Raw genomic sequence first — 144179 nt, forward strand, 5'->3', positions numbered from 1 at the left:
TAGTTAACTAATCCAGTATTTTTAACTATGAGGTCTATAATTCAAACAATTTACTGATTTCTTTACATATTTTGTTATCAAATGTATACATAGCAAGTGAAATCTATAGAATCAAATTTTCTTGTGAAATGAATCTATCTCCCCTCATGTTGTTTGTGCATTTTTCTTTCATTTTCTCTAATAGTGGGATTTTTGTGTGTGTTATCAACTTTTCAACTCTATAGATCATCTCTGGCTTCTTTTTCCTATCTTTGTTGTTTTTAATTTGTGTTATTGTCCATAACTTTTTGCTTTTGCTGTGTGTAGTTTTTATTGTATACTTTATATTTAATAAAGCAGTAGAAGCTTTGGGTGGTATTGCTTTCGACTTAGGAAGTTTCCATCTTATGTTTTGAAAATGGGCTGAGTAATTGAGAACTTCCGTACATTTTAAATTAAATTAGGCAAAAAAAGGTGTAGTTTTAGTAAGACTCAGATACTCTACAGTATTTCTCTCAGGAGCCAGAATACCTCTATTCTCTCAGCTTTGAAAGACAATAAGTGATTGATTTCTGATACTCAGAGCTTCAAATCTCAGTCCTCTAGCCTACGTCCCAAGCTCATTCAAAACCAGGTAAATGTTTTAAAGGGGAGGCAGTACATGTGCTTGAGACAAACCTTCTTTCCATTCGATTTTTGTTTCCCAAGTACAACATGATTATAGAAATTTCTGCCTTAAGAGCTTCACCCTGCCTCCTCAGCCTCCCTCAAAGGATGTAAACTCAACAAATGTGGCATAAGAAAAACTGATATTGTTTGATATCCATAAATTAAAAATTTATCAATCTAATCTTGTCTAGGCACTAAGGGGTCTTCAGGTTTCTCTTTTCTCCATAGAAGAACTCTAACTGGGTTAGCCAAGACTGATATTTAACTTGTATTCAGAAACATCAGGTGTTCCAAGGAAAGAAAGTGCTGATAGTTCAGAATTGTTTTCCCTTCTCTGCAATTATGACGCCTTCTAAGTTCAGAATTGCTTTCCCTTCTCTGCAATTACGATGCCTTCTACTTTTCAATTAAATGCTCCCTCATCCATTTAGAATAATTTTTAATTGATTTGGCATGGTATAGTTTTCCCCTTAGGAGAATCACTTGCCTTTCTAGAGTTACTACAGTCTACTTAAAATATAAGTACCTTATTTATTTATTTATTTATATCTTTCATTTTAGATTCAAGGGGTACATGTGCAGGTTTATGACGTAGGTACATTGCATGATGCTGAGATTTGGGATATAATTGAACCTGCCATGCAGGTAGTGTGTATAATACCCAATAGGTAGTTTTTCAACTCTTTCCTTTCTTCCTCACTCCTTCCCCTTCTAGTCCCATGTCTTGTTCTCCACTTTGTGTGCACCCAATGTTTAGCTCCCACTTATAAGTGATAACATGCAATATTTGGTTTTCTTTTTTTGTATAAATTCACATAGAATAATGGCCTCCAACTGCGTTCATGTGGCTGCAAAGGACATGACCTCGGTATTTTATATGGCTGTATATTATTCCATGGGGCATATTCAAAACATTTTCTTTATCCATTTGTGATGGTTAATACTGAGTGTCAACTTGATCACATTGAAGGATACAAAGTATTCATCCTGGGTGTGTCTCTAAGAGTGTTGCCAAAGGAGATTAACACTTGAATAAGAGGGCTAGGAAAGGCAGAACTACCCTTAATCTGGGTGGGCACAATCTAATCAGTTGGCAGCATGGCTGGAATACAAGCAAGCAGAAAAATGTGAAAAGAGAGATTGGTCTAGCCTCCTAGCCTACATCTTTCTCCCATGCTGAATGCTTTCTGCCCTTGAACACCAGACTCCAGGTTCTTCAGTTTTGGAATTCAGACTGGCTCTCCTTGATCCTCAATCTACAGACTGACCAATGCGGGACCTTGTGAATGTATGCCTTAATACTTAATAAACTCCCATATATGTGGGATATATATGTGTGTGTGTATCTATCTATCTATATGATATATATAGGAATATACATATATATATATAATGGAATATATATTCCATTAGTTCTGTTCTTCTAGAGAACCCTGACTAATATAGATTTTGGTACCAGAAGGGGTTCTAGAAGAACATAATATTATAGATGGAGTTCTTTCATTGGTTTGGGGGTTTCTGGACTTCACTGCTTAATATGATTAGATCCAAAAATGCTAAGGACTCTACTTGTAATAGTAGGGAGAACACTGATAGTCCTTGGCATGAACTGTTTAGAGAATTATGGAAAATAAATGCTGTGGCACTCTTGATTCATCACTTGTGAGAGGCGAGGAATTAGTGACACGATTACTTTGACCATATGTGGAGCACCAAGGAACATAATGACGTTGGCTGGTTGCTCCTAAGTTCAGTGGACAAAGTGGTGAAAGAAAATGATGAACTCAGAGATTCTATCTCCCAGCTTCAGTAGGGAAACAGCTGCAATTATGGAACAACAGATACAAGTTCTTATCATGTAAGTGACTGACCTGCAATGAAAGGTGCATGCATAGCCTCACCAGGTGTCTATTGTTAAAGTGAGAGCATTGATTAGAAAAGAATGGGACCCTGCAACTTGGAATAAGAATGTGTAGGAGGACCACGTGGAAGCTGGGAACACTGAGTGTAAACTCTGATGAACACTTTTTGTCATAAGAAACAGCTTCCCCATCCTCAGTAGTGGCGACATCCCCTCTCCAACCCGTGCTGGCATCAGCTTTTTCACCTTTATCTGAAGAGATAAACCCTGTGCTGCCTGAGGCAACAGTGGTGGCCTCCTCTAAGGCAGTTGCCAGGCAAGATAATGTTGATTCTCCTTAGGAGCCACTCCCAACACTCCTGTTTGCTTCTAGACCTATAACTAGACTAAAGTCCTGAAAGACTCCTAGAGTTGAGGTTAGAGTGTGACCCATGAGGGGGTGTGCTATACTTGAAAAGACCCACTTGAGTTCTCTAATTTATATAAACAGAAACATGGAGAACAGACATGGGAATGAATATCAAGGGTGTGAAATAATGGTGGAAGGAACATAGAGTTGGATCAGGCTGAATTTATTTATTAATTTGAGCCCACTAAGCTGGGACTCTGCATTCAATGCTGCAGTTTGGGGAGTTAAAAAAAATTCTAATAGTTTATTTGCTTGGTGAGCTGAAATACGTATTAAAAGATCACCCACTGTGAGCAAGCTGGAAATGCCTAATCTCCCTTGGTTTAATGTGGAGGAAGGGATCCAAAGACTTATGGAGGTTGAGATGGTGGAGCGGATTAGTCACTTTAGATCTACTTATCCCAGCTGGGAGGATCCAGGAGACATACCCTTAACTGATGCCTTGTGATATAGATTTGTAAGGACAGCACCTGCATCTTTGAAGTGCCCTGTAATTGCTCTTTTCTGTATGTCAGATCTAACAGTGGGAACTGCAGTCGCTCAACTACAAAATTTAAATACAATGGGAATAAATGGATCCCGAGGTGCCAGCGGCCAAAATGTGGCACTCAACCATCATAGGCAAGGTGGGCATAGCTACCATAATGGACAGCAGAGACAAAACAGCAATCAGAATAGTCTGACTTGTGTAGAGCTCTAACTTTGGCTAATTAATCATGGTGTTCCTAGAAGTGAAATTGATAGGAAATTTACTGCATTCCTACTTAATTTATATAAGCAGAAAATTTCTAAGTAGAAGGGATGAAAGAGTAATATGAATTATAAAAACAGAGAATCATGGCCCCAGTCAATTTCCAGACTCGGGGTTCCTGTTTACAGACCCGGAACCCCTTGAATGAAGGGGAGGCTGGGTCCCCTTGAGGAAAGATCCTACTACATTACTGACAATTATTGCAGTGAATCTTTCTCCAATCATTTCCCAAGGAGACCTTCAACCGTTTGCCAGGGTAACTGTGCATTGGAGAATGGGAAGTGTTCAGACATTTTGAGGACTACTGGACACTGGCTCTGAGTTGACGTTGATTCTAAGGAGTCCACAAAGGTCATTGTGGTCCTCCAGTTAAAGTAAGGGCTCATGGAAGTCAGGTAATTAATGGAGTTTTAGCTCAGGTCCAACTTACAGTGGGTCCAGTGGGTCCCCAGACTCATCCTGTGGTCATTTCCCGAGTGCCAGAAATGCATAATTGGCACAGATATACTTAGCAGCTGGCAGAACCCCCACATTGACTCCCTGACAGGTAGAGTAAATTCTATTATAGTTGGAAAGGCCATTAGAGCTTCTACCTAGAAAAATAATAAATCAAAAACAATAACACATCACCGTAGGGATTGTGGAGATTAGCGCCACTATCAAGGACTTGAAAGTCGCAGAGGATGGTGATTCCCAACACATCCCCATTCAACTCTCCTATTTGGCCTGTGCAGAAGACAGATGGATGTTGGAGAATGAGTGTGGATTATGGTAAGCTTAACCAAGTCGTGATTCCAACTGCAGCTGCTGTGCCAGATGTGGTTTCATTGCTTGAGAAAATTAAAACATCTCTTTGCTGGGAACAAGTCCTAAGCCTGTCATAAACAGGCCTTAAAGAAACTGGCCAAAAACAGGATTTTTGCAGCAATGTGACATGCTCATGGTGGCTATCATGCACACTGCTAGAAGTGGTTGGTTTACTGGAGCAGGGCAAGGAACACCTGGCCTGCCCAGAACAGAAAACTACTCAAACTACAAACAATAGCAGGAGCAGCCTGTGCTTTAAAAATGTATTTTTGCTGCAGATAATCAGCCAGAGCCTGTTTCTCTACTCCTCGCTAAGAATGCTTTGTTTCCCGTAAAGAATGCTCTTAGTTAATCTGTAAGCTATACAAGCAATGCTTATCACTGCCTTGCTGTCAATAAATATGTGGGTCAAACTCTGTTCATGGCTCTCAGTTCTGAAGGCTGTCAGCCCCCTGATTCCACTTTGCACTCTATTTCTGCATCTTTGTCTTTAATTCCTTTAGCACCGCTGGTTTGGGGTCTCCACAACTGAACTGGTCTCGGTAAGTGGCATCCAACGTGGGGGCTTGAACCTGGGTTGAAGCATCGCCAGAGCAATGGTTGGAGAACGTGGAACTATTCTGGAGGACACCCAAGTACTCTTAAGCAATCCCCATGGTGAGAAGAAGGGGAGCTTGGAAGCATCAGGGTAACAATGGGACGAGGGTTGAGCAGACACAAGGCTTACTTGAGTCTGCTTCAGCAGCTCCTCAGAAAAGGGGAAGTGAAGGTTAGCACTAGTCGACTTATGCAGCTTTTTAGTGCAGTAGAGAAATATTGCCCCTGGTTTCCCAAACTGAGGAACTATGAATGTAGAAGTCTGGGAAAATGTAGGCAGCACACTGAAAAAGGCATATAAGGATGGTGCTGAGGATATTCCTATAACTATCTGGTCAGTGTGGGCCCTGGTTCATTCCACTTTGGAGCCTTTCCACACAGATGACAAGGAGAAGGAATCAGAGGAAGAAGGAGAGTATAACGAAGTACCAGAGCAGGTTTCCTTGCCAGCTAAAATGGCAAATGAGGGAGAGGTTTGTCCCTACCCCTCTGCACACCCTCATTATTTTGAAGAAAAGGAGTGGTCTGACCCTCCAGATCTTTCTGTTCCAGAGGACACTGGACAGCAAGTAATTGTCCTAGTGACTGTTCGAGCAGTGCCTTGAGCGACTGCTCTCAATTCCATTCAGGTAGGAATCCAGCAAGTTAGACAAGAGGGTTATATGGATGTTTGACAGTTCCCTGTTAGAATACACAGACCTGATCAACAGGGGAATATTATAGCTATGTTTGAGCGTTTTCCTTTTAAGATACTTAAATAATTTAAACAAGCTATTAATCTATATGGACCAGGTTCTCCTTTTGTAATGAGACTGTTGAAGAATGCTGCTGTCTCCATTTGGATGATTCCTACAGACTGGGGTGCTCTTACTCGAGCTTGTCTAAGTCCTGCTCAGTTCTTACAATTTAAAACTTGGTTGGTAGATGAAGATTCCACTCAGGCTGCTCACAAGCCCAGGCCCAACCTCAAATTAATGTAACTGCAGACCAACTTTTGGGGGTCGGTAGTTTGGCTGGTTTAGATGCACAAGTGGTCATGCAGGATAATGCCATAGAGCACCTTAGAATAGTGTTCATTAGAGCTTGGAAAAAAATCACTTCAGGAGGAGAACAATACTCTTCCTTTAGTGCTGTCAAACAGAGACCAAAAGAACCATATGCAGGTTTTATAGCCAGGTTACAGGAGTCTCTTAAAAAGGTGATTGCAGATTCAGCTGCTCAGGATATAGTGTTGCGGTTATTAGCTTTCGACAATGCCAATCCTGAGTGCCAAGCCACTCTGCAACCTATTAGAGGAAAAGCTACATTTAGTTCACTGCATTAAAGTTTGTGATGATATTGGAGGTAATCTGCATTAAGGCTACTCTGCTAGCCTAGGCAATGGAAGGACTGAGAATGGGTAAAGGAAATACTCTGTTTCCTGGAGCTTGTTTTAACTGTGGGAAGCATGGTCATACTAAAAAAGAAAGCAGAAAAAAATCAGCAAGTCAGGCCGCCAACTGGGGGAAAAAAGAAAACTGCTGAGTCTGAACTATGTCCAAAATGTAGAAAAGGAAAACACTAGACTAATCAGTGTCACTCTAAGTTTGATAAAGAAGGGAACCCAATTTCAGGAAACACCATGAGGGGCCCGTCCGGGCCCCGTTTCAAACCCAGGGATTCCCAACTCAGGCCATTCCCTCACCCGGTACGATGCCTGTTCCCCGTCACTACCAGTAGTGTTGCAGTAGACTTATGCTGTGCAAAAGCTGTGAGCCTTCTGCCTGGGGAATCTCATCAAAATGTGCCAACAGGAGTCCGCGGACCCTTGCCAGCAGGGACAGTAGGATTACTTCTAGGCAGGTCTAGTTTAAATTTAAAAGGGGTACAAGTACAAACAGGAGTCACTGATTCAGATTACATTGGGGAAATTTAGATTGTTATATCTACTTCTGTTCCCTGGAAAGCAGAGCCATGAGAGCATATAACACAGCTCCAGATTGTGCCGTATGTTGAAATGGGGAAAAGTGAAACTAAATGAACAGGAGGATTTGGAAGCACTAATAAACAAGGCAAACCAGCTTATTGGGTAAATCAAATTACTGATAAACATCCTACCTGTGAAATAACTATTTAGGGAAAAAAATTAAAGGATTGGTAGATACAGGAGCGGACATTTCAATCATTTCTCTACAGCACTGGCCGTTCGCGTGGCCATTTCAACCCGCTTGATTTAACATAGTTGGAGTTGGTAAAGCCCCTGAAGTATATCAAAGCAGTTGTACTTTGCATTGTAAAGGACCCAATGGACAATCTGGGACTATGCAACCAATTGTAATTTCTGTACCTATAAATTTATGAGGAAGAGATTTATTACAGCAATGGGGAGCACAAGTGTTAATTCCAGAACAACTATATAGCCCTCAAAGTCAACATATGATGCATGAAATGGGGTATGTTCCTGGTATGCGATTAGGAAAAAATTTACAAGGATTAAAGAAACCACTTCAAGCAGAAGGGCAGAATTCTCATCAAGGTTTAGGATATCATTTTTGATGGAAGCCATTGTTAAGCCTCCAGAACCTATACCTTTAAAATGGTTAACAGATAAGCCAATTTGAACGAAACAATGGCCACTGAGTAAACAAAAACTGGAGGCTTTAGAGGACTTAGTTACTGAACAATTAAAAAAAGGACACATAGCTCCAACATTTTGCCCCTGGAATTCTCCAGTCTTTGTTATTAAAAAGAAAAAAAAAAAAAAATCAGGTAAATGGAGAATGTTGACAAATCTTAGCGCCATTAATTCAATGATACAACCTACAGGCGCATTGCAGCCAGAATTGCCTTCTCTTGCTATTATTCCAAAACATTGGCCTTTAATGGTTATAGATTTAAAAGACTGTTTCCTTACTATCCCTTAGCTGAGCAAAACTGTGAATGGTTTGCATTTACAATTCCTGCAGTAAACAACTTGCAGTCTGATAAGCACTTTCACTGGAAAGTGTTGCCACAAGGCTTGTTAAACAGTCCAACAATTTGTCAGACTTATGTAGGACAAGCAATTGAACCTACTCATAAAAAATTTTCAGTGTTACATTATTCATTATGTAGATAATATTCTTTGTGCTGCCTCCACTCGGGAAATATTACTCCAATGTTATAACCACTTGCAAAACTCGATTTCCCATGATGGTTTAATTATAGCTGTTGACAAAATTCAGATTACTACCCCTTACTCCTACTTGGGGACCTTAGTAAATGGCATTACCATTGTGCCACAGATAGTAACCATACATAGGGATCAATTGAAAACATTAAATGACTTTCAAAAATCACTAGGGGACATTAATTGGATACAATCTGCTCTAGGCATTCCTACCTATGCCGTAAGTAATCTATTTTCTGTCCTTAGAGGAGATCCTTGTCTCACTAGCCCTTGGCAATTAAAGGAGGCTCAGGCAGAGTTATAGCTGATTGAGATGTGAGTGAATAAAGCTCAAATAAACAGAATAGATCCAGAAAAGACTTCAGACTTATTGATTTTTCCAACTCAGCATTCACCTACTGGTGTTACTGTCCAAGAGCAGGACTTCTTTTTCTTCCACATACTAATTCACAGACTCTAACTCCTTATTTGGATCAAATTGCTACTCTGATAGGAAATGGGAGTACTCGAATTGTTAAATTACATGAATATGACCATGGAAAAATTATTGACCATGGAAAAATTATGTCCCTCTTATGAAGGCACACATATACAACAGGCCTTTATAAATAGTCTTACTTGGCAAACCCATCTAGCTGATTTCTTAGGTGTTCTTGATAATCAGTTTCTGAAAACAAAATTATTTCAATTTTTGAAATTAACTAATTGGATTCTCCCTAGAATAATTAAATTTAAATCAATTGAAGGTGCTGAAAATGTTTTTACAGATGGGTCTAGTAATGGTAAAGCTTCTTATTCTGGGTCAAAAAGTAAAGTTTTCCAGACACTCTAAACTTCAGCTCAAAAAGCAGTGCTTGTAGCTGTAATTGAGGTGCTGACTGCTTTCGAGATATCTGTCAATGTAATTTCTGATTCTTCATATGTGGCTCATTCTACACAGTTAGTTGAAAATGCTCAGCAACAATTCGATACAGATGAGCAACTGATGACTTTATTTGCCCAATTTCAAACAGCAGTTAGGAGAGGAATACACCCTTTTACATCACTCACATTAGGGCTCATACACCTCTTCCAGGAACTTTGACTGCAGGGAATCAAGTAGCTGATCACCTAGTTACTATTGCATTATCTAATCCTAAACACTTTCACAATTTAACTCATGTTAACACCTCTGGTCTCAAATGCAGATACAGCATAACCTGGAAATAAGCTAAAGCTATTATCTAATGATGCCCAACTTGCCAAATGGTGCATTCCTCATCTTTTACAGGAGGAATTAATCCTCGAGGATTGGAACCTAATTCTCTTTGGCAAATGGATGTCACTCATGTTCCTTCTTTTGGTAAATTGGCTAATGTACATATATGTATACATACATTTTCTCACTTTGTTTGGGCTCCTGTCAAATGGGAATCTTCTGCCTATGTTAAATGGCATCTTCTGCAATGCTTCACAGTTATGGGCATTCCAGATTCAGTTAAAATGGACAATGCCCCAGGCTATAGTAGCCAAGCTCTAGCTACGTTTTTCTCTGTATGGAATATTAAACACATTACTGGCATCCCATATAATTCACAAGGATAAACCATTGTGGAAAGAATGAATCTCTCCCTAAAACAGCAGTTACAAAAACAAAAAGGGGGAAACAGTGACTATGGGATTCCACATATGCAATTGAATCTAGCATTATTGACTTTAAATTTTTTGAGCCTGCCTATAGGCAAGATGCTGAATGGCATCTACAGAAACCAGTGCAAAGACAGAAGCAGAACAACTGGTTTGGTGGAGAGATCCAATAACAAAAACTTGGGAAATAGGTAAAATAATAACATGAGGTAGAGGCTATGCTTGTGTTTCTCCAGGCCAAAACCAGCGGCCAATTTGGATACCATCAATACACCTAAAACCTTATCATGAGCCAGATGCTGAGGAAGAGATTTTGGGAGGCACCCGAAGACTCCCCAGTTGCAGCCATGTCGAGACTGACAATAAGTCCCCTTTCCTGCTTGTAGTGGGTAATTCAAAACTTGATCTCCCTAATCATCATATTACTTGTCAATAATGTATATTGTCTTCTTGTGTGAATTCTTCCTTGTATAATACTGATCATTCTATTTTAGTGGTAAGAGCCCTAGAAGGAGTATGGATACCTGTAAGGCTTTCCCATCCTTGGGAAGCCTCTCCTTCTGTGCATATTATTACTGAAATTCTTCAAAAGATTTTGAGGCACTTTTGGTGTTTCATTGCTACTTTAATTTTAATCATTATGTGATTGATTGCTGTCACAGCTACTGCCACGATAGCTGGAGTTTCTTTGCATTCCACAGTACAAACAGCAGACTATGTAAATAATTGGCAGAAAAGTTCTACTCTGCTGTGGAATTCCCAAGCTAATATAGACCAGAAATTAGCTAATCAAATCAATGATCTCCGACAAATTGTAATATGGCTAGGAGATCAAGTAACTAGTTTAGAATTTAGAATGCTGTTACAATGTGACTGGAATACTTCTGATTTTTGCATTACTCCTCATTTGTATAATGAAACAGAGCATGAGTGAGACAGAGTTGAGACATTTAAAGGGTCATACTGGAAGTTTATCTCTGGATATTGCAAAACCGAAGGAACAAGTATTTCAAGCCTCTCAGGCACATCTGACACTAATGCCAGGAACTGAAGTGCTTGAAGAAGCTTCAGATGGATTACCTCCTATTAAAATGGATCAAGACACTTGGAGGCTCTCTGATTTCAATGATGATTGTGCTTTCAATCGGTGTTGTCTTTGTGTAGTCTGCAGATGCGGATCCCAAATTCTGTGAGAAGTAGCCCACTGTAAAAAAGCTGCCTTTGCCTTTATTGCTTTGCAAAAACAGAAAGGGAGACATGCAGGGAACAATCCCTAAGCCTGCCATAAACAGGCCTTAAAGAAACTGGCCATAAACAGGATTTCTGCAGCAATGTGACATGCTCATCGTGGCTATCATGCACACTACTAGAAGTTGTTGGTTTACTGGAGCAGGACAAGGAACATCTGGCCCTCCAGGAGTTGAAAACTGCTCAAAACACAAACAATAGTAGGAGTGGCCTGCACCTTAACAATATATTTTTGCTGTAGATAATCTGCCAGAACTTGTTTCTCTGCTCCTCACTGAGAATGCTTTGTTTCCCATAAGGAATGCTTTCAGTTAATCTATAATCTACAGAAGCAATGCTTATCACTACCTTGCTGTCAATAAATATGTGGGTCAAACTCTGTTCGTGGCTTTCAGCTCTGAAGGCCGTTAGCTTCTGACTCCCACTTTGGACTCTATTTCTGTGTTTTTGTCTTCAATTCCTCTAGTGCTGCTGGGTTGGGGTCTCCATGACCGAGCTGGTCTTGGTGTCTCCTGGTACCTGATATGCAGCCATTGAATTGGCAAAATTGTTTTCTCCATTCCTGTCCAAAGCCCCACGAGAAGCAATTTGACTTCAGTTGGCAAGGCTCACAATATACTTTTACTATTATACCTAAGGGGTATATCAACTCTACAGCTTTATGTCATAATCTTATTTGGAGAGACCTTGATCACTTTTCACTCCCACAAGATATTGCACTGGAAAATTACATTGGTGACATTATGCTGATTGGAACCAGTGAGCAGGAAGTAGCAAACACATTGGACTTATTAGTGAGACATTTGCATGCCAGAGAATGGGAAATTAATCTAACTAAAATTCAGGGACCTTCTACCTCAGTAAAATTTCTAGGGGTCCTGTGGTGTTGGAACTGTCGAGATAACCCTTCCAAGGTGAAGGATAGGTTGCTGCATTTGGCCCCTCCTGCTATCAAAAAAGAGGCACCAAACCTAGTGGGCCTATTTGGATTTTGGAGGCATTGCATTCCTTATTTGGGTGTGTTACTCCAGCACGCATTTATCAAGTGACCCGAAAAGCTGCATGTTTTAAGTGGGTTCCAGAACAGGAGAAGGTTCTGCAAGAGATCCTTGAAAAATGATGAAAGCTGCTCTGCTGCTTGGGCCATATGACCCCACAGATCCAATGGTGCTTGAGGTGTCAGGGGCTGATCGGGATGCTGTTCGCAGCCTTTGGCAGGCGCCCATAGGTGAATCAGAGCAGAGGCCCCTAGGATTTTGGAACAAGGCCCTGCCATCTTCTGCAGATAACTACTCTTCTTTTGAGAGACAGCTCTTGGCCTGTTACTGGGCTTTGGTGGAAATTGAATGTTTGACTATGGGTCAGCAAGTCACCATGTGACCTGAACTGCCTTTCATGAGCTGGGTGTTTCCTGACCCATTTAGCCATAAATTAGGTCATGCACAGCAGCATTCCATTATCAAATGAAAGTGGTATTTACGTGATAAGGCTCGAGTAGGTCCTGAAGGTGCAAGTAAGTTGCAAGAGGAAGTGGCTCAAATGCCCATGGTCTCCACTCCGGCAACCCTGCCTTCTCTTAACCAGCCTGCAACCAATGGCCTCATGGGGAGTTATCTATGATCAGTCGACAGAGGAAGAGAAGACTAGGGCCTGATTCACAGATGGTTCTTTATGATATACAGGCATCACTGGAAAGTGGACAGCTGCAGCACTACAAACCCTTTCTAGGACATCTCTGAAGGACAGGCGTGAAGGGAAATTTTCATTCCCGGTGCAGAGAACTTTGAGCAATGCACCTGGTTGGGCACTTTGCATAGAAGGAGAAATGGCCAGATGTGCAATTCTATACTAATTCACGGCTATAGCCAATGGTTTGGCTAGATGGTCTGGGACTTGGTACAAGTATGATTGAAAAATCAGTGACAAAGAATTTTGGGGAAGAGGTATGTGGATGGAACTCACTGAGTGGTCAAAAACTGTGAAGATATTTGTATTCCATGTGAGTGCTCACCAATAGATGACCTCAGCAGAGGAAGATTTTAATAATCAAGTGGATAAGATTATCTTTTCTGTGGATACCACTCAGCCTCTTTCCCCAGCCACCCCATCATCACCCAGTGGGCCTATGAATAAATGGCCATGGTGGCAGGGACAGAAGTTATGCATGGGCTCAGCAACATGGACTTCCATTCACCAAGGCTGATTTGGCTAAGGCCACTGCTGGGTGCCCAGTTTGCCAGCAGCAGAAACCAAAACTGAGCCCTTGATTTAGCACCATTCTTCAGGGTAATCAGTCAGTGACCTGGTGGCATGTTGATTATATTGGACCTATTCCATCATGGGAAGAGTAGAGGTTTGCCCTCACTGGAATAGACACTTAATCTGGATATGGGTTTGCCTATCCTGCATGCAATGCTTCTGCCAGACTACCATCTGTGGACTCACAGAATGCCTTATCCACCATCATGGTATTCCACTCAGCATTGCCTCAGGCCAAGGCACTTACTTTACAGCTAAAGAAGGGTAGCAGTGGGCTCCTGTTTATGGAATTCACTGGTCTTACCACGTTCCCCATCATTCTGAAGCAGTTGGATTGATAGAATGGTTGAATGGCCTTTTGAAGTCACAATTACAATGCCAACTAGGTGACTATACTTTTCGTGGTTGGGGCAAAGTTCTCTACAAGGCGGTATATGCTCTGAATCAGCATCCGATATAGGGTACTGTTACTCCCATAGCCAGGATTCATGGCTCCAGGGATCAAGGGGTGGAAGTGACACCAATCATCATTACCCATAGTGATCCACTAGCAACATTTTTGCTTCCTTCTTCCATGACATTATGTTCTGCTGGCCTAGAGGTCTTAGTTCCAGAGGGAGGAATGCTGGCACCAGGATACACAACAATGATTCCATGAAACTGGAAGTTAAGATTGCCACCTGGACACTTTGTGCTCCTCATACCTTTAAGTCAACAGGCTAAGAAGGGAGTTATAGTGTTCGCTGGGGTGATTTACCCAGACTATTAAGACGAAATCAGTCTATTACTCCACAATCGAGGTAAGGAAGAGTATGCATGGAATACAGGGCATCTCTTAGTGTTGCCATGCCCTGTGATTAAGGTAAATGGGAAACTACAACAGCCCAATCCAGGCAAGACTACAAATGATCCAGACCCTTCAGGAATGAAGCTTTGGGTCACTCCACCAGGAGAAAAAAAAAAAAAAGGACCTGCCAAGGTGCTTGCTGAAGGCAAAGGGAATACAGAATGGGTAGTAGAAGGTAATCATCAATACTAGCCATGACCACGTGACCAGCTGCAGAAACGAGGACTGAAATTGTCATCAGTATTTCCTCCTTCTTTTGTTAAAAACATTTTTGTGCATGTATACACTTGCACTAAGAAAATATCTTCATTTTATCTCCTTTCTCATTTATCATGTAACTAGATTTATTGACTTCACATCCGCATTTAAGTATTGTTAATTTTATGTAATAGTATTTGGGTTGGAGATTGGTGAGTTCCCAGATGTACGAAGGATAGTTGTATTATTTTAGGCATAATCATGACCGTATTATTGTCTTTATTTGAAGATTATGCATGATCTCAGGAGGGGCGTATGGGTTCAAGTTGACAGGGGGTGGACTTGCGATGGTTAACATTGAGTGTCAGCTTGATTGGATTGAAGGATACAAAGTATTGATTCTGGGTGTGTCTGTGTGGGTGTGGCCAAAGGAGATTCACATTTGAGTCAGTGGGCTGGGAAAGGCAGACCCACCCTTAAACTGGGTTGCCACAATCTAATCAGCTGCCAGCACAGCTAGAATATATGCAGGCAGAAAAATGTGAAAAAGGAGACTGACCTAGCCTCCCAGTCTACATCTTTCTCCTATGCTGGATGCTTCTTGCCTTCAAACATCAGACTCCAAGTTATTCAGTTTTGGAACTCGGACTGGCTTTCTTTGCTCCACAACCTGTAGATGGCCTATTGTGGAACCTTGTGATTGTGTGAGCTAATACTTAATAAACTCCCCTTTCGCTCTCTCTCTCTCTCTGTGTGGTGTGTGTGTGTGTTTGTATTCCATTAGTTCTGTCCCTCTAGAGAATCCTAATACACCATTTCACCATTGATGGGCACCTAGGTTGATTCCATGTCTTTGCTGCTGTGAATAGTGCTGTGCTTCATCTCATTTTATAACCAGAGGAACCCAGATGTTGAAAGAGAACTATTATTATTATCCCACCTTATTTTGAAGTAAACTGTCTATAAGTTTAAGTAATTTTCCAGAGACAGTGAAGGGCAATGGTAAAAAACAAACAAACAAACAAACACCGTGAAAATTAAAAGTAAATTAAAAAAATAAAGCATATGATGCCTCCTCACTTCTGCTTCATCCATTACATCAAGATTAGTACTATAACAGAGCTCAGTCAGAAAAAGGGAAACCATATGAGTGATTTTGGAGGAAATCAGGAAGAAAAGAGATCTCCCAGATTTCTAATTTCCTATTCTTTCTCCCTGTTGCAAATCCCTATAGGATGAGGGCTGGTTTAGAAGAAATATGGTTCCTGCAAAGTAGAATGAAAGAGAAGAAAGGATTTGGAAGCTGAAAAACAACAAGTTAAAAACTGGTATGCTACACATATGCCATGGCTTTTTTAGGAAATATAAAGTGGCAAGGTTTTCAGAAAAATAAACTTTCAAATTATTTAAAACAATGAAGAGTAAGTAGAAACATACTAGGAATTATTTTTTTAATGTACCTTTTCCAGATACAGATTTTGGAAATGGTACTGATTGCTTTGGTTTCCCACTTTGACTCCGGGAAAGTGTCACATGAGGTTGACTCTGGGAGGGTGTCACCCAAGGTTGGCTCTGGGAGGGTGTCACAGGACGCTGACTCTGGGAAGGTGTCAACTGAGGTTGCCTCTGGGAGGGCATCACAGGAGGTTGACTCTGAGAAGGCATCACCCGAGGTTGACTCTGGGAGGGTGTCACAGGAGGTTGACTCTGGGAAGGCATCACCCGAGGTTGACTCTGGGAGGGTGTCACAGGAGGTTGACTCTGGGAAGGCGTCACCCGAGGTTGACTATGGGAAGGTAACTCATGAGGTGGATGCAGAATTTTTTCCTCTTCTTTTGCAGATCGAGTTTGAACATCTTGCTGCTTTTTTATTGGCTTGTGTTTTTTACAAAGTCGATAAAGACAACATAATAAGATAAACAAAACAATAAGCAACAATAAACACAGATAACAAAACTTCTTTTTCTTCTTTCTCTTAGGGGGTGGGCCACTGTCAATACTACCTCCATAGCCTTGTATCAGGCAGTTGGGAGGGTCCCACAAATAATTGCAATGGCAGTGATGTTTATTGTTGCAGATGCCCCTCTTGTTACAAAATGCAGGTGAGCAATTACTATTCAAGATGGTTATATGGACACAGTGCCTGTGGATGCATATATGATCTATCCCACACTCTGTTCCATCTTTCACTTCACCAATATCAGGTCCCTTCATCCCCAAATGGTAATCAGTACTCCAGCACATTATGTCATTGAAGCGAGCCCAATGAACAGTAGTATGATCACTCAAACTGGGAATCTCTGTCACATTCTCACACTGAATTCTTCCACACTGGACATCTGAGATATTACACTTGATATATGAAGCATTTTTGATACCACAGTGACCAACACGTTCACCTAAGGTGTTCAATTGTTTGTAGCAAGTCTGACTCGCGGTATTTGCCCCTGCACCAAAAATCCTCCTACACTGTTCATTGCGGTCATGACAACTCTTTTCATAGCAGTAGGACCTCTCCTTACAGGGAATTCCATCTTCCACATAAACGTCATCTGGGCACTTATGGGAAGTACCATTGCACCACTCTGGAAGATCACATTCATTGGCCTCCTTTCTACACACTTCCCCTGATGGTAGGAACTTGCAGTCTTTGCAACAAAGCCCAAAAGCACAAGTAGAACCATCGGTCAGAGTGCAGTTTGACAGACAGCAGGGATCTTTTGCACAATGCTTTAAAGGCCCACAGTCACACTCCTCTCCTTCTTCAACAATACCGTTCCCACAGCGCTTCCTATTAAAGATGTCCTTTGTGTAGAGATTTTCAAGCAAACACTTTGTCCTCTCTACAGTGTGTGCCCAAAAATCACCATAACTACAATTGCTAAATTTAGTTATTGGTGGGTTAATTTCATGCATTATGCATAGATATTGTGAACAACGACATGTACCATAATCATGGTTCATGCCCAAATTATGACCTAGATGATGAGCCACTGCAATTGAAAAAGTGCCCAAAGTTTTGTTCATGAAAGTAACAATTGCACAACTGCGGTCTAGTGTACACATTCCGCTAACAGCTCCTATGCCACTTAACCCTCTTAATCCTCGACTTGTGAAAATATGTGAGGTGTCATGTCGTAACCGGGGAGTCATGTTGTCCAACTTCCACTTGCAATATAGGTGCAAAGACTTCCTTACATCATCTATTACAATGAAGTTTTTATTAGTCCAGATCTCCAAACCAAATAATAACACCTTAACACCAATTACATCAAAAATGGAATCCACTATATTAAAAATAACATATAGATCCTCCAGCAACTGTGAGTCATTCCTTTTATAACGAATGTATAGATAATTATCAATGACAACTACCATTTCAATAATTCTAAAATGAATCCACCAGCCCACATAAGAACTTTGCTTCAGAGTGGAATTATCAATTTCTTCAAATTCCATTCGGCATGTTATTTCATTTTGCATAAATCCGGATCTCATGGTTGAAAATTGTTTCTCCTTGCTGTCCATCTTATATACCAGATGTTCAAATGTGGTAGAAAATGCTAGGGGCTTGATTTCATAAGCAATGTCATTTATCTGTAATATTCCTTGAAAGCCCCCAAAACAGGTACTGAGGGACACCAGGGATTCTGGGTCCCCTTCCACATAACCATGATAGTAGCAGTTATTCTGGACAAAAGGTTGGTCCTCAAGGATAGCACCCTGGTCTGTGTAAGTGAACACAGGGAGGTGTTTGGAGAACAAAAACTTCTTGACCTTCATGTGGATAATGTGTTTCTGACCTCCAAAGGGAAGGATATAGGAGAGCCAGCCTGGAGGTTTCATGCCTCTGGCAGTGCCAGTTACCCTCACAGGAATCACCACATCCGGAGGGCTGTGATATTGGGGGTGCTCCACCTGGATGTGTCCAGAACAGGACAGAAACACCCCAAGCCAATGCAGCAGGAGTAACACCTTCATGTTCAACAAGGTTTCAAATCACAGTGATTTTGAAGTCACTGTTATGGAAACACTGGTCCGGAGCAGAAGTCAGGGCTGGAGTCACAGGTGGTGCGGCTCCTTCTTCTGAGTTGGTCAGTGTGTAGTGCTAATCATTAAAGATCCATCTTCTGGGAGAATTGAACCATCAGAGCTGCAGCACTATAAATAAAATGAAAAGCAGCATGTGGATGAGTGTACAGAAATTTTTCTTATAAGAGAATCCAGTGGGGAAGAGGAGAAAGAGAAAAAAACATGAGATAAAAGTGATTAGTGCTTTGATCAAGGAATGACTCAAGAAATTGCCTAGAATTTCCTCTTAAATATTGACAAGGAAAAGGGAATAGGGAGTGTACAGAAAATAAAACTTGGTCATACACAGATAGTTATTGAATATAAGTGATGGGAAATTGATCCACTATACATTTCTTTAAATATGTAATTATTTGCAAATATTTCCACAATAATTAAAACAAAAAGTTTTAAGGGTAAGTTGAACTTATATGTTAAATTTCTGAGACAGTTTCAATTTATACATGTTAAATTGTCATAAACATTAATAGCTTTTCTATTTGATTTCAGATGATAACTTAGTTGAAAACATTATCTAAGAGACATTTTAAAAAACCATTCTTATGTTATTTTAAATTTTTTTGTACTTACTGTATACCTTTCTGTGGCACGATATTTATTTAATTTTCTGTTTCTTCCCTAACTTCCTCTTCTTACTAGACTAGTCAGCAGAAAGATCCTCAACAGCATCATTTGAGTCTTTCACAAATATTAGTATCTCATATAATGCCTGGCTTAATTCTTTATGTAATAAATAATCGTTGACTTGAAGCTGATTGTTCTTGGAGTGAAATAAATATTACCCAAAATATGTTTACACTTTATTATGTTTTTAAAGAAGAACATTATTCAACATCTATGGTAAATGCATGCTCTGGAACAAAGTTGTATAGTTTCAGTTTTTCCTGATCTTTCCTTCTAAATACAATTTAATACTCTGAAACAAGTCAATGGAAAACAATAAAAAGATTCTGAAAACTCATGGATATAGAGAATAGAAGGATGGTTAATAAAAAGAAAAACTCTGACTAGTGACCTTTGGACTTGAGGAAGGTCAGTAATCTGAGTTTCTTCTTATCTTTCATGTATATCCCAAACTGGATTCTGGACAGATCTTTAACCCCAAACCTCCAACAGGCATAGACAATCAATCAATCAATCAATCAATATCACTAAGAGGTTTCCCTTTCTGGCCAAATGACTAAGAATGGAAAAGCTCAGCAAAGACATGGTGAAGTGCTCCAGCCCCTTTGTTAGAGTCAGGGAGTCGGGACACATGTGTGTGTTGATTCACCCACAGTGGCTGTTTCAGACTTGGCAGACCCACCAAAAACACACTCCACATTCAGTGCACTGGTGGGCTGTCCGTTCCACACATATTGGCAACATCACAGCACCGGATGACTAACTTAACCCTCATTCCATAACCAGGTAACTAGCTAACCGATCTGCCTTCAGAAGCATCAGTGAAGCCCTACCTCGCTGATATAACACTGCTGTAGAATTAGGCCAGTGAAATGGAGCCTGAATGAGCCACAGAAGTATTATCCATAAAGCCTGATATTTCCTAGCCCTCTATCCAATGACACAGGAAGACCAAAGCCTGGTGGTTTCTGCTCCTTCCATCTTCAGGAGTGAAAGTGGCCCAGTGACATGAATGGCCTAGAAAGGGCCTTTTGTCCCAGATGGCACCAGCAATGATTGAGCTGAAACTCCTTCAGAATCAAAAAAGCAAAGTAAAGTATAATAATATTGAGAGAGCTATCAAAATTAAACATTTCTGGAACTCAGCCCACAAAAGCACACCAGAATATACACTCTAAACATAGAAAGGCAACTATCTTCTAAAATAGAAAATTTAAAAAGGATCAAGCATCTCCTACAGAGTGACATCAGCAAAATGGCAGAGTGGGAAGTTCTGCACCATCCTACTCCCCAGAACATATTTCAACAACAATTTTTGAACACATTATCTTTGTAAGAAATTCTGAAGCTAATTGAATGACTACCACACCCTGGGAAAATGAAAAATCAGAGTTGCCAAAGTTGGCAGGGAGATTCAGAATACCCTCTCAGTGGAGTCCCTGTCCTCAGTGTACTGCCATACAATCAGAAAGAGAACCCCTAGTTCCCAGCTTCACCCAGTCATTGGAAGAGATTGATTTGTGTCCAGTACTCCAAACTTTTTGAAGAGCCTTTATACACGAATTACTTATGTCAGCTGGAGCTCTGACTGGTCTACCACAATCTAGCTTTCTGCAGAGGATGGAGATGATGGTTTCATCTGGTGGATGCCACAGACCCCTGCCCCTAACCCAATTTCTTGGCATTGAGTAAGCAAATAAGAAATCCCAGCTTTCAGCTTCCTGCTATGGAGGAAGAGCACTGATCTTTGTATCTGACACTACAACTTTTTAATGGCTGCCTAAAGATCTAGCAGCTATCTAACTAGTTTTGGAACTCAAATGGGTCTGGCACAGTCTAGACACCTGTGGGAGAATGGAGATGCAGCTTGAGCCAGTAGACAGCATAGATCCTCCCTACTTCTCAGTACATAGAGAGCAGGCAAAAAATTCCAGCTTTCAACTTTCTCCTGGGATTGGGGAGGGTGTGGAAGACTTGATTAGCGCATGCAATGCCCAAATTTCTCCAGAGCTCTCCAAAGAACTGGCATCTTACTAACCAGTCTTAGGGCTCTGAGAGGCCTATCACAGTCTAGCCCCCAGGGAGGAAAATAGATGGAGGCTAGTGCTGGTGGACACCATAGATCCTCCCTCCTACTCAGCACAGAGCAAGCAGAAAAAACATCCAAAGTCTCAGCTTTCTTCTAGAGAAGAAAAGAATTGATCATGTGCCCAGGATCCAACCTCTCCAGGACTACAGAAAGAACTGGTATGAGACTTGCCACTCTTGGATTTCTGATGAGTCTGGTACAGTCTAGACACCTGGGATAAAATATTAATAGAAATGGTAGTTTGAACTGGTTGATACAATAGTTTCCCACCCCAGGTCAGCACAGAGGAGTAGACAAAAATCACACCTGTTTCTTTTCATGGAGAGAGAGAGAGAGAGTTATTAGAAGGACTAGAATCTCTGGCTTTGCTGGTTGGTGGAGATCTCCTCCTATACAAGGCTAGTATGTAAAGACTGAGAGAGGGCTTTCTGTGTCTAATGTGCAAATATCAACACAGATAACTAAGGAAAATGTAGAAACAGGCAAAGATGTTCCAAACAAAGAAGAGATAAATCTTCAGAAACCAACCTTAATGAAACATCATTATATGATTAACCTGATTTAGAATGCAAAATATGATACACAGATGTTTATGGAGGTCAAGAAAACAACACAGAAACAAAGTTAGAATTTCAACAAAGCAATAGAAAATATTTTTAAAGTACCAAAACAGAAATCTTGAAGCTGAGGAATGCAATAACTGAATTAAATTATTTAATAGAGAGCTTCAACAATGGACTAGGAGAAGCAGAAGAAACAATCAGTGAACTTGAAAACATATCATTGGAAATGATTCAGTCAGTAGAGTAGAAAGAACAAAAATGAGAGGAGAAAACTTAAGAAACTGATAGGACCTCTTCAAGGACACCAATATAAGCATTAAGGAAGTGTCAGAGGAGAAAAAGGAAGGGGCCAGAAAGCCTATTTAAAGAAATAATGGCTGAACACTTCCCAAATCTGAGGAAGGCAATAGACTATCAGATCCATGAAGCCCAAAAGTTCCCAAATAAGATGAACTCAAATAAATCAACATTGAGACACATTGTAATCAAATTGTAAAAAGTCAAAAACAAAGTGTATTTTGAGATAAAGAGAAAAGTGACTTGTCACATAAAAGAAAATGTCCATGAAACTATTTGTGAATTTTTCAGCATCAACTTTGCAGGCCACAGGGAGTGGGATGATACATTCAAAGTTCTAAAAGAAAAGAAACTGCCAACCAAGAACACTATACCTGGCCTTTAATAGTGGAGGAGAGATAAAGACTATTTAAAATAAACAAAAGCTGAGGGAGATCATCACCAATAGCATATTACCCGCCTTAGAAAAAATGTTAAAAGGAGTTCTTCAAGTTGAAATGATAGAATACTAAACTGCAACACCATAGCATAAGAAAGTATGAAACTTGATAATAAAAGTAAGTATAGGGACAGATACAGATATTGTATTACTGCAAAAGTGATGTATAAATGACTATTATTTTTTATTCATTACAAATATTATATATATTTAAGGTATACAACATGATGTTTTCTTATACATATACATAATAAAATGATTACTACAGTAATAATGACTTTTAATTCTAGTATAAAAGTCAAAAGACAAAAATATTTAAAAACTAAATAAAATGTGTTAAAAGATACACAATATGAATAGATGTAAACTGCAGCAACGATAAAACAAAGTGTGGGGTAGGGTGTTAGAGCTCCTGTGTGTGACTGCAGAGATTATTCTAGAGTTTCTGTGTGCTATTGAACTTACCAGCTTAAACTAGACTATTAAGTAGTTTTTAAAATAAAGAGAAGCAAAATTAATAAACGTTAGCTAGACAAAGAAAAAGAGAAGACTGAATATCAGAAATGAAAGAGGCAACATCAATACAGATGCCACAGAAATAAAATGGAGCATAAGATAACACTATGAAAGGGATTTTCAGGGAATGTTTTGGCAACAATATAGACTTTAATACTACCATAGCATGCTTATTTTTCTTTTAGCTTTTCTGTTAGTTTCCTATGGCTGCTGTAACAAATTACCACAATCGCAGTGTCTTAAAGCAACACAAATGTATTACATTATAGTTCTGCAGTTCTGAAGGCTAAAATGAGTTTCATTGGCCAAAACGAAAGTGTCAGCAGGACTGAGTTTCTTTTTGGAGGTTAAAAGGGAAAAATCTGTTTCTTATTCCCTTCCATCTTCTAGAAGCCACCCACATTAATGGCTCATAGACTTACTCCTTCAATTTTCAAGGGTGTTTAGAGGTAGCAGGTCAAATCATACTCATATCACTTCATTTTGACTCTGCCTCTTCTGCTTCCCTCCTTCACTTATAAGAACCTTTGGAATTGAATTGGACTCACAGTATAATACAGGGAAATCTTCCGATTTTAAGGTCATCTGATTAGCAACCTTGATTCCATCTGCAACCTTGATTACCTTTACCATGTAAATTGGAATCCTTGTCAGTTTCAGGGATTACGACAGGAACATTTCTGGGAGACCGTTATTCCACCCACTTCATCCTGTTTATTGTATTCATCTTCCTAATAACTAATCCTATTGTCTTTTAATCAGTGTATATTCTTTTTTTGTGAATTTTTCTTCCAGGAATGTAGAGTCCATATATTTTTCTCTTGTACCTATCAAGGTGTTGTAATATAAACATGATATCATTTACAGTCAGTGAGGATGTGAGGAGACAGGTGCCTTCTAACACAGAATATAGAATGATAAATCAAGTCCTAGGCTGCAGAGAAAATGTGGCAAAATGGTCAAGATCCAGAGTTTCCTTTTAAGAAATTAATCAAGAGTAATATTAAGTAATTCAATCAAACATTTATGGGAAAAAATATCATAGCATTACTTATAATAGTAAAAATATGTGAACAATTCTCAACTTTGGGTAAATAAATTAATCGTATTTCATTTTTATATGGAAGAGTAATTAGTATAAATTATATTTTCAAAGGATATTAACTAATACATCAAAATACTTGGTGTTTATTTTGAAATGTAAAAGCATGATAAAATAACTAACCTAATTTTAACTTTAAACAATGATGTTTGCATAGCACTGTTTTATGTATGCACATTACTATAAATATTCCTATACTTATATTCATTTATTTAGTATAGTTTATTGTGAAGTACACATAAATATTAACACTGGTTTTCCCTGGAATTGTGAGTTTGTTACTTGTATTTTCTTTGTAAGGCCTTTCTCTACACATTTTTTTCAAATACATATAAATTCAATTTATAATCAGAAAAAAGATATTTTTAAAGTGAAGACATTGAAAATAGGTTCAATTTTAATTTGTTTTAGTAGATAGGATTCTGACATCCTATGTATAATTTTTTAAAACAATTTTTACTTTGTTTTTGGTTCCGTAATTTTATTTAAAATATACAAAGGTATAAAGAAGACAATGATAATGATGATGATGAAGAAAAATGAAGAAGATGAATTGCCACACTGTCTTCCACAATGTGCACATGTACCCTAGAACTTAGAGTATAATAATAAAAAAGTTTTAAAAAATAAATAATAAAAGAAAAGAAAAAAATGAAGAGGTGATGATGTTAATTTTTCCAACTAGTGGAAAATAAGAGAGTAAGTTTTCTAATGACAGATCTGACTACATGATGGAAAGGCTGTTTGAACGTTGACTTTTCTAGGGTGAAGGTGCTCTCGTCTTTCTTTTTTTTCTAGAACTAATCCCCTTATGCAAAAATACGAGTAGCAACAATGATGTAGAGAGGATTTATGTGAGTGTAAATGTAGGAAATTAATTTCATAAAATTCAACGTACTAATACTTGAAGACAATCTATGAGAGTGGCAATTTTGTTTTCCTAATTGACTTACAGATTTAAGACAAACACAATCTAAATTACATTAAGCTGCGTGTGTGTGTGTGTGTGTGTGTGTGTGTGTGTGTGTGTGTGTGTTGGTGGAAAGTGGCGAACTGATTTTAAAGTTTATATGAATGTTCAAAGTACCTAGGAATATCCACAATAGTATTTATAAAGAAGTATAAAGTTGATTATTCACACTACCTATTTCCTTGTTCACTGGATAGTCAGAATGTGCTGCAGAATAGAACATGACATGATGTGGCCAAAGTTAAAAGGCAGGTAATTGACACCCAGAGAAGAAATCAGCACTTGATTCAAGATTGTTGAAAACAAACAACATGCACACTAAATTCACGTGTAAAGTGCTGAAGTGCAAAAAGTGGAGAAAGACACTGTGTACAAGATCTAGTCCTTTCCAGTGCATTGGTCCCCACAGCCAGAGGATCTGATCCACAGTTGGCATGGGCAGTGTCACTGCAGACATTTAACTTCCTGCTGCACTGCAAGAGCCTTAATCCTTCCCCGATGTAGACTGAAACACAGTAAGTTAGAGCTGTTCCAGAGGGCTACTGATGCACTTGCTTAAGCCCTCCTGCTTGATAGGTCTTTAGATTATACAGGTGTGTGCAATTGGTCAAATGACAGTGAATGCACACTTTGTCTAGTGTAATTCATTGTATGTATATTTTAACTCAAAAGAAAAAGCTAAACAAAATTCAGATCTAGCTCATGGTGTTCATGATGAAGTATTTAAAGGCAAGTGTACTGACATCTGCAATGTACTTAGAAAGAAACACAAAGGAAAAAATCATGGTTTTATAGAGGAATTGACAATAAAGCGAGTATAATAAACAAAATATTACAGATTTTTAAAGGATGTGAATTAAATGAAGCAATATATGAGAGCCTCTTTGTGAACAACTTAACAAATTTTGGAAAATAGCAAAAGAGGATAGACAGAATATAAATGAAGTATTCAGATATGTTTCTTAGAAACTCCAAGTACTAAAGCTAATTCAGGTAACCATCAAGTACCAAAGCTAATTCAGGTATTACTTTATTATTATTATTAAAGTAATAATAATAATAAAATGAAAAGAAGAGATAATAAAAGAAAAATCTTGTTACCACAACGAGATGAACAAACTTACATATATATTTAATTAGAATGTTGAGAGAATAAAATAAGAAAAATAAATTAACAGTTTGAAGCCCCTTTGATTCACTATTTCAAAACTTCAGATATGTGTTTCTGATTGAAAACAAACTCAAAAGTGTTCGAAGTTCCATGGCATTATTGAATTATCTTAGAAAGAGGTGAAGCTGCAGTATGTTTTAATAAGGGAGGCACTAGCAAACTCATACAAATGAAAGCTAGCACAATTACATTTTCTATGCAAATATGTACACAAAGTGTTCAGATGGGCAATATATACTGGAAAACATACATACAGGATTATATGAGCAGGCACACTGCCAGTTTGAACTGAAAGACAAAGTGATTGCATGAAATGAAGGAAGGCTCTTGGATTTCTACTTTTTAGGACTGAATTATTTTGCTATTCTGCTACAAATATATTCTATTCTTCAAGAGAATGGAAGAATTATCCCAAAGGCAATTCAAAGATCATTGGGGATGCCTCTTTGGTCTCAAAGAGTGAGGGACATGACCTTGACTAACCCAGACCAGGTACTAGGCCCCATAAATCCTTGAGGGTATGGCCCATGACCAGCAGAGCCATGGAGGCAGAAGTGCTGCCCCAGTGCTTCTGAAAGGCAGAGCATCAAACCAGACAGGATTAACATGTTAATATTTAATGATATTTGCCTTGCCAGGTTTTGGACTATCTTGAGATAAATTATCATTCCTTTCTTCAGATTTTTACCTTTGGAATAGGATGTGTATCCTACTCCTGTCCCATATCTGTATTTTGAAATTGTATACCTTATCTAGTTTCACAGTTTCATAGCTGGAGGGATATTTAGTTTCAGGGTGGATTTTTACTTGGAGTCTCACTCATATCTGATTGAAAAAAATGCTTAGAAGAGGCTTTGAATTTTAGACTTCAGAGTTGATGCTGAAATGAAATAAGGCTCTTGGGGCTGTTAAAACGGAATGAATATACAGTCAGCCTTCTGTATCTGTGGGTTCCACATCCACAGATTCAACCAACTGTGAATCAAACACATTTGGAAAAAAAATTGCGTCTGTACTGAACATGGGCAGATTCGGTTTTCTTGTCATTTAATCCCTAAACAATACAGGACAGCAAATATTGACACAGTAGTTACATTGCATTAGGTATTATAAGTAATCTAGAGATGATATGAAAGGACCTGCATAAGTTATATGCAAATATTACACCATTTTAGAAACTTGAACATCTGGGTTTTGGTATCTGCGAAAGGTCCTGGGACCTCCTTGGATATCAAGGGATGACTGTATTTTGCTTTTGAGAAAGACATGAATTTGTTGTACTAGGGCCCAATGCTATGGACCGAATTGTGTACCCACTCATTCATATGTTGAAGCCCTAATCTTCAGTGTAACATTATTTGGAAGTGGAGTCTGTGGATGTTAATCAGGTTTAAATGAGGTCATGAGAGCAAGGCCCCCATGATGAGATTCACGCCTTTATAAGAGAATGAAGACACCACATCTCTCTTCCTCTGAAATACGGACACAGAAAGAAGGCAGTGGTAGGTAAACTATTTTTTTAAGAGCCAAAGAGGGCTCTCAACAGACATCAAATCTGCTGCTGCCTCTATCTTGGTATTTCAAGGCTCCATAATCACATGAGCCAGTTTCTTATAATTAACCTCATGTTTCTTATAATCATATATAGGTAGGTATGTAGGTAGGTAGGTAGGTAGGTAGGTAGATAGGTAGGTAGGTAGATAGATAGATAGGTAGATAGATAGATGGAGCTTGATGTGGTTTCTCCCCATGAAAATTCGTATTAAAATTTGATCCCCAATGTAGTAGTATTGGAAAGTGGGACCTGGTATGTGATGTTTAGGTCATGGGGGTAGACCTCTTACGAATACATTCATGCACTTATTTGGGGGAGTGAGTTCTCACTGTTGAGAGAATGGGTTATTTCTCATGAGAGCTGGTTGTTCAAAAAGAATCTGGCTTCCTTGGTTTCTCTCTCTGTTGTTTCCTCCCTTACCCTCTGATCTTTTTGCACCCTTCTGCTTTCTGCCACGAGAGGAAGCAGCATGAGGGAGTCCCTCACAAGACCTAGAATCATGAGCCAAATAAACCTTTTTCTTTATAGATTATCCAGCCTCAAGTATTCTGTTATAGCAACACTAAATGGACTAATATATATATATAGTCCTCTTTTTCTCTGTAAAATGATTATTAAATATTTTGGTGCTGTGAGTCAGTAGCTAATAATTGCTGGAGTTGGCTCTAGAATCCAGTTCTCCTTAACTTTCATAAACCACCATCTCCTGTTCATTGATTTTCTGTGTTTTTTATTTTATTTTTTGTCTACTCACCTGGCCAAACACTTATGAACATGTACATAAAGAATTTTGTAAATACAAGAAACATTTCATAAATCATCTTCTAAAAAATAAGGTACCCATAATCTTGTGGTCAAATTCAACTTTCTATGTTAAGAGTTTTACTTGTACATGTTTATATTTAATTTTTAATTAAATTTCTTAATTTATCTGACCCCCTGCATTCCATAAATTCAATTTTAACAAGGTACAGTACTGTATTAATGCATTTAAAGTTTGTCCTTGAGAACGTAAGATCTAGTCCAAAAAATATTAGTTACATAGTAAAATATTTTTAGTAAAATAGATAGATTATGGTCTCCTAAGAATCGGTACTAATTTCCTTCATGTTTCATATTTTCTTAATTATTTTGGGGTTTCTTATCTTTACACTTCTGTATTGTCTGCAATGCTGTATTAGTTTAGAAGGGCTGCCAAAACGAAAGTATATTATCACAGACTGAGTGGCTTAAACAATTTATTTTCTCAGTTACGATATCTAGAAGTCTGAGATCAAACTGTTGGCAGGTTTGGTTTCTCTTGGAACCTTCCCACTTGGCTTGTAGATGGCTGTCTTCTGAGCGGGGCCTTACATGTTTTTTTCTCTGTACATATAATCTTTGATGCTTCTTGTGTGTACTAATTTTCTCTTCTTACAAGGACACTGGTCAAATTGGATTCGAGCCCACCCTAATTACTTCATTTAATCTTAATCATCTCTTTATAGAACCTATCTCCAAATGCAGTCACATTCTCAAGTACTGGGGGTTGGGCCTTCAAAATATACATAATTTATAGAAAAATATTATCCTAGATGATACTGTATTTAATCAACAAATGATCCATTAATGGAGTCAGAAAAGATAGCTTAAGACGAAGTATAAATAAGATCAAACTATGTTTAAATTAACATTTACTAGGCCAGGCGCAGTGGCTCATGCATGTAATCCCAGCACTTTGGGAGGCCGAGGATGGCAGATCATGAGGTCAGAAGTTCCAGACCAGCCGTCTCTACTAAAAATGCAAAACTTAGCTGGGAGCGGTGGTGGGCACCTGTAATCCCAGCTACTCGAAGGCTGAGGCAGGAGAATTGCTTGAACCCAGGAGGCAGAAGCTGCAGTGAGCCGAGATTCTGCCACTGCACTCCAGCCTGGGTGACGGAGCAAGATTCCATCTCAGAAAAAAAATAAAAATAAACAACTTTTACTATTTGTCCTTCAACTTTTTCATTCTGCTTCTGTCAGTGAAAATATACTTTACAAAATTTTAATAAAACTTAAAATACGTATTTAAAGCAGTGAAGAAAGTACAGTGAATCTCTTTATTTCCCAACTTACCAGGATTTTGCTACATGTGGTTTATATGCCTCCCTTCATCGTTTTTTTGCTAAGTCCTTTAAAGCAAATTCCACATGTCATTTTACCACTGAATCTCTGAACAGAGGACACAGTCTTACTTAATAGTAAATACACTATTTTTCAAGTAAAGTTATCAAGTGTTTCCTTTATGTAAATTTACACCTCATCAAGAATCAAATGTCTGATATCATAAAAATTACACCATTTGTTTATGTGAATCAGGATCCATAAAGACCACCTATTGCATTTGTATTCGAGTGTGTCTCTTAAGTTTCTTGCAGTCTAGATTTGTCCCCCTCACCCTGTTAGCAGTCCATTTCAATGTACCATATCCTAACGTGTCTATTTTTTTAGTTGCATTTATATTTTTTCCTTTATTACGTGTTTTCCCATGTAAATGGAATTCTAGAATTTTGATTAGATTCAGGGCAAGTATTTTAATGAGACTATCTCATAGATTGTCCTATGTACTTCATACTGAATTTCATCTGGAAGCACAAAACACTAATTGTCTTACTTTTTGAGATGCTAAAATTTTTCAGTGGATTCGGGTGGTAACAGCTTCACTTTTTCATTTGCAGAGTTTTCTAAAAAATTTTTCATGCTATGTCATTGACAATTCATGCTTGACTCAATTATCAACACTAAATTACTCTTCACTATACTAGGAAATCATGATTAATTAATACAAATGTTGAATCCAGTAATTCAAAGTTTTTCTTTTACTTTCAAATTCATTTTTTTCACTGACATATAAAATTGTATGTATTTACTGTGTACATCATGATGTTCTGAAGTACATATATATTGTGGGATGGTTAAATCTAGCTATTTAACAAATGTATAAACTAACATAGTTATCATGTTTGTGGTAAAAACACTTAAAATCCACTCTAGCATTTTCTGAGATTACAACATATTGTCATTAATTATAGTCGTTACCCTGATGTACAATACCTTGAAAGTACTCCTACTCTCTAACTGTAAATCTTTTTCTTTTTCTTTTTTTTTTGTCTCGCTCTGTCTCCCAGGCTAGAGTGCAGTGGTGCGATCTCGGCTCACTGCAAACTCCGCCGGCCGCTTCACGCCATTCTCCCTCCGCAGCCTCCCGAGTAGCTGGGACTACAGGTGCCCGTCACCACGCCCAGCTAATTTTTTTTTGGCATTTTTAGTAGAGACGGGGTTTCACCGTGTTAGCCAAGATGGTCTGGCTCTCCCGACGTCATGATCTGCCGGTCTCAGCCTCCCAAAGTGCTGGGATTACAGGCGTGAGCCACCGCGCCCGGCCTTTAACTGTAAATCTTTTTAACATGATAGCTATAGAAAACATGAATTGATAATTTCAGATGCAAACTTTACATATGAAGTTAATAATCAGTATTTACTTTAAAAGTTTATGCAAATTTTACATATGAAGCTAATCAGTATTTACTTTAAAAGTTTACGTATCAAATTATTAATTACTTTTATTTCTTTGTCTTTCTATTACAACATACGTACTACTTGCTATGAATGTTTCTATAAAAATGGCACCAGCTAAAATACAATAATTAATAGAAAGAAAAAAATACGGAACACTATATAATTCTTAATTGGAGAAGGTCACGATAGTTTTTAAAGAGAGAAGGTGTCTGAAGGAAAGATGAAGAAGCCAGTGAAATCTTTATGGAGTTGATAAGATTTAAGCAAAGTGTGTGCTCTGACTGGATAGGCTGTATGGTAATACAGTAATCCCAAATTCATTATGATAATTAAAACAAGATAGAATTGTTGTTAGCATATAACTTATTTGAAAGTCAGTGATAAAAAAATATTTTTCTAATTCTTGTTTTATTTCTTATTATGAAATGGTTTAGGTCTTTTTTTCTTTGGTATGATTGTCTTAAATTTGGAATGTGTCTAATGTAGTAATAACGAAAAATGATTTTTAAATATTTCTTTTAAACTAAAACTTAGTTTTTACATTTTTAGCTTGGGATGGAATCTTTCTCATTTATACTAATGAGCACGAAATGATTACTAAAAGCATTTGAATCACAAGATAGTAAAATGTAACTAATGTGGGTCATTGTAATTTTAGACTTACTTCTTACTTCCTTATAATGAGTCATTAACTAAACCTGCAGTATAAAGTTTCATTGCCTAAAGGTGAAATATGAGAGAACTCTCATATTTAATATTATCAATAATATATCAACTATATAACATACGATATATATTACAGATAAATATATGATAATATCAAATAAGATTAGTTTCAGAGTAAAATGTATTACTAGATGTAAAAAGGGATATTTTCTAGCAATATAATGAGAAGTTTATTAAAAAAAACCATCACAAATGTGTCAAAAGTCAAAATTACAACTAATTTACCATAAAGATATAATTATGTTTTACTTTTAATTCTGGAATCTGGCACACCTCATTTTATAAAACAGAATGAATGTTCCACAGGCCATGCCAGAATGGTTGGTTTTTGTAAGGTAGGAGCAAGAAGGCAGAACAATTTTAAAAAGCAGATTGGTTAACATCAAGTTACTACAGGTAACTTTTCTTGTAAGGTTGAAGCAAAGGAGGCATTTCTTATCACACTGACTCAGGTAGACTGGGCTCTTTTTGATTGGTTGCTATGAATCTCCTGTCTTCAGGGAAAACTGGTCTATTTGGGGATCTACCTACTTCCTTGCACATAGTATAAGTTATACCATTTTGGTTCGGCCTGGTTTGCTGGGACTTAGTTCAGGAAGTTAGCGCAAAACAATGCCCTCCTGTAAACCTTGTTTAATAAATATGTTTACACTTAATAACAGAGCTTCAAAATGCACAAGAAAGATATTGATAGAATCAAAGAGGCAGTCCAAAACAGCAGATGTGGAGATTTTAGCACTTCTTACAAAGCATCTGATAGAGCAATTAGAGAAAAAACTACTGAAGATGTAGGTATGTTTAGGTCCCTTCTCGTCCAGAATGATTTAATTGAGAATTGTGGAACGATATACCTAAAAAATACAGAAAACTCAATGCACATGATATATACACAGAGTTCACATAAAAAAAATCAAACAAATCTATATTTTTTTTAAAAACTGAAATTATACAGTGAATATACTTTGATAATAATTAAATTAAATTTGTCATAAGTAATAAGATATTATGAGACTTAAAATTTGGAGATTAAACAACTTCTAAATAATCCATAATGATTGGAAGAATCACAAAGAAAATTAGTAATTATTTCATACTAAAAAGTGATGAAAAAAATTAACAGACCAAAGTTTATTATTTCCAGCACCAGGAAAAGTGATAGGAGCCTAGGTATATTATTCAGGAAAACACTTAGTGAGCAAAAAATAATCAATATCAAGGATAGGATTATCACTATAAATCATACAGACACTTGAATGTTAATAAGAAAATATTATAAACAACTTAATAACACCTTTATGAATACTTATGTGAAATGATAATTTAAAAAAAAAATAACACATCACCAAACTCACAAAATAAAAAACAGAAAATGTTAATAGTCTTTTATTGGATTCATTGTAAAAATCATTTTTACAAAGAAAACTCAGCCCCAGGTAGTTTTCACACTGAATTCTATAAAATCACGTAAGAATTATATAAACTGAATCTTACACCAACTACTTTAGGATGCACTGACATGGATACATTAAGAAACAGTAAAAAATAAAATGCAGAAAATTTTCTTAAAGTAACAGAAATGAATGTATTTAATGAACTTATCGGTAAACTCAACACTATTAAGAAAATAATAAATAAAGTTAGGGGCAATCTTGAAGATAGAAATTTACTGATTGAAGTACAAAGAGAAGAAAAAGATTTTAAAAAACAAATATTCAGGAACTGTGGAGAAATATTAAAAATTTATAAGAAAACACTAGAGAAAAAAGTAAACAAGAACTAAAATGGCCATGAACTTTACAAAACTAGTAACAGCCACTAATCCACAAACCAAGAAGCTGAGAAAAGAGCAAGCAGGGTAAATATTACATTCAGACACACACACACACACACACACACACACACACACACACACACACACACACAGTCTTTCTCATGCACACAAAACACAATAAGAATATTTTATTTCAATTTCAGTAAAGCAAAAAAAAGGTCTTGAAGAAAGCTAGTAAGGGGCACCTTACTTACAGAAGACTTAGGTTTAGAATTACAGCTGACTTCTCCCCTAAAATAATGAAAACAAGAAGATTATCAAATCTCTAATGTATTGCGGGGGAATAAAAAAATCGCTGCCAACCTAGAATTCTATATCCAGAAAAATTATTCTTCAAAAATAAAGGAGAAGTGATATTCTCAAACCAAAAGTAATGGCATTCACAGCAGAACTAGCATACAGGAAACGTTAAAATAAGTGTTTCTGGAAGAAGAAAACATTATATAAGTCAGAATCTTGAATCTACACTTTTAAAAGGGCATCAAAAAAGGAATAAAGTAAAATATTTTGTCTTATTTTTAACTGATCTAACAGTTAATTCTTTAAAGCAAAAGTAATCACAATATATTTAGGTAATTCAAGAATATAAGTGAGTAAAATAATGACAACAACATCAGAAGAGACAGATGGGAGAATGTGGAACACTGTGTTACAAGGTACCCATACTACAAATAAAATATAGTTTGTTATTTGCAGCTGAACTAACTTTATTTAACAATACATATTATAAAATCCAGTTCACCTACAGATATGTAAAAAACAAAGTGTAACTATTGTGCCAAATAAAATGGAATAATATAGTAATTAAAACAAAAAAGGTAGAAAGAGAGGTAGAGACTAGTAACAAAGAACAAATGAAAGAAAGCAGTTACAAATATATTACATTTTAACACAAATATATGAGTAATCACTTTAGATATGTCTGATGACATCGGTAAAATAGCAATAATTATTACCTTAGATAAATTACAAGCCCCAGCTATATGCTGTCAGCAAGAAATTCATTTTAAATGTAAAGATTATGACAAATTAAAGGGATGGAGGAAGATAGAATACTATCGCTGACAGAAAGAAAGCCAAAGTATATTTCAGACAAGAAGATGTCAGGAAAGAGGAAATAAAAAGGGTAACTACATAATGATAAAAAAGGTCAATTCTCCAAGAAAACAACCCTAACTGATATGTACCTAGCAACACAGTAGCAAAATATTTGAGGGAAAACCTGATAGAACTGAAAAGAGAAAGGGACAAATTTGCTATTATAGTTGGATAATTCCCCACCTCCCTCATCAGTAATTGACATTGAGCAGGCAAAAAATCAATAAGGATATGGTTGAAATGAAGAGCAGTACTGATCCATTTTATCAAATTGACATTTATAGAACACTCTATTTAAAAACAGCAAAACACATATTCAAGCTTACATAGAATATTTACTAAGGCATATCACATCCTGGATCTAGCTTAACAAATTTAAAAGAATATAAATCATACAATATATTTTCTCAGACAGCAATAGAATTAAACTATAACAGAAAGATAACTAGAAAAACTTCAAACATTTAGAATACTGGCAAAGCTGTGATCCACAAACAGTGAATCTTGTAAAATCAAAAGCTCATAAAATCATATCCAGGCATCATCACCAAATGCCTTTTCAAAATATACAGAAACAAATATCTCACATTTTAAATCTTGTCAATTTAAATTCAGGTCAATTTAAACTCACTCTGATCTAATTATAGTTGTAGAAAGATAGATTCATATTAATTATAATACAGAGAGACTGAAAAATTCCAAAAATAACTCATAAGAAGTGTAAGAAAATAAATGTTGTGGGTACCCAAACAGTCCGCTACCTATTAAAAATATTAATTAGCTGCCTGAATCTTCAGTGTAGGTATTTTCTTTTCACTGAGTTTCAGTTTAGATAAAGCAGAGAGCAGACCCAGAGTAGGAACTTGTTAGGGTTGCTTTATTTCTTATTCCTAGATAGACAGAAACTGGTGCAACAACTAATTTATTAACAGTTTGCCCCTGAAATGGTAAGTTTTAGAGCAGATGAACACCACATCTTAAAGCAGAAGGAGGAATCAGTTTGGCCATTAAAATTTGTGTGATATTGTAGCCAACTGGGTACAGGTCAGTGGGTGAAGAGGTAAAACTAAGGTACCCAGATAAGAGTAACAGGAGGCAGTGAAATAAAACAATACCATTTGCAATAATATAATACTTAGCATTAAGCTCATTGCAGAGTGAATATTCGATAAATGTTGATTAATCTATATTTTGAAGGTATTCATAACACAAAAGAATAAACAGAACCTAAGTGAGGAAAATTCTTTCATTGAACTGTTTGTCCAGATGTTGAGAGGGTCCTTGCCTTTCCTATAGCGTAAATGCAATTAATCTGGTGCTAATTTTAACTGTCATATATGAAGCAATTGTTGCTTTTATGTTTCATTGTTAATGATTTATAAAAGAAAATGGCTTAAGTATTATTTGCATGTTTGGATGTATGCAAAGAACGATAAAAATAACTTCAGGAAATAAACACTGAAAAGTGGATCAGTCTTTCATATTTGACTATGCTGATTTACAAAGCATTATGTTACATGTATAGAACAATGACTTTTAGGAATCGTACAGTTTATTTCCTGAAAAATTTGCTTATAGAAGCTTAAATAAGTAATTAATAAAATCAACTATTTATGGAGAGTGCATAGTGTGATAAGTATATAATCTACAGCCTGATATCCTAGGCTAATTACCGAGGACCTGTATGCAGCAGGGGTTTCATCTGTGTAACAGAGACGGTATGAGAATTCAGAGTTAACACATGAAGCATGCTCAGTGCAATGGCCAGAGCAAATAAGTGTTTTCTGTTGCCAGATGTTTTCTGTTGCCAGAACTACTAATACTACCACCACAATGATTATATGCAAAGCACTGACAATACTGAGCACAAAGCCATGGTATGAGGGGAGTGATTCTATAGCTCTTATTTGTTACTCTTTTTTTTTCTCTCTCTCACACAAACACACACACACACACACACACACACACACACACCCTTTTTTAAAACAGGAATTTGAAGATATAGATATGGACATTTTTCATAGTTAGGGCTTATATGCCACAGCCACAATGAATAAAATTATCTCTAGAAATTTTGAATAAATATTTACTAAAAAATTAAACAGAAACGCAAGTATATATACATTAATGAAATTAAATTGATTATTGAATGGAATTTGTACAGATGTTGAGGAAGGGACAATCAAACAATGTAGCTGCAAAGAATTTCATGGAATGGGAAAGGTATGTGCTTAAGTTTGACAGATGGAATGCATTTTAAGGAATGAGATACCAAATATGGATGAGGAGGAAGATGGAAGAAAGTGTCTCAGTAAGAGATATGACTTCAAGTACCAAAGGGATAATGAAGAGAATGCTAAGGCTATTTTAGAGGTAACTGGCCATATAGCATGAGGCTAGATTATTATGTGTCTTAATACATTTAGACAAAACTTATAGTCGAAAACATATAGTCTGTCCTGAGCACAATAGGAAAGAATGTAATGTTTTTAAGTAGAGGGTATCATAATCACAATGTATCTTACGGAAGTTCAGTTAGGCAATTATGTCTAATTTCAACTGTTGATTTGAAAATTGAAGGAAGGAAACCAATAAAGATGATGGTAGAATAATCAATTCCTGAAGTCAAAGCTTCCTCCTTTTGGCAATTTCCAAGGAAATTGTATATGGAAGGGTAGGAAATAAAGGGCTAGAAAAGGCTTATAATGAATTAAGTTTAACCTTTAGCTTTTGCAAATTTGTACCTGATATACATATTTGATCTTTTCTCTTTTCATAAAGTACGTGCAGAATAAAATTCATCTGGGATCTTAAAATAAGTGTAATTACAAAATAGGACAATTTACAATGCATATCAAATTTTGAGATCTTATACAGCTGAAATTTTGAGTATTTATTTTTCTGTTTAACTTTACATTTGCTTTACTTTATTGCCCCTAATAATTTAAGAATACTTAACCATCTCGATAAAGCCGAACAATTGTTTTTTGACAGCAATAATAAGCTGATGAAAGCTACAATATTTATCTCCCCAAATCCTCTTTCCAGCCATATAATAACTGTGTGTCAGAGTATCCTCTCATATTCAAATATGAGAGAGTCTAGTGTTTTGTTTTGTTTTGTTTTTTATTCATGTCTTCTTCTGTTTAAAATCTTCCTAATAACACAGGATATGAATGATTTTAGGTCAGGAGTAGGGGTTGTTTTCTTCTCCTTTCTTGATCAGACAATTCATGATTCAATAAGCCAGATATTTGACATATTCAGCTCAAAAATATATCATACGATTTCATACCTTGTTCTTGGATTCATGTTTACAATAGCAGTTGTTTGCCAGATAAGCAAGACAACTTAGTTCTATTACTTAAGCTATCTCTGATATTACATTTTGAAAAAAAAAATGCATTTAATACTATTACTAACATACATTTTATTAGTTTTATTTTCTGCCTTTTATTTTTTCATTTGAAATCTTTATGAAAGTAATCTAAAACATACGAATGAAATAGAAAATGCATCTCTACTGTCATATATTATGTGATTATAAAAAATGACTTATTTTTACTTTAAGTTTTCAAATAAGAGGAAAATTTCAGAATATACTAGAAATAGAGCATTTAAAAATAAACAGGCATAGGAGCAAAATGATTACATTCAATCCAAGCCCATTCATTCATTCATAAATATAAATATGTAACCTACCTGAGATGGATGATCATTTCAGTTTTTACAGCCACTACAGATCCAATCTTAGTTACTTACCTTTCTGACTGCCTGAGGTTTCAACTTGTTCTACAAATTAGTAGACTCTGAGTTTGGCATCAACTGGACATACACGTATGTATGTACGTATGTATGTATGTATGTTTTATTCTTAGGGATAACCACTTTTATACTGCAATACTTTCTCCTACCTGCTGTGAGCACTGGTTCTTTAACTTTTCTTTATCAACCATTGATCGTTTTCAATAAGCTTTCTTCTCTGAAGAAATTTTTTAAAATTTAAATTCGGTCTACTAATAGCATCTTCCCCCCACCCAGTTATTTAATGTTTTGTGTGGACATATTAAGTATGTAATAAATCCATAATGATATACAATAAATGGGTATTTGTTTTAATAGTATGTGTTTTAGCATGCCCTAAATGAATGTCTTCAGTGACAGAGTCTACAACTTGCCTTGACAGCTATTCTCCGAACTAAAGACCACTTTCTAACAGCCTAGTGAAACAAAATAGTTATTCAAATGTACAGGGTGCTTTGTCAAACAATGAGCAAAGCCCATGACGGGCATGGTGGCTCACGCCTGTAATCCCAGCACTTTGGGAGGCCGAGGCGGGTGTATCACGAGGTCAGGAGATCGATACCATCCCGGCTAACACGGTGAAACCCCCTGTCTACTAAAAATACAAAAAACTAGCCGGGCGAGGTGGCGGGCGCCTGTAGTCCCAGCTACCTGGGAGGCTGAGGCAGGAGAATGGCGGGAACCCGGGGGGCGGAGCTTACAGTGAGCCGGAGATCGCGCCACTGCACTCCAGCCTGGGTGACAGAGCGAGACTCCGTCTCAAAAAAAAAAAAAAAAAAGAATCTAAGTCCCAACACAAAACAGTGTCAGGTTTACTGGAGAATTTATATATTTATATTTGACATTTGGATTGAATTGTCGAGAATAAACATCTGTTTCTAAAGTAAATTCTGGCCAGGCGTGGTGGCTCACGCCTGTAGTCCCAGCACTTTGGGAGGCCGAGGCGGGTGGATCACGAGGTCAGGAGATGGAGACCATCCTGGCTAACACGGTGAAACCCCATCTCTATTAAAAATACAAAAAATTAGCCGGGTGTGGTGGCGGCGCCTGTAGTCCCAGCTACTCGGGAGGCTGAGGCAGGAGAATGGCGGGAACCTGGGAGGCGGAGCTTGCAGTGAGCCGAGATTGCGCCACTGCGCTCCAGCCTGGGCGACAGAGTGAGACTCCATCTCAAAAAAAAAAATAATAATAAAATAATAACAATAATAATAATAATAATTAGCTAGTGTGTGGTGCTGCGTGCCTGTAATTCCAGCTATTTGGGAGACTGAGGCAGGAGAATCGCTTGAACCCAAGAGGCAGAGTTTGCAGTGAGCCAAGATCGCACGACTGCACTCCAGCCTGGGCAACACAGTGAGACTCTGGCTGAAAAAAAAAAAAAAAAAAAAAAAAAAAAAGCAGTTCTGACATTCTGATATGCAGAACTTTACTATTTTAACCCTACACAAATGAGAAATATGTTATGATTATGTATTTAATTGTTACAGAATATTTGAAATTTCAACATTATATTTTTCAAATGAGCTCCATTTTCATGTAGACATCTGTGAACTATAAAGTACAGTTTTTTAAATTTATAATTTTAAAATTTTCATAAAAGCTTGATTCTTCTTTAATTGCTACAAACACTTTGGAAAACTGGCAATATCTAATAAAGCTAAGTAAAAGCATGAATAATCAGTTACATTCCTAGATTTATACCCAACAGAAATAAGCATATATGTTCACCAATGTACTAATATGCTCAGAGCTGCACCACTCTTAATAACTCTACAAAAGAAAATTGCTTAAATGTCCATCAATGGTAGAATTAGTAACAATAAACTGTGGTATAGTCACAAAATGTAATTAATACTATACAAAAAATGAAAATTAATCATTTGTTACTATGTAGAACAATACATTAAATATTGAAAGAAGCCAGATACAAAATAGTGCATACTGTAAGATTATATTTACATAAAATACAAACTAGATAAAACTATCTATGTTGTTAAATATCAGGAAACTGGTTACTCATAGTTGAGTAGTAACTAGAATGAAGGGCAGAGGCTTTTAGGATTCTGGTAAAGTTCAGTTCCTTGATGGGAGTACTGGTTACCATGATATATTCAGTTTGTGAAAATGTATTCAGTTGAACACATATATGAACATATCTGTATGTGTGTTATACTCCCATAAGAGTTTTTACAATTTTATGTGTAAATGGGGAAATTTGTTTCTCTTGATACTAGAGTGTTATCTTCCCAAATTAATTTTAATCTTCAACCAAAGTAATTTTAAACAGCTATGTTAGTCATCTTGGGCTGCCATAACAAAATACCATTGAATGGAGTGGCTAAACAACAATAACGTACTTCTCATAGCTGTGTAAATAAAAAAGTCCAAGATCAGGGTCTCTTTTGTTGGTTTATAGATGGCCCCTTTCTTGCTGTGTCCTCACGTGGCACAGAGAGAAAGCAAAAGCACAGGTAGATATGGTTCCTTGTGGGGACCCTCTTCTTAGTTTGCAGACAGTTTCCCGTTCATTGTCCAGTCACATGGCAGATAAAGTGACCCCTGGTTTCTTCATTTCATTATAAGGGCATGAATTCCATGGTGGGGGTATCACATCTGTGACTTCATTTAACTCTATTTGCCTTCCAAAGATCCCACCTCTAAATACCATCATATCGGGAATTAGGCTAAAACATACGAATTTAGGGGGACACAGTAATTCAGTCCATAGTACTCCCAGTGCTTTCACGGGCAAGTAAAAATTGAAATAAGACCAATCGTATATGTAAAATGTGAAGCACAGTGCCTGGCACTTAGTAATCACTCCTGTAGTGCCAAGAGTGTGAATTTACCAGTGTAACAGGGAGTGTGGAAAAGAAAAAGTCTAATTAACTATGTGTGTTCTAGAAGGACATATGTATGTTAAAGAAACTGAATAAGTAGACTATGCTTTAAATATATTAGGTACTAATAACTTTTGATTTTATTAAATGAAATTCAGGCATAGATAAGGTTTACCACCAAGAAAATGTCTAGAATACTTCTAATTTTACTCATGATAAGTTACTGTATGATGTTCAGAAAATGCTTTTTTTTGAATTTTTAAAAAATTAGCTATTATATTTTAAAACTTTAATATACAGATTTTTTTAAAAATCCAGTGTCTATTCTACATGTGGTTACTCAGATAAAAATGAATTCATAGCAGTTTTGTGCCTGTTCTCCAAATTATAACACTCTTCTACATGTAAAAAGTGTGTATAAGAAGTATTTTATTTTATTTTATTTTTTTGACGGAGTCTCGCTCTGTCACCCAGGCTGGAGTGCAGTGGCGCGATCTCAGCTCACTGCAAGCTCTGCCTCCCAGGTTCCCACCATTCTCCTGCCTCAGCCTCCGGAGTAGCTGGGACTACAGGAGCCCACCACCACGCCCGGCTAATTTTTAGTATTTTTAGTAGACACGGGGTTTCACCATGTTAGCTAGGATGATCTCGATCTCCTGACCTCGTGATCTGCCCACCTCGGCCTCCCAAAGTGCTGGGATTATAGGTGTGAGCCACCGCGCCTGGCCCAAGAAGTATTTTTTAATGTTATAATCCAAATCCACAGAGATTTTTGTGGAGGCTTTTGGGTGTTTTTGTTGTTGTTTTGTACAAGTTACAGAACTCTCTCATATAGTTAGGGTAATGGACTAGATGTTCTTTAGTTTTCACACAACTTTATATTTATTTTCATATATAAGAAATACATAGTCACCGTAGTCAAGAAGCTTACAGATGCCTGAAGAACTTAGCAAATGCAAAATAGAGTATTAACTATAGGTTAGATAGTGAACTATAATCTCGAGATAGAAAAGAGCTCTATGATCTGTATTCTTTTAAGAACACAAGTGATAATTGGGCTAAAAAGTAAACTAACAATCAAAATGCAATGTAATTAGTGATGTGGTGCCTCCAGATTTTTCCCCTAAATTATTTATTTTATTTTACCTTATTATTATTTGTTTAAATTCAAGGTCTCTCTCTGTCACTCAGTGGCATGGTCATAACTCACGGCAGCCTCAGTCTCCCGGGCTCAAGGGATCCTCCTGATTCAGCTTCCTGAGTAGCTTGAACTACACTTGCATGTCCCAGCTAATTTTTTTTTTTTTTTTTTTGTAAAGATGGGGTTTCACTATGTTGCCCATGCTGGTCTTGACCTCTTGGCCTTAAACAAAAATCCTCCCACCAAGGCTCAGCGCCTGGCCCAGATTTTCTATATAGGAGAAACTTAGGTTGGAAAGAGGTGGTGGTGGGGAGCTAGGAGACTCGTTTTAAGTGGCATTTCCCTAGTCATTTTGCACCTTTTTGTAGATTGTATTTGCTCTGGAATATTTTTGGATGCTGAGAGAATTTATTAAGATTCACTGACTGCCCGACCATCAACAAGCCACAATTCTGCATCAAAACAGGAAACATACCATCATGAAAATAAACTTTATCAAACAGAGTTATAGAGAACTGCAAAAGATATAAAGGTGACTTGTGTCCTAAAGTTTGTGTAGAGGTGAATCACAAGAACCATGGTGCCTCAATGGGCTTGGCACATGGAGAGCCACCATTATATGTTGATTGGTTTGATGAGTGAGGGAGAAGTAGAAGGAAGATTGAGTCATGCAGAGACAGCATGGTGTAGAAATCCAAGAGATATACGAAAATGTGCCACATTCTGCATTGAGTTATGTTAGCGTTTGTATAGAAGTGGGAAAATATAAAGCCAGAATGTAGCTTGTGTTTGTTAGAAAGTTTACATTTTCTTTCAAAGCCTATGAGAAAAAGTTGAGGGATTTTAAGGGGAGACGAGTTATATGAGCAGATTTATACTTTTACAATGTATGATTCTAGCCGTAGTGAAGAATACACTGGGGATACTGAAGCCTGCAACAGAGATATGTGTAAAAGGCTAATGCAGTGACTCAGGTGTTAAATGAAAGGCAGAACAAGCTTGATAAATTAACGGGAACATGAATGCTTACAATTTCAATAACTGTTTCAATATGAAGGCAAAAGGAATTAAAAATATATAAAAGACCATGTTTCTGTCTTATGGATAATTAGATAGACTTGGTGGTCACTTGCTGGAATAGAATATTGAAAGTTTGGAGAAATATTGAGAAAAAAAACCCCTCAATTTTAGCCTTAATGAGAATAAAGTATACCTGGAAAACTTCAGTGGAGAGACATCACAGTGTTAAAAATAAAATTATTGGATTCAAACATGTGTCTGGTTTGAAGATAAAAATCATTTGGCATCTTCAAAATATAAATGACAAAGATAGGGGATTTGAGACAATACAGGAAATGAGAGGGAAAGGGACTGATGACAAGAATTTAGGGAATGGCAAGATCTAATATGAAATGAAGAAGCAATGATCATCTCAAGATAAATACAGAGATATTTCAAAGAATGCATTTAAGGGTATATTGGGGCCATATTTTGAAATCCGTGGTGAGAATTTTATATTTTAAGATGGATTTTGAAAATGAGGGAAAGTTATATAATGGCAGAAAGGAAATGACAGCTGAAATGACATGATGTAATAAAGATGGGGGCCAGGTATGGTGGCTCATGCCTATAATCCCAGCACTTTGGGAGGTTGAGGCAGGAGGATCATTGGAGGTCAGAAGTTCGAGTCTGGCCTGAAAAACATGGTGTAACCCTGTCTCTACTAAAAATACAATAAAATTAGCTGGGCATGGTGGTGCATGCCTATAGTCCCAGCTACTCAGGAGGCTGAGGCAGAAGAATAGCTTGAACCCAGGAGTGGAGGTTGCAGTCAGTCTAGACTGTGCCACGGAACTCCAGCCTGGGCGACAGAGCAAGGCCCCATCTCAGAAAAAAATATAATAAATAAAAAGGATGGGTCATAATGTACCAATTTTCCCTGCATATAAACTTTATTAAAATAAATATTTGTATTGTGTGCTTTAAAATATATTCTAAGTAATCTTCCAAAACAATAATGTACTAGGGAATAGGTCTAAAGTTTTGTTCTTTGAATGCTGTATATTTGGGCCAGTTTTGTGTCTTTATATTATGTGACTTTTAGCTATGAGTTTCATGCTTTGTGTTGTTAGAAAATCTTTTGAAATCTGTAGGATATGAAAATTGAACAAATATCTGCTATTTTTGCTTATTTTATTCCAGGCCCTTTCATTCAATGAACCCAGTGAGTATTAAAGAAAATAGTATACTTTAGTAAAGAATAATTTCTTGAAAAATAAGTAAAAGTAAACGTCTATTCACTAAGATATCAATTAACATATTAGCCTTTTGTTTGTTTGTTTATTTGTTTGTTTTTAGACGGAGTCTCACTCTGTTGCTCAGGCTGGAGTGCAGTGGTGTCATCTAGGCTCACTGCAAGCTCTGCCTCCTGAGTTCATGCCGTTCTCCTGTCTCAGCTTCCCAAGTAGCGCCAGCTACCACGCCCGGCTAATCTTTTGTATTTTTAATAAAGACGGCGTTTCATCGTGTCAGTCAGGATGGTCTCAATCTCCTGATCTCGTGATCCACCCTCCTTGGCCTCCCAAAGTGCTGGGATTACAGACCTGAGCCACCACGCCCGGCCTAGCATTCTTAATGATAAAATTGTTCAGTTATTTGCAACTACTGTTACAAATTTAGCACTGAAACTAGTTTTCATTCTTTAAAATAGTATTCAAGTGAAGTTTTTGAATCATATGTTTAACAGAACCAGAAAATGTTCAGCTTATCACTCAGATTATATTAAGATTATATTAATATTTTGCCCGCAGGTACTATACCCAGGGTAGTTGTCCTGACTCCATCTGCAGACAGTCTTTACACACTGCTCCTTAGTTCTAATCTGAAGCCTCTGTTTCCCATTCACACTGGAGGTGAATGACAGGATACTGGAAACCCATGTACAGATACTCAGTTTACATATTCTCATTTTGATTTCACCTCCCACTCTTTTTTTCTCTTTAAAATTTTCTGAAACTCGGAATGAAGTGTAGTTTCCATTGCCCATCTAGACTATTCCTGTGGAAGATATGGTTGTGATATGATTCTAAAGGTGTTATTTAAAAATGATATTAACTGAATATCTGAAATCTTCTGGTCCTGACTAAGAGTACTGCTTCAAATATATTCTCACATGTTAGTATATACTGATATTCCCTTTACTTTGAGAAAGGTCTCAGTCATCCATTTTAAACTGCTGTAATTAAGGGGGTGTGTGTGTGTGTGTGTGTGTGTGTGTGGTTGTTGCACTGTCATACTAAATTTTGACCTTCATGAGGGGAGAGACATATGTGACTTGTGGATCGTAACAGCCATCATCACAGAAGCTAGGAATAGAGATAAAGTTATCCAGGAAGAATCTGTGGAGAGCCCTCATGTCAAATGTTGGTTCTCTTGACATTCCAAAAGAAGTCAACAAGATTGTTTTCTTTTTAATTAATAAATTAAAATGCATATATTTTTGTTACACAGTATGATGTTTTAATACATGTAGATACCATGGAATGGCTAAATCAAGCTAATTAGCATATGCATTACTTCACATACTTATCATATTTATGTGGTAAAAACACTTAAAATCTACTGTCTTAGAAATTTTCAAGCATACAATATGTTGTTATTAATTCTAGTCACCATGATGCACAATAGATTTCTTGAACCAATTGCTCTTATCTAGCTGAAATTTTGCATCCTTTAACCAACATCTCTCCAAGCCCTTTGAAATAAAGGGGACAAATGTGGGATGAAATGAATAAAGACTTTCAGACTTCTGGGATTCTATAAGCAGGCAAAAGGCTACTCAAAAGGCATGAACATCACTGAAACACTGCTGATGGTTGAGAGCACAAGGCCCCTCAACAATATGATACTGCCTGTTTCAGAACCCCTCAGCTAATCATCCACTTTCTCTGCTCATTCAAAGCTTATTGTGTGCCTGGTATTACCTGTGCTCTTGATATATAAAGTAAGTGACATTAACACATACTATTGAACAGATTTTAAACATAGTTGCAAATACAATTTCATGCCTAAACAGGAATAATGTACAACTCACCTCAAGTTGTGAAACATCATTTCAAACAAATAAACCATTATATAAAAGACTTCCTAAGAAAGAACATATTCATTCTTTGCTTTGAAACATACATAGGAATTTCCTAGTTAAATAATCAGAGAAGTTTATTTCTAAAGGAGAGATAACAAAATGCTCAAATGGAAAGAAGTGTGAAATAAGAAGTATCTTTAAAGAATAATTATCAATGCTATTTAGAACTGGCATATGTTTTGAAGAAAAGAATGGTAGGAAATACTGTCTGTGAAATAGATTAGAGTCAGGACAGCCCATCTCTTCATACAAAATGACCTGAGTGGAGACATTGACCAGTGGATAGAAACATTTTGGGTATCAAGTATTTTTCAAAACTCTAAGGAAATCTGTAATACATTTACCACCACAGGTGTGTATGTTTGTGTGTGGAGTATTGTATTACTCCATTTTCACACTACTATAAAGAATTACCTAAGACTGGGTAAATTATGAAGAAAAGAAGTTTAATCAACTCACAGTTCTTCAGGCTATACAGGAAGCATGGCTGGGCGGCCTCAGGAAACTTACCATCATGGTGAAAGGCAAAGGGGAAGCAAGCATGTCTTACCATGGTGGGGCAGGAGAGGGAGACAAAGAGAGAAAGAGGGAAGAGAAGGGGGAAGTGCTACACACTTTCCAACAATCAGATCTCATGAGAACTCTATCACACAAACAGAAGGCGGATGTCTGCCCCCATGATGTGGTCACTCACTTCCCACTAGGCCCCTCCTTCAACACTGAAGACTGCAATTCAGCATCAGATTTGGGTGGGAACAGAGATAAACCACATCAAGTATGTATATATACACATGCATGTGTGCATGATTTATAATTCTAGAAGGACTTTTTATAGCTTATGAAATCTATGTTTATAGTCTTTTAAATTATGCACTTTAAATCATTACTTGTAAGCAATGTGTATGGAAGTTTTTTCAGAAATTCACATTAGAAGTGATATATAGCAATACTTATGAGAATGGAAAAGAGAAAGGATAGTCAATATAGGGTAAAAATGAATTTACTTGTGTCTAATAGATAAGTCAGAGAATTCAAAAGTTTCTAGACTTATATTGGGAGACCAGGTTGTTAGTTATGCCACTAACAATATATAGGATTCTAGGTCTGAAGGGAAACTTGCCAGGGAGAAGAGTTTAGTGTTGAATGCTTTAGTTGTAAGTCCTATGAGTTTCTCATACTGGAGACTTCCACTAAGTTGTGAAACATTCTATTCTGGTGCTTACCTATAAAGAATGGAATTGAGAGACATGAACATACAAATGATATTTAAATCATGGGCATGGAGGGGGGAATCAAAGGAGGGATAGGTAAAGAAAAGAAGAATTTTGAAGAGAGAATCCTGGTAAAATCAATACTTATTTTATTTGTTTGCTTATTTGTTACTTATTAAAGGCTATGGTCACAGAATGAGATACTGATACTTTTAAGTTTTGAAGTTGAATATATCCAAGATAGGTTATTGGTTAAGTCATCCACAGTTATTCTGTGTTTTTTTAAACTCTCAAGAAAAATTTGGGGTTTATATATAGGAAATGTTAATAATCCATGGATAAGGATTTTAACAAATATGGGGAGTGATAATAAAGGACTATAATAAAGATGGGAAATTGAGGGAAAAGGACAGGAAAGTGAGGGGAAAAGGATTAATTGTTTTAATTCAATTATTTTAAATGGAGATGGATGGATTTTTACATGAGGTGCAAGGATAATGTTGGTTCAGAAACAGAAATAGGAAGGGATTCAAGATGGCTGACTAGTTGCAGCCAGGAGGAACATCTCCCGCCAAGGGACTGTGATATGGGGCAGACTGGCATCCTACAAGCAGATCTTCAGAGGGAAGGAATTGAGAGTGGATGGGGTGGTGGGGCACAAATGCTGGGCTGAATGGGGAGAAAGCTGAGAACCATGCATGGGGTGAATAAGCACCAGGACTCATTCCTGGCCCCCAGTGACTCCTGGGAAAGGAGTAATTCGAACAGGTGAGGAGTGGCCTACACTTATCATGGACCTCTGGAATCCTAGCAGAAGAAGACCTCATGACCCCCACAGATACTTGAGCTGGCGGAAAGATCTGCTTAGAGAAATGACAGGGCAGGGCTCTAGCCTGTGTGGTTCAGAGGATTTGGCATGGGAATGGCTTCAGTGGAGCATGGCTAGTGATGCTCATCCCCCAACGCTTGCCATGCTCCTCTAGGAACTCTAGGAGACTTTAATCTCAGGGTGATTGTAGGACCTGGATAGAGCAGAGCAGTCATGCCCATGGGATGAGGGCATGACTGAGTGCCCCTCCATCTACTGTCATCTCCTGGGGTCCCAGACTGACCATGCAGTGCAGCCTCGGTTGCCCAACCAGGGCAGTTCCTGGGGGCTCATGTTATAGCTCCTTTGCCAGAAGACCATGCCTGACTGTTGGAAAGCTCCAGCAGACGGACCCTTACCAATGCACAGCAGCCCACCCAGTTTCCTCTCGCTGAAGACTCCCCATGCTGCTTTTCCAGCATGCACTCACTCATGGTCCCCTTACCACTTTGCCAGCACAAGCTCACCCAGCCACCCCCTCCTTGTGATGCTGCTTTGCCGTCGCCGATGTGAACTCATGCACAGTTGCCAGGAAACTCATCCCCACAGTGCCATCACCACTGCTGGTACAAACTGTGCTCAGGTGCCAACAACCTCAGCTCTGTCAGTGTCCCCATCTCCACTGCCACCACCAGCACAAGTGCTAGCAAAGAGGCTGACAACCCTACCATTCTAGATGTCCTTGCCCAGTCAATGTGCATGCACCCCACCATGCTGCTGCAGCTGCTGGCACATGTGAATAAGTACAGACCCCACTGCCTCTGTTCCAAAAAAGCACTTTGGCTGGCAGCTCCTGAAAATTGGAGTGTTGTGGCTAATGTACCGGGAAAACTTTAGCCCCTTCAGTGCACCAGGTTCATAACCTCAAGGGGCCAAAAATCAAGCTGGAGGGCTCAATACCAGCTGATCAGAGTTAGAGCATCCATCCCAGAAGTGCCAAGTTGAGCTTTGGACTCCTAAAATCTTCCAGAAGTGAAGTCAGTGGACTGAACCCACCTTCTGCCACAATCAAACTCCCAAGAGCATCAAAGAAGATAAAAGCAAAATACCCCATCCAGAGGCCAGTAGCTTCAAAGATGGAAGGGTCATCAGCCCAGACAGATAAGAGAGAACCAGCATGAGAACCTTGTGAACTCAAAAAGCCAGAGTGTTTTCTTACCTTCAGTTGATTGCAGTAGTTCCCAGCAATGGTTCTTAACCAAGCTGAAATGGCTGAAATGACAGATACAGAATTCAGAAGGTAGATGGATCATCAAGATTTAGGAGGAAGTGCAAGTCCAAACAAGGAACCACAGGAATAAAAACAAACTACACAGGAAGTAAAAGATGAAATGTCCATCTTAAGAGTTAACTAAACTGATCTGATACAGCTGGAAAACTCACTTCAAGAATGTCATAATATGGTCATATATATTAACATCAAGATAGATAAACTGAGGAAAGAATCCCAGAGCTCAAAGACTAGTTCTCCAAATTGGCTCTGTCAGACAAAAATATGAAGAGACTTAGACAACTACACAATAACAGTGGGAAACTTTACACCCCAACTGACAGTATTAGACAGATCATAGAGGCAGAAAACTAACAAAGTTATTCAGGATATGATCTTGGTACGTGACCAAATGGACCTAACAGACATCTAGAGAACTCTCTACCCAAGTACAATACAGTGTACATTATTCTCATCTGCATATGGCACACACTCTAATATTGATCATACAATCAGCCATAAAATAATTCTCAAAAAATTAAAAAAATATATCATACTAACTATACTCTCGAATCACAACACAATAAAAATGGAAATCAATAGTAAGAAGATTGCTCAAAACCATACAATTACGAGGGATTTAAACAACCTGTTTCTGAATGGCTTTTGGGTAAACAATGAAATTAAGGCAGAAATTACTTGAAACGAATGAAAACTATGATACAACATACCGGAATCTCTGGACACTGCTAAAGCAGTGTTAAGGGAAAAGTTTTTAGTGCTACATGCCCACACCTAAAAGTTAGAAAGATCTCAAATTAGCAACCAACATGTTATCTAGAGGAACTAGGAAAATAACAGCAAACCAACCCCAAAGCTAGCAGAAGACAAGAAATAATCAAAATCGCAGTTGAACTGAGTGAAATTGACACATTCATAAACCATAAAAAGATCAACAAATCCAGCAGGAGTTGGCTTTTTGAAAAAATAAATAAGATTGATAGACTGCTAGATAGACTAATAAAAGAGAGAGAGAGAGAGAGGGAGCCGGGGAGAGAGAGAGAGAGAGAGATCCAAATAAGCCCAATAAGAAATGACAAAAGGGAAATTACCATTGACCTCATAGAAATATATAAAACCCTCAGAGACCATTAAAAGCATCTCTATGCATACAAGATAGAAAACCCAGAAGAAATGTATAAACTGCTGAAAACATTCAACATCCCAAGACTGAACCAGGAAGAAATGGAATCCCTGAACAGACCAATAATAAGTTCCAAAATTGAATCAGTAATAAAAAGCCTACCAACCAGAAAAAGCTCAGGACCAGAAAGAATTATGGACAAATTCTACCAGATGTATAATGAACAGCTGGTACCATTTCTAATGAAACTATTCCAAAAAACTGAGGAGGGACTCCACCCTAACTCATTCTATGAGACCAACATCTTCCTGATACCAAAACCTGGAAGATATACCACAAAAAAAGAAAACTTCAGGCCAATATCCTTGATGAACATACAATGCAAAAATCCTCAACAAAATACTAAGAACCATCTTTAAAAACTCATAGCCAGTATCACAGTGAATGGGCAAAACCTGGAAGCATTCCCCTTGAAAATCAGAAAAAGACAAGGATACCCTCTCTCACCAATTTCATTCCGACAAGGTACTGGAAGTCCTAGCTAGAGCAATCAGGCAAGTGAAAGAAATAAAGGGCATCTAAATAGCAAAAAAGGAAGTGAAATTATCTCACTTTACAGACAATATAATTCTATAACTAGAAAGCCCCACAGTCTCTGCCCCAAAGCTCCTAGATCTAATACAGTACTTAAGCAAAGTTTCAGGATACAAAATGGAGTACAAAAATCAATATCATTTCTGTACAACAGCAGTGTCCTAGCTGAGAGCCAAATCAAGAACATAATCCCGTTCATAATAGCCACAAAAAGTATAAAGTATAAAATACCTAGTGATACAGCTAATGAGGGAGGTAAAATACCTCTTCGATGAGAATTACATAACACTGCTGAAAGAAGTAAAAAATGACACAAACAGATGGAAAAATTTTCTGTACTCATGGAGAGAAAGAATCGATATTCTTAAAATGGTCATACTACCCAAAGCAATGTTCAGATTCAATGCTATTCCAATCAAACCACCAATGACATTCTTTACATAATTAGAAAAAAGGTTTTGAAAAATTCATATGGAATCAAAAAAGGTTCAAATAGTCAAGGCAATTCTAAGCAAAAAGAATAAAGCTGAGGCATCATACTACCTGACTTCCAAATATACTACAAGACTACAGTAACAAAAATGGCATGGTACTGGTGCAAAAACAGATACATAGATTACAGAAATGGAACAGAGCACTCAGAAATAAAGCCACACATGCAGGACCATCTGATCTTCAACAAAGCTGGCAAAAACAAGCAATAGGTAAATGACTCCCTATTCAATAAATGGTGCTGGAATTCTGGCTAGTCATATGCAGAATATTGAAACTGGTCCTCTTCCTTACACCATATACAAAAATCAACTCAAGATAGACTAAATACTTAAATGTAAAACCTAAAACTATAAAAACCCTGGAAGATAACCTAGAAAACACAGTTCTAGACATAAGAATGGACAAAGATTTCATGATGAAGATGCCAAAAGAAATTGCAACAAAAATTGACAATTGGGACCTATGTAAACAGCAGACTTCTGTACAGCAAAAGAAACTACCAACAAAGTAAATTTTTAAGACAACCTACAGAAGGGGAGAAAATATTTGCAAACTATGCATCTGACAAAGGTCTAATATCCAGAATCTATATGGAAAGTAAGCAAATTAGCAAGTAAAAACAAACAACCCATTTAAAAGTGTGCAAATGACAAGAGCAGACACCTTTCAAAAGAAAACATACGTGTGGATAACAAGCATACGAAAACGCAGTTCAACAACACTAATTAGAAAAATGCAAATCAAAACCACAATGAGATACTATGTTCACAATGGCTATTATTAAAAAGTAAAATAATAATAATGACAGATGCTGTCAAGGTTGTGAAGAAAAGGGAATGCTTATACATGTTTCATGGGATTGTAAATTAATTCTGGCATTGTGGAAAGCAGTTTTGCAAAACTACCACTTAATCCAGCAATCCTATTGGGTCCATACTCAGAGGAATATAAATTGTTCCACAATAGAAACACATGTACATGTATGTTCATCACAGCACTGTTCACAATAGCAAAGAATCAACTCAAGTACCCATCAATGACAGACTGCATAAAGAAAATGTGGCACATACACACCATGGAATACTATGCAACCATTAAAAAGAATGAGATTATGTCCTTTGAGAACACATAGGCAGAGCTGGAGGCTATTATCCTTAGCAAATCAACTCAAATACCCATCAATGACAGACTGGATAAAGAAAATGTGGTACATACACACCATGGAATACTATGCAGCCATTAAAAAGAGTGAGATTATGTCCTTTGAGAACACATAGGCAGAGCTGGAGGCTATTTAATCCTTAGCAAACTAACACAGAAACAGAAAACAAAATACTGCATATTCTCACTTACAAGTGGGAGCTAAACATTGAGTACACATGGACACAAAGGATAGAACAACAGACATGAGGGCCTACTTGAGGGTGAAAGGTTGGAGAAGGATAAGGATTGAAAAACTACCTATCAGGTACTATGCTTACTACTTGGGTGACTAAATAATTGGTACATCAAACCCCCATAACACACAGTTTGCATATATAACAAACTTACTTGTGGATCCCTGAAGCTAAAGAAAAGTTTAATTTATAAAAATAGAAATAAGATTAGAATGCTGACATTTCCTAACCATGTGTTGCATATGAAATGAAAATAAAACAAAAAGAAAAAAATAACACTCCACCCATGCGTGGAAAGAAATGAAAGGACCTCAACAACTTAGGGAGTGAGATGGTAGAGTGCTGATTTTATTAGTTTACAAAAACAATTTAATTTTTTTAAACTATCTTTCCTTTCTTCCAATTCAGATTTTTGGTCTTAGGTTTTATTTATTGAAATGAATGTGTTTACTTCTTGAGATGGGTGATTTCTTTTTTTTTCTATTGTATGCCATTATACACATTTTGTTTTAAGTTCAACTTTAGCTGTATCTCATGATTTCTATGTGGTATCTTTTTTTTTTTTATTTGAAGCTATTTATTTATTTATTTATTTATTTATTTATTTATTCCTCAGCGTTCTTCTCTTTTTTTTTAATTTTTTTATTATTATTATTATACTTTAAGTTCTAGGGTACATGTGCATAACGTGCAGGTTTGTTACATATGTATACTTGTGCCATGTTGCTGTGCTGCACCCATCAACTCGTCAGCACCCATCAACTTGTCATTTACATCAGGTATAACTCCCAATGCAATCCCTCCCCCCTCCCCCCTCCCCATGATAGGCCCCGGTGTGTGATGTTCCCCTTCCCAAGTCCAAGTGATCTCATTGTTCAGTTCCCACCTATGAGTGAGAACATGCGGTGTTTGGTTTTCTGTTCTTGTGATAGTTTGCTAAGAATGATGGTTTCCAGCTGCATCCATGTCCCTACAAAGGACACAAACTCATCCGTTTTTATGGCTGCATCGTATTCCATGGTGTATATGTGCCACACTTTCTTAATCCAGTCTGTCACTGATGGACATTTGGGTTGATTCCAAGTCTTTGCTATTGTGAATAGTGCTGCAATAAACATACGTGTGCATGTGTCTTTATAGCAGCATGATTTATAATCCTTTGGGTATATACCCAGCAATGGGATGGCTGGGTCATATGGTACTTCTAGTTCTAGATCCTTGAGGAATCGCCACACTGTTTTCCATAATGGTTGAACTAGTTTACAATCTCACCAACAGTGTAAAAGTGTTCCTATTTCTCCACAGCCTCTCCAGCACCTGTTGTTTCCTGACTTTTTAATGATCACCATTCTAACTGGTGTGAGATGGTATCTCATTGTGGTTTTGATTTGCATTTCTCTGATGGCCAGTGATGATGAGCATTTTTTCATGTGTCTGTTGGCTGTATGAATGTCTTCTTTTGAGAAATGTCTGTTCATATCCTTTGCCCACTTTTCGAAGGGGTTGTTTGTTTTTTTCTCGTAAATTTGTTTGAGTTCTTTGTAGGTTCTGGATATTAGCCCTTTGTCAGATGAGTAGATTGCAAAAATGTTCTCCCATTCTGTAGGTTGCCTGTTCACTCTGATGGTAGTTTCTTTTGCTGTGCAGAAGCTCTTTAGTTTAATGAGATCCCATTTGTCAATTTTGGCTTTTGCTGCCGTTGCTTTTGGTGTTTTAGACATCTTTGTTTAGAAGTCTTTTGGTGTTTAGAAGTCTTTGCCCATGCCTATGTCCTGAATGGTACTACCTAGGTTTTCCTCTAGGGTTTTTATGGTATTAGGTCTAACATTTCAGTCTCTAATCCATCTTGAATTAATTTTCATATAAGGAGTAAGGAAAGGATCCAGTTTCAGCTTTCTACTTATGGCTAGCCAATTTTCCCAGTACCATTTATTAAATAGGGAATCCTTTCCCCATTTCTTGTTTCTCTCAGGTTTGTCAAAGATCAGATGGCTGTAGATGTGCGGTATTATTTCTGAGGACTCTGTTCTGTTCCATTGGTCTATATCTCTGTTTGGTACCAGTACCATGCTGTTTTGGTTACTGTAGCCTTGTAGTATAGTTTGAAGTCAGGTAGCGTGATGCCTCCAGCTTTGTTCTTTTGACTTAGGATTGCCTTGGCAATGCGGGCTCTTTTTTGGTTCCATATACTTTAAAGCAGTTTTTTTCCAATTCTGTGAAGAAACTCATTGGTAGCTTGATGGGGATGGCATTGAATCTATAAATAACCTTGGGCAGTATGGCCATTTTCACGATATTGATTCTTCCTATCTTATATTTCAAAATCTTTCAAAGTTTTGCTATTACTTTTTAATTCAGCATTATTTAAAACTAAGTTAATTATAATTTTATATTAAGCAATATATAATTTATAATTGTTTTTATAATTATTTATAGGCAATAAAAATTAGTATATAAGTGTGTTTCAGTGGTATACCTTTCAGTATAAGTAACAGTACCTTTGTGTACTTTTACACGAAGATGTAAAAGATGGGAGCAATTATGGACAATAAATTGACATGCTTACTTTCAATGTAACCATTGAATAATTTCTCATAAAATGAATGTGTATTATTATAATAAAACTATTCAGTTTTATAATCACTGAATGACTTCTTTTTTTTTTCTGCACATTTGTGGTAAGGATCATGCTACAAGTCAAAGATGAGAAGTTGACTCTTCTGGAAGAAATATCAAAAGAATAACATACCAATTCAGGATTGTAGAAGGTCCTTGATATGGTTTGACTCTGTGTCCCCACCCAAATCTCATCTTGAATTGTAATCCCCTTGTGTCAGGGGAGGGACCTAGTGGGAGGTGATTGGATCATGGGGGTGCATTTCCCCATACTGTTCTCATGATAGTGGGTTCTCATGAGACCTGATGGTTGATGGAAAGTGATAATCCTCCATTGCTCTCTCTCTTTCCTGCTGCTATGTAAGATATTACTTGCTTCCCTTTTGTCTTCCACCATAGTTGTCATTTTCCTGAGGCCTCCAAAGCTATGTGGAACCATAACTCAATTAAGCTTCTTTTTAAAAATAAATTACTCAGTCTCAGGTAGTTCTTTATAGCAATGTGAAAATGGACCAATACAGAGAATTGGTACTGGAAGTGGGATGCTGATATAAAGATAGTTGAAAATGTGAACATGACTTTGGAACTGAGTAATGGAGAGAGGTTAGAACAGTTTGGAGGGCTTAGAAAAGGACAGGAAGATGTGGGAAAGTTTGGAACTTCCAAAATACTTGCTGAATGCATTTGATCAACATGCTAATAGTAGTATGGACAATGAAGTCCCAGTTGAGGTGGTTTCAGATGGAGGTGAGGTATTTATTGGGAACTGGAGCAAAGGTCACTCTTGCTATACTTTAGCAAAGTGACTGGCAACATTTTTCCCCTGGCCTAGAGATCTGTGGAACTTTTAACTTGAGAGAGATGATTTAAAGTATCTGACAGAAGAAATTTCTAAGTAGCAAAGTACTCAAGATGTGATCTGGCTTTTTCTGAAAGTGTAAAGTCATGCACTCACAAAGAGACGGTCTGAAATTTGAACTTATTTTTAAAAGGGAAGCAGAGTGTAAAAGTTTGAAAAATTTGCAGCCTGACCATGTGGTAGAAAAGAAAAACCCATTTTCTGGGGAGAAATTCAAGCCACTCGCTGCAGAAATTTTCATAAGCAAAGAGATGCTGAATGTTAATAGCCAAGGCAATGAGGAAAATGTCTCCAGGGCATTTCAGAGATCCTCACAGCAGTCCCTACCATCACAGTCCTGGAAGCCTAGGAGAGGAAAATGGTTCTATGGGCCAGGCTCAGGGCCCAACTGCTCTGTGAAGCCTCAGGAGATGGTGTCCTGCACCCCAGCCACCTCAGCTCCAGTTGTGGCTAAAAGGGGTCAAGATACAGCTCTGACAATTGCTTCAGAGGGGACAAGTCCTAAGCCTTGGCAGCTTCCACATGGTATTGGGCCTGTGGGTATGCAGAAGACAATAGTTGAACTTTGGGAGCCTCTGTGTAGATTTCAAATGAGGTATGGACATGCCCTGATGTCCAGGCAGAAGTCTGCTGCAGGATTGAAGCCTGCATGGAGAACCTCTACTAAGGCAATGCAGAGGGGAAATGTGGGGTTGGAGCCCCACAAAGAGTTCCCACTGGAGCAATGCCTAGTGAAGCAATAAGAAGAGGATCACTATCCTCCACACCCCAGAATGGTAGATCCACCAATAGCTTTCACTATGCATTTGGAAAAGCTGCAGGCACTCATTGCCATCTCATGACAGCAGTCATGGGGACTTTACCCTACAGAGCCACAAGGGTGGAGCTTCCCAAGGCCATGGGATCCCACCACTTGCATCAGCATGCCCTTGATGTGAGACATGAAGTCAAAGGAGATCATTTCTTATGTTTAAGATTTAATGACTACCCTGCTGGGTTTTGGAATTGCATGGGGCCTGTAGCCTCTTTGTTTTGGCCAATTTCTCCCTTTCGGAATGGAAGAATATACCCAGTTCCTCTACCCACTTTTTATCTTGAAAGTAACTAACTTTTTTACTTTGCAGGCTCATATGCAAAAGGGACTTTTTTTTTTTCTTTTTTGTCACAGGTGAGTCTTTGAACTTGGACTTTTGAGTTATACTGGAATGAGTTAAGACTTTGAGGGACTGTTGGGAAGGTATAATTGGTTTTGAAATGTAAGAAGGACATGAGACTTGTGAGGGGCCAGGGGTAGAGTGATATGGTTTGGTTCTGTGTTCCCCCAATCTCATCTCAAATTGCAATCCTCATTAGTCAGGAGAGGGACCTGACGGTGATTTGATCATGGGGAGTAAACTTCCCCCATGGTGTTCCCATGACAGTGAGTGAGTTCTCAGGAGGTCTGATGGTTAAAAGTGTGGCACTCTCCCTGCTCCCCGCTGCCATGTGAGATGTGCCTTGCTTCCCCTTCTGCCATCATTGTAAGTTTCCTGAGGCCTCCCCATCTATGCGAAGCCATGAGTCAATTAAACCTGTTTCTTTATAAATTAGTCAGTCTCACATAGTTCTTTATAGCAGTGTAAAAACAGATTAATACAGTATTTTTAAATTTGATATAGGGAACTGACCCATGGGGACAGGCTTCACTATATTAGACAACATCACCACAATAACCTGACATTTATCAAACACATCAGGTGATTGCATCAGGATTTCCATGACTCATTTAATCCAGAAGCAGGTCAGTTTTTAAGAACATTGCTACCTTTACCCCAAGACCAAGAAAACAAGAATTATTAGGTAGACCAGAATGAAACTAAAATAATTTGAAATTTCTTTTTTCTTGTACCATCTATAATCCTTAATTTAACAGGCTGTATTTGTAAAAATGGAAATTTAATTCATGGCCAATAGAATCTTATCTCAATTGACCCCCTGAATTTATAAATAATAACCATATAAAAGTTTGTACTACAGATTAAAATCATAGAAACTTAATGATAAAAGTTAATGATGATTTTCTAACTAATGGTATACATTTATTGTTCTTGAGTATGGTATCACTTAAAACAATGGTTATACACCATGCAAAAAGGCTTGACTGGTTCCCTAGTTAGGAATTGCATAATCATTTTGCATGACTAGTTATGAATGCATAATGATTTTCATAGGTCAATAGATTTGTCTTTTTTATTTGGCTTTATTTGGATAAATGGAATGTATAATCATGACCATGCTGAAAATGTCACATTTAAAGTCAAAGATTACTTAAATAGGTCTTATAAGCCCTGTTTTAAGCAAAAAGACTCCACTTCATATGTGAAGCGATGTCTATTAAGTGCTTCTAGAATATTCAATTAATGTCACTAATTAATTAATATCAATTTTAAATAGGCAAGGAATGCTGGCAAAATAGAAGATCCTAGTATGAAAAAAGAGAGGCTTCAAAGAAATCTGAGAAAAACACTTTGTATGACTCTTTCTTCTGATCTTTATAAAAAAGCAGACAGAGGCTGTAAAAATAATTCTGACTCACACAAGTAGTTTTAATTATAACATTAGGGACTTTATGGACCCTACAGGCATATGTTAACCCTCAGGTTTTAATATCATATGGTTGTCATCATGCTAACATTGCATTTTTGTCTATTACTATCTCATGTTGTATCTATGTAAATGAACTCTAAATAAGCAAAACTTCGTGTTAATTATACCAAGTTTAAAAGTAGCTAAATAAGCTGATGTGAACAAATCCTTGACCAGAGGAGGTACTGAGAAAACAAAACTAATATCTTGTTCTTCCATCATGAGGTGTGATCATGCACTTACTTCACTTCGCACAGCCCTGGAAGAAAACTAACCACCTTACCCTGAGATATTAAAAACAAGAGCAAAAACAGTGTACCTTGAAATATACTCTCTAACCATATGAAATCTACACTTTATATATGTTTCTGACTTCTCAATAAAAGAAGGAGGGGAGGAAGCAAGAATGGAGGGAGAAAGGTAGGGAGGTAAGGAAGGAAGGAAGGAAGGAGAGAGGAAGGGAGGGAGGAAAGAAGGAAAAGAAGGAGAAAAAGCAAAGATTGTATTCATAAAATTTGCAACACTGACTTGTGATCAGACTTGTGTTTCTGATAATCATGTGAGAGAATGGCTATTTTTCCACCAGTTAACTATAAACTTGGTAGCCTCAGGCTTGTTTTTTTCTTTCCATCTAAATGCGTATTGTGTCTTTTATTTGGATAATCCATCCTTGTGAAATCTGATCTGCCTTTCAAGCTTTTGTAGGTAAACTTTATTTTTTCCATGAGGTCCTGATTTTAAGAAAGGTAAACAACTGATGAATGTAACTCAAAATGAAATATGATAAATTATTTTACATCTCTCAGTTCTAATGAACAATTCCCAAAACCCATTTATTTTATTATTTTCATTCAAAGGTATGTAATAAAAATATTTTCTAAATTGTTTAAAAATGAAAATGACATTTATTTGCAAATGTTGCCTTGGAGTGAAATCTATACTTGAAATATCAAAGGGGAAAATATCCAGTCATTTGATGATTCATTTCTCTGTCCTATTTTTAGAATATTCAAACCATAATAATAAAACTTTGACTATTCTTTATTCTAGATGATTTCTGGAGTAGGTAATTAAAGTCTCTTCTTAGCCAACATCAGTACTTCATGAATTAGACGGTGTTTTGAGGTGGGCTCTTAGAAAAGGAAATGGAAAAGGAGGCATATATTTATGAGTACTATGATCAAAAAAAGAAGTGCTACTATCTGTGGTGGATTGGATGGTGGCTCCAAAAAAGATACCTCCCATGTCCTAACCCCAGGAACCTGTGAATGGTCTCTTATTTGGAAGAAAGACTCTTTGCAGATAAATAAGTTAAGGACTTGAGATGAGATCTTCCTGGATTATGGTATGCCCTAAATCTAATGACAAGCGCCTCTATCAGAAAGGAGAAGGAGAGAAGACACAGTCACTAATAGAGAAGGCCATGTGGAGACCCACATAACCATGGAGGCAAAGACTGCAGTAATACTGCCACAAGCCAAGGAATTCCTTGAGCCACCAAAAACTCAAAGATTCAAAGAAGGAGTCTCTTCAGAGGGAGCTTTTCCCTGCCGAAACCTGGATTTTGGACTCTTTGAGTCCAACATTTTGGGAGGATGAAATTCTGTTGTTTTAAGCCACCAATTTGTGGTGATTGTAATGGGAGTCCTAATAGAACATTACACCAATGATCCCCTGTTTTCTTATCCTGAGCCCAGTCAAGGTATTCAGATGATCTCACGATCATCTTGTAATTCACATTTGGTACAAGCATCTCTTAAAACAAGGTCATCTGAGTAGCAAAAATTTATCTTTGTTTTGCTGTATATTTTATGAAAACATTATTTTATGAAACCTAAGCAAAGTCTGAATATTTAAAAAAGGAAAGAAACATATAGCACTGTTGTATATACAGAATTTTTCCTCCTCTTTCATAAAAATGAGATTATTACAAATAAAACCTTAAGAAATCCACCATGCATCCCTTTACTCTCAATTCTTCTTAATTGCTCATCTACTTCTCTAACATTTTGGTTTAAGGTAGCATTACTGGACTTAAGAACAGTATTTTCACATTCCATTCTATTTCCCTCTGTTTCATCCTTAGTTAACTTTCCCAAATTCTGTGGTTTGATATCTTACACATAATTCATTCTACCTAGTAGACTTCTTGCCCCGCCACAAGATTTCTTGGTTTTTTTAATATTTAAATCTTCCTTCTTATTTGTTCTCTCTACTTTGAATTTTCCTTGTGGCCACATCCACATGCTGAAATGTTCATTTATATTTAGAGACCCTTCAAATAATCTATTGTCCCCGATATCTTTTCAGATATAGCTATTTCCTCATATTCTTCGGTTGCAATCATGAAAATCTTTCATCATCTCTAATACCTTTTATTGTCACAAGACCATGCAGCTGCCACCACACTTTTGTTGGACTATAAACAATGAAATATCATTAATTTCTGAAAAACTTGCCCTAACCTGTATCACTTGCTTCTTTCACTCCTGGCTTTTAACATTGCAATTTGTCATAATGTTTTAATACCTTATTCAAGTGGTGTGGAAGGCACTAATTAATTGCTATTCTGAGATCCTTCTTATGTGAATAGTATAAAATGTGATTTGGATGAAGAATAGGAACTGCTTCAATCTGAGGCTCAGAAAATGCTTTCTGAGAAGAAAAATATTCTGAAATTTGAAATGCTTAGGAACTAGCCAGGTGAATAGGGTACATAAAGAAATGAGGTAGCAGCATGTATGAACACATTCAGAGGAAAGGAAATATGATCTGTTTGAGAACCTTAAAGAATACTGCAGTTTTTGGTATAGAAATGCTGGTGAGAAATCAGCTGATAAAATGGGAGAGATGAGTTGGTCTGACTACAGAGGATTAGGTTTATAAAAGGTTATTTTCACAATATAAAAGTCAGATGTTTTTGAACTTTGACAACTGAAAAAGAGTAAAATAACTTAGGATTCAACAGGAAGAATCTTTACAAATATATCAAAGTAATATGATTTTTTGAAATAGAATGGAAAATTGACGATAGCTGAGAAAATAGGAGTGTTTATAAATGAATACATCGTCATTTGCATAACTCTCTTTGGTGGCCTTCATGATGGCTAACGGCTTGACACAATTCATTGTAGCTTTAGGATGTGAAGTGAAGGAATTAGTGACCTCTTTCACTGCGGAAGAAGGCTCTATGGAAATTATTTGCAAATTGTGAGTAAAGATTTTACTGGTTCTCTACATAATGCAACAAGTAAGTATCAATGTGTACTGCATGACATCTATTTAATGTGTGTTTTATTATAATAGAAATTAAAACTCCCTTGCACTAAGAAGTGAAATTAATTTACCTGTAGTAACAGATTGTTTATTTTCAGAGGAAAGAACCTGGCATCGATTCTTGTTCCTGTTGTTCAGGAAAGTCACATTTTCTGGAATAAGAGGAACTCATATTTAAAATATTATCATAGATGATAAATCCTCATTGTTCCATATTGGCATAAAAATGTTCCTTTAAACTGAAAAAAATCACTCTCCAAAACATTTTCTCCTCCTAGGATAACATTTAGTGATATGAGCGTAATTGAAAAACAAATATAAGGATAGCATGCCCGTGTCTTTTTGGTGATATGACATGAACTTTATGCTTCAACAGAAGGTAAATTTTAGTTGTAATGTGGGATAACAACGAAAAAAGGGTACTGTTTAGGAGGCTTTATTTTATCCTTGCCATTCAAATACAAGTGGGAGCAACTTAAAATAAATACATAGGTAGTTTTTAACTGCAATGTTTTGTCAATAAAATAAAATAACTTTTAAAAGTTATAATGAGTTGCCAGGGCAGGGGAGGAGTGAGGGTGAAGTTTACAGTGGAACATAAACTAAGTAAATTTAGGAAATGGTATATTCTGCTAAAGTAGTAAACTTTGTAAAATGTTGTTCCAAAAAAAAAAAACTGTCAAATAAGTAACAAATTTATCTTTGTTAAGTAAAACTTAAGATAAATTAAAAATAATATTTTTTGACATTTCAAAATCTCATTTAGGTACTTTGCTCTACATGTTAAAAAAAACTGCTCAAAACCTTCTCTCACTTTTTTTCTTTTATTTGGGAATACAAGTCGAAATTACATTAATGTTGTAGAGACAGAATTTCCACAATGCAAGTTGATTTCTGGGCTTAGACTATCTACTCTCAGAGGAACACAATGAAAGAGACTGAGCTGCTGTTATTCAGGGTCTGCAATGCCATTATTTATTAAATTGACCTGCATCCCAATTTTGCCCTGGGCTGTTGTGATTTGTACCGGTTGTCCTAGTGTACTTATTAATATTGACCTCGTTTTATTCTCAAAAGTATCCAGATTGGACAATAAGTTATATGGTCACTCTATTTAGTTAATATTTGAGGCATACTTTTTATGTTTCTACCAGTGCAAACATAATTCTTGTAAGCAAACTTATAAAAGAAGTGCCCATTTTTCAAACGAAGAAACTAAGCCTTCACATCAATAAGTGATTCATGCAATCCAGGAGCAAACCCCAAATTGTTGACTCAGAAGTCTACATCTTTCTATTCACAGAGCCACACAGACTTTTCAGTAATTGCTAAACGAATAATGAAGTGAAACACTGTGTTAGATATTTGAATGAAAGAGTAAATGGTAGGACTGCAGCACTGTGAATCTATTGAATCTAAACTTCTAAATAAATTAAGTCAACCAGATTAACTTGCCTATTTCATAAATATGGATAATTTTTGTATTGCTTCCTAAATACCTAAGCCTCAACTATATCAGAAAGCAGCAAAAGGCATAACAAAAAACAAACAAAATAAACAAACAAAAAAAATCTTTCTAGATGTTCACTATGAATGGGGTAGTAGGTTTACTTTAAGATAGAACATTTTAACTCAATGAAGATCTCCAAGAATGGTTCCGTGTTCCCCAACCTCATAGTGTCCCAAAAGTGTCCTCTGTATACATGGGCTTATTGAGTTTATGTTGTTTTTCTTATTTACATATTTTAATCTAACAATAAATTCTGAATTCTACATGGGAAAGTACCTTGAGATTTAATAAGCATTCAATGCAATTCTAATGACATATCCTGTATTATATGTAAACCCTTCTATTGTTATATAACTTCATTTTATTTGAGAACTGACAACATAGAGATGTTATCTAAGGAGGCTGACTGGTTTTCCAGACAAGGACTCCTCAATTGTAAAACTAAGACATTTCAGTAAAAAATCTGTAACACTGGCAGCTCACGCTCCTGATAGCTATGATGCCTATAATATATGAACACAGGTACAACAATATGTACTATGTCTTTATCTCTATTCATTATCTATCTATCTATCTATCTATCTATCTATCTATCTATCATCTGTGTATCCATTTTTCTTTCTCTCTATCTAGTCATTGAGGTAATATAACGTGAACTAAAAGTACTGATTTTGCTTTAGTTCAGAGCTCTCTAAGGGACTAGAGAATTGTTTATATCTCTTTTAACCTATCTTTTTGCATCTACTTATAATATCAGGAAAGGTAGCTGTGGGCCAAATTGAAAGTCCCATTTCAGATTAAAAGACTCACTAGACAAAAGACTGACAGACCCTGAAAAGTTAACTACAACAGCGGTTTTCAATTCCATCTGTGCATCAGCATCTCCTTCAGAAGATGGGAAACCCCAGACCGGAGCCAGAATCTCTGGGAGGAAGCTCTGATATATTACCTTTAAATATATCACAACAGACATTTGGCTCATAGTGAAAAACTAATAAGATAAATTGAAAAAGAAGAGTTTTGGCTATAGAAAATTAAACTGCAGTATCAGCATTAAAATTTGTATCAAGTAAGATTATGATTGTAATCGACACCAGAAACGCCCAAGTAAGTGTTTTGAACTATAAGATTATACATTAAAAAATAGAAATAAAAACACAAAGAAAGAAAATGGTAAATATGGAGGAAATAGAGATTAAAATTAAAACTATTTGAGATTTTTGATATTGAAATTATCAGAAAATGAGAAACTACAAACTTTATGATATATGAATTATATCATAATAATGCTGGTATATCAAAGAGAAATATAAGATAATAAACTTCATAATTAATTCACTAATGATATTTAAAAATAGACTGGGCATATGAAAAAAAGCTCAAAATTACTGACCATTAGAGAAATGCAAATCAAAACCACAATGAGATACCATCTCACACCAGTGAGAATGGCTACTATTAAAAAGTCAAAAAATAACAGATGCTGGCGATGTTGCAGAGAAAAAGGAACATTGTTGTTGGGAATGGAAATTAGTTCAACTATTGTGGAAAGCAGTGTGGCAACTCCTCAAAGAGCTAAAAACAGAAGCACCATTCAATCTAGCAGTCGCATTACTGGGTATATCCCCAGAGGAATATAAATCATTCTCCTCTAAAGACACATGCACACCTATGTTCACTACAGCACTATTCACAATAGTAGAGACACAGAATTAACCTAAATGCCCATCAGTGGTAAACTGGATAAAGAAAATTTGGTACCTATGCACCATGGAATACTGTGCAGCCATAACAAAGAAAGAGATCATGTCTTTTGCAGGAACATGGACGGAGCAGGAGGCCATCATCCTTAGCAAATTAACACAGAAACAGAAAACCAAATACTGCATGTTCACAATTATAAGTTGGAGCTTAACGGTGAGAACATATGGACACAAAGAGGGAACAACAAACACTGGGGCCTCCTTAAGGATGGAGGAAGGAAGGAGGGAGAGGATTAGGAGCACTATTGGGTACTAGGCTTAATACCGGGGCGATGAAATATTCTGTACAACAAACTCTTGTCACATGAATTTACCTATATAGCATACCTGCTCATGTACCCCTGAACCTAACAGGTTTTTTTAAAAAAAAATAGAGCTTGGTAGGCGTGTAACTTCTTGATTTTTCTATGATTTAACATATCACAAAAGCTCCTTTTCCACCTCATGTTAGATAGTCATAAGCAATTCAAGTTAAACTCAATTATTTCAGTATTCTTTGTCACTTCAAGTTTATGCTTAGGGAGCTCAAGAAGTTTGCCTTTCACTTCTCTATAGAATTTTCTTTTCTAAGAGGTTGTATGACCGCTATATATAAGGAGGAAGGAGCAAAGCCCCTGGCCTGTGGATGTGCTCTGTCCTCTGCTGAGATCCTATTCTCCAAACTTTCAGGCAGAGAGCTTCTTGTTACCCCAAACCCCATTCTGGTCACTAGCTTTATGGTCCAATTTAATTTCTTCTCTAGATTCTTCTAATCACAATTATAAAACATCCTCAGAGCCATTTGCTTTCTGTTCCTTAACTTCCACTCTCTGCCAGTTAAGGAAATAGGAGATTGCTCCTCTTACCTGACCTATCTGTGAGGACGTTACAAATCTATGTTCCTTGCCCTAGGAGATTTGGGGAGATTTTTAGGTTTCCTAGATGATCATGTATGAACACACAATAAGTCTTAGCTATTCTTTGGTTCCTGACATCCTTTCTTTTCATTGCTCCATACTGTGGCTAATTTTGAGACGAAAGAGCTGCTTTGCCAGATCTCATTAGTGTCTAGCCCTTTGGTTTCCTCCTCAGACTTTCCCCATGTTTCACTGCAAAATTTTCATTTAGTTTGGACAAAGGGGAAAAGAAGGATGGGAAAAAATAGTCCCACTTCCTAAAAGATCATTCAAAATCTTTACTTGGTTTATACTATGGTCTGAATGTATGTGTCCCCCCCAAAATTCATATGTTGAAACTTAAACCCCAATGTGATAATATTAAGAGGTGTGACCTTTGGGGGTGATTGGGTCCTAAGGGCTGTGGCCCGATGAATGGGATTAATGTCTTTGTAAAAGAGGCCTGAGGGAGCTTGTGAGGCCTTCCTTTTTACCATGTGAGGATGCAGACTTGGTTACAGCAGCCCAAATAGACTGAGGTAGCTTACCACTAGATCTTAACATTTGAAGTTATAAACCAATAATTGTTACATCTTTAATCTCTGATTCTACTTTCTCCCCATTCAGGAAAACATATATTGCCATTCCTTTTTTATTTTTTTTCTTTTTTAAGACAGAGTTTCACTCTTGTCACCCAGGCTGGAGTGCAATGGCACGATCTTGGCTCACTGCAACCTCCACCTCCCGGGTTCAAGTGATTCTCCTGCCTCAGCCTCTCAAGTAGCTGGGATTACAAGTATGCACCAGCACATCTAGCTAATTTTGTATTTTTAGTAGAGATGGGTTTCGCCATGTTGATCAGGCTGATCTCAAACTCCTGACCTCAAATGATCTACCTGCCTTGCCCTCCCAAAGTGCTGGTATTACAGGCATTAGCCACCACACCTAGCCTCATGTATTGTCATTTCAATAAAAATAAACGTGGAAAAATATTTCATTTCAATGAAAGTAAATATGAAAATTTAAATAAAATACAAATGAGAAAAATACATTACAGTTAATTAACCAAAACATTCAAAACAGTCTCTCTCACTCTCCCTCTCACTGTGCGTATGTATGCATGTGTGTGTGTGCGTGTGTGTGTGTGTGTGTGACAGAGAGAGAGAGAGAGAGACAGAGACTGGGTATAAATTATGGTAGGTACTAACTAGAAAGTTTTTTATTAATGAAAATAGAGACAGAATTAATTACAAAGTTTAAAAAATTAGATTTTAAGGTATTCTCAGTGTAACACTGAATATGTGTGTGATCTTGGTTATGTTTGGTTGGTGGAAATACAATGTAAGAAATTAGTAGATATGCACAAACAATTTTTGTTAATAGAAAGTTGTGTTTCTATCAACAAGATATTTGGAGACTCTGGAATGGAAAATATATAGATTCATATGGCTACAAGAAAAAGGGAGAATCTGGTGCTGAGTTTGGGAGACATTTATCTATAGGATATATTCGATAGAAGAGTTTGAATTTTGAATCACAAAGAAATTCAATGAATCTGAAAATTAAAATTCAGAACCTTATTTTAAAATTGAGATGTGATTTTTGTTTTTAATTTGGATATGATAAGACCTAGTTCAATAAACCAAACATGTATTTATCCACATTTTTTCACCTCTCACGCTTGTTGGCATTGCTGTTTAGAAGTAAGTCTAGAGTAGAAAATGTCTGTGCACATGCCAGTGTTGGCATTTCAGTGAGTCTGGTTTGGTGATGATTTTGTGCCTCTGCTTGTTTTACCTGCTCCTTCCCACAGCGAAAGAGGTCTGATTCCACACAAAGAGGACTGGATGGGAGCTCGATCAAATTTGTTTTCTTACTGATGGTTATACGATCACAGGACTATTGAAGAGTTATGCACTGGGGGTTTTCACTTCAGTTTTTGTTCACAATTCGTGAGACTGCAGGGAGAACATGTTTTGTACTCTACCTGAAATGAGAAATGAAGACTGTGAACTGCTGAAGAATATTGGAGGAGGAAATTAGACAGATAAAGCTTAAATTCAGCAGTTTGACAAGCTAAAACTTGATAACTACACACAAAAAGGGAAGTCTGAAAAAAAATCCATAGCTTTCTGAAGAACATGGAAAAATAGTCAAGAGAAATGTGAATGCATAAATATAAAATTTCCCAGAAGAAAATCATTTTTTTACAACAAAATTGTCAGTGTGTTAGTGGGCTATTTGAACTGTTAAATCTAGAGTACGTTTTCAAAGTACAATTTCTGATTCTAGGAGAAAAGGAATCATTTTTAAAAAAGAATTGGCCATTTGTGAAAAAGAAAATTAATAGTTCAAGGAAAACAGACATGGTTACCTTTTAAACATAAAAACGGAGGCTTTTAATTCTTATGTAAATTTAATTTTTAAAGACTTTAATATGTTATTCCAAGTTTTGATAAAAAATTGCTACTTTTCTGGAAAAATAACTTTGCTTTATAAAATATTATTACTCATCCACTTGTTCATTAAATTATCAGTAAGCAGCTGCCAGACAAGGTGCTAGGGTCTTTTTCACAAGATGAATGAACTCAAGTTATTCAGAGACAAGAATGAAGAGAGACATATTATTAAAATTTTAACACAATGTGAAAATTGCTTTCATTATTCAATTTAAAGTATTTTTGAGTGCTTATTTAGCTTCAAGCTTTATATCATGAGTGGGGATAGAGTTTGATATATAGATACGTATGAGAGAGGCCGGGAGCAGTGGCTCACACCTGTAATCCCAGCACTTTGGGAGGGCGAAGTGGGCCGATTACTTGAGGTCAGGAGTTCAAGGCCAGCCTGGCCAACATAGTGAAAACCCATCTCCATAAAAATAAAAATATTAGCCAGATGTGGTAGCACGCGCCTGTAATTCCAGTTCCTTGGGAAGGTGAGACAGAAGAATCGCTTGAAAACAGGAGACAGAGACTGCAGTGAACTGGGATTGCGCCACTGCACTCCATCCTGGGCAACAGAGTGAGACTCTGTCTCAACAACAACAACAACAACAACAACAACAAAATAAAAAAGAGAGAGAGATGTGCGAGAGAGTGAAGGAGAGATGTATAAACAATGAAATTACGTAAATCCTATGCAAAAATGAGGCAGGTGGGAAGGACTCCTTGGAAAAACTCCAGCTGACCTGCGCACCGGGGTGGAGACTTAGCAAGTTCCCGTGGATTTTGCAGCAGGGAGGAGCCTGGCCCCTCCTCTTCCTGTGTGGAAGCTGGGATTCAAACTGCGAGGCGGGAATTGCACCAGCAGGGACTCTGGCTTTGTAGAGAGTCTATGTTTCCCCCCTTTTTTACTTTTTTTTCCAATAAATCCCATTTTTCTCACTCCTCAAATCATCTGCTAGCCTAACTCTGGCTGGTGTTTTTTGTTTGTTTGTTTGTTTGTTTGTTTCTTTTTTTTTTGGCAGTATGACTAGAGCACCTGACAGGGAATTTGTAGGGACCGTAATGTTAGGGTCACCCCAACCAGACTGTTCCCTCTCCCTTCCCATGGGTCTTACAATGCAGTCCTTTGTGACATCCACACAGCTCTCCCAGGGCTAAAGACAACCCCCCATTCACTGACCCCTCCAGTAACTGTTTGTCCAGTTACAGGATGCGGTTAACATGTCTGTTCACCTCGCAAAACAAAGCTGGCAAAAAACTCCAGGATGCGGTCAAGACACCTGCACACCCAACTCAGCTCCCCGCCTCTGACCCTGTTCCTCGCCCTATAAAGCCCTGCAATAATCCGTAAGCAGGGCTGCCTCCTCTGCTTTTGTCAGGAGGTAGGCCGGCAGGACTGACAATAAATCAGCTTGCCTGAACTCGGCTGTCCTTCCAATTATCCCTTACAGGTAAAATCCAGAAAATGAAGGTTTTTGTATACCCTTAGGGGAAACGTTTTAAGCAGGGAAGAGGAAGACAAACTGATCTGGAATCCTAGGACTGGAGGATAACCAAATTATAATGGCAGTTTGTCTTATATGCCCCCCACCGAACAGAAGAAGGCCACACAGGCCAAGTGTTTCCCAGCCCATAATCTAGCAAAAGAAGGTGGCTCAGAAAGGATTAAGCCTCCCTTGGATCAAATGCAAGTCCCTCCGACAATACCAAGCAAGATTCCACCAGCAAGAGGAATCAATCAGGACCCAGTAAACAGAGGGGCCAGTAGAAGCGCTCTCCCACCAGGCTCATCCTGAAACCCTACTCCTACATCCAGGAGTACCCAGGTAGCTGTGCACCAACCAGCAAGGGGCACCTCGCCATAACAGGAGCACAGCTACCTGGGTATTTCTGGATGTGGGGATGGGGTTTCCGGATGTAGACTAGACCAAGAAATATATTATAAAATACTCCAGTAAGTAAGTTCACCAAGGCTGCAGGTTACAAGATCAACAAACAAAACTTAATCACAATTTGTATGCTAACAAGGAATATTTAGAAATTGAAATTAAAACTCAGCTACCATTTACAATCATTCCAAAGAAAATTTACTACTTAGATATTACTATAACAAAACATGTACAGAATTGGCATGGTGAAAACTTCAAAATGTTAATAAGATAAATTTTTAAAAATCAAATACTGATAGATTAAAACATTCAACATAGTAAAGGTGCCAAATCTCACCAAATTGTGTTACATTAGTTTATTGCAAAAGTCATTGCAGTTTTTACCATTAAAAGTAATCCCATTAAAAAAAAAAAAAAAAAAAACGCAATTACTTTGGCACCAACAAGTGTAAGCTACTATGAATATTGATATGCAGATTTTTGCATAAACATAAGTTTTTAGTTGTACAAACACCTAAAAGTAGAGTGGCTGGGTCGATAGTGAGAGTATAATGAACTGCCAAATAGTCCACATGGGCTGTACTATTTCCTAACACCTGTATTTGAATGTTCCAGTTTGTCTACATTCTTGCCAGCACTTGGTATTTTGAGTAGTTTTTAGCCACTCTAAGAGATTTGTTGTGGTATCTAGTTGAGTTTAATTTGCATTTCACTAATGACTAATAATATTGAATATCTTTGATAAGCATATTTGACATTTATGTATATTCTTCGGTGGAATGTCTGCTGAAATATTTTGCCTAGTTTGTATTGTTTTTTGTATTTTTTACTGAATTTTAAGAGTTCTCAATGTATGCCAAATACAAGTCAGAGAGAATTCATAAAGATAATAGAACTATTTAATAAAAAGGTGATAGCCATATAGATAGCATTGTAAAACTGCAAATGAGGATTTTTACATAATACAAATTGAAACTGGGGAAACAGTATTATCTTTTGTTGTTATGTTGCTTTTTTTTTTTTTTTTTTTTGGATATGGTCTTGCTTTGTCACCTAGGCCAGAGAGCAGTGGTGTGATCATACCTCAGCCTCCTGAGTAGCAGGGATTATAGGCTTGCACCATGACCTCGCTAATGGTTTTTAATTTATTTGGTAAGATAGAGTCTCACTACATTGCCCAACCTGGTCTTGAACTCCTAGCCTCAAGCAATCCTCCCCCGTCAGCCTCCCAATTGTTGTTTTTAATACTGTTTTAGAGTGTCAATACTCTGAGTTTAAAAACTAGTATTTTAATGGAAAACATAACTCATCTGTCCTTATACTTTTACCTTATTAAATCTTCATAGTTAAATATATATCTTATTTTTAGAACTTGAGATAATTAAATAATATTTATATAATTTAATGATATTGACAACTAGGAGAAGTTTCTTTAGGCTAAGTAAACTTGTGTACTTACGACTAGAAGGCAGGGAAATGGTCTGAGCATCAGTCTGAAGCATCATCGATATGGTTTCTTCTTTCATAAAATGGGAATGATAATAGTAATGTCTACCTCATATGGTGGTTTGGGAAGTTAAGTAGGATAAACCAGGTTAAATATTTAGGGCAATGACTACCATTTTTTTACTTATTTAATACATAATTGTTATTATGATTATTTTACAATACTTTAAGATACTTCAATGGTTTTGCAAATCTCTACTTTACTCTATCTGTATAAAGATCCATACTCCTTTTTTTACAACAAATAGGAAATAAAGGATATAATTTTAAAAAATGATTTTGGGAAAGCTGACTTTCATTAGAGTGTGTCTGAAGCAGTGTTGTTATTGTGTGATCCCATATCAGAAGCATCTGTACCTGATACTTTGTTTCTATTTGTCTTTCAGCAAGCAAGGAAAACAGAAAGCACCCACTGTGATTTTCTAGTTATTTTTCTAAGCCTTCTCAAACAATTATTATCATCGATTTTCATCTAGCATCTTATATTCTGTCTGGTCCACTTCTTTGTTTCTCAGGAGCACAAGTCTTTACGTAACCACGTGGGTAGCCACTTCCTTTTTCCTTTGAAATGGATCCTTCTCCTGGCATCTTAATTTTGGCACAAGTATAAGAGTTATGCAGACTCTCAGATTTAATAATGTAAAACAAATTCTGTCAGACAACATTTGAATTGGATGGTTCTGAAAGGGAAAACTGCATAGTTTAAAGTGACTTCCTCTATCACATTGTAAGGTATTTCCTTTCTTCCTTTCTTTAATAAAAGAACCATTTAATTACTCCTCTATGTCTTAGCCATGGAGGCGTGGCTATATGACAGAAGAGGCAGATGATCATGACATTTTAAATATTTTTAATATAAACTTTGTTTTTTAAAAGCGTTTTAATTTACAGAAAAAAAATGCAAAGAAAGCACAGCGTTTCCATATATCTCCATACCCAGTTTCTCCTATTAGAAACATCTTACATTATATAATACATGTTTCACAATGAAAGAACCAATATTCACAACTCATTATTAAATGCATGAATTTTGTCAGATTTCCTTAATTTTTTCCTAATGTCTATTTGTGGTTCCAAGGTCCCAGCCAGGACACCACATTACAATTAGTCATGTCTTGAATTTTCAGTTTCTTTGGCTACGGCAGTTTTGCCCTTTCCTTGTTTTTAACGACCGTGACAATCTTGAGGAGCATTGGGAAGGTGTTTTGTAGAATGTTCCTCAATTAGTCTTTGAGGTTGCCTTTTTGCAGTTTTTTTATGGTTAGAATAATTTACACATATTTGGAAGGCCACAAAGGTAAAGTGCCTTTTATCATATCAAGGCAACTGCTATCGACATTCCTAGTCACAGTTAATGTTGGCCTTCATCATCGGGCTTAGGTAGTGTTTGTCCATTTCTCTAATGTAAAGTTACTCTTTCCGTTTTCCACATTGTAGCCTTTGAAAGGGTGTCACCTTGCATAGCCCACATGGAAGAAGTGGAGAATTATGCTTCTCCAGACTCCTAACATACAACAGTCTTTCAATGGTCTTTTAACTGCCTTTCTAAAATCTCATATAATTGAAATGATATACCAAGTAGACTTTTCAGACTGGCTTTTTTCACCTACTTAAGTTTCATCCATGTCTTTTGCACTTAAGTTTCATCCATGCACTTAAGTTTCATCCATGTCTTTTCATTGCTTTTCATTGCATGGTTCATTTCTTTTTATCACTAAACAGGATCCATTGTACTGATATATCATAGTTTGTTTATTCATTAGCATACTGAAACCCATCTTGTGACTTACACTTTCTGATGATTATGAATAAAGCTGCTATATACATTAACATGCAGGTTTTTGTGTAGACATAAGTTTTCAAATCAGTTCCATTAATATCCAAGAGTATAATTTCTGGATGTTGAGGTAAGACTATGTCTAACTTTGTAAGTAACTCCCAAGCTGTCTTCCAAAACTAGCAATGAATGAGAGTTCCTGTTGCACTGCATCCTTACCAGATATTGATATTGTCCAATTTTTTAAATGTTAACCTCTTTAGCAAGTGTGTAGCAGCATCTTGTCTTAACTTGCAATTTCCTAATGACAAATGTCTTGATAATATTTTCCTATGCTTATTTGCCATCTGTACATGTTCTTTGATGACGTGTCTGTCAGGTATTTTGCTCATTTTTCAATTGAGTTGTTAAGTATGATTTACAATAAAGTCGTTTATTTTGTATGTTACATATTTCCCTCAGTCTGCGACTACTTTGTTCATTCTCTTACCAGTATCTTCTATCCTGAAAATGAAGGAAATTGCCTTCTTCTCACAGAAGATTGAGCTCAAAGAATTCATGAAGATAGAGAAGCTGAGAAGAAGTGGTCTTGGGAAGAATGACTTCTTGCAGAGCTGCTCTTCTAGCCTGTTAGCCCCCTGAAGAAGCCCTTGTCAAGCAGAGTGTGAGAACTTAGACACAGAAACCAGTAGTAGTGAAACATGAGATGACCGTGCCTGGAGGTAGGCATATAAATACTCACGGTTACATCCGACCCAGTAGACTGGGGTTGTGTGTTTAGCAAGGATGCACAAGAAAGGTTCTTCTTTTCTCTTTCTTATGTTGCTGAATACTTCAGGAACAAGGAAAAAAAAAATCGTATCCCAAAGAGAGAGTGATTGGTTTGTTCAGATTTTGTTGCTGTTCTTCCCTGCCATCTGATTAATAAAAAGAACTATGTGTGGTGGAAAATATTTTTTAAAGAGAGAGAGAGATACATATATCTCATGCATAGTATATAGGGAGTGATGCAAACGTAGGAGCTGGCAGTGCAGAGAGGAGACATTGGTCTAAAGAAACAGCTCCTAACAGCTTATGGGGCTCAAGCAATCATCGTCATTGACAAAGTGGCCATTTAAGTTATAATTGTATTAACTTAGGCCGGGCACGGTGGCTCATGCCTGTAATCCCAGCACTTTGGGAGGCAGGGGTGGGTGGATCACGAGGTCAGGAGTTCAAGATCAACCTGGCCAACATGGTGAAATCCTGTCTGTACTAAAAACACAAAAATTAGCTGGGTGTGGTGGGGCAGGCCTGTAATCCCAGTTATAATGGGTGGCTGAGCCAGGAGAATCACTTGAACTCGGGAGGCAGAGGTTGCAGTGAGCCGAGATCGTGCCACTGCACTCCAGACTAGGCAACAGAGTGAGACTACATCTCAAAAGAAAATATTAATTAATTAATTAATTAACTAATGCTGATAATTTGAATGTTTTATTTGGGGAGTTTGAGTAACTTTAGCTCCTCACCAAGTATATGTGTTTTTTTGGTTTTGGTTTTGTTTCTTTTTTCTTTTGGGTTGATCTGTAACATATTTGAGTATAGGAAATAGTGGGTTATTCTTTTGGCCTTGCTATTGAGGGTGAATTATAAAATATAAATTTTTGTGAGATTTCAAAGATTATATTTCAAAGATTATATTCAAAGATAACATTGTTTACAGATTTAAAAGATGTGATTATCACAAGAATGTGATAGTGGGGGGATAAAATAACTAAGAGAATAAATATTTTCAAGATAAAAATATTTGTTTTATAAAAATACAATTAAAATGATTTCAAATATTTCAAATGGTAACTTTCTCTACCCACTGTCACAGCCATGAGGGTCTCTCTCTTACCTCTTCACAATGATAACTTGGTGGGGTTCCCAGAAGTAAAAACCCACAAAAGCATGGAAGCCTCCATAAATGGCACCTCTGAGTCTCTTGTGCTCGTGCTAATTGAAACTCAGCCTCCTCAAAATGCTTCAGCTGTTATTACCAGTTTATGGCTTCAGAAACTTCTGCTCCAAATAAGCAGACTCCAGTTATGACCCTCTGTATTTGCCTGTCTCCAGATTTCAGGTTGATGATTTGCTTTATGACTTCAGTTCTCTAATGGGTCCAAGAAAATTCATTGATTTCAGTTTGCTCAGCTTTTTTTTCTCTTGTTGAAAGAGTGTGTATAACATTCAAGTTGAGGCCGGGCGCGGTGGCTCAAGCCTGTAATCCCAGCACTTTGGGAGGCCGAGACGGGCGGATCACGAGGTCAGGAGATCGAGACCATCCTGGCTAACACAGTGAAACCCCGTCTCCACTAAAAATACAAAAAAATTAGCCGGGCGTGGTGGCGGCGCCTGTAGTCCCAGCTACTCGGGAGGCTGAGGCAGGAGAATGGTGGGAACCCGGGAGGCGGAGCTTGCAGTGAGCCGAGATCGCGCCACTGCACTCCAGCCTGGGCGACAGAGCGAGACTCCGCCTCAAAAAAAAAAAAAAAAAAAAAAAAAAAAAAAAAAAACAAAACAAAAAAAAAACATTCAAGTTGATAAGATATTCTCATCAACACAGTTTTTAAAAAATGTATTTTGTTTACAGCTTGTTTATTAAGAGTTTATAGTGACAGTTACATTATGCTTCTCAATGTTCCTGCTAACAGAACTTTATTTCAATTTTATATATGATTTAAATTTTTCTTCATATTGGAAATGTTTAAGAAATTTTGATGCTTATATTCACTTCCATAAAACCAAGATCTCAAAGGTTAAAAAGAATCATCAACTAATTTAGTAGTTGGAGACTCAACAAAGCGATTTCAATTGAGTCTGAACACTAAATTAATTGTTATAATACCTGATGCATCTGGCTTCCTAATGTATCGTTTATCTTATCATTCCACATTTTGAACTACATACAAAAATGAAAATCATTTGAAAATGTACCTATAGCTTGGAAGAAATTGTAAAATTTAACCACACGTGTATGTGTGCATACATGTGTACACACACGCAACTTATTCCCACAGGTGTTTCCTGTAGCAGTTAATAATACACCTTCCATATATTACATATTTAGTAAAGCTTTTAAAAATGATTCAATTTATGTAAAATATACACAGAAAGCATATAAACCTTTTGCTGAGATGGGAAACTGATGGATCAAAATGTATGCGAGTTGACATTATTAGCCCCTATCCTTAAGGTGGACATCAGTCTAACCTGGTAACGTATCCCTGTCCACTCTTTGGATAACAGGCAGTAGGCTTTTGTGCATCCATCTGGAAATTGGTTGTTGGGGACCATTCAACGATCTGGTTTTAGCCAAAATGCCCCTATGGGTTTGTCAGATAATATTATAATTCTTTGGCACCATGCACCAAGAGTAGTCCGGCAACAGGAAATGAAATTCATTTTCTCGCTAATGTTGGTTGAGTACAGAGGCCAGTTTGTCCTACATGTGTGGGTAATGTCACATACTTTTTAAAAAAGATTTCACTTGGGGTCACTAGAAGCCACTTTAAGTGGACCAGAGGTGATTTTCATATTATAGCTTTTATTTCTCTTGTTGAAAAATTGTATGTAACGTTTGGGTTGATTGGCTGTTTTCACAAATACAGGTTTTTAAAAATGTGTTTTGTTTACATCTTGTTTCTTAATCTTGTTTATACTCCTCTTGTTTATACTCTCTGGTGACAATTCCATTGTACTTATTATTCTATTTTTCTTACTCTGGAACCAAAGACTGGCATAGTATAATATTCTCTTTGAACTTCTTCAAAGATGTGGTCTCTGAGTGTTGTGGGTTAGGGATCTTGGTGAGAACTGCCTGTTGGTGTAATGATCAATCGACATTTTCTTTTGCTTTGATGATGTCCCTTTTTGAATTGATATCCACCTTGATAATAATCAACTTCTTAGGAACCATTAGAGTTATTAAAATACCTTTAATCTGCTAATCATTCTAAATTAGGTTTTCTACTTATGTTAAACACCTTTATTTTCTCTGAAGCTTTTCAAAATCATGAGCTATCCCAAAACATTTCTACTGTTAGTCTATAAACCTTCTTCCCTTTATTCATCCAGCAAGCTATGGGAATAAAGCAATTCTGTCATCTAGGCATATTTTTATCTCTGGAAAGGGGTCAAAATGGTGAGTTAAAATTTTTTCCAGTGTATCCTGCCTGATATTTTCTGGTTTCATTCTTAGGATATGACCTACAAACAAATCAAGATGAAATCTGGATTTCTGGGCATGCTTTAATAAATTTATTAGGGGGGTTTAATAAATCTACTAGATATTTAGGAAGCAGCGGTTAGAGGCCCATGAACTTCCCTCTTCTAATGGAAGAAGAGTAATAGTATTTAAAGTATTACAGTGACGAACGGAAACGTGGAAAGAAGAAAACAATACAATTTTAGAAAGCAAGCCTACTTTGTTAGGAAATACTGCATATTTTTAAAGGGCAGCAAAGACTGGCAAAATAAGGAACCATTAATTTTAAGGTAGAAAATAAAACTATGTTAGTAGAGGCCTCCATCAAGTTTCCACACCTGCTTTCAGCTTAAGAAAGTAGGATTTTGACATTGGGTTAGTAGAAAAATAGTTGCATGATACTGGTTTGTGATGATTCCATGAAGTTGAGTTGAAAGAGATATTTGACTTGTTCAGATCTTTTATGTATGAATAGGTAACATGATTCACAATGACACAGAGGTTGTTGAAGGGCTAATTTTTAAAGCATTAAATGCCTATATATCCATAAATTCTCAGATAAGAGATTTGGTTAACAAAGATTTGGTCAAGTGATACAGTACTGTGTCAATTTCTGAAAATCAACGTGGCAGACGGAATAAGAAAATGACTCCTAAAATGCCCAGGTGTGCATGTACTTGTATAATCCTCCTCCCTTGAATGTAAGTAGGATCTTCGAATATGATAAATGTCACTTGAGTGATTGGATTATGTAACACAGAAAAGGTGAAAGGGTTTTGCCGCTGTAGCTGAGATCTCTGATTAGTTGACTTTGATTCAAAAGGGACATTATTCTGGATGGGAACTGATTTAATTGGGGGAAAGCTATAAAAGTAAAAGAATCTCTAGCTAGCCTTAAAGAGAAAGAGCTGTATTGAAAGCTTCCAGTAAATATGGGGAGCCTCTAAAGGGAGATGACCTCAATGCTACAACCACAAGTAACTAAATTCTACCAACAACGTTAATGAGCTTGGAAGAGGAATTTGAGCTCCAGAGGAGAATTGCAACATGGCTAATACCTTGATTTGAGCTTGTGAGACCCTGAACAAAGGACCTAGTTAAGCCTTACCCAAACTCCTCATCCTCAGAAACTGTGGTGTGGTAACTGCATGTTGGTTTATGCATCTAACTCTGTGCTAATTTAATATCTAGCAAGAGAAAATGAATACACTTGGAAACCCATTGTTGGCTATAGTGAGTGAGACCCAAAGAATCATCTCTAAAATCTCTTAGTTACTAACTGGAAAAATTCTGAATGGTTATGATCTTTCAGGAGAGAGAAATTTACCTCCTTGGGATATATTATACTGTAGATGATACACTTTACTTTGAGAAAAAAAATTTGGTTCCCATCAGAAAGTTTATAGACTATTAGAGATAAAACAAGTAATTAGATAGATGGAGTCAGTCCTAGAGCTCAGCTAAACTTCAGAATACCACAAATTATGGTAGAATATAGGGAAATGTAAGTTCCTCAAGGCCCTGATTAAAGACTTTTACAAATTAAGACAATGTCTCAATAAACCCTAAGTCATAACTACCAGTGTACATTATTGATTTTCTCAGGAGAAAGCAAACTGATGACTGTGAATTAAACAGATGCTAAAGGAACAGAAAACAGATTTACAGCTGTAAAATATGCAACTTCATTATCCACCAAAGATAAAAGAATATTTGAATTTGTTACTCCAGAGAAGTGGGAGATTATTATTATATGTATACTCCTGAGATTCTGAACAAATTTATATCACTGCCCTGTGGTTTTTTTTTTTTTTCTTTTTTTTTTCTTTTAACTTAGAGAAGTACTACAAGGAATGGTACAAAGTTTCATTTTCATTTCTCAATTCAGTTTTCATCTATTGATTTTAGTGCTTTGTTAGGCCTTGGTTTTAGAGGATATAGTGCAAGTTTGGGCAGATATTTGGAGGGTTTAGTCTGAAACTGATAGATTAAGCCTAAATAGTATTACAAAATCAGCTTAATCTATGCCCAGAAGTATGACTACTTCTTTGACCTTCAATTTGTGTAAAGAGTACAGGTAAGGCAAAGTTTAAATAGCTATAACCTGCTTGTGATCGAGGGCATCCTCAGGAAATGTGCAGGAACAGGCCATCAGGAGAGCTTTTATTTTACAGGAGATACTCGCACCACCCCATTTGGTTAGTGGATGTGATGTCACAAAGGAGGAAAGAATGTTTCTCAATTAAGAGTGTGAGGGCGACAGTTATGTGCTGGGGCATGCAAAGTGTTTGAGGGTTATTTAGAGGTACCCGGCACCTGATAGTTATTCAGTCCCAAGGAGAAGTCGGGTAACAATGTCAAGATGTATGGCAGATGTCACAGGGCCTATCAACCAAAATGTTGACATTTTTTTCTTTAATAATTAGAGAACGTTGCCTTTATTCAATGAAAGGACATTGAGCTCTTTATTACCCCTTGCAGAAACTTCATTAATTACCCCATTTGTATTTGTTCCCTTTTGTTTCCTAGCTGAAAGAGTGAAATTATTTTTCCTATACTCTTTCAGTTTAAAGTGTATAAAAGTGTCTTTTTCAAGAATAATCTAGGGTTTAACAACTATAGTGTTTTTACATGAATCCCAAAGCAAACAGCATCTTTAGAAATTCTCAACATATAGACCATTGTTGCAGTTGTTTTTTCATTTATTTTTAATTTTTTAATAATTAAATCTTTAAAGAATAGTTGCAAAGATTGTAGTGTTTTCATATATGCTTCATTTAGCTTCCCTTAATGTTAACATTTTGAATAACCGTGATACATTTATTAAAAGTAAAAAAATTACCATCAGTATAATACTATTAACTAAGTTACAGACTTCATTAGGATTTCTCTGTATTTTCCACTATCTTTTTTTTGTTTGTTTTTTCATTTCCGGGATCCAGTCCAGGTTAATCAGATTACTAAGTCATCTTGTCTCCTTAGTTTCCTCCAGTTTGTGACGGTTTCTCAGTTTTTCCTTGTTGTTCATTACCAATACACTTTGAAGGCATTTTGCAGAATGACCCTCGATACGGGTTTCTGTGGTTTCTCGTAATGCAACTGAGGTATGGATTTTGTGAAGAATATCATTTAAAGCCTTTTTCTAATATGTCAAGGAAACTTGATATCAACATGATTTATTATTAGAGATGGCTTGCTTTGACACCACAGTTAAGTTAGCGACTGATTGATTTCTCCACTAGAAAGCTGCCTTTTGTCTCTTTCCTGCGCTATTCATTAGAAGCTTCTTGGTAAGTCTAGTCCACCCTCAAGCTCCACCATGGAGAGAAGAGTGTCAAAGAATTTACAGGCATATGTTTAAACCATCATAGTACTTAATAAATATTTTGGAGAGATATTTTCAGGCTCTGAAAAAATCCTGTTGACTTATTTCTGCCATTCTTCTACGTTCACCATTTGTAAAGAAGCTTTTTCCTTTCTTCATCAATTAATTTATTTGATTATTTGTATCAGTATGGACACGGGTTTATTTCATCTAATGGGTAGTAATTCAATAATAGCATTGCTTATTTTGTTACTCAAGTTGTTCTAGGGTTGCCTTTGGGAGACTTTTGAAGTTTCAGGTTAACTCTTGGATTACTTTGACATGCCCTATGTATTCATCTATATGTTTATTTATTTCTCAGCCCTTGCTTGTTTTCTAGCACTACAGGATGCTCCAGAATCATTTGTATTTTTCCCACCCCAGCCCTAGGATCAGTCATTTCTCCAAATATGACCAAAGAAATCAGTCATTCCTCTAAATATGATTGCAGAATCATATATAGAATCCATGATATAAGCAACAGTGGTGCTCATTGCTATAGAACTCTTATTGCTTATTTACTTTTTCTGGAAAGAGAAAGTTACATGTATATATGCACACATATCTATATGTATTTCTATATTTACTTATATTTATACATTTTAAAATAAGCAAGAACTCAATCTTTTATTTCCAGTTCTAACTCATCACCACAGGGGTCATTCTAGCCTCTCCTAATTGCTCATTTGTAATTCCCTTTTTCGATATAAAGAATTTGGTCCCCATTCCATTCCATGTAGTGAACTATTTACATTTTGTTTACTTACTTGTACAACTTTAGGAGTTGTATTTCCAGAATGGCTATATTTACCCTGTGAGATCAAAATTACCAGCTAAAATAAAGTGCTTATGTAAAGTTCTTTCTGTCTTTAATTTTATGATCTAGTCAAAACATTGTTCTCAACGTTATTGTGAGCTCTTTCTTGTTTCCCTCACAGACTTCATTGAGATTAAATCCTATACTTAGATTTATTTGGCGCAGTCTTCATTTCATCCTTGGATTTCAAAAGCTTAGTTTATATTTTAATATGAGTACATTTAATTTACTATTTTGTATGGTTTCTGAAATTTTGAAAAATGCATCGTGTCATGTGTACATCACTGCAGAACCACATAAGACAGCTGCATCACTCTAAATTTCCATTGTGTGCTCTCCAGTGATCAAAACTAAATGTCCTGATCAACAACTGATTTTTTTTTTCTTCAGTTAGCAAAATGTCATATAAATGAAATTATACATTATACAGCCCTTTGGGTTTTGCTGCTTTCATTTGGCAAAATGAAATCAAGATTTCTTCATATTGTTGTATGAATCAACAGTTTCTTTTTTAGTGCTGAGTAATGTTTCTTTGTATAGGTATATTGCAGCATGTCAATCTACTAATATATTAAAGGGAATCCTGTTTATTTTCAGTTTGTGGTGATTATAAAGCTTTTATTAAAATTTGCATACAGGTTTCAGGTTTTGTGCGCACAGAGTTTTACTAATTCATGTAGGTTAAAAACTATACATGGTATTGTTGGTTCACATGGTGAAGATATGTTTAACTTTTTAAGAAACTGTCAGTTTCTGAAGAGACTGTACATACCACTTTGCAGTCCCACTAGCAGTGAAGGAGAGTTTCTGTTTCCTGCATCCTCACCAGCATTTGCTATTATCAATTTTTGTATGTTTGTTTTGTTCTATTTTGTTTTTGCCATTCTAATATGTGTGTAGAGGTAATTCAATATGGTTTTGATTGTCATCTGTTTATTTTTTTTCCCAAAATGTTTGAGATCTTTCCTATCTTGATTAGGTAGTTTGTTCTTATGATTGTTAAATGATAAATGTTCTCTGCATTTCTGGATACAAGTTCTTTATCTCTAATGTAATTTGCAAATATTTTCTACCAGTCTGTTGTTTGTATTTTCATTTTCATTAGAATATATGTTGAAGAGCAAAATGTTTTAATTTTGATAAACTCTATTTATCAAACATAAATAGGAAAACTGTATTTATAGAACATATGGCTCATGCTTTTGCACCATATCTAAGAATTCATTACTAAGGTTATGCAATCTTCCTTCTCCTAGAACTTTTATAGTTTATGTTTCTATTTGGGTCTATAATCCATTTTGAATTAATTTTTATATTAGGCATGAAGTGTTTGCCAAGGTGTCATTTATTTATTTTGCATATGGATGTTCAATTGCTTCAGTACCATTTGCTAAAAAGACTGTGCTTTTCTATTTCTATTTTTGTGAGAAATCTGCTGGCTACATTTTGTGGGACTATTTCTAAGATATTTATTCTGCTCCACTGGTTTATGACTTGATCCTTTCATTAATATTATAGTCTTGAATGCTGTAGTTTTAGAATAGTATTTTAATGTAGTAGTGTCAGATCTCCCCCACACACATTTTTTTCTTTATAAAAATGGTTCGTTAATCTGGTTCCTTTGCCTTTCCATATACATTTTGAATCTCTTGTCAATATTTACAGAAGTTAGGTGGGATTTTTGTTGAGATAAAAAACAGTTTGGTAAGAATTGACATCTCAAATATTAAGTGTTTCAAACACTTAATGAATCCTGTGTAGCTTTCCATTTATTTAGATTGTCTTTGATTTTTTTCCATCAGGTTTATTTCCTTTACAGCATACAGATTCTCCACACGTTCTGTTACATTTAATTACACCAAAGCATTTCATTTTAAGTGCTACTATAAATTATATAACCCCCATACCAGCTACCTTAAGATTCTCTCTCTCTCTCTCATGTGTGCGTGTGTGTGTGTGTGTGTGTGTGTGTGTGTGTGCTTCTTTGGTTGCTCACTTGCTTGGTCTTCAAGAGTTTGAATATGATATATGTAGATGTGTTTTCTTGGAATTTGTCCTGCTTGTTGTTCTCTCAGCTCTTTGGATCTGTGGATTGGTGTCTGTCACTAATATCAGAAAATTCTTAGGCACATTTTTAAAAATATTTATTCTGCTCATTATTTCTTCTCCCTTTGATATTCAAATTATACTTGTGTTAGACCAGATGATATTTCGTCATAGCTTTTTGTTGCTCTGCTCTCTTTTTCCCACTCCTTTATCTCTTTACATTTATTTGTGGCAATCTCTATTGACCATTCTAGAAATCCACTGATCATTTTCCTCAGGCTGGGTTGATTTTACAGGAATACCTCACTTTATTAGGCTTTGCTTTCTTAAACTTTACCAATATTTCATTTTTTATAAATAGAAGATTTGTGATAACCATCTATTGAGCAAGTCTATCAGCATCATTTTTCCAAGAGTATGTGCTCAGTTCACATCTCTGTGTCGCATTTTTGTAATTCTTGCAATATTTCAAACATTTTCATTATTATTATATCTGTTATGGCAACCTGTGATCAGTGATTTTTCATGTTACTGTTGTAATTGTTTTGGGGCATTACAAACTGAGCCCATATTAGATGGTAAACTTAATTGGTAAATGTGTGTTCTAACTACTCCACCAACCAGCCACTTCCCTGTCTCTCTTCCTCTCTTCAGGCTTCCCTATTCCCTGAGACACAATATTGAAATGAGGACAATTACTAACCCTATAATGGTCTCTGAATGTGAAGGTAAAAGGAAGAGTCACATGTCTCTCACTTTAAATCAAAAACTAGAAATGATTAACCTAAGTAAGAATGTACCATTCAGGACATAGGCATGGGCAAAGACTTCATGTCTAAAACACCAAAAGCAACGGCAGCAAAAGCCAAAATTGACAAATGGGATCTCATTAAACTAAAGAGCTTCTGCACAGCAAAAGAAACTACCATCAGAGTGAACAGGCAGCCTACAGAATGGGAGAACATTTTTGCAATCTACTCATCTGACAAAGGGCTAATATCCAGAACCTACAAAGAACTCAGACAAATTTACAAGAAAAAAACAAACAACCCCATCGAAAAGTGGGCAAAGGATATGAACAGACATTTCTCAAAAGAAGACATTCATACAGCCAACAGACACATGAAAAAATGCTCATCATCACTGGCCATCAGAGAAATGCAAATCAAAACCACAATGAGATACCATCTCACACCAGTTAGAATGGCAATCATAAAAAAGTCAGGAAACAACAGCTGCTTGAGAGGCTGTGGAGAAATAGGAACACTTTTACACTGTTGGTGGGATTGTAAACTAGTTCAACCATTATGGAAAACAGTATGGCGATTCCTCAAAGATCTAGAACTAGATGTACCATATGACCCAGCCATCCCATTACTGGGTATATACCCAAAGGATTATAAATCATGCTGCTATAAAGACACATGCATACGTATGTTTATTGCGGCACTATTCACAATAGCAAAGACTTGGAATCAACCCAAATGTCCATCAGTGACAGACTGGATTAAGAAAATGTGGCACATATACACCATGGAATACGATGCAGCCATAAAAACGGATGAGTTTGTGTCCTTTGTAGGGACATGGATGCAGCTGGAAACCATCATTCTTAGCAAACTATCACAAGAACAGAAAACCAAACACCGCATGTTCTCACTCATAGGTGGGAACTGAACAATGAGATCACTTGGACTCGGGAAGGGGAACATCACACACCAGGGCCTATCATGGGGAGGGGGGAATGGGGAGGGATTGCATTGGGAGTTATACCTGATGTAAATGACGAGTTGATGGGTGCTGACGAGTTGATGGGTGCAGCACACCAACATGGCACAAGTATACATATGTAACAAACCTGCACGTTATGCACATGTACCCTAGAACTTAAAGTATAATAATAATAATAAATAAATTTAAAAAAAAAGAAAGGTATGATGAAAGCCAAGATCAACCAAAAGCTAGGCCTTTTACACCAAACATATAACCAAATTGTGAATTCAAAGGAAAAGTTCTTGAAGAAAGTTAAAGTGCTGCTCCAAAGAACACAGAAATAATAAGGAAACCAGCAGTATTATTGCTGACATGGAGAATATTTTTATCATAAGTATAGATCAAAACAGCCACAACATTTCCTTAAGCCAAAGCCAAATCCAGAAGAAGGCCCTAACTCTTTTCAATTCTATGAAGGCTGAGAGAGGTGAGGAAGATGGAGAAGAACAGTTTGAAGCTAGCGAAGGTTTATTCGTGAGATTTAAGGAAAGAAGCCATCTCCATAACATGAAATGACAAGGTGAAGCCTCAAGTACTGATGTGGAGTCTACAACAAGTTACCCAGAATATTTCCCTAAGATCACTGATGAAGGTGGCTACAGTAAACAGCAGATTTTTAATGTAGACAAAATGCCTTGTATTAGAAAAGGATGCCATCTAAAACTTCAACACAAGAGAAGAGATGGCAATGCCTGGTTTTAAACCTTTCAAGGATAGGATGCGTTACTTGATAGGAGCATCCAATGTTCATTTACTATTCTGAAAATCCTAGAACCCTTGTACATAGTAAATCTACTCTGTCTGTGCTCTATCAAAGCAAAAAAAACAGCATGGATGACAGTACTTCTATTTATAATATGTGTTACTTAATATTTCAAGCCCACTGTTGAAACCTACTACTCAGAAGAAAAAAAATCCATCAAAATATTAGTGTTCATTGACAATGCACTTAGTCACCCAAGAGCTGTGATGGAGATGTACAAGATTAATTTTGACTTTCAATTCCTGTTATGTAAGAGACACATTTCATAAGGCTAGAGCCATCCATTGTGATTCCTCTGAAATATATTTCTTTCAAAGTCAATTGAAAATCTTCTGGAAAAGATTCAGCATTTTAGATGTCATTAAGAACGTTTGTCAAAATATCAATGCTAACCAGAGTTCAGAAGTTGATTCCAACCTTCATGGGTGACATTGAAGAGTTTAATACTTCAGTGGAAGAAGTAACTACAGATGTGGTGGAAATAGCAAGATAACAAGAATTAGAAGTGAAGCCTGAAGATGTGACTGAATTGCTGAAATCTCGTAATAAACCTTGAACAGATAAGGATTTTCTTCTTCTGGATGAACCAAAAAAAAGTAATTTCTTGAGATGAAATCTTCTCTCTGTGAAGATGCTGTGCCATTATTGAAATGACAAGCAATGGTTTAGAATACTGCATAAAGTTAGTTGATAAAGCAGCAGCAGGATTTGACAAGATTGATTCCAGTTTGGAAAGAAGTTCTATTGTGGGTAAAATGTTATCAAAGAGCATCATGCACTACAGAGAAATCTTTCATGAAATCAAGAGTAAATCAATGTGGCAAAGTTTACTGTTGTCTTGTTTTTTAACAAATTGCTACAGCCACCCCAACCTTCAGTAACTACCACCCTATTCTGTTAGCAGCCATCAACATTGAGGCAAGATCCTCCACTAGTAAAAAGATTATGACTTGCTTAAGACTCAAAAGATCAATAGTATATTTTAGCAACAAAGTATTTTCAAATTAAAGTATGTACAGTGTCCCTTTTAGACATATGCTATTGCACAATTCATATACTACAGTGTAGTGTAAATATAACATATGTTACTAACTTTATTGCAATATTCATTTTATTGTAGTGGTCTGGAACTGAACCCACAATATCTCCAAAGTTTGCCTATACTACTGAGCCTGTCAAAGATGGGCTTCTTTATATCCATTATGATATTTTCAATTTCTAGTATTTCAATTTTTTTCTTATAGTTTCAATCTCTCTGCTAAATTTCTATATAATCTTCCATATTTTCTACATTTTCCATTAACCTTTAAAATATTAATTACAGTTATTTTTAATTATTATAATCTTAACATATGTATAATATTTGAGACTGGTTTTGATGATTATGTTTTCTCTGCAGGCTTTGTTTTTGAAAGGTAGTCCTGTTGTGTAGGACAGTAGATACTATGATTTTATGCTTTTTTATGCTTGAAAATGAATATACCTTACCTGTTGCTGGGCCTTATTTTGTTACGTTTAATCTCGTTGAGAGCTGAAATGGGTTGACACTTGTTGTTGGTGTTGTTACCTCAGCACACCAAAACTTTCAACTTCCTCTAGTGATAACCTAAGTTCGTATCATTGACTAATTTACTGAAGGCTTTTTTCTGTATAAATGTTTCCTGATGGACTTTGTTCCCTCACTGACTTTAGATCTCCACTTTGTGCTGCTCACAAGAAAGGATTATTTCTCTCTTGCTGCTCTTCCAGCTACATCCCATTGTTATTTTCACGGGCATCTTGAGAGTATTTTGTTTGGGAGGAAATGAGGGGGAGTCATTCTCTGAAGTTTTCTTTGAGTCGTAGTCCTAGGCAGGTACTACAAACATGAGTACCAGGTTAAAGGCCTTCGCAGATATCCCTGCCCCACTTCCAGACATAATGATTGGCTAAATATTCTCCGCTTCCCTAAGAAGTAACATTTTCTTCTTGTTCTCTTCCCAGAGTTGCTGGGGATTTCCATATGTGCCCTCAGGCCACAGATTTTGAAGACTTCTGCTTCGCCTATGAAGCCTTTTTATCATTAGCAGAGGTGGGGAAGATGAGACTGGGCAGATGAGACTGACACCCGGCCGGGCAGTGTTACTCACCGTCCAGCCAGCACCATGAGGGAGGCTTTCTTAGTATTCTCAGCAGTATTCCCTGTGAGTACCTGGTGTGGTTGCTAGAGGAAAACCTTGTAAGAGGGTACAAACCTACCATTTGCCAGTGTCTTGTTGTGGCTTCCAATTTTCATGCTTAACTACACTCAGATATTAGCATTTAGTGAAAAACTTCTAATTGACTCTGCATACCAACTCAAATGACATTCAGCATCTTTTGTCTCAGGTAAACAAATTCCCGGATCTTGTTTGTTCCTTAGAGCACATTTGTCACTCTGGATTTACTTTTTTTGCCCTGCAACATTCGTTGTCTTATGGTAAAAGTAATCAATTTTTAAGCTTTAAAAAAAAACTGTTTTTTCTTATTGTGAAGGAGGGAGAAACACTATCCAGTTCTCTTTATCTCTTAAATGACATAAGAACCCAGAAGCTGCCTTTTATGTAAATGTTTAACCATTGTGGTTGAAATAAATATAACGTATTTTCCAATACTAGGTCTTAAATAAAGCCATTTTCTCTGGAAAGTCATCCTATCCACTAGCTGTGTAGAATAGTTAGGAGACTATAATAAATCATAGAGTAAATTAGGAAATAAAGCTAAATTCTAAGTGTCTGTTTCCATTTTTGCATGATTATTGTAATCAGTTTTAAGAACAGAATGCTTATAAATCCAAATAATAACTCATCTTTTTATTAATTGTATAAGTCATAATAATTTCAAAAGCAATAGGATAATTTTGCATATCAGTTTTATTTTTAATATTTGGTATTGGGTTATTTGTCAACAATGGCTCTCTGTATCAGGATATTAAGCTATATAATAAAGGTGTAAAATTAATAACACTATAATATTCACAGAGATTACCAACATAACCCAACCTGAATAATATATGTTCATACCAGAGGGGTAAATGTCATTGTAGGTTAAAATCATTGGCAAGACACTGAGAGATATTCCAAGATTCCACCAGTGAATCAAATTTATATATATACACGATAGATAGATAGATAGATAGATAGATAGATAGATAGATAGATAGAAATATCAGTTTATGTTTTTCTGGGTCATTATATGAGTTATACTCAATTTGAACACATAATAATCCAAATATGCTTGTATTTCCCTTTTCTTACATAATTCAAAGTGCAAGAAATAGTCCCCAAAATACTAAACTTTGTCATTTCCATTCTCCACGTTGATTAGTCCACAAGCTTATCTTAAAAATCTAAGAGACACCACGGGCACCATCAGGACTCATCTGCCCTACCCAGAGGCCAGGAGATCCACCCACACATACCAATGCAGACACCACTGGTACCAGCATATCCATGTCATGTACCAGTGGAATGGCACATCTGCCTCATTGTGAACACCTCTATCATCCATGTACCCCATTTAGAGTTCTAGGAACTGGTCCATTCACCCCACTGTGAACACTACTAATGCCATGTGCCCCACTCAGAGGCCTAGAGACTAAGATGCCTCTCCTACTGTGGACACAATTGGCACTAATGTGACCTTCTCAGGTGGCTGAAGACTGATCTGCTATTGCCACCACTGGTACCCATGGATCCCACTAGGACCTGAAGACTGACCCATCCAGGGCCAGAAGTCACCAGTGCTGATGCCCCCTTCACATCATCTTGGGGCCTGAGGACTGGTCTGCTCCATTCCCCAATTTCCAGCAAACCCTCATTATAGCCTCCAAAAACAGTTGCAGCCTCAGCCACTTAGTAACTTGCAGACACCAATGACATTGATTACAGCAGAAGTAATCATATAGAGACTACACTAAAATGGTCATCCAGAATCAAAACCAAAGCATCCTACCCAACTAACAGAATAGATACATCTACAGGAGCAACACTTTTCATATGGATACTACTCCATAAAACTAGAAGAAGGGACAGCTACATCAGATGTACAGACATCGACATTAGAATACAAGAAACATAAAAAAACAAGGAAACAAGACAACTCCAAAGGAGCACAATAGCTCTTTAGTTACATGCCCCAAGAAAAGAAAATATGTAGGATACCTGAAAAGGAATTGAAAATAATAACCTTAAGGAAACTAGTGAGATACAGAAAATCATAGATAAATAATACAAAGAAATAAGGAAAAAAATTCATAATCTGAGAAATAATTCAACAGAAATATAGATGTCATTTAAAAGAACCAAACACACATTCTGGAACTAGAGAATTCAATGAATTGTGTTTTTAAACTAAACAAGACCTTTAATAATACACTAAACCAAGTACAAGAAAGAATTCCTGAACTTGAATATATAAATATATTCTTTTGAAATAATACAGTCAGACAAAAAAAATAGGAAAAAAAGAATAAAAAAGAAGGAAGAAAGCCTACATGACATATGGAATAACACCAAACAAACAAATATATGATTTTTGGGAGCTCCAGAAGGAGAAAAGATGAAAAAGAGGCATAGAAAATCTATTCAATTAAATAATAACTAAAATCTTTCCAAGTTCTACAAAAAATATTGCCATCCAGATAAAGAAAGCTCAAAGATCCCCAAATATTATACGTCCTATAACAAAAATTATTCTCCCCGAGGCACATTTTAGTCAATCTGTCCAAAGTCAAAGAAAGACTTCTAAAAATAGAAAAAATGTGAAGTCACATGGAATTCCCATAAGACTAACAGCAGATTTCTCAGCCAAAAACTCACACACCAGGAGAGAATGGAATGATATGTTCAAATTCTGAAACAACAAAACTATCAGTCAAGAATACTATTTCCAGCAAAGCTATACTTCAGAAATTTTTTTTAAAAAAGTCTTTCCCAAACAAACAAAAATTGAGGAAATTTATCAAAAAATGGACTGGTCTTAAATGCTTAAGGGAGTCCTATACCTGGATGTAACAGGATAATATTCGCCATCAGGAAAATACATTGAAGTGTGTAACTCAAAAAAGAGCAGATGCACAAATGAGAAAGAGAAAGGAATCAAATGTTATCACTACCAGAATGCCACCAAGTCACAAAGATAAGCAATAGGAGAAGAAGAAGGGAAGAAAAGATATGCAAAATAATCAGAAAACAATTTACAAAATGACAGGAATATGTTCTTATCTATCAATAACAACCTGGAATATAAACACTTTAAATTTCTCAGTTGAAAGATTTAGACTGTTTAGATACATTTTAAAAAGACAAGACTCACCTGTATGCTGCCTACAGAAATTCACTTCACTCTAAAGGCATGCATAGCCTGAAAGTGAATGGTGGGAAAAGATAATTCAAGCAAATGGAAACCAAAAGCATACAGAAGTACCTATGTTTATATCATACAAAGTAGACTTTAAGTCTAAAATCACTTTAAAAAGATGCAAATAAGGTCATTATATAATGATAAAGGAATATATTCAGCAATTTCTAACAATTAGAAATATGTACGCACCAAATGGTAAAGTGTCCAGGTACCTATAGCAAATATCATTAGTGATAAAGAGAGAGACAGACCATAAAAAAGTAGCGACTTTAACACCCCACTTTCAGCATTGGACATATTATCTAGACAAAATTAAAAAAACAACCAAACAAACTTATACTGCACTGTAGGCCAAATAGAACTAACAGACATTTGCAGAACATTTTATCCAAAAGCTGCAGAATACACATTCTCATCAGTATATGAAACATTCTCCAGCATAGACCACATGTTGGGCCATAAAAGTAGTCTCAACAAATAAAAAAAGTAGAAATTATGTCAAGTATTTCTTCTGACCACAATGGGATAACTAGAAACTGGTAATAAGAGGAACACTGGAAACTGTACTAATACATTGAAACTAAATAACATGCTCCTGAATGACCACTGGGTCAATGAAAAAATTTAAAAGAAAATTTAAAAATTATATGAAACAAATGAAAAATGGAAACAAAACACTAAAATTTATGGGATGCAGCAAAAGCAGTACAATGAGGTAAGTTTGGAACAATAAATACCTACATCAAAACAGTAGAAAAACACCAAATAAACAACCTATGTGCATCAAGGAACTAGAAAAGCAAGAATAAATCAAACCTAAAATTAGCAGAAGAAAATAAAAAATAAAGAGTGGACAAGAACTAAATGAGATAGAGTCTCCAAAATAAAAAAAGATCCACAAAATGAAAAGTTGGGTTTTTGAAAAGAAAATGATATTGACAAACTCTTCACTAGATTAAGAAAAAAAGAGATAATCCCCAAACAACTAAAATCAGAAACATAAAAGAGACATTACATCTAATACTACAAAAATACAAATGATCACTAGAGACTCCTATGAATATCTATACACCAATGAATTGAAAAACCTAGAGGCAATGGGCAAATTCCTGGAGTATAAACTACTAATATTGAACCACCAAGAAATAGAAAACTTGAATAGACCAATAGTAACAGGTAAGATTGAATCTGTAATAAAAAGCCTCTCAACAAAGAAAAGTCCAGCACTGAATGGTTTTGCTGCTGAATTCCACTAAATCTTTAAAGAATAACTAATATAAATTCTTCTCAAACTGTTTAAAAATTTTCAAAAGGAAGGAATTCTTCCTGACTCATTCTGTGATGCAAGTACTATCCACAAGCCAAAATCAAAGACACAACAAAAATTGAAAACACTATATAGGCCAACATCCCTGATGACCTTAAGTGCAAATATCCTTAAAAATATACTAACAAACCAAATCTAACAACACATTAAAAAGATAATACACCATGATCAAGTAGGATTTATCTCAGGAATGCAAGGTTGGTTCAACATATGCAAAACAGTAAATGTCATACACTGCATCAACAGAATAAAGGAAAAAAAAAACTTACAATCATCTTACTAGATGCAGAGAAAGCATTTGGTAAAAATCCCCATTGCTTCATAATAAAACTCTAAACAAACTCTGTATAGAAGGAACATGCCACAAAACAATAGAGAGCATTGTATTAGTCCATTCTCACACTGCTATAAAAAATAGCCAAGACTGAGTAATTTATAAAGGAAAGAGGTTTAATTGACTTACATTTTTTGCATGGCTGGGAAGGCCTTAGGAAACTTAACAATCATGATGGAAGGGGAAGGAGGCATATCTTACATGGTGACAGGCAAGAGAAGAGTGAGCAAAGAAGGAACTTGCCAAACACTTATAAAACCATCAGATCTCGTGAGAACTCACTTTCATGAGAATGGCATGGAGGAAACTACCCCCATGATCCAATCACCTCTCACCAGTTTCTTCCCTCAACACCTAGGAATTACAATTCAAGATGAGATCTGGGTGGGGACACAAAGCCTAACCATATCAACCACATATGACAAACCCACAGCGAACATCGTACTACATGGGGAAGAATTGGAAGCCTTTCCTCTAAGATCTAGGAGAAGACAGGGATGGCCACTTTTGTCACTTTTGTTTTACATGATACTGGGAATCAGCCAGAGCAATCAGGCAAAAGGAATAAATAAAGGGCATCCAGATTGGAAAGGAAGAAGTTAAATTGTCCTTCTTTGGAGAAGAAGCAATCTATGATCTTACATTTAGAAAAACATAGACTTTGCTGGGAAAAAAAAAAAAAAAAACCCTGTTAGAATTGATAAGCAAATTCAGTTAAGTTACAGGATACAAAATCAATGTACAAAAATCAGTAGCATTTCTACTTGAAAAAAAAAAATCAAGCAGTTTATTTTACAATAGTTACAAAATATCTAGAAATAAATGTAACCAAAGAAATAAAATTTCTCTACAATAAAAACTATAAACCCCTGATGAAATAAACTGACAAGGACCCAAAAATGGGGGGATAATTTATGTTCATGGACTAGCAGAATTAGTATTGTTAAAATGTCAATATTTCTCAATGTGATCTACAGATTTAATGCAATCATTACCAAAATGTCAATGACAATCTTCCAGAAATAGGAAAAATTCTCCTAAAGTTTGCATGGAATGACAAAAGACTCCAAATAGCAGTCCTGAGAATAAAGAACAAAGCTGGAGGCATCACACTACTTGACTTCAAAATATACTACAAAACTACAGTAACCAAAACAGCATGGTACTGGCATAAAAACAGACACATCGACCAATGGAACAGAATAGAGACCAGTGGAACAGAAAAGAGAACACAGAAATAAATCTTTGTATTTATGGTTGACTCATTTCAGACTAAGTTGCCAAGAACATACATTGCAGAAAAGACAGTCTCTTCAATAAATGGGACTGGGAAACTGGATATGCACATGCAGAAGAATGAAACTAGACCCCTATCTCTCACCATATACAAAAATCAACTCAAAATGGATTAAATACTTAAATTTAAGACACAAAACTATGAAACTAATAGAAGAAAACTTAGGGGAAATGGTTCAGGACATTGGTGTGGGCAAAGAATTTTTGGGATAAGACCTAAAAAGCACAGGCCACAAAAGCAGAAATAGATAGATGGTATTACATCAACCTAAAACGTTTCTGCACAGCAAAGAAAACAATCATAGAGTGAGAAGACAACCTACAAAATGAGAAAAATATCTGCAAACTATCGATTCAACATGGGCTTAATAATCAAGATATATAAGGAGCTCAACCAATTCAGCAGCAAAAAAAAAAAAAAAATCCAATTTTAAAATGGGCAAATGATATCCACAGACATTTCTCAAAAGAAGACATACAAATGAGAAACAGGTATATAAAAAATGCTCAACATTACTGATAATCATAAAAATGCAAATTGAAACTGCAATGAGATATCATGTCACCCCAGCAATAAGGACCATTGTCAAATAGACAAAAAGTGACAGAAACTGGTAAAGATGTGGAAGAAGGGGAATTTTCACACACTATTTGTGAGACTGTAAAGACTATGTAAAAACCTAAAAAAGAACTGCCATATGATTCAGTAATCCCACTGCTGGATATATACCAAAAAGAACAGAAATCAGTATATCAAAAAGCTATCTACACTCCCATGTTTATTACAGCGCTATTCACAGTAGTCAAGACATGGAATCAACCTAAGTGTCCATCAGTCAATGAAGAGATAAAGTGTGGTATATAAACACACAATAAAACATTATTCAGTCATAAAAAATAATGAAATATTTTTGTTTTGGCAACATATATTTGCCTGGATGACAATATATTAAGTAAAATAAGCTAGGCATATAAACACATATATCATTCACACATACGTGAAGGCTTAAAAAAACATTGACTCATGGAGATAGAGAATAGAACGATGGTTACCACAGGCTGGGAACATGGGGGAAGGGGGATAGAGAGAGATTGGTTAATGGACACAAAAATACACTTAGATAGAAGGAATAATTTCTAGTGTTCAATAGCATAGTAGTATGAATATACTTCTTAATAATTTATTATATATTTTTAAATAGCTAGAAAAGAAGATTTGGCATATTTTCAACACAAGTAAAGGATAAATGTTCGAGATGATGGTCATCTGAATTACTCTGGTTTGATTATTACACATTGTATATGTATCAAAATATCACGTGTGCCCCATAAATATGTACAATTATTATATAACGATAAGAAAATTCACATGTAATATTTGGGATTTGTAGCCAAAATAAGCCTAAGAGAAACAGGAGTATTCGTGTGTGTGTGTGTGTGTCTGTGTGTGTGTTTGGGGGTGTGTGTGTTTGATATCACCTTCCTTAAATTATTGAAACACAAATATTAACTTTAAATACTTTACTGTAACCAGGTCCTACATGAGGCACTTTATATATCCATCATCCTCCATCCCTGCAACAATCTTAGGTTATCTGCTACCTTCATTTTTTACCTGTGAAGAAACTGAGGCTTGGAGCATTATAATATGTAAGTCAAAATCAAACTGAAGGGCAGAGACAGAGCTGAGTTTTTGAATTAAAAAGTGGTTGAATAAAGTATTCCTTCTATTTCCAGTTTTTCACTCTATTCCACATAATTATCATCATATAATATGCTAATTGTATGTAGAAGAAATTCAACCACATAAAACAATGTACCTTTAAACAATAAGAGAGTTGGCCATATTTTCAAATGAGAACATAAAAGCATAAAAACTGGATTAGTTTATATATGTGTGATGATTGTAGATAATTTAATACTGGGTTGCTAGAACTAGCCTTTGATCTTTAGTCAGGGTTTTAAGAAATCCCTTAGCTACTAAACTATAACTAAAACTATGTAGACCACTAAAAGATAAGGGAATAAAAACATTCTGATAATACAAAAAGCTACTAAGGCTTTTGATTCTAACATTGATTTAATTTGTATTACAAATACAATGAATCACAGGTATGATACTTGGTGAGTTAGAATTGGGCCACTTTTATTAATATCTACCTTAAGGAAGAATTGTTGCTCACTTAGCTAGTTATTCCTATAATGTGTGCCACCCAGTACCAAGCATAGGTTGTGGAACATGGCAGACTCCTAAAAATTATATTGAACTATGTAGCTGTTGAATTGTTTTGTTTTGCTTCTTAAAAATTAAAATCAGGAAATTACATAACTTCAATCTAAGTTTCAGTTGTGAATATAACTGAAACTTAGTAGATTACAATATAACCAAGCTGTACAAACCTATTTTTCCTTGACATCAGATTCTTTATGGGTTAATAAAACACTGTAAAATAAATCCATTTGTAGGAGATAAAAATATCAACTATACTTACAAAATGCTTCTTAATTAGGTACCAAGATTCCAGAAAGAACATAACATCAAATAAATGATCTACCTTTTTTGAAGAGCTTTTTCACTAAAACAAAAATAATATTAATATTAGTTTGTGGAGTCAAAAACATGTAGAATTCCAAAAGCATGACAAAATAACATAAAAATAGAACACAGTAGAAAAATATTTACAGGTCAGACCATTTCCAAGAAAATCCCAAAGCTACAGAAGTATTAGATTTCAGTAAGTTAAACAGTTAAAAATGGGTGTTGCAGTTTTTAGAATAACTATGAAATGAAAGAATATACAATTAAAAGTCAATTGATGGGTCTATTAGTTTTTATGGCTGCTATAACAAATTATGGCAAATTTGATATCTTAAAAGAGCAAAGATTTATTCTTTCACAGTCCTAAAGGCCAGAAGTCTGAAATCCAGGAGTTGAAAAGGCTATATCCTTTCTGGAAACTCTGAGGAAGAACTTTTTCCTTGTCTTATTCATCTGCTGGCGGCTGTCAACTCTCCTTGTCTTGTGGCCACATCTCTCCTGCTCTGTCTTCATGTTACTTTCTCCTTTGTACATGTGTGTCTAATCTCCATGTGTCTCTCTTTTATAAGGACACTTGAGATAACATTCAAGACCTACCTGACAATTAGGATAATCTCCTCATCTCAAGTTCCATAACTTAATTAGATCTGCAAAGAACCTTTTCCAAGTAAGGAAATATTCACAGTTTTCAGTGATTAGGAGGTAGACACATCTTTTTACGAACCCACAGTAAGCCGTCTACAATGGGGGGAATGCATTAATAAAAATAATTTATTAATACAAAAGAAGAGAAGAAGAAATGAGAGGATGTGGAATATAAAATAGTTTAGACAAATAGAAAATACATAGTAAAATGACAGATGCAAATAGATCAATAATCCATCAAATGTTAGTGGAGCTAACAGTAAAATTAAATGTAAATGTGGTGATGCTGGTTTAAAAATATTCCTAGTTATGAAACCACTTTAATTAAAACAGAAGCTAAAATGTTAGAAAAGTTATATAAATTTCACGACTTAAGAAAGATATCCTCCTTTAATCTATTAGGATATATGACTTTATTTTCTGTCAAAACACCAGTGGATCCCCAGTAATTGATGGAGTTACCTGGGACAGTGTGGGCATTCAATAAATATTTTCTATTGAAAAAATGAATGATTAGGGAATGTGTGTTTCCTGAGAAACAGACATCACCAAGGCATGGATATATTAGATATACAGTGATCTTATTATATTGAATTATATCCGGAAATGCTTTATAAAGGAGAGATTTGAACTGTCAGGATGAATGAATCAGAGATAAATTGGCAGAAGTGGATTGAGAGAAGAAAATGTGGTAGAAGATTAATTTAAAACAAGTAAGAAAGTATAAGGACTGCTTTGAAAAAAAAGGTGATTGAAGAGTTTGCTGTCACAAAGGTTTACACTGGTGAGCAGAGTGACATCATTTTGGAAAATGGTTTGCAGCCATGTTGTAAAGATATTCAAGTGCAAGACTGACAATAAATTTAAGTAAAATTTCTGAACAATGCAATAGCATTAAATGATGAAGTAGTGCTTTGAAGAAAATGGGTCTAGTGTTGTACTGTGTAGCATATACTCAGGACGGCATTCTTATGGACCTCCTCCCTTCCTGAACCTACCCTGATATTAACTTAATAAGCATTAAAAGTGTAGAGCTGCAGAGGCATGTTAAATGGTGAAATTTATATAACCTTTCTAACGTTTTAGCTTTCGTTTTAATTAAAGTGGTTTCATAACTAGGAATATTTTTAAACCAGCATCACCACATTTACCTTTAACGTGTTAGTTCTACTATTAGTTTCACTAATATTTGATGGATTACTGATCTATTTGTATCTGTCATTTTATTATATATTTTCTATTTGTCTGAACTGTTTTATGTTCCACATCCTCTCATTTCTTCCCTTCTTTTGTATTAATACATTATTTTTATTCATGCATTTCCCTCATCATAGAGGGCTTAATGGTGGTTCCCAAAAAGATATGACTGCAACTTTACACTTTTAATCTATGGAATTTCTGAGCATTCTGGTTATTTGTGCTGCACTTTTCTGCACACTGGCTTTCACAATTCAGAATCTTTTTAAATTTCGTTCTTGGCCCTTTTTACTTGAACTGCTTAGCCTGACCCAGGACTCCAGTCCACGACTGACTCATAATTCCTCATTGGGAATTGAAGCTAGTTTGGGCCTCTATGCTACTTATTCTGAGGAACAGCATGAAGAGCTACGTACACCCAGATCAAGCTCCTTGTAACATGTCACACCAGACCCTCATAACCTCTTCAAGTTTCAGAGGAATAATCAGATAAATGAGGTTGATGTTGAAAGAACAGTAAACACGCAATTTCAATTGCTAAAGAAGTGGTTACAAAAGCTGAAAAAAAATGAATGAATATCAGCTGGCATTGGGGGAAGTTGCAGGAGCGGAAAAAAACAACAACGAACCCTCAGAGAGGAAACATAAAATAAGGAGCTCCAGTGATGACCTCAAATGTGACAAATCAACAATAAAGACAGAGACAAGAAAAACGGAGTTAGTTTTATCTGGGATTAAAGGAAACATCATAAATTGAATGCCTAAATGCCTGATGAAGAAGAAGAGTCAGAAATCAGGAGCACTTATAAACACATCTATTAGTACAATTTTATTCTTCAAATTATAATGTGAAAACACTTTATTTGATATTTTGAGGTTTATTAAAAGATTGTCTATAAAATATATTTGATGGCAGCAAAGAAAAAATTGGTCTGTTATTTTATATAGACTAGGAAAAATATATAATGCTGTTTTTCACTGTCTTTAAACTTGATATTTGACCTCCACATTTAGGGACCCAAAAAGAATCAGAAAGAGATGTATGCTCCTTTATTCAGCAGAGAGATTAGTTGAAACAGTACGGTAATGAAATGTGTTATCTCATGCTATAGTTCATCCAATTATTTTTACCTCCCAAATGGCAAAATTGCAATTTCAAAAGCCTATAATCCAGCCTCTTAACATGATTCCAAGGGAAAAGCATGATAAATGAAAATGCCTGGGCTTTGTAGCATTATAGTGATCCTATTAGATTGAATTATACCCAGAAATGCTATAATTTTTGTGATGTATCATAATATTAGTAAGATGACCTGGGAAGCAAAAAATCATTGAAGTGGGGAATTTGGCTAAAACGAAGCCAACAGATGATGTCCCAAAATAGACTGCTTTAAAGTCGGTGGTGAATACGTTTAGGCTGACACAGAAAGCATTAATGAAGATGCACAGATTCTTGAATTCCACAAGGGTATCTTCTATCATTGCTGTAAGTGACAGCGTTTGCTTTTACACACACACACACACACACACACACAATTACACACTCCTGCTCCACTCTGCTTTCTTTGCTACTAGTTGCTAATCCAAAATTAGAAACGAGGGAGCTAATTTAGATGAATATGAAACATTGAAGTTATTTGCATCTCTAAAAATGAAGAATTTTGTTGTGTAGTCAGTATATGTAGGGAAAAGACTATTCATCTTTCTTAAAGGACACTGAAAGAACACCAAATGCCTGCAGTTTCTTCATGTATTACTGGAGCATTTTCCTTCAAATTATATAGTGAAAAAAAAAAGCTCTGTTATTGGCTGGGCACAGTGGCTCACGCCTGTAATCCTGGCACTTTGGGTGGCCTAGCGGGGTGGATCACGAGGTCAGGAGTTCAAGACCAGCCTGACCAACACAGTGAAACCCCATCTCTACTAAAAATCCAAAAATTAGCAGGGCATGATGGCGGGTGCCTGTAATCCCAGCTACTCAGGAGGCTGATGCAGGAGAATCTTTCAATCGTGCCACTGCACTCCATCCTGGGCAACAGAGCAAGACTTCATTTAAAAAAAAAAAAAAAAAAAAAAAGCTCTGGTATAACTATGAAAGACTAAATAATGTGTTCCCAAATATGTCCACATTCCAATCTCTAAAACCAGTGAATATGGCTACTCTATATAACAAAAGGGATTTACTGATGTGACTATCTTAAGGATCTTGGAATTGGGAGATCATCTTGGCTTCCTGGATGGCTCCAAACAAAGCAGTTGGTTAAAGAGAAAAAAAGATGCTACCCAGCTGGCTTGCAGAAATAGGAAGGGGCCACAAGCTACCTCTAGAAGCTGGACAAGGTGAGGACAAGTGCCATCCTCTGGAGCCTCCAGAAGCAATCACTCCTGCTGACATCTTGATTTTAGCCTTGTAACACTTACTTCAGACTTAACTCCAGAACTGTAGGAAAGTAAACAATTGTGTTATTTTAAACTGCTGTGTGCTAACTTGTTACAGCAGAAATAGAAACTAATATAATCATATTCTTCATTTTGCAACTCTGATTACAGTAAATGTATACAATATCTCTTTTAGTGTGAAAAACCACCATTCCCAAAGCTTTTTCTCCCTTAAAGGAATTGTTACATTTCAATGTCAATCATTTCACCTCCAGATGTTTTGGGTCTGGGAAGCAAAAACATCTATATGGAGACATTGGTTTTCTTTGCTGATGTATGCTTGTTTGTGTGAGGGTGAATATATATCTCTATTTTCTAAAGGGAAGGCAACTAACGCGTTTAAGTATTTATCCTATGCCAATCACTTTCATGTAAGATAATTTTAAGCCTACTTTAAGTCTAAAAATAACCCTAAATTCATATAGACGAGGAAGCTAATGCTATTAGAAGTAACATTTTAAATGTCTCTGTTTCTGTGATCCCAAATAGACAAAATTGCAAACACTTTTATATTTAATGCTCATTTCTATTTACTTAAATCTTCAGAATTTGGTAAACATGAAAGTTGAAAATTTTTAATATAGGACAGACATTTACAAATCATTATATAGTTATTACTGAAGATTTGCTTGTATGTTCCATAAAACATGTTTTTAAAATATCACACTATGTTATAGTCTGCTTTGGCTGCTACAACAAATGATCACCAACTGGGTGGTTTAAATAACAAGCATTTGTTTCTCACAGTTCTGAAATTTGGGAAGTCTAAGACCGAGCAGCCCACAGATTCCATACTTGCGGAGGCCCCTCTTCCTGGTTTGCAGACAGTCCTCTTCTCCATATATCCTCACAAGGCCAAGAGTAGAAAGAGGAAGCAAGTTCTCTTCCCCTCTCTTCCTATCAGGGCAGTGATCCCATCAGGAGGACTCCACCCTAATGACATCATTACTTCCCCAAATCTCCATCTCCAAATAACATCACATTGAAGATTAGGGTTTCAGCCAGATGAGGGTTTCAGCAAATGAATGTTGTGGTACAGGAACATTCAGTCCATCACACGCTGATAAGAACGTATAAATGCGTTAGATTTTGGATGCAAACCAAAAAGACAGTGTCACGAATTTGTTGCATGTTTCTGAACATTAAATGGAGTATTTACTAAAGTTGTTAAGAAATTTTTAAAATATGGTCATATAATTGTCTATTTATTCCCAATAAACATTGGTTTGTTGTACAAATTATTTCATTACCCAGGTATTAAGCCTACTAATCCTTAGTTATTTATCCTGATCTCCCTCCACCTTCTACCCCCAGTAGGCCCCAGTGTGTGTTGTTATCTTTTATGTGTCCATGTGTCATTTAGTTCTCACTTTTAAGTGAGAAAATACGGTATTTGGTTTTCTGTTCCTGTGTTAGTTTGCTAAGGATAATGGCCTCCAGCTCCATTCATGTCCCTGCAAAATACATGATCCTATTCTTTTATATGGCTGCATAGTATTCCATGTACACTGCTATAATTTAAAATAAAAATAAGTGAATATTTACTTACAGGGTATAAAGTAATACCTAAGAAATTCAGTTATTTTGGTGCAAGTCTATAATAAATTCTATATTCTACCTGGTTATTAAACAAAAAGAAGTTATTAGTTGATGTAACACAATTAATATTATTAAAATTTGTTCACATTGATTCTGAGTAGAAACTCTATTTAAAACAACAAACTCTCCTCATGAAACTAAAATATATTGGCTATCTGAAACTGTCTTGTGGTATTTCATGCCGGTCTAAATAACCTTGTGTAAAATTTATGCACCAAAAATACCCGAGTGATAGCATTTATTGGTTCAAACATGAGAAATAAATGCAGGGAAATTCTACCAAAAAAAGAGTTGTGTTACCTAAACAAATTGTATCTCTAATTATGAATAATGTAGGTAAAAGCCAGTAGGGCAATGCTCTAAACTTTTAACTGGATCTTTTGCAAAATAAAGTTTTCTTTTCTTTTTCTTTTTTGAGGTGGAATTTATGAAAGTTTCTTTTCATTGATTACACTTTTAATGTTAAGTCTAAAATCTCTGCCCAATCCTAGATCCAAAAGAGTTTCCCATTTTATCCTAAATTTTTTATACTTTCAAATTTAACATTTAAGTATTTGGTCCACTTTGAGATAATGATAAGATAGAAGGTTTAAACCGAAGTTCATTTTATTATCCTATCATTGTTCAATTGTTTCAGTACCACTTATTAAAAATGCTCTTCTTACTTCATTAAATAACTTTCGCTCCTTAGTCAAAATTTAACTGGGCATCTTGCTGTGAGTATATTTTTAGATTCTCTAATTTACTCCAATTTATCTACGTTTATATCTACTCCAGTAATATACTCTCCTCATTAGGAAGGGTTATAAATAGCCAAAAAATTTGAAACAGAACAATACAAATGATTAACTCTTCCCAATGTTAAAGGGAATGTTATGTAAAATTGGTATAATTTCCCTTTAACACTGAGAAGAGTTAATCAATCATTTTGTTCTTTTTCAAACTGTTTTAGCTATTTATAGATCTTTCCTTTCCATATATGTTTTAGAATAAGCTTATCTACATCTGTACAATTCTTGCTGAGATTTTGTTAGGAATAGCATTAAATACATAGATCAACTTGTAGACAACTGACATGATTAATATGTTGTTTTCTCTTTGATAAATGCCGTATATTTGTATTTATTTAGATCTTTTTCATTTCTTCCATCAGTATTCTGGAATTTTCAGCACACAGTCCTGGGACATGTTTTGCCAAGTGTATACCTACATATTTCATTTTCTTTGGAGTAATTATAAATAGTACTGTATTGTATTTTTAATTTTAGAAATTAAAGAAATGTGATTCATTTCAGTGGTTGATTTGCATGTGTTCTGTGATTCACTGAACTCAATATTTATGAGATTTCTTAGGGTATTTAATGTTGATAATTTTGATATTTGCAAATAAAGACAATTTTATTTCTGCCTTTTCAATTTGTGTGTTTTTAAATTATTTTCCTGCCTATTGCAGAGGCTAGAACTTTCAGTACCATGTTCAATAGGCATGCTGAGAGTAGGTATTTTTGCCTTATTCACAATCTTAGAGGAAAATGTGCAGTTTTTCACCATTAGCTATGATGTCAGCTGTAGGGTTTTTGAAATCATGAGGTTTAAGAAATTCATCTGTTCTTTGTTTGTTGACTTTTTGCATGAATGGTTGTTGAATTTGTTAAAAATGGTCTTTCTGTGTCAATTTATGATCCTATGATTATTCTTCTTGAGCATATTGATAGATAAATTATATTGATCCATTTTCAAATGTTGATTCAGGCTTGAATAACTGCAATAATCTCATTTGATCATAATATATAATACTTTTAAGCATCCATTCTTGGATGTGATTTCTAATATTTTGTTGAGGATTGTTGTGTCTATGTTCCTGAGAGATACTGGCCTATGGTTTTATACTTTTGTGCTATCTTTACTTGCTTTTAGTATCAGGGTAGTATTGACTCCATAAAATAATTCGAGAAGTATTACCTCCTAAATTTTTGTCTTTAAGAGATTATGCAAATTGGTATAAATTCTTAAATGCTTGTAAATTCTTAAGTGTTTCTTTTATCTCTCACCTGGCTGATTTCTGCTAGTGTTTAGTTTTTGAATAATTCGTTCATTTCTTCTAAAGAGTTAAGTTGATGAGTGCAAAGTTGTTCATGGTATTCCCTTATCTGTTTAATAGTTGCCAGATATTTCATAATATCCCTGCTTAGTGCCTGATACTAATAATGTTTTCTCTCTTTTTATTTTTGTCAGTCTTGCTGAAGATTTATAAGTTGTATTGATTGATTTTATTTGAAGAATGAGCTTTTTGTATCATCTTCTTTACTGTTTTTCTGTTTCAATGTCATATATTTCTGCTTTTATCGTTATTATTTCCTTTCTTTTGTCTGCCTGGGTTTATTTTGCTCTTTTTAACTCATTTTCTGAGACAAAAGTAGATTATAGTTATGAGATCTCTTTTCTAATGTAAGTGTATTACGTAGAGATTTCCAAAGAAACAGAATCAATACAAAAAGAGGTTTACTATGAGGTATTGGCTCACACAATTATGGAGGCTGAGAGGTCTCACTATCTTTTCTCTGCAAGCTGGAGGCCCAGGAAAGCCAGTGTTGTCATTGCGACCCAAACCCATAGGCCTGAGAACCAGGAAGAGCCAATGGTATAAGATTCAGCTGGAGTTGAAAGAGCTGAAAAAACACAAAGGCTGATGGTGTAGGTTCCTGTCCAAGTGCAAAGGCTTGAGAATCAAGAGCACCAGGAGTCCAAAGGCAGGAGAAGATGATTTGAACTATTCGTCCCTGTGGATCAAATTCCTCATTTGTGGTGCATCAAATTACTCAATTGTGATCAACCCCTGTGGGTCAAATTCAAAATTTTTTAGTGTTTTTAATTTGTTATATGTGGCTCCTGAATGTTCTTTTTGTCACTATCCTTTATGGTAGATAGTATTATATCAGTGCAAAGATGGCTATTTAGGAAGTGTATTCTCTGAAACTGACAATTGCCGTGGGTCTCTCTTTGAAAGGAATCTTTTTCACAAAATTCACTGTTGCCTTGAAAGTGTGACTTCATCATCTATTCTTATGGTGAATGAAAGTCACACACAAAATGTCTATTGCTATTACTGGAATTTCAGCCCATACTCTGGTTGATAACTACAATTTCTATAGCGAAGTATGCAAGTACTATTTTGAACAACATCTGATACAGATTGGTGGTCCAGGTCCTTACTTACAAATTGACAAGTATTGTTTTAGCCATAAACTCAACTATTATTATGGTCGTGTTCTGGAGAGGGAAACACGAGGTTTTGGTATCACAAATACTACCCATCAACTAACTGTCGGTTATTTGACCATTCTGCCCAACTTTGCTGCTTAGTTTGCAATGCATAGTTCAAGCTGGTTCTCCGATTTAATATGATTTATGGGTTTCCCATAGTAACATTCAGTTTCTCATTTGTTTCTAACATGCTCAGTCTATACATAATGATCCCAGCTTCCATTTCATTTCACCTCTTGGTGTGCATACCCCAAATATCAAGTCCTATTGGAACAAATATAAAAGCAATTGCAAGACCATCAGAGTTCATCATAATATGATAGACTCATATTTGATCGAATTTATGTTGTGCGATTGATTTGAAAATAATGCTTTCCATTTCCTTTAACTGTATATATCAGAACAATTTCCTGTTAGCTAATATGTGTAGACTCTTGGCTTTAACATGCTTTAGTACAAATATCCAGGGACAAATTATTCAATTGAATGCATCTGAGAGACAAATTGTTCAACTGATCAAGAGAAGATAGATGTTTTAGCTCAAGTGGAGAGAGTGAATTCACTCTTTCTCCACCTTGTTGTACTCTTCAGGCCCTCAATGGACTGCATGATGACCATCCACATTAGTAAAGATGGCATTCTCTTTCAATTTACTGATACAATTGGTAATCTCTTCTGGAAACACCCTCACAAACATGCCCAGAAATAATATTTTATGAGCTATCTGTCATCCCTTATCCTAGTCAAGTTGACACAAAAAATAAATCATCACAGTAAAAATTTAGTGTTTCATATTTGTTTCTTAGCATTGCTCTAACTGCATCCTACAAATTTTGATATTTTGTAATTTTATTTTAATATGTATAAAGACTTATTTATCCATGAAATATTAAATATTGTGCTGTTTAATTTCCACGTTTATAAAGATTTTTCTGATGTTTCTTTAATACTGATTTCCAATTGATTCCATTATGGTAAGAGAACCTATCTCAAATATTTTAATTCTTTTAAATTGACTGAGGTTTGTTTTATGAACCAAGATATGATTATTTTGGATGATGTGCTGTGGGCACTGGAGAAGAATGAACATTCAACTGTTGCCATGTGGAGTGTTCTATAAATGTTAATTCATTGGTATTCTTAGTTGGTAGTGGTAGTGTTTTATTTTTGTTTTGGTTTTTTTTTTGAGATAGATCTCACTCTGTTGCCGAAGCTGGAGTACAGTGACACCATGTCAGCTCACTGCAACCTCCATCTGGTTTCAAGCAATTCTCCTGCCTCAGGCTCCCAAGCAGCTTGGATTACAGGCTCCCAGCACCATGCCTGGCTAGTTTTTATATTTTTAGTAGAAACAGGGTTTCACCATGTTGGCCAGGATGATCTTGAACTCCTGACCTCAGGTGATCCATCCACCTTGGCCTCCCAAAGTGTTGGGATTACATGCGTGAGCCACTGTGCCTGACTGCAGTTCTTAACTGTAAGTAGGTTTGCCTAGTCCTCCTTTAACCTCTATTAGGTTTTGCTTCTTGTATTTTTAAGCCTTGTCTTTTTCTATTTTTCTTAGTCTGTTTGAACTGCTATAACAAAATGCCATAGACTGTGTGACTAAAAAAATATGTATTTTCTCACAATTCTAGAGGCTGGTAAGTCCAAGATCAAGTTGCTAAGCAATTTGGTTTCTGATGAGGGCTATCTTACTGGCTTGTAGATAGCAACCTTCTCACTATTTCCTCATATGGGAGAGAGAGAGACAGCTCTCTGGTTTCTCCTCTTGTGAGGACACTAATCCTATCAAATCAGAGCCCTACACTAATGATTTCATTTAACTTTGTTTATTTACTTATTCCAAACACTACCACATTGAAGATGGGTCTTTAACACCACCGTTTCAGGCAACACCATTTGGTCAATAAGAGTATTGATACACTTAACATTTCTACATGTATTTGGTGAATTGATCATTTTATCATCTTGTGATGTCTCTTTTTCCTAGTAATTTTCTTACATCTGAAGTCTGATTTATCTGATATTAATATATTTATTCATTCCATTTTAGTTAATGTTTGCATTTGCATGATAAATCATTTTTCATTCCTTATTTTCTGCCTACATTCGTCAGTATGTTTGCACATGAGTTTTTTAAATAAAGTATGTAGTCGGGTCAAAAAAATTTTTACCTGTTCTGCCAATTTCTGCTTTCGCTATATTTAAGCTCACGTTAATATATTAACCAGTTAAATAATTATTTATCAAGTAGTTATTAATAACTAAGGATTAAGTCTTTCATTTTATTATTTATTTTCTTTTTATTCTCCAGGGTTCTCATTCCTGTTTCTTCTGCTTCTGACCCTGATTGATTTCAGATCTAAATAGCAAAGGTAAATCAATAAAACTCTTGGAGGAAAACATGGAAAACCATGTTAGGACCTTAAAGTAGGCAAATAATTTTGTTAAACAAAATGAAAAACTGCTAAATTTGAAAGAAAAACTTAATAAACTGGACTACATTTAAACTGAAAGATTCTCTTCATCAAAGCAAAATCTTAAAATAATAAAAGCCAAAAATGTGGATAAAATACTTACAAAACACATATATGAAGTACTAAGCAAACAAGCAATAAAAAGGGGTATGGGGCATGGTAGTGTTTGAATATGCTTTCTTGTTGCTCTAATTCTGTGCCTCTGTGCATTAATATTTGAATGCATGCAATGCCAGCAAGGAAATTGGTCTTCACACATACTACAGTTTTCCAGAACACTCACAAACCAATGTAGCTGACTAAAAAAAAGAAAAAAGAAAAAAGAAAAGAACTCATATCCAGAACAGACAGTTCTCCTTCAAATCAGTGAAAAAGAACAGAAAATTAGGCTCAGTACTTGCACGGCCGTTTCTCAAAAGAGAATATCCAATGGCTATAAAACCAAAGAGTACTCATATTGATTAGTTATTAGTTACACCTCATTAAGTCTTGTACCTTTTCACTTTCAGGAACAGATCTGTCACTTATGCATTTGTCTTCAAGAATAGAAATCCTCAGACTGTCATATATTCTTTGAACATTTTGTGACTTATACCTATTTGGCTTATGGCCAACAAAATAAAACCTAAAGTATTAATTGGCATTTAAGGACACTCTCCATTATCTCCCTGGTTTTTTTTTTTTTTTTTTTTTTTTTTTTGAGACATAGTCTTGCTCTGTCACTCAGACTGGTATCCAGGCTGGAGTGCAGTGTTGTGATCTTGACTCACTGCAACCTGCACCTCAAGCAATTCTCCTGCCTCAGCAATTCTCTGGGATTGAGCAATTCTCCTGCCTCAGCCTCCCAAGTGGCTGGGACTGCAGGCGTCCACCACCATGCATGGCTAGTTTTTCTGTATTTTTAGTAGAGATGGATTTTCACCATTTTGGCCAGGCTGGTCTCGAAACCCTGACCTCAAGTGATCTGCTCGCCTCCGCCTCCCAAAGTGCTGGGATTTCAGGCGTGAGCCACCAGGCCCGGCCCCTGTTTGTATTCTTATCACTCAAATAGTATCTTCAAAAATACTAAATTACCTTTCAACAGCACTTCAATCTGTTTCTATGTTTCCCCAAATCCTTAACTTTTTTCTCACAATTTTTTTCTTTAGAATTCATTCCCATATCTCTTAAAATCCTTCCAATCTTTCAAAACTCATCACAAAAAAATCATTTAACACAGGAAGTTTATTCAAATTCCCAAATTAAGTTTCTATTTAATTCTTTAATGTTTCAGTAGCATCTATATATAATATATGATATATATGTTTCTGTATATAATTTTTTTCTGTATACACACACACATACACACCCACAGAAAGAGACTAATGCAGTTCTCAATAGCTTTAAAATTGACTTTCTTTCAGAAGCTTGGCCCAAGTGAATTGCAAACGAAACTGCTCTCCCTTTCTAAAAATTCCTTCATAGTTCTTTTATGTACTCATTTTGTTTCTTATTCCATAAAGTATATCACTCACAGTGTGCAGCACCCTAATGTGAAGCAAGCAGAACCGAGTCTTTGGCAACAGGTCACTCAGAAAAGACATAGAAAAACAGTAGAGAAAATCAGTAAAATAAAAAGCTTGTTCTTTGAAAAAAAAGTAATAAACCTCTGGCAAGACTGACATAAAAAAAGAAGACAGAAATAAGCAACATCAGAAATGAAATAAGGGATTATTACAGATCCTATGGCCTTTAAAAAGATACTTATCAAATACTACAAACAAGCTTATGCTCATAAATTTGACAACTTAGAAAAATGAAACAATTTCTCATAAACCACACACCAAAAATCAACCACAATGAAATCATGTGAATAATTTCTATTACCATTCATGAAATTTAATTTGTAATTAGAAAGAGCCAAAAAATAAATTTCCAGGTTTAAATAGTTTAACTGAATAATTTTGTCAACTCTTTAAAGAATTAACAGCAATTTTATACGTATCTTCCAGAAAAAAATGAAAGAGGAAGGAACATTTTCAAACTAATTTTATGAGCCAGTATTATTTTGATACCAAAGCCAGAGAAAAAGCAGTACAAATAAAAGAAAACTACATGCCAATACATTTCATGAGGTTAGATGGAAATATTTTCCACAAAATACTAGCAAAAAAATGCAACAGTGTGAAAACGAATCACACACCATGACTAAGTGGGATTTACCAGGTATACGAGGCTGGTTCAACATTTAAAAATCAATTATAATCCAAAAAGCTAAAGGAAAAATATCCTATGCTCATCTCAATTGATGTAGAAAAAGTATCTGACAAAATCCAATACTCATTCATAATAAAAACTCCCAAAAAGTTAGGCAACATATCTCAACTTGATAAAGAGAATGTATACAAATATCTATAGTGAATATAATAATTAAAACTGCATGGTTTTTCCCTAAGATAGAAACCAAGAAGTGATATTATCTCGCACTGCTCTTAGCATAGAAGTTGTAGCCACTGGAATAGGCAGGACATAGAAATAAAAGGCATACTGACTGAAAAGAGAAAAAATAAAACTGTTTCTATTTGCAGATAACAAGAATATCTACATAGACTATCCCAAAGTATATTCCAAATAAAACAAACCTTCTATCACTAATACGTGAGTCTAGCAAGGTCACAAAATATAAGATCAACACACAAAGATCAGTCATATCTCTGTATATTAACAATGAACAGAGCGAGGCAAAAATGAAAACCACAATACTGTTTACAAGTGCTCTAAAAATGAACTTGATAGATATATAATTAATAAAACATGTAGAAGATCTGTATGCCAAAAATTATGATACATTGGTAAATTAATAAAAAAATTTAAACAAAGGGAGAGACATACCATGTTTATGGATTGAAAGACTCAACATAATAAAGATGTCAATTCTTCTCAAACTGATTTATAGGTATAATGCAATTCTTAACAAATTCCCAGCAAGGATTTCTTTTTTAAGATATAGAAAACCTTATTCTAAAATTTATTTGGAAAGTCACAGGCCCTTGAATGCAATTTTGACAAGGAAGAATGAAATGGGAAGAATAAGTCTCCCCAATATTAAATCTTACTATGTAGCTACAGGAAGCGAGGTAGTGTGGACTGGGAAGAAAGAGACCTATTGAACAACAGAAGAGAAAAGAGAATGAAAAAAATAGACTCATACAAAAATGCCTAAGTGATTTGTCACAAAGGAGCAACAGCAATTCAGTGAAGAAAGAATAGCTCTTTTAATAAACAGTGCTGGAGAAATTTGACATAGATAGCCAAAAATTTTTTGAAAAAGAAAATTTCACTCACGATTTGGCTCTCTGTCTATTATTAGTGTATAGGAATGCTTATGATTTTTGCACATTGATTTTGTATCCTGAGACTTTCCTGAAGTTGCTTATCAGTTTAAGGAAATTTTGGGATGAGACGATGGGGTTTTCTAAATATACAATCATGTCATCTGCAAATAGGGACAATTTGACTTCCTCTTTTCCTAATTGAATACCCTTTATTTCTTTCTCCTGCCTGATTGCCCTGGCCAGAACTTCCAACACTATGTGGAATAGGAGTGGTGAGAGACGGCATTCCTCTCTTGTGCCAGTTTTCAAATGCAATGCTTCCAGTTTTTGCCCATTCAGCATGATATTGGCTGTAGGCTTGTCATAAATAGCTCTTATTATTTTGAGATACATCCCGTCAATACCTAATACCTAGTTTGAGGTAAAATTTCTATTTAAAGGAAAAATATATTTTAAAAATGTAGAGGCTGTCTCCAAAGTCTTATGCTATTTTCAGCTGTAGCATCTCCCAAAGTATCAATGTTACAAATTTACACAAAACTCACTTAAAACTTAATTATAGATATTTATTTTTCACTTATTTGATTTCGTAAATTAAAAGAAATTTTACCCTTATTTTTTCAGCCCTTTAAATCAAAGATGACAGTTGTTTTAAAATAAACATTATTATTTAAAGTTTACAAAATTAATTGTGTTTATAAAATATAATTTTTAAAAAGTTTGAATTGTAGCATTCACATTTTTTTAAGTTACTAAGGTTTAAAGCTTAACTTCTGGCAAACAGAAATTTCACTACATAACTCTATAAGAGTTATGTAAGCTGGGGTATGGTGGCAGGCACCTGTAATCCCAGCTACTCGGGAGGCTAAGGCAGAATTGCTCAAATCCAGGAGGCGGAGATTGCAGTGAACCAAGATCGTACCATTGCACTCCAGTCTGGGTAACGAGAGTGAAACTCTGTCTAAAAAAAAAAAAAAAAAAAAAAGAATTTTGTAAGCTGAACAATTTGAGATGTCTATGGTGTCACCTATTGTTTCTGTTATTAATCGTCAGTCCTTTTCAAGCAGGGCACACATAAGGTGAATTTGTTTTCTCACGAATTAATATGGATGGTCTGCTGCTGCAGGCTTCCTCTTCAACATCATCTCGTCCCTTCTTAAAATGAGTTATCTATTTATAAGCTGCTGATATCTTTGTGCCCCTAAACTTTTCATAAAGCATCAGTAATTTCTCCCTTCTTCCACTCAAGCCTCACTATAAATTGGATGTTTGTTCTTGCTTCAATGCTACCAGAATTTGTGTTGCTAAGATAGGAGTTCCAGGGGCTCTTTTCACACTGATGCCTTAACCTTCTTAGTGCCTCAAACTAGATTCTACTCAGATGTGTTATAACAAGTTAGTACAAGTTTATTTGGGTACAAAACATTTTTGAAATCTATGCATAGTTTTCTCCTCATATATATTTTCCATAAACTTTTTGCAGACACTTCATATAATGTCCATTGCCTGTACCTTTATGTTACTTATTTTCATTAATATCTTAAAAAGGATGCACTATAATGTGGTAATTAGCTATTATAGACACAAAATAACAAATAACATTAACACAATTCAATATTTTATTGAATCATTATATGTTGAATTTGTGGAGTTTTAGCCTAACATCTTGTACCACAAAGTATTTTATTCATAAAACTCATGATCAACTATTTCATTAAAATGATTTACAATAGCAAGATTTAGAAAGATTTCTTTTTTAAACAAAGCCCTTTGAAAGACAGTGATTCTAATCAAGTGATCTGACGTTAGCAAAAGTTCCTCACTTTGAAGAAGTGTCCAAGTTAACAAACTTCCAACTACAGTATTTAATACTGAACAGTGTTTGGTGTTTAATAATATTAATTCTGTGATGTATCTGTTTATTTCTCAATTTGTTTTTTTATAGTCTTTCACAGGAACAGCGGAAGTGGTTCTTGAATGTAGTTGTTTCAACTCTTCAATAAGGTTTTGTGGAAAAAAGTGCATTGATATCCAAGGCATGTAACTGAGGGAAAGCACTGAAAGATTACCAACAAAAATATTTGGCAAACTTACCAAAGTAAAAAACAACTTTGCATACACAAAATAATATTTCAATTATGATATTTAATATTGTTTTTGCAGAATTACATTATATAATTATGGCACTTGGTTTGTGTCTTTTCAAAATTAATAAAAATATGTTTGAATTAAAATTATGAAATACGAATAATATATAGAAAACAAAAGTGACATAGTTCAGAAAGAACACTAATCAAATAATCAGACTAAAAATCAATATTTTAGATGTTTTCAGTTTTTTTAAAGATATAGTATCAAAATGAAACCAATAAAATTCACAAGACAAACAGCAAACCAACCAATCATTAGATGCAATTTTAGAAAATTAAATTTACCTGGTTTCTTAAATTTCAATGAATAGACAAAACTGTTAGGAACAAAAATAAAATTCCTTTAATTTTTTATCACTATGTGTTAGGCCAGAGGAAAGAGATTATGATGTATTCTGTGTTCTCATGAGAAAAAAGTCATCAGAAATCTGCAGGATTAAACATACTATATTTTGCAAGGCTTTCAATACACAGTGAATGCTCACTAAAGGGCACATAATCATCACTACAGTAATGACCATACTATCATAACTCAGCCTGACACATGTTTATAGAACATATTTAAATGCTAATTTAAATTCATTTAAATTTGAAATTGGAACTTTCCCTTTTTTCAAAATGAAATATTCCCTTAACAGTTCCTCATCAGTGGAATTTTAATGAACAGAATAGTCTTGAATTATGATTAAATCTTTGTTTTGTACTGAATATAGTTCAGTGTTGATGCTAAACAATTGTTACATAACAGGAAGACTTTCAGAAATTACCTTAACTTCCAAATGCTGTAAACTTGCAAAGCTTTCAATGTTTGTCTGTATACTTTGTCAAAAATGTGAGATAAATTTTAAATATATACACATGCAAAGATATTAATAGTATTTGCAGGTTTGGTAGAAGAACGAAGCACCTAGCAACCTTATTTGTGTTTTTCAGGTTCTTAAAAAATACATAACTTAGCACAGTGTTTATAAATTATCCTGATAATGTGACTGAGGTCACTATCTCTGTCTATGCATGTAGGTGTCGCTTTTAAGAGCAGATAAAATAATGAAAAACCGATTAGCAGTAGCAGATTAGGTGGTAATTTTCAGTTTCCTTGCTTTAAAGCATCTGAATGAAAACTTACTATTGTCTATATAGTAACTATGACATACCTTACATACTTATTTGGATAATTTTATGCCACACTATTTCAAATTATATTGCTTTCTAAAAATTTCATGTCTTTTCCTTTCTGGGAAACTGATATGTTGATTGCTATCCTATGGAACACATTAAACACAAAAGGAGCAAATCTACTTCTTTTAAGTTAATCCATGCTTATGTGAATCTCAATGTATACTAGGCACTGTTTTAACTGCTTTGAAAGTATTATCTCATTTGATCCCTATAATAGCCCTGTGAGGGATCCTATAATCCACATTTTATAGATGAAGAATAAATAGGTTAAATAATTTTCCCAGGATCATACATTAATAGGTGCTTAAACAGAGATCAGAAGTGTGAGACTGGCTCTCGGGGCCATGCTCTGTAACAGCATGCTGTGCTGCTCTCAGAGCACCATGTGGGAGCCAAAGCATCCCACAAAACCCACTCCCATCATCCAGGACACATTTACCTTCGTTAGGTCTGAGCCATCCGGTAAAATCCAAAGCTGAGATGAGGACTTGGAATAAACAATGAGGGGAAATGTGTGATTTTTTTTTGGAAAGATTGCTTAGTAACTTAAAAAAAATTCCCTTCTACATTCCTGTTTGCAGCTACATGTTTGAGAATTAGTGTGATAATCTCCATCTTATTCATTTAGGGATTATTTTAAATGCCAAATGATTCAAGCCCCTCATTAAACATATATTCCAACACATATTCTTCAATGATTTTATCTCTTGTTTGTACCCAGTTTATTCTCTTTTTTCACGAAAGTTAATAAGCTGTTCATTTTCTCTGAACTTTTAGTTATTAACCCATCTGTGCCTTCATAAATGGCATATTTTCCACTTTGAATGTCTTCTCTTTCAATCACTTTCAACTCAATTCTATTACTTACCAACACGGTATATGTAAAAATGTTTAGGCCGGGCGCGGTGGCTCAAGCCTGTAATCCCAGCACTTTGGGAGGCCGAGACGGGCGGATCACGAGGTCAGGAGATCGAGATCATCCTGGCGAACACGGTGAAACCCCGTCTCTACTAAAAAATACAAAAAAAACTAGCCGGGCGAGGTGGCAGCGCCTGTAGTCCCAGCTACTCGGGAGGCTGAGGCAGGAGAATGGCGTAAACCCGGGAGGTGGAGCTTGCAGTGAGCTGAGATCTGGCCACTGCACTCCAGCCTGGGCGACAGAGCCAGACTCCATCTCAAAAAAAAAAAAAAAAAAAAAATGTTCAGTCACATGAATTCTTTCCTCAGACACGTCAACACAGACACACACACACACACACTTGCTTATATCTGTATTTCCATCTAAGTACATTCTGGACAAGAAAGGACACTAATTCAGATGAAGAAAGAAACGTCTATATGCAATGAATGAGCAGGATGATGAATTAGAGGCTATGAAGGACACTCCATATAATTAATATTTAATATTTCTAAGTTTCCAGAACACCTCGGATATTTCACAGGATGTGGTCTGATTGACAGGTTTTACTTGGAAGCTCTAAATTTTGTTTTTATCTTGTTTTGTTTTGCTGTGTTTTACATCAGCATTGCAATTTCCAAAGGACCTTTTCTTTTATGTAGCATGTTAGCTTTCAAGAGCAGATAAGTGAATTTTCTCTGGCGTTCATTTGCTTTCTATAAATATCTACACGTTTTTATAAATATCTGAAAAAAATGCTGCCAATGTGGTATAGAGTTAGTGAGCTATGTTTCAGACAACCCGGTTCTCCCATTTATTGTGCTACCTTGGCAGGTCACCTGCATTAGTTATTACTCCTATCATCGCCAGGTGGGAGATTAGGAGGTCGAAGCCAACAATTGCAGTGGAAGCCTGTAAATTTCATATCAATTGTTGGCTAAAAATTTTTAAATAGGTAAGAAAAACAGTTGAAAAGTAAAGTTTTATGTAAAAGCAAGCAAAATAAAACAGCAAATACATCTAAATAGAGTGTAGAATGAAAACTATATCTATAAATCAGTATAAATAGAATATCATATATTTATTTATAAACTTAGAACCAATAACATGATAGCAGGTTTTCTTTGAACTAAGCCTGTAACAATTGAGAAGGAAAAATATTTTCCTTGAAACAAAATGTAAATAGACATTTTTATCTCAAAATCATAATTGAGCATAAGTATAAAAGATTATACTCAATATGCAATAAAATACTGGTAATTAAAATACAAATAGATCTTCAGACATTATTACTTCAATAAATATGCATCAGAATAAAGTGTATCAAAATAGAAACCAAGTATTTCACATGCTCATAAAGACCACCACAAAGAAGTGCCATGATTGAATTGATTATGATAATCATAATTAAATTTCTCATAAATAGAAAATAAATGAAAATGCGATACACACATTCTTAACCCCAAACAGACAAGCAAACTGTCTTCTAATTGATTTTGTCCAAATAGAGTCATACACAAAATATCAGATCTATTTTGGTTAATTTTAGCGGAACTTTTTATAATGCTTTGTTTAGTTCATTGGCAAGAATATTATAAATACTTGCTAAATGTACAAATGTGTATTAGCTTTCTATTTCTGCATAACACACTACTACAAACTTAATATCTTAACACAAATTTCTGTGTGTTAGGAGTCCAGGCGTGGATTCCTTGGGCCCACTGCTCAGGGCCTCACCAGACCAAACTCCAGGTGTTTGCTAGGACTCAATAGGATCTAGAGGTCCTCATCTAAACTCATGCAGAGTGTTGACAGAATTTAGTTCCCTGTGATTGTGGGACTGACATCCTATTTTCTTGACTGCTCAGTCAGGGGTTGCTCCTAGTTCTCAAGGCTGCCCTCAGGACCTAGCTCACCTGGCCTCTCCATGGGGCCTCCCACATTTCCAATCTCTTAGACTGCAGGAAGGTTCCAGTCCCTTTTAAGGGGTCACCGCTAGATTAAGCCCACTCAGATAATCTCCCTTTTGATTAATTCAAAGTTGGCTGATTAGTGACCTATTCAGAAGTTTGAAATCCTATCATATTCACAGGTTCTGCCCACATTAAGGAGGAAGGAAACAAGCAAGAGTATATACAGCAGGGGGCAGGAATCTTAGAATCCTACCTGCCGCAATGTACATAGTTAACAGTGTGTTCGGTATTACTCATATCTCCATAGAGAAATACCTTTCATGACAAAGCAGGTATATCTCCTTTTCAGAAATTTTATTAACAAAGATTGGAAGCTAAATCAGATTCTTATATTGAAAGATCCTGATGCCACCACAAGTATATGTAGGAGTAGTTCCCTCTATTGTTCTCATAATCCCTGCCTGTGCTAACACTGATATACTTAACGGAACCCTCGCATTGGTTCTCTGCTCTGTGGTATAAGAAACATTATCGGATGCAGCTGGAAACGATCATTCTCAGCAAACTATCGCAAGAACAGAAAACCAAACACCACATGTTCTCACTCATAGGTGGGAAGTGAACAATGAGATCACTTGGACCCAGGAAGGGGAACATCACACATCGGGGCCTATTATGGGGAGGGGGTAGTGGGGAGGGATTGCATTGGGAGTTATACCTGATGTAAATGATGAGTTGATGGGTGCTGACGAGTTGATGGGTGCAGCACACCAACATGGCAGAAGTATACATATGTAACAAACCTGCACGTTGTGCACATGTACCGTAGAACTTAAAGTATAATAATAAAAATAAATTAATTAATAAATAAAATAAAATAAAAAGCAACATTATTATAGAAAAAATAAGCAGGTGTCTCTGATACTGCCTCTTCATCCTATCCAGGATAGAAAATCAGAAACACTACTGCATTACATGCCAAATGGTAGAAATTGATGACAAGCTCAAAGACTTTGAAAAAATAAGTTTTGCGATCAGAATTCATATCCTCATTTAATTCACCAATACGGGTCTATAAAAAATTAGATAACTCATGGCAATTGAAAGTGAAGTTTCATATCTTTAACCAAGTGGCATACCCATTTTCACAGCTGCTGTAGTATATTTCCTACAAGAGGGCGACACAGACTCTATACTTGATATGTAGTTGTGGCAGACATAGTAATAGCACTACAAAGATGTCTACGTCCTGCTCTATGAAACCTGTGGATATGTTAGGTTACATGGCAAAGGAAAATTAATGATGTAGATGGAATTAAAGTTACTAAACATCAGACCTTAAAATAGGAAGACTATCTTGAATTATCTGTGCGTGCCTAATATAATTTCAAGGGTCCTTAAATGCAGAAGAGTGAATAGGGAGAGAGAACCAAAGAGACGGCATTGTGAGAACTGGTCAAACATTGCTGGCTCTAATGATGGAGAAATAGGCCGTGTGCCAAGTAAAGTGGGCGGAAAAGGCATCGGAAAGGAGTCTTCCCTAGAGACTCCAGAAAAGAATGCACCTTGCCAACTCTTTGAACTTAGCTCAGAGAGATCTATACCAGACTTCTGATCTACAGAATCATGAGATGAGAAATTTGTGTCGTTTTAAGCTACTGTTTGCCATAGTCACAGCAGCAGCAGAAAATTAATACAGTAGCTATTAATTTAGTGAATGAATTTAATTTTATTCTCTGTAAGAAAAAGACTCAGAAGCATTCAATGGGATGGAAAGTAAATAGTACATGATCTCGCCTTAGGATGGTATTAACTCTGCTACATCGTCACACTGTGTAGTCTGAAAAGATCTTGATTATCTGGACATTCTATGGGCAATTTTTCTGATTCTTTTTGAAGACCTTGGTAAGCAGGAAGTAACAGATACTCTGTATGCCTTTGTTGTTGTTGTTGTTGTTGTTGTTGTCGTCGTCGTCGTCGAGACAGCATCTGTCTCTCTCGCCCAGGCTGGAGTGCAGTGGCACAATCTTGGCTCACTGCAACTTCACCTCCTGAGTTCAAGCGATTCTCCTGCCTCAGCCTCCCGAGTAACTGTGATTACAGGCACCTGCCACCATGCCCAGCTAATTTTTGCATTTTTAGTAGAGATGGGTTTTCACCAGGTTGGCCAGGCTGTTCTTGAACCCCTGACCTCAGGTGATCCAACACACTTCAGCCTTCCAAAGTGCTGGAATTACAGGTGTGAGCAACTGCGCCATGTATGCCTTTTTAAGTTGATTGCTTGCTAGAGCATGGGACCTGCCATATTAATGAAACTTTTACAGACATTTGTGGATTTTTGAAATAACACATACTGTACTAGGGGGTACTGCTTTGATTCATTTATCAGGTGACTTAGAATACTGCCAATTTTGAGTGTGGCCTAAAGCAGAAGTCAGCTTAGCAGCAGGTGTATGCTGTTGTAGAAACAGCCTTGCCACTTGGGTGATATGATCTGGCAGACCCAACAAGTTATAGAACAGGAGTCAGCAGACTGTTTCTGTAAATGGCCAGGTGGTAAATATTTTAGGCTTTGAAGGCCTTAGGGTCTTTGGTGCAATGACTACACTCTGCTGATGTAGTACAACTATTCAATGCTACCATTATCCCATAATTACTCAACTCTGCCTTGGTAGTGCAAATGGAACCATAGACAATATGTAAACAAATAAGTGTGTCTATATTCCAATAAAATCTTAATTACAAAACCAGGCCCTGAGTCAGATTTGTCCCATGGGCTATAATATTCTCAGCTCTGCTGTAGAAAATAACATTGTATGGAGTCCTTAGAATATTCTAATAAGAAAGTTACAGCACAGGCCACTAGGGTTTGGAATAAGACCTTCCTCTTCAGCAGGGAATTGTAAACCACTTGCCGTACAATTTCTGGATTGGGGGCCTTACTGGAAACTGAATGTCTGACTGTAAGGCATCAAACGATCATATGATTAAAACTGCCCATCATACACTAATCATTGTCAGACCCATCATGTCATAAATTTAGGCCACCTAGCAACAAACCAGTATAAATAGAAAGTGGTATATGTGGGATTAAGCCCAAGCAGATCCGGATGGCACAAGTAAATTAAATAAACAAGTAGGAACCCCCCCTCCACCACCACTGTTACCTACTCTATCTCCACCTACACCTGTGCCCTTGTGTGATACCCCAGTGACCAGCTAATAGAAGAATGAAAAAGGAAGCAGGAAACTAAAGCCAGGTTCACAAAAGGGTTGGCTGAACACTCCAACTTCACTGAGGGGTGGCCTTGAAAGACAGTGGAGAGGGGAAATCTTCCCCTTGGAAATACCTTCAGGTAGTACATGTGGTCGCTAACTTTTGTAACATATTTATCAGTAAGTATTATCATGGGCCTCTGGAAAACATCTTGAAAGTTCTAGATGAGAAGTTCAGGACAAGGAAATCGGGGCAAGAAGCTACCAGATGGACCTGAAGTAGTGAGCATGGACTTGTTCAGCTTTAGTGAAATTTTATACTTAAAATTTCTTTCACAGATTAATGAGAAATTTATCTAAAGTTTAGCAAAACCAAATATGAACTTTGAACTCTAGACAGCGGAAGAGGAAACGGAGTGAAAAGAAGGTTAATTTAAAAATAGTGGAATTGACCTGCTATTGATTCCTTTATTTATTTATTTATTTATTCATTAAATTATCCTTTTTATGTCCACTCTTCAATATTAATTAGCAAGTATATTAATTCCAAGTATATATGGAGTGTCTTGTAGTGAGTGACAAGCATAAGAATAAGTACGTATCTAAACAGACAAATACATTATTTAAATTATCATAAGTGCTATGAAAGAAAACAGAATACTAAGAATTACAAGAGTAGATCACCTTAGAACCAGGTTTCTCTGAAAAGGTAACATTTAAGGAAATGTTAAGAAATATCACAAAAAATTAGGGGAAGTCAGCAGTACAAAGACTGACATTAGAAAACACCTTAAGGTTAGAAAGAGCTTTTCATGTTCAAGAAATTGAAAGAAGGTGAAAATGATTGGAGTCCAGTGATAAATGGGAACCTTAAGAGAGGAAAGAGAGGTGGGCAGGAGAGGCAACACATCTTAGCATCATTCTGGGCACCTGTTCTCAAGTCAGTCAATTGCGCCCTCAAGGGTCAAAAAAAAAAAAAAAAAAAAAGATTCTTCTGGTGTGGAGGGAGAATAGCTCTTTTTCTGTATAATGCAAAGATACACATATAAGACATAAACAGACAGTAAAATTTAATAAAAGTTGATTACTAAAAAAAAGTCTCAAAAGGCTCTTTAGAGGCTGAAAATGAATACTAATTTGAGAATCAGCAACTAAGGGTAACACTAGTCCTTTAAGAAACAAACCTGCAAATTTCAGTGGCTTAACACAATAGAATTTTACGCTATCATAACTTGTGGATATTACTTTCTTCCACTTGATGATTCAGGCACTAGGATTGTTTCTAAATTTTTGTGCAAATAGTTCCCAAGGATTCAGGGACTTCTGTTCCCAGCTCAGAATCCAGGATTGCACTCCTGGATCCTGTATTCTAGCAACTCCAGCACAGATCCTACACTGTCATGATCCTTCATTTCAATAACTAGCAGACAACTATATGCCCTTATCTCCTCCCCCATCCATTATATAGTTACAGAGCGGGGACAAGATATCCATGATAAAAAGCAAAACAAATATGCCACTTGAACATTCAGAGGAGGGAAGAATAAGAAAACACACGAACTCCAGTTCAAGGCAAAGGGGCAATCCTATAGGAGGGCATCATGAAGCCCTGCTCTGGCAGTGGTGGAAGTTCCTGACTAGACAGTAATTCTGGTCTCTGAAAGGATCATTGTTCTCTGTGAGTCTTCATTAAACTATGAGTAGATTTCCTAGTTCGTGTTCCTGTTAGAGTCATAGGTGAGGTGGATGCTGGCAGTATTCCCTCTGTGATGGCCGTGGGGCTTTACTAGCATGCTTTTTGCTTGTGTGTGTTTTGGGATCTGATAGCAGTTGAAGAACAAATATAAAAGGCTTTCTACTTCAGGGGTTTTGATTTTTTTGGTGTGCTACTGTTCTCCAGAGAAACAGAATCATTAGGACATATATAGAGCGATATATACAAAAAGGTTTTTTTATGAGGGATTGGTTCACATTATTCTGGAGGCTGAGAAGTCACACAGTCTGTCCTCTGCAAGCTAGAGGCTCAGAAAAGCTGCTGGTATATTTGCAATCCAAGAACTGAATGGAGGGCCTATGATAAAAGTCCTGGCTCCAGTCCTAAGGCCTGGGAATCAGGATCACTGATGTCTAAGAGCAGAAGATAGATGTCCTAGCTGAAAAAGAGAGTGTGAATTCTTCCTTCCTCCACCTTTTTGTTCTGTTCAGGGTCTCCGTGGATTGAATGATGTCCACCTGCACTGGTGAAGGGTGATCTTTACTCAGTCTACCAAGTCAGGTTTTGATTTCCTCCTTAAATATTCTCACAGACATAGCCAGAAATGATGTTTTACCAGCTCTCTGGGCATTTCTCAGCTCAATCAAGTTGATACATAAAACTAGCCCTCCAGTTTCCACAGAAAAAAATTCCTGTAACTTGGGGAGGCTTTTACTTCTAATCAATGCTAACTAAGTACCAGGAACTATGTCACAGTCCTTCGTTAGAAATAATTCTCAAGTCTGTCTTACCTCATTTCTCCCCTCCACACTTTTCACTCTCAACTTACTGGTGGCTATTTTGAGACTATCTAAAACACTTCACTTGAAAGGCAAAGTAAAACCCTTATCTGATCTTTGCTCCTGTACTGAGTCACTTAGATTAACTGGGAAACTTTACTGGGTATTTGTTGCCCTTAACTTGTTCTCTGTCTTGTTTTACCCTTCTTGTCTGTAGATTTTCTTAATCTTGCTAAGCTGTAAATTTCTCTCTTCTTTCCCATTTCAGTTATCAAAGCAGACAATTATTGCACGAACTGTTATTTCTTAAAGTCCCATTTTACAGGGAGAGGGAGTAAAGCCAACATACACAAATGTTTTTAATATTTACAACAAAATTTCCCAAGAAATACAAGTACAGTAAAATCTTGGTCTGCTTTTCACATTACGGCACACAGCAATTTTACGAAATATTTGCCACATAATAAGTTATCCAGCCTTCTGTCCTGAAGTGTTTACTGTTTCTTAGCCTGTTGCTCAACTGCTGATAAAGTGACACATTTGTTCATAAGTAGTTGGAGTGGCTTCCATCCTCCAATACTGTTTCTATGTTGATAGAGTAATCCTAGAAATGTGTGAAATTAATAATAAGTGAGCAAAGGTGAATGCCCAGACAGCAGATATACTCGACCAACAGGAACAACATGTACTAGAAAAGACTTAAAACCAATGGTAGCTAGACAAGGCTTCCATTGGTCATCACCTACCAGAATAATGCTCAGAGACCTCGCAGATCAAGACAAACTCAGAACACCTCCAATTATGGGGTTGTGAGGCTTGTAGGCCTTGAAGTTGAAGTTTATATACCACAGCAGATGAGTAATGGAATCACCACCACCTGTGCTGCCTACTAAGATGTACTGCCCTAAGTTTTCATCTACAGTTGGTTCCACAGACATTTTCAGAAGGTGTGATGTGTGTGACTTCTGGCTACTCACATTTGTTAGTCTGTCATTCTCGGTCAAATTAATGCACAAACCTCCCATCATGGTAGCAAATAAACCCCACTTCAGTAAGTTAGCTTTCTAAAAAATGATTGCTGTCTTACCTAATAGAACAACCAGTTTTTCCTGTTATGCAGGGGGCTGTCTGAGAAACAACTCTTTTCATTGTGGGCTTCCATCCAATAGCAGTTTAAAAGGGGGATGGGAGGTGATGGGAACCATACACATTTTTTCTCTGCCTTGGCCCAAATGTGGCGTATATCACCTTATTAAGAATTGCGAAAGATCTGAAGTTCTACCCTATTTGTAACTTAGCAAGTTAGACTGATCCATCTTCAAGGTTGGTAGCAGAACACATAAGACTCCTGAATCACAGACAAAGGACAGGTTATTACTTAAGCTAATTCCAGTAGCCAGAATATCAACATATATTTTGCACCTGTTCCCAGGTCCCCATTTCTATAAGGAGACACTAGGAGGGACACATGATTCATGCACATTTAGTGGGTTGTACTCCACAGGAAAGAGACACTGAGCTTAAGAAACATGAATCTTTAGTAATGAGCAGGAAGCATGCCTGCTTTTTGCTGTCAGAGAAACATTATCTGGGCAGTAAGCATGCATGCTCTTTGCTCCCATGAAGACACTACCTCTATGCAAATATGACTTAAAAGATAGTCCAGGACAAACAGCAGTCAGTGCTCCTGCTTGAAAGACATGGAGATATCAGAGATCCATGGAGAATTGTTTCCCCAAAACAGCAATCCCTCTAATCAACATCATCTTGGTTTCTGGCAAATTTTCCCATTAGATTATGCCACGTCAACAGCTACCCTGAATAATCTCAACAGCTACCCTGAATGATTAATCTGGCCATAAGTCTACAATCTCTAGTACTCTAAATAAGTAGATCTGGTCAATCGGCAGTATTATGCTCAACCATGTCCTTCAAGGTACTTATAGAATAATTCCTATACATCAATAAGGTCGAGTTTAGAAAACCAAGAAGTATCTTTCACGAGTTTCTGCATTGAAATGGCATTAATCCAGCAGGATATATTTTCAATTATACAGACTAATCCTTGACCCTCAAGGATACAAATCTAAGGCAATCCTTACCAGTGAGTTGAGGCTGACCTGAATACCATTTTTTTTTTTTTCCCAGATGGAGTTTTGCTTTTGTTGCCCAGACTGGAGTACAATGGTGCAATCTCGCCTCACTGCAACCTTTGCCTCCCATGTTCAACTGATTCTCCTGTGTCAGCTCCTGAGTAGCTGGGATTACAGGTGCATGCCACCATGCCTGGGTCACTTTTGTATTTTTAGTAGAGACTAAAAATTCATCATATTGGTCAGGCTGGTCTCGAACTCCTGACCTCAGGTGGTCCACTCACCTTGGCCTCCCAAAGTGCTGGGATTACAGATGTGAGCCACTGCACCCGGCTGACCTGAATACCTTTCAAGGGTCAGATGGTATCACTGATGACTTTAGATAAAGTTGTACGCATATTTTGTACTACGCTTTCTAACTGGATGATTCCCATTTTAGGGAAACTGCCCACATTTGTGACAATGTAATGAGTCAGTTACATTCCCAGTAAGTTCCCATGAGTAAACAAGGGTAGACACCTTTGTGACAGATCTCTACAGTTGTGTTATGGATACATGATCTATGGTAATGTCCCCCAAAACACTCTGAACTTCTCTAATAACCACATTTCAAGTTTTTAAGCAAACATGTTTGAGTTGGAGGGAAATAAATAGCTAGCTTCTGTATGAGAAGTACAGTCTTAGGGCATAAATAGTGGCCCTAAAATGAAAGAGCTGTTTAAAATTCTTCGATCCCCTCCTCCAGGTGGGGCCTATATCTTTTAGGAGCCTAGCTTGATAGGACCTCCAACATGACTTCCCAATTTGCTGGTAAGCCTTAGAATTTCCTATTGATTTTGAACAACTGAGTCTAGCCATTGAGTTGGAGGGCCTACCTGAGAGCAGGTAGTCTGACCTGTCCTGTTGACCAGGAACATCTTTGGCCACATGCAATTATCTGTCTTGTGAAGCAATTGAGTTACAACTGTGCCAATGGGGATTGGAAAGATCTTTGGAGGTGATGACACGTGTTTCGAGTGGGAGGTGCAGGAGCTAGAGCCATCTTCTGCTGTTGCAATAGCATTATCAGTAGCATCAATGAGACTTGATGATCAAACTGTGTTCAGAGCCATCTGGTGAGGAATTGTAGATCCAGCAGTCAATAAAATTTGAGATGCTTGCAATAGTTTGTGAGACCATATGAGGGCATTTTTCTACATAAGAAGGCGCATTGGGTAATCTGAAAGACAAAAAAAATCACTATCCTTTCTTCTCCCTACCTCCTGGGTTTTGAGGTGATGAGGCTGTTCTCCCTTCATCATTCCTGCATTAGGTTTCTATGTTGTGTAACAAATTATTAAAAACTTAGCATCCTAAAACAACTATCATTTATTATTTCATTGTTACTATAGGTCAGGAATCTGTGCATGGCTTAACTGGGTCCTCTGCTAAGGGTTTCACCAGGCTACAATACAGGCATTACCAGGGTTGCAGTCTCATCAGAGGCTCGACTAGGGGAAATATGGTCCCAAGGGTCCCTCAAGTTGTTGGCTGAATTTATTTCTTTCTGGCTGAAAGACTAAGGCTTCAGTTTCTTATGAGAGACTATCTCAGGAACTAGACGCTCCATCCATAGTTATTGCAACTACTGTATCTCAACACATAGCATGTTGCTTTAAGGCCAGCAACACAGAGAAGTTCCCTAAACTAAGTTTGCTGGAATGTTGCACATCATAATGTAATCTCAGGAGTCACACCCCATCACCTTCACTGAATTATATTGGTTATAAGTAAGTCAAATGTCCAGCCCATGATCAATGGAAAGAGATTATATGAGGGAGTATACACCAGGAGACAGGAATCTGGGGGTGCCATCCCATGATCTACCTACCATAGTCCACAGTGTACCCTCTGTCCTGCAATGACTCATGTCCCTTCTACCTGCAACACACATTCACTACCTTCCAAAGTTCTCAAGAGTGTCGTTCATTATAGCATCAAGTTCAAAGTTCAAAATTTCATCATCTAAACCAGGCCCAGGTGCAGATAAGGCGTCTGGTTGTAATCTTTTAAGTACAGTTCCCAGGAGACAATTACTGTGTAACTGTGGATCTAAAAAACCAAAGAGACAAATGTTCAACCCCTAGTATACTAATATAAAGTGGTAAGACTAGGCTGGGCACGGTGGCTCACGCCTGTAATCCCAGCACTTTGGGAGGCTGAGACGGGTGGATTACGAGGTCAGGAGATGGAGACCATCCTGGCTAACACGGTGAAACCCTGTCTCTACTAAAAATACAAAAAAACTAGCCGGGTGTAGTGGCGGGCGCCTGTAGTCCCAGCTACTCGGGAGGCTGAGACAGGAGAATGACGTGAACCCGGGAGACGGAGCTTGCAGTGAACTGAGATCGCGCCACCGCACTCCAACCTGGGCGACATAGCAAGACTCCATCTCAAAAAAGAAAAAAAAAGTGGTAAGACTAAAATAGAATAACAGCTGTAGGCATTCCCAGTCAAAAAGAAGGTAAAATGGAAGGCAGAAGATCAGTGGTTCAGTTAGAACTTAAATACAAATAGGTAAATGTTTGTCATTTCTTCATTACTGTTTAAGACCTGGAATTCCCCTCCATGGCATTAAGATCTACCCTATGGAGTCTTCCTTTTTCATGGAAAGTAGAACTTTTGCTGCTAAATGGTTTTATCAGCCTGCTTCCTATAAGTAGAATTTTAGAGATCTAACAACTTTCTTTCATTTTAAACTCTCTCTGTCCCTTTCAGTCTATGGAGCAGTGTTTTTAATGAAATAAATTTCACAAAAACTTTGTAGGTCTCCCATGGATTTTAAGTGGGGTTTACTCGATTTGACAAAACCTACCCCTACAGATCTTTTCAAGTTAATACGTTCTCTCTTTTAACCTCCTGCTGAGATGGGTAAGGGTCAATGCCCTTAAGCCTCCTGTAGGTCTTATGATTTGATTAAGAGGAGCTATGAGACACACCTTTAAACTGTTCAAAGGGTCTTTGTGACTGAAAACTTTAACTTTTTTTTTTTCTTAAGTTTTAGCAAGAATTAACACAGCCACATCTTTGGTTTTTTCTCTATGTCAAGATTTCAGAAGTGATATCTGAATTTTAGCATCTTTTGCCATTTTGATATGATGAGAATTTTCAAATTCATCAAGTCCTGGTTCCTGGCTCCTTTTTGCTTCATAGTTTTCTCCTCAAGTCTCTCTCTCTCTCTCTCACACACACACACACACACACACACACACACACACACACAAACATTTTACTATAAGCAGGAGTAAGAAACCAGATGGTACCTTCAACACTTTGTTTGGAAATCTCTTTAGCTAAGTAAATAAGTCTATCATTAGAAGTTCTGCTTCCCACAAACATTAGGAGACAATTTTTCCAGGCTTTCAAGCATTATATAATAAACAAGTGGGGGTCCCCAGGGACCACTCTATGGTCTGTCTGCTACAATCTTAAAGTCTCTTCCAGTAGCTATCACTGCATTTGTTTTTTCAAAACATTCCCAACTCACATTCAGACCTTTGATTTGGGAAGCTCAAGTCTAAGAGAGACGAAGGAATTTTCATAAAACTTACAAAAACCTTCTACATGACCCAATTTGGCTCACATGGGCCACTACTGTGGGACTTAACAAGCAGTGAACTCAACTAAGTGGTCATTTCAATCAATGACTATGCATATCTAATAAGAGAATTCAAGTGTCTAAATCAGAATTAATTCTGAATCAGCTAGGTTCTATTTTCACTGGACTGCCCCTAATAGTATACCATCAAGAACAGACTGGAGTTGTTGCTAGAGGAAAGAAAGAAACATCATACTTGGGAAGGATCATAGCAATATCCTGAATTTTCAAAATATGTCTACATGGCTCCCAATCATTTTTCTCCCAATCATTACCCAGGAAGCACGTGAAAGGAAATCCCTTTCTGGAGATAGCCACATTAATTGACTACAGTGCCCTTCTTTCTAAGGTATGTTGATCAGGGTGAGACAAAGGACGTAGGGTTAGAAATATTTTTGAGTCAATTTTTGAAGAGGTCATGCCAATGTCTAGCATGTTAGATGGTTGTGAATAGTAGGGAGTGTGAAAGGTCTATCAAATACCTTTGTCTATGATTGCAGTGTTGATTCCAGTTGGTATCATCAGTAAACAGGCCCTCACCATGAATATCTACATGAATGAACCAGGCAGTTTGAACAGTAGCTGCAATTTGTTTCCATAGGCCACAGTACCAAAAGAGGGATGTCTTTAATCTGACAGTCTGTAATGTTTAAAACGACATTCCACATAACTATGTTATTTGCAACTGTTCATGAATCTGTAAAATAAAATGTTTTACTAAGTGGGGGTATTGACCAGAAAGAGAGATGAGAAAAGGCTTTAGCTCTGCCTACTTGGTGGCATGACCACCTGTGCTTTTGCTTCTATATAGTCAGTGCAGAGCTTGAACAGCTACAGAATCCCGATGAATACCCTTAGTGATCCAGAACCAGGCATTGAAGAAACCCTGTGTGCATTGTAGGCCCCATTGAGCTGGCAGTTTTGCTTTAAGCAATGGAATGCTTCCCCCAAAGGAACAGCTGCCACTTTTTCATCTAAACAAAGATTCCAATGGGACAGGCTGGCTGCATTCTTGAATATACCATTTATATTTAACAAGTGAGACTTGTTAGGTCATTCTTACACTGTTAGGCATTGAGTCCAATTTGAACTACCCTAAAATGGAAATAACAGTTTGTAGTCACAATGACTCCATAAGTGAGGTGTCTAGTTTTGACAAGAGCCCAGTAGCAAGCTAATAACTGCTTTTCCGTAAGAGTCATGTCAGAGAAGACATGAATCCAAAACTCCAAGCGGCAACTCTATGTGGAAAACAGAGGCCCTGTATTAGTTCTCTAAGATTTCCATAACAAAGTACCACAAACTGAGAGGCTTACAACAACAGCAGTTTGTGTCCTCACAGCTCTGAATGGTCAAAGTCTGAAATCAAAGTGTTGGCAGGGTCTTGTTCCCTCTGAAGATATAGGGAAAGATCCTTCCTTGCCTCTTCCTACCTTCTAGTAATTGCCAAAAAATACTTGGCTTTCCTTTGCTTGCAACTATATCACTCCAATCTTAGCCTCAATCATCACATGTTCTTTTTCCTTGTGTGTCTCTGTGCCTTCAAATGGGGATCTCCCTATGTGTGTCCAAATTTCTTTCTTCTTGTAAGGACACCAGATATTGGATTAAGGTCCGCTCTAATTCTATGATTTCATCTTAACTTCAATACATCTGCAAATATTTTATTTCCAAGTAATGTTACATTTAGAAGTGGGATAGTGGTCAGGCTTCAAAATAAATTTTTGTGGGGGGACACATTTCAACCCATGACAGGGCTCCAACCAGAAAAATTATCAGTCATTGAGATTTAACAATGACATTAGGGTTTCAGTACTCCCAACAGTAGAAGGACTTCTCTACACCAACTCCTGAAAGCATATGCTCTGACATTATTGGGATGGGAATTACAAGTATGTAACATATTAATTTTTACTCTACATTTAGTTGTAGGAGCAACCAAAAAAGGACATTGAATTGGTCTAAGGCTCACACACAAGGTCACATTAGCCTTGTTCCCTGCTGTGAACCATATGAACCCTAGCTAAACTACATTAACTGTTTATAAGCATCTTCTGTCTTCATGGGAGTGGGTACTTTGGTGACTTTTGTGCCTGATCCAATAGACAAAAAGTTTGAATACCTCTTTATTCCAAAGTTCAGTATGTATATGACCTTTGGTCCTCCTTGGAACTAAAGAAATCTTGACTTTACCACTAGTCTTGTTTATCCTTAAAGCAGATTAAATTAGAATAGAGGATAAATAAGGGAACTGTAGGTGAAGAGGAAGAGAGTGGCTCCATGTTCATAAGCAAGCCACATTCGGTTTCAGTTGTCAGTCACTCATGGCACAACCAAATGAACTTCTAATGCTTTCAGCACCACCAAGCTTTATACTGATAGCAAGGTCTTCATTGCCAATACTGCTTCATCTTCAGAACTCTGACGCAGTAGGCACAACTACATTGCCTTTCAGATGGGACCTTGAAGCTTGCTGCCCCCTCTTTCTGATGCTGCTGCTTCCTTTGCTTGCCCTAACAAGAGTGAGAATGACAAAGACACCATTTGTGTAGTTTATTTCCATCTTACTTCTCACCACTCACCCTCCAGACTTTCATTTACAGGCAGGATTGTGCCGTTCCTTACTTCCTCCTTGCTATCTAACACTTAGGTGACAGAATTCACCACCAAATTCCAGGAAGTCTTCTCATATCACTGATCCAAGAACACAAAGCCTTTGTCTTTCTTTCCAAAATGTTGTGTCTCTTTCAGGACCCCAATTTCATAGCCAAAACCACCAAGAATTCTGAAGGATTAAAGATTCATGCCACTTACCAACTAACATACCAGAACTTCATGAGTGCTTGCAGAAGGCACCAGACTTCCAGGTCAGAGACAAAAAAAATAGTGAATTATTACAGCAATTCGAGTAGCCAGAGTATCAACTTTTGTGTCTGTGCCACTTTTCCAAGTCACAGTTCCTACAGTGCAATGTGAAGGAGGCCAGATGAGTCCTGAACACACAATGAATTCCATTACATTAGAGGATCTTTGAGCTTACAGAACAAGAGTCTTTGGTACAAGGCAATAATCATCCATGCCTTCTGCTTCAGAGACAACACTGGGAGTCAAGATCAAGAGGTTCAGAAAGGAAGTCTATCAAGTAGGAAGGTTACCTATTATGTAGTTTAGGTACAACAACTAAAGCCCACTGCTTGTTTGAAAATATTTTGATGCTAAATTTATCTCCAACACAGGTCATAGGAGTGGTAGACTTTTATTATCAAGGGCTCATTAAGGGGAAGGAGACTCTGGTTGCTACCATGCAGTGTTCTAATTTGTTTGAGGATTTGGTATGTTAAAAACTCCACTTCATCTAGGTACTCTTAAGCAGACAGTACTCTTATTATGGAAATATAATCTATCCAAACTTCTAACACCAGAAGAAGGCCATACAGATCACGTTTGCCAATTTGTTTCCTTTATCTGTTCAGGCTCATTACTCGGTTAATTGAGGGGGAAACATATAGCAGTCTTTCAGTGTGTTAAAGAAGTAGCTGTTACTGTAGATGGCAATACATGGCAGTCCTCAAGCTAAAATCCTATGATTTAAACAGCATATGATCATTTATTTATACTTCAATTGTGACTGTATTATACTAAAAAATATTGCTATGCACATAAATATTAATTCACTTATTTCTGTGATTTTTATTTGATGCCCTCATATTGTAATATTATGTTACTATATTTGATCTAAAAGTTGAAAACATTTATATAAGAAAATGTTACACCAAATAGTATGAGAAAAACTTAAAGCGGCTTAAAGATTCATTATTTTAATATGAGTGTAGCTGAAAGGAAAGATAACAAGTGCTTAAATATCTGCTATTTATATAATTTATGAAATATTTTTGAATAAGAAATATCATTTTATGTTTAAAATATCATTTCTAAGTTTAAAAATGTCATTCTTATTTCTTAAATATAGTAGAACCTACTCCTGTAGACAGTTTCACAAGAATATAAAATATATCATAAATTGGAGAGAATCTAATAACAACTCTAATATGCTCACACACACACACGCACACACACACATACACCTAGAGCAACACTGAGGCAAAGAAAATGGCTAAAAAGTAAAGCATCATCTTTTTATTGACCTTCAGACTTGATCTCTAATTTCAGAAATGCCCTTGAGCTATTTCTAAAGTGAATGTCCTCTTGAATAAATGTCAAGATTCAACAATGAATCTGATTTTTAATGTACATCTATAAACATAAAGATAATTTTACTTGAAATCATTTCAAGGTTTTGTCAGTCTCTGAATGCTCTAAGGAAAGATTCCATTTTAATATAATTTAGGTACAGATATAAGACTTGGATGAAAAATTTATGTTCTATGTCATGGGACCCTAAGCCTTAAAGGTAGTACATAATTTTCTCGTACTGTCGCAGTAAATATCTATAGGAAAAAATAGTAGAGCATACTACCACTAAAGTCATTGTGAGGTGGAATATCTTCTATATGCTACAAGTTAGAGAAAGACATAGGAAATTTCCTCACGTTATTAGTCACCTGATATGGTTTGGCTGTACCCACACCCAGAATCTCATCTTGAATTGTAATCCCCATAATTCCCATAATTCCCACGTTTCAAGGGACACACCCAGTGGAGGTCATTGAATCATGGGGACAGTTTCTTCCATGCTGTTCTTGTGACAGTGAGTTCTCACGAGATCTGATGTTTTCCTAAGTGCCTGGCATTTCCTCTGCAGGCTCCATTCTCTTCTTTTCACCCTGTGAAGAAGGAGCCTTGCTTTCCCTTTGCCTTCTGCCATGATTGTAAGTTTCCTGAGGCCTCCCCAGCCATGCTGAACTGTGAGTCAATTAAACCTCTTTCCTTTATAAATTACCCAGTCTTAGGCAGTTCTTTATAGTAGTGTGAAAGTGGACTAATACATCACCACAGGGGTTTACACAAAGTACGGAACAGAAAACAGATCAATGGCCAAAATGGATGTTCTCAGTATTTATTTTTGTAAGTCTTTGACCAGTCTGGGGCCTCCCTCTTACAAGTATGGGAAAGTGCTGTAGAGAACATAAGTGACCACCAGCAGTCCCTTGTCTAAAAGCAGAGACTGCAAGGACACTACCAACATTCATTCAGCCAAGTGTGAGCCTGAATTGCCATAAATTTCCCTTTATTCAGCAAAAAAATAATTAAAACTCTCAAGGCAAGTGTGGTTTACATTGGTAAAAAACTCATATATCATAATTAAGATATGAGAATATATGGAAATGTGTGAGAATAATAATTTTCATGATTTTTTGCTACCTTAAAATCCAGAGAACTTTGCTTTGAACACAAGGAACGTGGGAAAATAATTTAATTATCCTAAATGTCTATATTCTTCTTCTTAATTTATATGGCTAGAAGAAAGAAACAGCCACTCATTTTATACGTTTGTAACATTTTGGGTACAGAAAATGTTTGGATGTACTTGGGGGATTTGGGGCTTTTTTTCTGTCTTGTGATTTCTCTATCAAAGGGGAGAATAAAGAAGATAATTATTTTTGGAAGCAAACCTTTGTTTCTTAGGCCTCAGCAATCTGGCAATAAGAAAAGATTAAAAAGAAGTTCACAATGTAAAACTTCTCTGGCACTGCATGTTCCTATTAATTCTTCGACAAAGCCAACCTCCCTTAATTTCTTCCTAGATAATCTTGAGAGGTTCCTAGAAGTGTCATGCCCAGTGCTCCATGAAGCTGCTGGTCTCCATGGCTACTGCATGATGTTTTAGCACTTTCTCTTTCTTCTTTTGCTTAGTGAATATCCTTCCTCTGAAAGTCAACTATGCTGCTAACACTCACTAGAGGCACAACTGCATCTGCAGCTGCCAGATTCAAATGTCTGCCCCTGAGGCTGACCTTGTTGCTAAGTCTACACCAATTATTGTTGACTATCAATGTTAAGGACCCCACAGACTAAGCCAGGAATGGTGCCAAGTTTCCCAGCCTGTCTCCATCAATCAGTGCAAATGTTGTTCCTGGTCTGTGTTCTCAAATTTTCAATATTCCACATTGTATAAAAAACAACTATTTTTTCTCTCTCCCACCACCTTGTATTTTTCACACTCACATTCTTTCTTTTATCCTAACATACAAGAATGCAAGTGGGTAAGGGGAAGAGAAGACTAATCTCAATTATAAATGCCATTTTGCATCCTGCAACTTTCCTCCTCTCCGATTTGTAGTCCTTTCATTATTTAAATTCAAAGATTATTTAAGGATCTATCCTGTGCCACTGATTATTCTAAGTAATGAAAATATAAAGAAAAAAATGCAAAGGGGGTGCTTACCTCATGAAGCATACCTTACAAGACAGGAGTCAAACTAAATAAGTAAATCCATCAAACAGATTATCATGAGCTGATAATTAAACAAAGTAGATGATGTGATAGAGTAACAGGTATGGTGCTGCTTCACACAGGATGGCAGGTTTTCTCTGGGAAGTATTCAAGCTGAGACATGGAGGACTAGAGAAGTTAACCATGCAGAGAGCTGGACATCCCAGTTAGAGGCAAGAGTAAATATAAATGCTTTAGAGAAGAGAGAGGGAAGTATTTTGAGGAACTGAAACGAAGCTTATTTATCATTTAACTTGTGTGACTTGACTCTATTTAAGAATAAGATTTTTTCCCTAGTATTCATTTGTACATCTTCTACATCTACCACATTGTCTTCTAGGAATGCTTTAAACACACCTAAATTTTAAAATGAATGTGTTTCAGGCTGTAGTGAAGTTCCCTTTACAGGACACAATACGCAGAAGTTTAAAAGGCCAAATATTCACCAAAGCTACAAAACAAACAAACAAAGAATGACAAAAAACCCCCAAAATCTAATATGAGTTAAAGTTTTAAAAATAATTAACAAGAGAACCTTAAGAAACTTCCAGTTTCTGGTCCAGCATGTAAGAAGCTTATAGGCCGCGCGCGGTGGCTCAAGCCTGTAATCCCAGCACTTTGGGAGGCCAAGACGAGCGGATCACGAGGTCAGGAGATCGAGACCATCTTGGCGAACACGGTGAAACGCCGTCTCTACTAAAAAAATACAAAAAACTAGCCGGGCGAGGTGGCGGGCGCCTGTAGTCCCAGCTACTCCGGAGGCTGAGGCAGGAGAATGGCCTAAACCCGGGAGGCGGAGCTTGCAGTGAGCTGAGATCCGGCCACTGCACTCCAGCCTGGACGACAGAGCAAAAAAAAAAAAAAAAAAGAAGCTTATAAATCACCACTTCAGCCTAACAATAAGAAAAATCCTGAACAAACTGAAAATTCTTCTTAGTACCAGTAACAGACAAACCAGTGCCTCCCAAATTGGAGAGACAAACAGGTGCATACAGGCAGTCAGGGCATATTGGAACAGAGACTTGTGAGTTGAAACCACCGTTGGAACCAATGCAAGGATAAGAAAACCAAAAGTATAACTGTGAGTCAGTGGAGGCTCAGTGAGGCCTATTCTTGAGAGTTAAAAACAGGGGAACCCAGTTATGGGTGCCCCCCCACAACACACTTGCAAGCATGTTACCTCCTGGAGCTCTCCAGCCTCTCACAATAAATAACAGATAAAAAATGCCATCATGTTTTGGCAGGGTCAGAGGAAAAGAAACCGTTTGAATGTGTCAGAGAATTCATTTATTCTTAACAAGGTCTGCCCTCAGGGGAGATTATTTCATCAAAGCCTAACCTGTTGGTTTTATCAGAGCCTAACAGACCCAGGGGAAGTGAAATATTCAACCACAGCTGGCTATAGCATCCCCTGTGGAGGAAAGGAAATATCCAATTTCAGATCCCTCTAGTCATCCCATCCCATCTAAGTGGAGAAAACTGAGAAGCACTTGAGAAGTTCACAGTCCAGAACACAAGCTCACTAAAAGACTGAGACCTAATCACAGGACCATAGAACATTTTCCTCCCCCTACACTGTACCAGCTCACTACTAAAAGCCCATTTCCATCAGTTCATTTTATCCAGTACATAATGTCCATCTATCAAGAAGAAAATGACAAGACGTAGAAATAAACACAGTGTGAAGAGACAGAAAATGCATTAAAATCAGACTCAGGGATGGCAGGGTGTTGGAAGGAACAGATGGGGAATTTAAAATAACTATGATTAATATGCTAAGGGCTCTAGCGGATAAAGTAGAGAACATGCAAGAACAGGTGGGCAATGTGAACAAAGATATGGAAATTATAGGAAAGACTGTCCCCGCCCCAGATGCTAGAGATCAAAAAACTGTAACAAAAATGAAGAGTACTTTTGACAGGCCTCTCAGTAGACTGGACACAGCTGAAAAAAGAATCTCTGAGACTGAGTCCATCTCAATAGAAATCACTGAAATGTAAAAGCAAAGAGAAAGGAGAATGAAAACTAAAAAGCCAGAACACAATATTTAAGAACTGTGAGACAACTACCAAAGCTGTAATGTATGTGTAAGGGCACTATCCGAAGGAGAAGAGATGAAGGAACAGAAGAACATTTGAAATAATAATAACCAAGATTTTCCCCAAATCAATGTCAGACACCAAACCACATGATGATGGAAAAAAACAGTTTTGCCAAAATATACAAATAGATGTTAATCTGAGCTAATATGAGTAACTGCAGCCCAGGTTACACAAGATCAACAAGTCCCGAGAGAAAGTGTACTCAAGATGATTGGGTTACACATTGGTTTTACACATTTCAGGGAGACAGACATTGCAGGTAAAATCATAAATCAATAGACAGAAGGTATACATAAGTTGGTCCTGAAAATGTGGGACATCCCAAAATGCGGGCTTACAAGTCATAGGTGGGTTTTAGGGATTCTTTAGTTGACAGTTGGTTGAGATAATTAAGAAACTATCCAAAGTCTTACAACCAGTACAAAAGAATGACTGAGTTAAGATTAATGGGATTGTGGAGACGAGGCTTCTGTGTAGATAGATCCTCAAAGGTGGAAACTGTCAGAGGGAATAGATGGTAAATGTGTGTCTTCTCACTTTCAAAGGTGTCAGACTTTCAATTTCTCCTAGATCCAGGAAAGGGATAGAAAGGGGAGATGTGGCTGCATTAATCTCCATTTTCTACAGATGCAAATTTCTCCTACTTCAGTCTGCTGGCCTGTGACAGTCATTTCAAAATATGTCAAATAAGTATATTTAGGGGTAAAGTATTTTTATTTCCATCAGTCTGCTATATTTCATGTGGTGCAAAGTCAGGTTGGAAAATAAGCCACTTATATAGGGTTAATAAAAACTCATCTAAAGAGATTTTATGGTGTATAAGGCATGACTTGCCAGGTCCTTAGATAAGAGTATGAGCAGGAAGGGGAACAAAGGTCAGAGTTTAGTTCTTACACAGTCCTTACACAGAATTTAGTCCTTACACGTACAGAGACAGAGGGAGGGGCCTCCAAAGCTGAAAGAGGAGACCCCACATTTGGAGGATGCCAGCAAGTTTTATGCCATGGCTGGAGGAGGCAGTGTTCGATTTGCACGGGGCTCAAGGAATTGGTTTGACCAGGCGTGTTATTCACTTAGCCCGCGAGAAAACTGGCCCTCCCATCCCAGTCCTTTAATATGCAAATGAAGGGCGCCATGATGTTCTACATACCTGAGTATATATGGAGGTAGCCATGCTATCAGGCATCTGTCGGGGCAAGGGCAAAAGGATGACAGTGGGAATTGTCATGTTGGGTGGAACCAGTTTCTAACGGCTGGCATTTGCATATTAAAGGTTGCCAGCCCAGGTCTGAGGGCCAGGGCTTTCATGCTAGACAAGAAACGTTTTTTTAGAGCTGCGAAAAACCTTCCAAGGACCTCTTTTCGTCTCTATCTGCCTAAAATAATTTTTTAATAACTCCTACCACACTTGTAGAGAAACAGAGATAAGAGTTACATCTGACTTCCCTTCAGAAACCATGCACGCAAGAAGAGAGTGGAGTGAAATATTTAAAGTGTTGAGAGACAAAGAGAAAAAGCAAAAACAAAAACCTAAGTAGAGTTCTGTACCCTGAGAAACTACTCTTCAAATGTAAATGAAAATACTTTTTTAGGTAAATAAAAATTTAATAAATTTGTTGCCAGTAGACCTGACTTGCAAGAAATTTTAAAAGAAGTTCTTTAAAGAAAAACAAAATGATATAGTTCAGAAACTCACATCTACATAAAGGAAAGCATTCCTTAAGAAATAAGTGAAAGAAAAATAAAAACTTGTATTTTCCTTATTCTTAATTGATCTGATAGATGTTTGTTCAAAAATAATAGCAATAATATATTCAATTATGTATGCTTATGTATGTACATAGACTTATCTATGCTTATGCATGAATCAAATGAATGACAATAAGGATGGGAGACAAATATGAATTATTTTGTTATTATAAGATACTCACACAGGAAGTGGCATAGTATTGTTTGAAAGTGGACTTGGATTAGTTGTAAATTTATATTGCAAACTCTGTCCAAACATTAAAAAATCTTAAGAATGGAGAGCAAATGAAATCATATAAAATGCTCAGTTAAAATCACAAAAGACAGAAAAATACTGTAAGATAAAAATAGGAATAAAAAGCAAGGTGAACAAACAGAAACTAACAAATATGTTACGTTTTAACCCAACTATATCACTAATAACTTTGAATCAATGATTTAAATGCAGCAATTAAACAAAAGATTTTTTAAAAGATCCCATTATATGTTATCTACAAAAATCCCACTTTAAATATAAGGACACATATGGATTACATGTAAATGGATGAGGAAAGATATACAGTAGGCTCCCCTTACCCTTGTTTTTGTTTTTGTTTTTAGTTCCTGTGGTTTTCATTAACAGCAGCCACAAACAAACAGTCCAAAAATATTAAATGGAAAGTTCCAGAAGTAAACAATTCATAAATTTTAAATTGTGCAACATTCTTGGTAGCGTGATAAAATCTCACACCATGAATCCTGCATTATCTTGTATGAGATGTGAATAATCCTTTTGTCCAGCATACCCACACTGTATACGCTGCTTGCCCATTAGTTGCTTAGTAACCGTCTCAGTTATCAGATTGAGTGTCATGATATCTCAGTGCTTGTGTTCAGGTTAATTCTTAATTTACATAATAATGGCTCCAAAATGCAATAATAGTGATGCTGAAAATTCAAACATGCCAAAGAAAGGACATAAAGTGATTTTTTTAGGTGAAGAGGTAAAAGTCCTCAACTTAATAAAGAAAGAAAAAAAGGCATATATTGATGTTGTTAAGATCTACAGTAAGAATGAATATTCTATCCATAAACTTATGAAGAAGAAAAATAAATGTATGGCACTTTTCTGTCACACTTTAAACTGCAGAAGTTCTAGCCACATTGTGTGATAAGTACTTAGTTAAGATAGAAAAAGCACTTAATTTGTGGATGAAAGACATGAACTGAAAACATGTTCAAGTATAGCAATATGCTGAGCCAAAAAGTTTTGAACCTATGCAAAGATTCTATCAAGAGATCTCCTGATATGAGTGACATCAAGACATTAATGGAAAGTTAAAAGATGGTTACACAGATTTAAGAATACAAAAGGTCAACAGTGGTTTACTGCTACATCACAAGGCTTATGTCATTCATGTCACTTTGTCTTGTCATGTAGGCATTGTATCATTTCACATCATCACAAGAAGAAGGGCAAATACTGTACAATAAAACACTTTTAGAGAGAGAAATCAAATTCGTATAACTTTCATTACAGTATATTGTCATAATTGTTATGTTTTATTATTAGTTATTGTTGGTAATCTCTCACTGTGCCTAATTTATAAACTAAACTTTGTCATAGATATGTATACATAGGGAGAAACATAACATATATTAGGTTTGATGCTATCCACTGTTTCAGGTGTCTACTGGGAGTCTCAGAATATATCCCTTGTGGATAAGGGGGGATTACTGGACCATGCTAACACTAATTTAAAAAAAGTGTGAGTAGAAAGATTAATTGCAGACAGAGCAGATTTCAGAGCAAAGAAATTATCAAGGATAACAAGGGGCATTACATAATGATAATGAGGTCAATTCTGCAAGAAGACATAACAATCATTAATATATATGAGCCTAACAATAAGACATCAAAATATATGAGGCTAAAACTGATAGAACTGCAAGAAAAAAATAGATGAATCCACTATTACAGTTAAAGACTTCAGCTCCCATCTCTCACAAATGGAAAGTTCCAGCAGCTAGGAATTCATTAAGGCGTAACTGAACACATCAGTGACATCATCAACTGGATATAATGAACATTTATAGACTAATTCTTTCAACAATGGCATTCTTCTGCAAGATTGTATGGAAGCTTCACAAAGATAGACCACATTCTGAGTCATAAAACACACTTACCAAATTTAAAAGAATATAAATTATATAGTGGCTGCTATTAGACCAGAATGGAGTTTAACTAAAAATCAATTAAAAAGAGATAGTTTTAAAATCCCAAATTACTTGAAAATTAAAAAACACACTTGTAAACAACACATGGGCCAAAAAACAAAAAAAAAAAAAAAAAAAACCCTGAGGAGAAATTTAAAAGTATTTCAAAGTAAGTAAACATGGAAAAACAACTTATCAAAATTTGTGGATGCAGAAAAAGCGGTTCTCAAAGGGAAATTTATGGCATTGAATGCTTATTTTAGAACAGAAGGAATATCTAAAATAAACAATCTAAAATTTTACTTCACAAAACTAGGAAAAGAAGAGCAAATAAATCCAAAGTAAGCAGGAG

General features: G+C 36.5%; 1 protein-coding gene across 5 annotated transcripts; it reads right to left on the reverse strand.

The window, feature by feature from the left end:
* Positions 1 to 15842: 15842 nt before the first annotated feature.
* On the reverse strand, positions 15843 to 81438 carry ADAM29 (ADAM metallopeptidase domain 29). Of its 5 annotated transcripts, none has more exons than XM_050790025.1 (4): positions 81333 to 81418; positions 69182 to 69371; positions 16100 to 18560; positions 15843 to 16045 (listed from the first exon to the last, which is right to left on the reverse strand). In XM_050790025.1, the coding sequence occupies exons 3-4, from the start codon at positions 18378 to 18380 to the stop codon at positions 15843 to 15845; spliced, it is 2484 nt and encodes an 827-aa protein (XP_050645982.1). In that variant the 5' UTR covers positions 18381 to 18560; positions 69182 to 69371; positions 81333 to 81418. The 5 variants fall into 5 exon arrangements, with proteins under 5 accessions (XP_050645982.1, XP_050645979.1, XP_050645980.1 ...); XM_050790022.1 differs by adding an exon at positions 63308 to 63388 and having other exon boundaries at positions 15843 to 18560; XM_050790023.1 differs by having other exon boundaries at positions 15843 to 18560; positions 69182 to 69367.
* Between the last annotated feature and the right edge of the window lie 62741 nt (positions 81439 to 144179).

Source organism: Macaca thibetana, chromosome 5 (assembly GCF_024542745.1).
Source record: "Macaca thibetana thibetana isolate TM-01 chromosome 5, ASM2454274v1, whole genome shotgun sequence".
In the NCBI taxonomy this organism is placed as follows: Eukaryota; Metazoa; Chordata; class Mammalia; order Primates; family Cercopithecidae; genus Macaca; species Macaca thibetana.

Excerpts from the sequence above, each read along its gene's own strand:
- ADAM29 (XM_050790024.1), bottom strand. The coding sequence starts at position 18,380 with ATGAAGGTGTTACTCCTGCTGCATTGGCTTGGGGTGTTTCTGTCCTGT.